Here is a 112,477-nt window from a genome sequence, read left to right on the forward strand (position 1 = left end):
TGATCATTCTTTTTTGATCATTTGTCGTAAGAAATAAATTAATGACAACGGGGGACAATTAAAATTCACACACTTTGGTTTTATCACCATGCACACCCAATTTATTTTAGCCCTTGGATTAAATAAAGAAAAGAAAAAAAATTAATTGATAGAAATCAACATAGATGTGCAGAAGGAGAAACATGGTGTGTATAAATGAGTTCTCTCGAAAGAATTAGTAAGTACCTGTTGCCTAGGAGCGCATGAAGCTTGACGATGAGATCTTCTTCATCTTCTGCAAAGTTGCCTCTTTTGAGGTCTGGTCGTAGATAGTTTATCCATCTCAGCCTACAACTTTTACCACAACGAAGTAGGCCTACCAAAAGAGAAGAAACAAGAAAAAGAGGTGGCAATTAGTAGTAATTAGTATCTTTTCAAAGTTCTCAGAAATTTGTCAGAAAAAGAAAGGAACAAATTAGCATTTGTTGGTTCAGTTAAAATAGGAAGAGACAAAGAAATATTTGACGAGGAATGTAAGAAATCAAGGAATTAACTCCTCGTAAGCAGTTTACCTTTCTGATGAATGTTTTTGTTATGATATAATTTACCGAAATATGTTATTATACATGTATATACCTTGTTAATCCATAAAAATATATAAATATACAAGTACTTAGTTAATTACCTGCAGCCTGAGGAAGGGTACGCCAACAACCCTCGCCATGTTTACGAATGTAATCGATGAGCTTGAGGTCTTCTTGCTTGGACCAAGCTCCTTTGTTTGTGTCTTGCTTATCGCAGCAGGGTTTCCTCATTCTAAAATCTTATAACCAACCTTAAGCTTTCCAAGAAATTAACCTAAAAATGGAGAGAGAGAGAGAGAGAGAGAGAGAGAGGCCAGAGGGGATTGGGTTGAGAGTTGAGGTACAAATGGAAGGAAGGATAATGATATATACTATCAGGAAGGTAGGTAATTATAGCTGCAAATGAATTGGATAGCCTGAAGCAAAAAAAAGGGTTGACTTGGACTGGTGGTTCGCCCATGCGTGATACAGACGAGTCTCAAAATTTTTGTGAGACATAGAGAGAAGGGGAGTGGACACATTATAATATTAGAGTTTGACAATTATAATGCTTATCAGTATTAAGATTTCAAATTTCATATCGTAGAATTGAGGATTTTGTTCAATAGTGAAATTTCAAATTATTTTATGATTATCAGAGTTAAATTGGCCTATGAGATCAGCTGCTTTACACATGAAAGTAGTGGCAGAGCTATGATTTTGAGTATAGAAAGCCGATATATGAACCAATTAAAGGAAAAATACTCCAACTTTTTCACCATGCAATATGGAAAAATCATGAACTTGTATTTTATGCAAACAACAATATTCACCATATTCTATGTCATGGAAAAAATGCACATTCTATGCACAAAACGTGCATCAGCAATGAAACTTCAAACTTTATTAATTATAAAGGTGAAAAAGTACGACATGTCTTAGGTTTTCCTGTGCGGCAGTGCCCCAACTTCTGGTTGAATTTTTACCATTGTGGTTCGTACGTATAGGACAGAAGAAAAACCATTCTCTTATTTATATTTGGCTAAATTTTTTCCTATTTCCTATTGATTGTTGGTTGAGCCCAGCGGTGCAAGTTAGATTGAAAATTTCAATCAAAACTAAAAATTTCCATTTCAAGTCCGATCATGTCCGATTCCAAATAGAAACTGGAATGTACCTATCCGATCTGAAATTTCTCAAACTCATTTTTTCAGCCTATAACCCATCATGTTATTTTAATTTGTCTGAATATAAACCAATCCAACTAAGCAACTTACTATATTAAGTTTGTTTGTCAATTTTTATAACTTTTGGATTCCTAATATACCTAGCTAATTAACCAATTATTGCAGTATGGAAATTAATACAAAATTAATATATATATATATATATGGAAGGTTATGTAAATTAATTTAGCCTTATATGTGTGGCTCACACACTAACAATTAAAGGAGAGTTGACGAAACTTTTAATTTTGAACCTATATCCCAACGGAGTTCACCACAAGAGTTTAAATCTTAATTTTTTTTATTACCACAGAGTCTATCTTTTGACATATTTGTGTTTGTGTGTCAGTGTATCAGAGAGAGAGAGAGAGAGATGGTGAAGACATCCATAAAAAGAAAAAATGGAACAAAAAAACCACGAATTATAGTGCCTCTAAGCTGTTTAATAATTAGATTATATCTGTATATACACACATATGGACACACACACACACACACACACACAAGTTTATTGATCTCTTCTCATCCTTAATTAAGCACAGAATTCATATTATTTAACTGTTTGATCACATCCAATAATTAACCTTCTGTACAATTCTTGTGCAGATATTTCATCAACTCTAGGTACAGAAAATGTAGGTAAGAATTCATCGTGTGACGAGTTGTTTGATCGTGGTGTGATTGCCCGATAAAATGAATCAACATCACCAGCAGTTTCAAAGAAGGTGTTTGCCTCCTTGATTCTGATTGTTTGGGTAAACATACGTTCATGTTCAGTATAATTATTGAGAAAATGGAAGGAATGAAGGGCGGAGAGGTAGCAATATCATTGGGATCACATGCTCATGCATGCACGTTGACTGATAGCTTCCCATTTTTGTCATCCTCGTCAACATAAAAAGGTACTGCAATATAAATCTGACAAATAAGTTATAACCACCCCATCCTACCTTATCCACATTTGGTACTGATTTTACCTACTTATCTACGTGCGTTAATTTGTCTGTTGTTCATACCTTTCAGCTAATCAAGCATCTTGGTGTACCAAGTTTTTGCTAAGCAAATAACATAAAATAAATATAGGTGATCGCCTAATAAACTACAAATGAATGATTTAATGATTTGTATTTGTCTAATTTTTTTACAAAAATGGTCTATGAAGAATGTACTAAAATATAGACGATTCAGATTATTGAAATACATTATGAAATGTGTATCGGCTTTCACTTTCAGATCACATTATAAAAGTAATAAGCCCAGTGGCAAGCTAGGTTAGTACTGATTATGGGTGTATCGAGTTAATTTAGACTTAAAAACAATAACAAGTTTTTAAAGGTTCCTATATACAAATTGATAGATTGGTCTTTACTACCAGCTCCCACATGCGTGTATTTAACTGTTTCTCTTACAAAACCTTGTATTCAACGATTAACCTTTAACCTGTTTATTAGTAATTGCCAAATCTTGAAGGGGACCAACGTTAGACTTCTTGATGCGCATGTGTCTCTCGTGCATGCGTTGGCCCATGCGTGCAAGAAAGAAGGGTGAGAAAGAGAGAGAGAAGGTTATCTATATACTTACACAAAATATCTGGATCTGGATAGTAGGACGGATAATATTCTTTTGGTCTATAGTGATTGGAGCTATTGAGGTTTTTTACTTTATCGTTAAAAATGGGGAAAAATGAGAAGAAATTAATCACTACCAATCATTGTATGTTGGTAAAATCTCGGCAATGCGCCCAGGTGCTTATACATAAAATGTGCATTATGCTCGATCGAGATTCAAGGTAAAAGGTGAAACTTTAACCTTTAATGCTTTGTTAAAAGAAGAACAATCCTTTCCAGCTGGATAATGCTAGAGAGATCAACTTTTTAGATTAACTTTTGTAAGTTATATGACGTGGTTGTTTATAATTAAATTATTACTTAAGTGTTGATTAACGTGCTTATTTCCTATTGGTGAAACACATCACATGATTTACAAGTTTAATCTACCTATCATTACTCTTTATGCCTTCATCATGAAAGTTATATATGCTACAGGACAAGATACGATTGCAGGAAAAATATATATAATTCATAAATATAAAATACGATTGCAGGACAAGATACTATTTGTGACGTACATCACAAATAGTAATGGATGAGTTAACGGGACATATTTAATATGATATTCCTTGGTGTATGCTTTTCGCAGACGATATAGTGTTGATAGATGAAACTCAGGAAGGGGTAAATGTGAAGCTTAACCTTTGGAGAGACTTGAATCTAAAGGTTTTCGCCTAAGCCGATCAAAGACAGAATATATGGAGTGCAAGTTCAGTGCAAATGGAGGCCAAAATGAGTTAGGGGTGAGGATCGGAGATCAGGAAGTACCAAAGAGTAACCGCTTTCGTTACCTAGGATCTATCTTGCAAAAGAACGGAGAATTAGATGAAGACCTCAACCATAGAATACAAGTTGGATGGATGAAGTGGAAGAGTGCATCCAGCGTGTTGTGTGATCGTCGTATGCCACTGAAGCTCAAGGGTAAATTTTATAAGATGGCAATAAGGCTGGCGATGCTGTATGGCACAGAATGTTGGGCAGTGAAGCATCAACACGTATATAAAATGGGTGTAGCGGAGATGAGGATGCTTCGTTGGATGTGTGGGCACACAAGAAATGATAAGATTAGGAATGAGGATATCCGAGGTAAAGTAGGAGTAGCCGAAATAGAAGGAAAGATGAGAGAAAATCGGTTACGGTGGTTTGGACATGTGCAAAGAAGGCATACTGACGCTCCGGTTAGAAGATGCGACTACGGGACAGAGGTCCAGGGCCGAAGGGGTAGAGGAAGACCTAGAAAAACTTTGGAAGAGACTCTAAGAAAAGACTTAGAGTACTTGGATCTAACATAGGACATGACACAGAACTGAGCGTAATGGCGTTCTAGGATTCATATAGCCGACCCCACTTAGTGGGAAAAAACTTTGTTGTTGTTGTTGTTGTTGTTGATCACAACATGGATTGCAAATTTGATTTATCTAGCATTACTCTTTCCGCCTTCATCGTGAAAGGTATATATGCTACACGACAAGATACGATTGCAGGAAGAATATGTATAATTTATAAATATAAAATACTAAAAGGCCATTAATTATTTGTGAATGCATTAAGATCTGATTAAACCTTTTTCTTTGTGTGGCAAGTAAATCTCTAGATCAGTATTCCTTATTTTATACGGAAATCGGATCACTAGTCTACTATATATTGGTTGTTAAAAATAAGGCCAGCTACAGTTCTGCCAATTAAGCTAAATAAATAAATAAAACCACATGCCCTGAGAAATTAATTTATGTTGTGGTGACCTTTTTTTAACAACTAAATACATTACAAACAATATTTCTTTGGATTTTAAAACAATGAAAAATGTTAGGGAGATTACATATTTATACCACATGATGTGGCAGATAATCACTAGTACAAAAACATGTTTGCGCGACGGAAACTTGCGCGACGTAGCAAATTTCGTCGCGCAAAGTATGTTTGCGCGACGCTATACAGAACACGTCGCGTAAACTAACTTTGCGCAACGACACTTTGCGCGACGAAGCCTGGCGTCGTGCAAAGCTGTTTTGCGCGACGAAGGTAACCCTACGTCGCACAAAACAGCTTTGCACGACGCCAAGCTTCGTCGCGCAAAGTTTTGGCGCCAAACCAATATGCTTTATGATTTTTTCCTAACTTTGCGCGACGTAGGTGCACCGACGTCGCGCAAAGATGTTTTGCGCGACGTATGTCTTCGTCGCGCAAAGTGTTTTTTTTTTTTTTTTTAATTTGCCTTTTTGTTTTCTTTTGGGGTTCTTGCATTGCCTTTTTCTTTTGTGGTATCCACTTGTGTAAATGTTTTAAACTGACAATCGAATTAGTTCATTGTATTCATATAGGATCAAGGAGTGTAGCTGTAAAAAATCATCAAAATCGGAGTTAAAACTACCGTTAAATCGTGATTTTTCGTTTATAACCGTCGAAAAGTTTTGTCCCGTTACTTGATCTCTGAATGTTTGTTTTTTGCGAGTTTTGGCGTATGCAATCTCGAAGCATATAAAAACAAGTTTTACGGTTGGATTGTTGAAACTAGTTTCGTACAATGCGTTTCCCATCAAAACGATACATTCACTAACACTTAGAGTTTATTTATACTTTCATTAAGTGTAACAGAAGATTTGTGGTATCCACTTGTGTAAATATTTTAAATTGACGATCGAATCAATTCCTTGTATTCATATAGGATCCAGGAGTGTAGCTGTAAAAAATCATCAAAATCGGAGTTAAAATAACCGTTAAATCATGATTTTTTTCGTTTATAACCGTCGAAAAGGTTTGTCCCGTTACTTGATATCTGAAGGTTTTTTTTTTTGCTATTTTTGGCGTATACGATCTCGATGCATATAAAAACAAGTTTGACGGTTGGATCGTTGAAACTAGTTTTGTATAATGCGTATCTCATTAAAACGTTAGATTCCCTAACACTTAGATTTTAGTTTTACTTTCATCAAGTATAACAGAAGATTTTGTGGTATCCACTTGTGTAAATATTTTAAATTGACGATCGAATCAGTTCGCTATATTCATATAGGATCTAGGAGTGTAGCTATAAAAAATCATCAAAATCGGAGTTAAAATAACCGTTAAATCATGATTTTTTCGTTTATAACCGTCGAAATTTTTTGTCCCGTTACTTGATCTCTGAAGGTTTGTTTTTACGATTTTTGGCGTATGCGATCTCAACACATATACAAACAAGTTTGACGGTTGGATCGTTGAAACTAGTTTCGTACAATACGTATCCCATTAAAACAATAGACCCACTAACACTTGAGTTCATTTATACTTTCATTAAGTATAACATAAGATTTTGTGGTATCCACTTGTGTAAATGTTTTAAATTGACGATCGAATTAGTTCATTGTATTCATATAGAGTCAAGGAGTGTAGCCGTAAAAAATCATCAAAATCGGAGTTAAAACTACCGTTAAATCGTGATTTTTTGTTTATATCCATCGAAAATGTTTGTCCCGTTACTTGATCTCTGAATAATTTTTTTTTGCGATTTTTGGCGTATGCGATATTGGAGCATATACAAACAAGTTTGACGGTTGGATCGTTGAAATTAGTTTCGTACAATGCGTATCCCATCGATTTCAATGGTATATATATTTATTAAGTAAATTTAATTTTATTTATTTTGTACATATAACACTTAAAAAATTTAATGGTATGTATATTTATTAAGTAGCTTTATATTTATTATTGTAGATCGGGTCGGGTTTTTGTTAGAAAAATATATTATTGTGGGTTTTATTTTTAAAAAATTGAATTTGAAAGAAGTAAAAATTACATTTTCAGTATATTTAATAATAATTTTTTTTTTATAAATGCCTTGCGTGACGTCACAATATGATCGTTGCGCAAAATCATATTGCGCGACGTCAAAATGTATACCTGCGTCGCGCCATGTAAAAAATAGGCGCTTTTTTTAAATTTTCGCAGCAAACCGTGCAATTGAAAAACTGTCTCTTCCCTCTCTCTCACTCGGTCTCTCTCTTCTTCCTGTAGCTTCCTCCTCATCCTTGCTCCCCATCGCTCATTTCAGCCGGTCCTCATCCTCCTCATCCTTCCCTCTCACTCATCGCTTCTTTCCATCGCTCATCTCAGCCACTCCCGACTGCAAACCGTGCCATAGATTCATCTCAGAATCAGGTATCTATCTTTTCTTAATTCTTAATTTTTCTTCTTTCTAAGGTCAGAATCAGGCTTTAATGCCTTAAGTTTAAGATTTTGGTATTGTAATTAGATTCAATTTGGAAAGTTAAATTAGAAATTGGGGGTTTTAGTGTTAAATCGAATTTTAGGGTTAGGATTCAATACTGGCGAAGTCCTTCAATGGTATTGGTGGATTCTTCACCCTCTGCAACCAGCCATAGATCTCACACTCTGTAACCAGCTAAGTTTTTGTAAGTTGATTGCAATTTTTTCTTCGTTCCCTTGTATTGGTAAGGTTCTTTTGTGTTGTCTTCGACATGTTGTTTTCATCTGCATCACTTAGTTATATGTGTCGGTGTTCTGTTCAACTTAATTTCTTGGGGTTGTGGTTGTGGATATATTGGAGAAAATTGTGTGTGAAATAAATTACTTGTTTCTGATATTAGGATGCATGGAAGGAAACAATTCCAATATTCTAATTTACACATTGAGATCTTATAATTTATTGTTTGAAGGTTGATGTAAAAAGTGTTTATTTTTTCAATGACTATTTATTTTTCGAATTGGAGGGTTCAGGTGAATTTAGTTTAGGATGATGAACAATAGCATAGCAGGATTAGGACTTTCGTTTTGATGGAGAAAACAGAGAAAGTGGGAAGGTGGTTTTGGTTGAGAGTTTCGATCATGGTTGGTTACATTGTGAACTTTGAGAGAAGATGTATGCTTTTGAGCATTGGAGGAAGTTACTATCAGTTTACAACTGTGATTAGTGTTAAACACTATTTTCTAGCAAATTTCATCTCCTAATGTCTGATTGGTTCTATCAATTTCAGTCCCTTGGATGAGAAAAAGTTATTTGTGAGAAGATGTATTGATCAACGTAGTCTTGTTCTGATCGTAGCAATTTTTTTCTTCTTTCTTATGTTAATTTGTTACTGAGTTTGATATTTGAAATTTGTTGATGCACAAAATCAGCGAAGACTTTGGTACAACAGAAAGTGTCAGGTTTTGTGACCTTCGCTTGGTTGCTTCGGTCACTAGTGAGGATAAGTACGTAAATGAATAGAGACAGAGAAGCAAACACAGGATGTACGTGGTTCACCCAGATTGGCTACGTCCACGGAGTAGAGGAGTTCTTATTAGTAGTGAAGGGCTTACACAAGTACAAAGGATCAAGCTCTCAATTTAGTGAGTTCTTGTGAATGATTTAACACAAATGGCATTAGCCAATATTGTGGGGGAATGACCCCTATTTATAGAAAAACTTGTAGCTTTGTCACATTGACATGTGTCATGTTATGATTGGTTCTTGATGTCGACACGTGCTGCGCTCTGATTGGCTTCTAATCTTGACACGTGTCGAGTAGTGATTGGCCTCCTGGTCGGAGGGGAACTCTTCTGGGTCCTTGACAGTATAGCGTTGGCCGGTGTTCGGTAGTTTCGGGATTGGTCAAGTATGGTACAAACAGTGCTCCCCTAAGTTCCCGAGTGAGGGAAACTCCTCGGTTGGGGACTTGCAAGATCCAATCCCTTGAGTAATCACGAAACTTCTAAGTACCGAAGTGTGGTCTGATCTTCATCTGCCCTTCTCTGGAAGTACCTTTCCTCCATCCGGGAATGGTGTACTTAGCTGATGTTGACGCACAAGGTAATGTATCAATTTCACTTGAAGCTTAGTTGTAGTTTCAGGCTTAGTCAAGTGTGATACAAACCCTATAGTAGGAGTCCCCCAAGTCGCCGAGCTAGGAGATCTGCCGAAAGAGGTGACAGACAAGGTAAGCAGTCAAACTTCCAAGTAAGCAACCCAGGATCAGAGGTTTGACTTCGGCTTCCGGTTGATTGTTCTCCTTCTCCTTGTCTCTCATTCAACTGCCAGGATAAGGAGAAGCAAATGGATAAGAGATGATATGAGATACTTTTGCTTTTGAAGAAGTAACTTTCCACAGGCTTATTCTTGAACTGTGCTGGAGGGTTTTCTGGTGCCCTTCAGAGTATAAGGCCGACTCAAAAATTTGAGGGTCAAAACAAGTCCATCAAATCTAGAGTACGTTCGACCTTGATGATATGGGATACTTTTGTTGTTGACGGAATAATGAATGTGGTATGGAAAGGTGTCGTGCTGTAGTGATCTGTTTCAGCTCACCGTTGAACCTTCTGCTTCAATCTTTTGCATGGCAGAAGTGGTGTACAACCTTTGCATTTAAATGGTCCTTCAGAACATTCCTTCATAGTGACTCATCCACGCTTGGCAGCTTCAGTGTAAAGAGCTAATATCTGATCAACTGTCATGAGGTATTTGCCGGTGGAATTCGTGACCTTGACAGCAGTTGAGGATGAGTACTCGAGAGCAATGCTAAGTAAGCAACCAGGCAAAGGCTCCAGGCAGTCAGTTCCAAATTGGAGGTTTGATTTCAGGTTCCGACTGACTGCTCTCTTTCTCCTTGTCCTGCAGGTGTGGACAAGGACAAAGACAAAGACAGGGAGAAAGCATGATATGGGATACTCTTGCTTTCGACCCTGATGATATGAGATACTCTTGTTCTTGGTGTGGCTTATTTGCTGAGGTATTATCGGGGGGAAATAAAGCTGAGTATTTCGAGAGGTTATGTTGAGGGTGCCTTTTCGAACGCGAGAAAGGGTTGAGCATTTTTGCAGGTTTGCCTTTCCGTTGAGGAGGGAGGTCAATGTATATAGGGATTTCCCAATAACAAGTAGTAATGCTATTCCTTTACCCTTCTTGGTCACAGCAATGTAGTGGGAGCTGCCAACTTCACGTGTTTTAATTTTGTCAGAGCACTTTGAAAAAATGGTATGTGGTATCTGGAAAGCTGATGTTACGTGTGAAGATTACAGACAAGCTTTATCTAAGGAAATCTGGCTCTCGAAGTTCTGAGAGTTGTGCCTCTTCGGTTTTCGAACAAGCAATCCCGTCGAGGATCTGACTCTCGAGATTCGGAAAGCGGTGCTACTCCGGTTTTTTAGAGAGTAATTATGTTGGGAGTCTTTTCTCGAATGTGAGTAAAGGTTGGACGTTCTTGCCAACTTGTCTTGCCGCAAAACCCGGAGGTCGACACACATAGGGACTTTCCAGTTGTCAAGCAGTGGTGCTGTTCCTTTACCCTTATGGGTAATAGTAGGGTAGCTGGAACTTCGAAATTCTCGTGCCTAAACTTTGTCAGAGATCTTTGACAAAGTTATATGTGGTACCCGAGGAGTTGATGGTGCATATGGAGAGCGGTGATTGAACAGTAAGATTCACGTGCTTTCTACTTCACCAGAAATCTTCGACAGATTGCCCGTAATTTCCGCAAAGCTGAGTGTGCATGTGACAGGTGCTGACGAGGCTGAAAAAGCAGGTGCTTCTTCGATTTCTGAGATCGGCCCTCGTGGTCTCTGAGCAGCCCAGCTTTTGAGAAAGCAAACGCCTCTTCGATTTCTGAGATCGGCCCTCGTGGTCTCTGAGCAGCCCAGCTTTTGAGAAAGCAAACGCCTCTTCGATTTCTGAGATCGGCCCTCGTGGTCTCTGAGCAGCCCAGCTTTTGAGAAAGCAAACGCCTCTTCGATTTCTGAAGCTCCGTCGAGTGCAGATTTTTATAGAGGCTGGCATTAAGTTCCACAGCACACTTGAATCTCTACCAGTAGAAGCTCATTTCTTGCACTTCTAAGATCTTGATTTGTCTGACCTCTTCCTTCTTCAACACATTTGAAAATGTCTGGACCCTCCGACCGTCGTTTTGACTTGAACCTTGGAGAAGAGACAGCCACGCCTTCTCCAGACAACATATGGCGCCCATCCTTCATATCCCCTACTGGTCCTCTTACCGTTGGGGATTCTGTGATGAAGAATGATATGACCGCTGCAGTGGTGGCCAGGAACCTTCTCACTCCCAAAGATAATAGACTACTTTCCAAACGGTCTGATGAGTTGGCTGTTAAGGACTCTCTGGCTCTTAGTGTTCAGTGTGCAGGTTCTGTGTCTAATATGGCCCAACGCCTATTTGCTAGAACCCGCCAAGTTGAATCATTGGCTGCTGAAGTGATGAGTCTCAAACAGGAGATTAGAGGGCTCAAGCATGAGAATAAGCAGTTGCACCGGCTCGCCCATGACTATGCTACAAACATGAAGAGGAAGCTTGACCAGATGAAGGAATCTGATGGTAAGGTTTTACTTGATCATCAGCGGTTTGTGGGTTTGTTCCAAAGGCATTTATTGCCTTCGTCCTCTAGGGTTGTACCTGGTAATGAAGCTTCAAATGATGAACCTCCAATGCCTCCTCCTTCTGGGGTTTTGTCAAGTACTGAGGCTCCGGATAACCACCCTCCGGTGCTTTCTCTTTCTGGGGCTCTACCGACTGCTGAGACTTCCCCTAAGCAACCTTTGTGAAGGCTCCCTTTTGTTTGTTTATTTTGACTCATGTATATGTACATATTTGTGGCTTATCGAAAATATTAATAAATAAGCTTTGCTTCATTTCAACATATTGTGTTAAATACACCAAAGCCTTCTTCATAAAGTTCTTTGAATTTTTGCTTTTGTTGAAACCTGTATTGTTGAAGCTTTGTGAGTGAAGCATGTAGTTTGAGGTAGTGTTCCCTTAATTTCCCGAGTGAGGAAAACTTCTCGGTTGGAGACTTGAAAAATCCAAGTCACTGAGTAGTCACGAACTTTTGAGTACCAAGGCGTAGTAGCATATGGTGGGAGTCCCCCAAGTCTCTAGTCGAGGGAGTTGACGAATGAGGTGTCTTGCTAATAGTCCATGTCGTAAGTACCAAAACTTCATTCTTTTGTTTTCTAAGTGGTAGCCCCGGACTTTTTCTTCATATATTTTGTTTATGAAGGTTGCTAGGCCCGAATAAGTGGAATTGCAGAAGGTGTAACCGTTGGTGCATTAACATCATAATGGAAGCATCACAATGATGGAAGCATCACAATGATGAAAGCATCATAATGATGAAAACACCATAATGATGAAACATCATAATGATGTTTCTTTGGTGGAATTGTTTTTCATTTCCCCTAACAACCGGAATTGTTTTTCAACATAACACCATCATCTGTAGGTCGAATCACAAAGTTGTCTTCATGAAAGTTGTTCGTTAATTCCTTAACTACAACATATCCAAATTGGAGAGCCATCGGAGCAGTACAACTCCAGAAATCCAGGTATGATGAGTGACTGTTTATCATTTGTCTGTCAACCCGTCAGATTTGTTGTGAGCTTTGAAACTCTATTTTCTCTTCCTCAGATCAGCATGCTTTCTTCATTGAAGTTGTTCCTCAGCTTGTGAACTACAACATATCCAAATTTGAGATCCCTCGGAGCTGTATAACTCAAGAAACTCAGGTATGATGAATGACTGGTTATTATTTTTCTGTCAACCCGTCAGATTTGTTGTGAGCTTCGAAACTCCATTTTCTCTTGTTCAGATCGGTATGCTTTCTTCATTGAAGTTGTTCCTCAGCTTGTGAACTACAACATATCCAAATTTGAGATCCCTCGGAGCTGTATAACTCAAGAAACTCAGGTATGATGAATGACTGGTTATTATTTTTCTGTCAACCCGTCAGATTTGTTGTGAGCTTCGAAACTCCATTTTCTCTTGTTCAGATCGGTATGCTTTCTTCATTGAAGTTGTTCCTCAGCTTGTGAACTACAACATATCCAAATTTGAGATCCCTCGGAGCTGTATAACTCAAGAAATTCAGGTATGATGAATGACTGGTTATTATTTGTCTGTCAACCCGTCAGATTTGTTGTGAGCTTCGAAACTCCATTTTCTCTTGTTCAGATCGGTATGCTTTCTTCATTGAAGTTGTTCCTCATCGACTCTTTCATAACATATCAAAAATTCAGGATGAACTAACGGTTAAATATTTCCAGATCTTCGAAACATCACAACAGCTTCGAAATCTGCAAGAAGCCGACTATCATGTTTGGAGCTTCAACACTTTAATTTCCGTCGCTCAAACAGAAATGGTTCCTTCTTGAAAGTTGTTCATATGCTCAAGAACTATAGGGTGTCCAAAATTCAGCTCCATTGGAGAAGAGCAGAGGTTGCAGAAATTTGATAGATGAAAGGAGGCGGAAGAGGGAGAGAGAGAAAAAGTCTCTTGGGTTGGATTTCTATTTTGGGGCAGATTCCAATTTTTGTAGCACCTTCATTATTGATGAATTGCTTGTACTTTTGTCCATTATGAAATTTGGGACTTTGGCTTGTTGTTGGATCTATTATAATATGTTTGGGAACATAGATAAGTGAATAAATAAGAAGGAAAATTTTGGGCCCTTGTGGGTGTAAAACAAAAAATGTTTATGTTTACCCAAGTGTTTTTGTACAAGTTCAAGGGCATCTTGGGTTTTGTGAACAAAATTTGTTTATTTGGAGCAATGTTTTGTGTTGAAGCTTTGTAGGTGAAGCTTTGGTGTTGAAGCTTTGTGGGTGAAGCTTTGGAGGTGAAGCTTTTCGGGTGAAGCTTGTTGGGTGAAGCTTTTTAGGTGAAGCTTTGCGGGTGAAGCTTTTTGGGTGAAGCTTTTTAGGTGAAGCTTTTCGGGTGAAGCTTTTTGGGTGAAGCTTTTTTAGGTGAAGCTTTGATGGTGAAGCTTTTTGGGTGAAGCTTTTTAGGTGAAGCTTTTTGGGTGAAGCTTTTTAGGTGAAGCTTTGATGGTGAAGCTTTTTGGGTGAAGCTTTTTAGGTGAAGCTTTGTGGGTGAAGCTTTGATGGTGAAGCTTTTTGGGTGAAGCTTTTTAGGTGAAGCTTTGTGGGTGAAGCTTTGGAGGTGAAGCTTTTCGGATGAAGTTTTTTTTTTTTTTTTTTTTTTTTTTTTTTTTTTGGCGCTTGACACGGTCTTCATTTGCTTGTTTTGTAGTGACTGTGGAAGACAGATTGCTTTCTGATTGAGAAGGGTTCCGGCATCGCTTGCTATGAATGTAAAAGAGTGAGGGCTGAGTTGGCTAAATTACCTCTTTATTGAATTCATTGCCAAATGGCCTTCATTACATAGGATGCCGAACGGCTATAGCTTAACACTTGTACATCGTGAGTCTATTTGTAGTAGTACTTCAAGTGATCAGCGTTCCATGGATGGCCAAGGGTCTTGCCATCGGAGCTTCTAAGTGTGTAAGAGCCAGGGCGACTGATGCCAATGACTTCATACGGTCCATCCCAGTTTGGACTAAGTGTGCCTTCACTCGGGACTCTGTCGCAGAGTAATCTTTTCTTTAAGACCCAGTCTCCTATTTTGAAAGAACGAGGCTTGACCCTAGAGTCATAATAGTTGGAGATGCGCTGCTTGTAGGCGACATTCCTCAAGTGAGCTTGGTTTCTGTGTTCCTCGACTAAATCCAAGTTGAGGGTGAGTTGTTTGTCATTTTCACTTTGAATGTAGTTCTGGACTCGGAATGTTGCTTGCTCGAGCTCAACAGGGACAACCGCCTCTGTGCCAAAGGCAAGTGAGAATGGAGTTTCTCCTGTTGAAGTCCGATATGAAGTGCGATATGACCAAAGAACTTGGGGTACAAATTCTGGCCAACAGCCTTTAGCTTTGTCCAAGCTGGTTTTCAAAGTGCGCTTGATTATTTTGTTGATGGCCTCAACTTGTCCATTAGACTGGGGATGAGCTGGAGAGGCAAAGCATAAGTTGATGTTGAACTTAGAGCAGAACAACCTGAACTTCTTGTTGTCAAACTGTCGCCCATTGTCAGTGACTATCGCATTGGGAATGCCGAATCTACAAAGGATGTTCTTCCACACGAAGTCTTCTATCTTTGCCTCAGTAATGGTTGCCAAGGGTTATACTTCGGCCCAATTTGTGAAGTAGTCCACTGCAACGACTGCGTAACAGACTTTGCCCTTCCCTGCCGGCATTGGGCCGATCAAATCAAGTCCCCACTGGGCGAAGGGCCAAGGGCTGATCATAGGAGTAAGAGGCTCTGGAGGGGAATGAGGAATAGCCGCATATCGTTGACATTTGTCACATGAGCGGGATACTTTGATGGCATCCTGGTGGAGTGTTGGCCAGTAATATCCTTGGCGAAAAGTCTTGTGTGCTAGGGACCGAGATCCAGCATGATCTCCACAGACTCCCTCATGTATTTCCCGAAGGACGATTTCCGCCTCGGCAGGCGTAAGACACCTTAAGTATGGCAGGCTAAAACCTCGCTTATAGAGTTGATCATTGATGATCAGGTAGCGGGTAGACTTGTATCGAATTTGCTTAGCCTGGACTTTATCATTTGGGAGGGTGCCATGAGCAAGGAAATTATAGATCGGGGTGATCCAACTATCCCCCTGTTGTAAGTTGCATACTTCTGCGGCCATGGTGCTTGGTGTTGCCAACAGTTCGACATGAATTTTTCTTCCAATCTTGTCTTCCACAGCTGAGGCGAGGCGAGCCAGGGCGTCTGCATGACTGTTTGCCGCTCGAGGAACTTGGGTGATCTGGTAGTGGAAGTGCTTGAGCAAAAGTTGTGTTTGCGCAAGATATGCTGCCATGGAGCTGTCCTTAGCATCAAAGTTGTTGGTAACCTGGTTGACCACTAATTGGGAGTCACTGAAAATATCAATTTGTTTAACCCCGAGGTGTTTGGCCAAACGTAATCCTGCTAGAAGGGCTTCATACTCGGCCTCATTGTTTGATGCCTTGAATTTGAAACGAAGAGCATACTCCATTGCTACTTTGTCGGGCGTAGTCAAGACTAGTCCCGCTCCACAGCCCTGTTGGTTGGATGAGCCATCAACATACAGACTCCATGCTGAGGTCGTTGATTCTACTTTCTGAGCTTCCGATGGTAATGAAGCTACTGCTTCAGGTGTAGAAGCAATGTCAACAGGATATGTGAAGTCGGCGATGAAATCTGCTACTGCTTGGCCCTTCTCAGCTGGCTTTGGTTGGTAGGAGATGTCAAACTCACCCAACGCTATTGCCCATTTGATCATTCGCCCTGAAGTGTCAGGACTTTGGAGTATCTGTCGAAGAGGATAATTGGTAAGCACGATGATGGAGTGCGCTTGGAAGTAAGGGCGGAGTTTTCGAGCAGACATGACCAATGCCAGAGCCAATTTCTCAATGTTAGAGTACCGTGTCTCCGCATCTTGTAAGGCTTTGCTAGCGTAGTAGACAGGTCGCTCAATATTCCCATCCTTTCGAATGAGAACGGAACTTACGGCTGAAGCTGATACCGATAGGTAGATAATGAGAATGTCTCCTACCTCGGACTTGGAGAGTAGAGGGGCTTTACTCATGTACTCCTTGAGGTTTTTGAATGCCTCGGCACATTCATCAGTCCATGTAATGTACTTCCTACTTCCCTTAAGTGCTTTAAAAAAGGGAGCACATTTGTCTGTGGCCTTAGAAATGAACCTGGTTAAGGCTGCCACCTTGCCAGTAAGGCTCTGGATGTCCTTTGAAGTTACCGGTTCCTTCATGTCGATGATTGCTTTGATCTTCTCGGGATTAGCTTCAATGCCTCGTTGGCTAATCATGAAACCTAAGAATTTGCCAGAGCCTACGCCGAAGGCACATTTGTTGGGGTTTAACCTCATTCGATACCTCTTCAAAATAGTGAAAGTTTCAGATAGGTTGGTGATGTGTTGGTCAGCATGTTTGCTTTTGACTAACATATCATCAACGTAAACTTCCATGCTCTTCCCAATCTGCTCGGCGAACATTGAGTTGACTAGTCTCTGATAAGTCGCTCCTGCATTCTTTAGGCCGAAAGGCATGACTTTATAGCAGTATAGTCCTCTGTCGGTAGTGAAGGCTGTGTGTTCTTGATCCGAAGGGTTCATGAGGATTTGGTTGTATCCTGAGTAAGCATCCATGAAGCTCAGGAGTTCACACCCGGCCGTAGAGTCTATAAGTCTGTCAATAAGAGGAAGAGGGAAGCTATCTTTCGGACACCCTTTGTTTAGGTCGGTGTAGTCAACACACATTCTCCACAAGACCTTTTGAAGCAAAAGACTTTCTTTGGTCGGATTTTTCTTAACAAGGACCACATTTGCTACCCATGTCGGGTAATTGACTTCGCGGACAAAGCCTATGCCTTTGAGTTTTTCAACTTCTGCTTTCATTGCCTCGTATCGTTCAGCGTCATAAGATCTTCGCTTCTGTCTCACCGGCTTGATCTTGGGGTCAATACTCAAACGATGACAGATGACATCGGGAGAGATGCCTGGCATGTCCTCGTATGACCAGGCGAAGACTTCAGTGTTCTCTTTCAAAAAAGATATCAATGCTAACCGAAGGGGTGGTGACAATGTGGTGCCAATCTTCACCATGCGATCTGGATAATCTCTTGAGATAGGTACCTTCTCCAACTCTTCAGCAGGTTGGGCTTGCTGGGTGAAAGAGTCATCTCGAGGATCATCGGGTTGATTGTTGCTATCAGGAAGATCCAAGTTCGCTTCATCTAGGCTGGTCTTTGTGACTTGGTCATGTACAGACAGGGTTTCCTTGGGTCCGGGCAAGTGTTGTTGCTTAACTGAAGTGTTGTAACATGATCGTGCACTAAGCTGATCTCCTCTGATGTAGCCGTTGCCATGGGGGGTTGGAAATTTCATCAACAGCATATGCGTGGATACCATAGCCTTGAGATCATTGATGCCTGTGCGCCCAAAGATGACATTGTATGCCGTTGGGCAGTCAACCACTAGGAAGTTAGTGGTAATGGTAGCCGTGTAAGGGCCTGTACCAATAGTAAAGGGTAAATGTATGCTCCCTAAGGGTTGCACGATATCACCGGAGAAGCTTATCAGAGGAGAAATCGAGCGATCGAGCAAGTGTTCAGCTACACTGAGCGCCCTGAAAGCTTCGGCAAACATGATATTGACCGAAGCCCCTGTGTCTACGAGGATTCGTCGAACATCAAAGTTGGCTATGTGAGCCTCCACGATCAATGGGTCGTTATGAGGGTAGATGATGCCTCTTTCTTCCTCAGGGTAGAAACATATCGGATCCCAGTTAGGTTTTTGATACTTCCCTCCCCTGATGTCTTCCACGTGAAACACTTGGTGACCAGGCCTCAGACTTCGTTCACTGTTTTTCATGGCCCTATTGGAAGATTCAGATATGGGTGTGCCGCCGCTTATGGAATATATGACATTCACCTGGCGTTGGTTACGGTTATCCCTTTGAGGGTGAAGAAGGAATTGATCAATTTTTCCTTCTCGTGCCAAAGCTTCAATACGATCACGGAGGATGATACATTTCTCGCTATCATGGCCGTTATGCTCATGGTAGCAACAAAACGTGCCCGCGTTATTCGGGGGCGTGTAATCTGGGTGCCTCGGCTTTGGTTTTGGTATCAGGTGAGCTATGCTGGGGTAAATGGCCGCGCATGTGGCATTCAAGGGCGTGTATGTCTCATACCTTGGGGTAGGGGGTATCTTGACGCGGGTTTGACCCACTGCATTGACTGCCTGGGGGCGAGCGTTATTGTGGCGATACCCTTGGTTGTCGGGATAGTGTCCCTTACTCTTTTTACTGAAAGGAGAGTGGTGAGGATGGAAATCCTTCCTCTTGCCTTGAAATTGATATGTCTGTTGATTCGGTGAAGCATTATGCAAGGCATGGGGAGGTGCCACTGCTGTTTGGGAAGTCGAGGTCTTCTCATTTAGGTGAGTCTGGCTTCCACCTCCCACTTGTTGATAAAGGATGGTTGTAGGGGGTTTCTCCTGATATGTCTTTGCCTCGGCGGAGGCATGGTTATAAGCCTGCGCCATCACCTCAGAGTAAGTCTTCCAAGTATTGGCATTGATCATGTATTTAAAGAAACAATCACGTAGGCCTGCCGTGAAGGCTTTGAGGGCAGTCTTGTCATCTGCTTCGGCACACCGGGAGTATTCATGGCTGAAGCGGCCAGCATACATACGTAATGACTCGTCTGGCTTCTGGCGGATAGTGTACAAGTCATCTGCAGAGTGCAAGCGATCGGTTTGGAAAATGTGTTGGGAAACAAATAGTTTCCTCAATTCCTCAAATGAGTCTACCGTCTCAGGTGTAAGACGACAATACCAATTTAGAGCTCCACCAGAGAGGGTGGAGGGGAAGAGAAGACATCGCTCTTCGTCGGTGTGCATCCGGTATGCCATGGTGGACTCAAAGAGGTTAAGGTGCTCAATCGGGTCCTCTTTTCCAGTATAAAGTTGCAAGCCAAGCTTTTGCTTTGTCTTTGCTTGAAGGGGGGTGTTGAGGATCCTCCTTGTAAGAGGGCCAGGCCTGGGTTGGTTCCAGTCAGGTATTTCAGCCTGACGTTCAGCCTTCAACTTGTTTACTTCCTCAAGAAGTTGTAGGACAAGGGGGTCCTGAGCGGAGTTATGTGCCACTGGAGCTTTCTTTCGTAAATCTTCATCTCCTCTTGGAATTAGGAAGGTTTGATCAAGGGCATGTGATTTTTCCCTGGACTCGTTGTACTGGCTTCCAGGGTATGTCTGTCGGAACACCTCTGAGTCCCCTGTACCCTCATGTCTCTCTAGGACTTGTTGCCCCTTCCCCAAATTGGTGGCCGGCTCGGGCCGTGGCAGGGGACCGAGTCTCTCAGAAATCCTTGGGTCATTGATCTTTGAGCTTATATGGATGGAATTCTCTCGACGTTGCTTCAGGAAATCCCGACAATCGCGAAAGACGGCTTTCGATCCTTCTGCCCCTTCAGTAAAGAGGTGTCTCCCTCCACTTCTCATGGTTCGGGTTGAAGCAACTGGGTTAAGAGAAGCCTCATGTTGATTATCAAGTCGAGGGGTAATCTGTTCCCTATCAGGGATATCTATGTCGAATGCATGTGACCCTCCATGTTGGAGGGCACCCAGTTGATGGTTGACTTCCACGGGGGCAACAAGCTCGCGTGTCTGAGCTTGCCTAGCTTCGTGGAGTGTCTCGAAGAGCTTCTCATATTGCTCCTGGAGGACCTCATTCTTCATTGCTATCTTGTTGTTCTGAGCTTCCAACTCATCGACTTTAGCTTGAAGAAGAACTCGTTTTCCTTCCTTCTTTCGTTGTTTCGCACTATGTGCAAGGGGGGTGTCATTCTGTGTGCTGTGGCTTCCTTCGCTTCCCATGTTGGAGAGGGATGCCTGGTCAAAAGAAAGTGTACGAATGATAGAAACCAGCTTGACACAGCTGAAGAGAGTAGGAATAAGTGTCGTTTCCCACAGACGGCGCCAAATGTTGATGCACAAAATCAGCGAAGACTTTGGTACAACAGAAAGTGTCAGGTTTTGTGACCTTCGCTTGGTTGCTTCGGTCACTAGTGAGGATAAGTACGTAAATGAATAGAGACAGAGAAGCAAACACAGGATGTACGTGGTTCACCCAGATTGGCTACGTCCACGGAGTAGAGGAGTTCTTATTAGTAGTGAAGGGCTTACACAAGTACAAAGGATCAAGCTCTCAATTTAGTGAGTTCTTGTGAATGATTTAACACAAATGGCATTAGCCAATATTGTGGGGGAATGACCCCTATTTATAGAAAAACTTGTAGCTTTGTCACATTGACATGTGTCATGTTATGATTGGTTCTTGATGTCGACACGTGCTGCGCTCTGATTGGCTTCTAATCTTGACACGTGTCGAGTAGTGATTGGCCTCCTGGTCGGAGGGGAACTCTTCTGGGTCCTTGACAGTATAGCGTTGGCCGGTGTTCGGTAGTTTCGGGATTGGTCAAGTATGGTACAAACAAAATTCATCTGATTTGCATTACATACATGGTCTAGCTGCTCGAGGAGTTCATTATATACATTGGGCAGGACAGAGCCTACATCAGTGAGACCCTTTTCACCTTCATCTTCTTATCTTTTGTATTGGTAAGGTTCTTCTGTGTTGTCATCGACATATTGTTTTCATCTGCATCACTTATCGGTAAGTGGTGGTAATTTCCTTTTTGTCTACACCATTTCATATTTTTAAATATTTTTTTTTTATTTGTTACTTTAATTGAATTGAGATCTGGACTCATGCTGGTATAAACTATATTGTTGTTATTGTGGTTTAATCTTATCCAAAATTGTCCGATTTGGTTACATAAAAATCTTCTGAGCATGCAAAAGCACCCCTTTCTGATCTATAACCCATATAGCCTTTTTTTTTAAATATTGTTCTGGGCTTCCTAATACAGAAAGCACCCCTGATTGATTATTATCTTGGGTGACATTGTTTAATTGATTCTTGAGTCTTGACATACATACGCAAATTCCCTTGTTGTTAATATTTGACATGAGCACACTGGGTTTGGTTGTTGAGTTCATATTTTCTCAGATGTTTCATTCCCATCAATGAATTATAGTTTATCATGTGTACTCTGGGTTTTGTTGGTTGAAATGTGCTTTAAAATCATAGTTATGACTTTGGTATCAAGCCTTGACCCACTTGCTGCTAGCTAAAATATTTGATTAACCAGAATGAAGTTACCATCTTATCATCTTATTTTCAAGTGCCTCTATTGTTGTAGTTGTACACTCAAAATTATGGTGATATTGGATTGCTAATTGGATCTGACGATAGTACTAAAGTATGAAATGGCTAATTGGAGATGATGATCATTCAAAGTCTAAAGGATCACAAAATTGACCACCATCGTCTTGTCTGATGTTTGCTACATACACCCATCAACAAGAAAGCACATAAGATAATGAGTACAAAATAGCTCATTACTGTATCCAGATTGGCAGATTCTAGGCAGAAATAGGATGGTCCATCTTGTTTGGGGTTTGTGGAGTGTTCTGAATAGATTTTAAACACTTGGGATTCTTTACAAATGAGTTTCTTTATTTGTGGATGGTCCATCTTAACTCTTACTAGAGTAGTATTTTAGCCGAGTATATATTTTGCATAGTTTATTAACCCTCCAAATCAGGAAAGTAAAGGCAAGTAAAGGCCAAAAGGCGAGGATGCAAGTTTTCAGATCCTGAATGAGGTCCTGGATCAGAAGTTCGGTCGTTGTCATGGCAATGTTGTTCGGTGTATGGGGAAGGCGTGGGTTCATGAGACGGGTGCCTCTTCTTCCAGATCGACCACATGAGAGGTCAATGCCTTGAAGGAGGACGTGACAACCTTAAAAGGTCAGCTTGCGGCCTAGGGTGAGAAGATGAGGGCTATTGTACGGGCCTTACAGATGTCCGGCCTCCAAATCTCGATGCCAACACCTGATCTTGCTCCACCTTTGACCTTCCAGCCACTTCACCCTGCTGATACTAGTAGCTTGAAGACTACTTGTAGTTTTTTCTTTTTTGTTCGGACATCTTGTATGTACATTTTCATATATTTTATAATCAAATACTTTTTTCTTGGTTTATTAATTATTATTTAGAATTTAATTACAATATTTATTAAAAATTAAATAAAATTTTTTTTTGCCAAAAAAAGGGTTTGCGCGACGCAGGTCCTACGTTGCGCAAAACTACTTTGCGCGACGTAGGTTACTTCTTCGTCGCGCAAAGTAGTTTTGCGCGACGCAGGTCCTGCGTCGCTCAAAGCGGGTTTGCGCGACGTAGGTTACTTCTTCGTCGCGCAAACCCTTCTGTCACTGCCTTGCCGCGACGGTTAACGCGCGACGCAGGTTCGTTGCGCTAATTTTTGCGTGACGTTTTTTGGACTTTGCGCGACGAAGGACCTACGTCGCGCAAAGTGTTTTTCCTACTAGTGTTCATAGCCAATGAGATGAAATCATTTATTGACGTGTCAAGTACGAAGGAGGATTCTCTCTCCTTTTAATCTCTCTCCCCTTCCCTTCACTCCTCTCCTCTTCTACTTGAATGGCTACAATTAAACCACGTCAAAATCTTATATTAATTTTTTTATAGAGACAAAAAGACAACAAAAAAAAATGTGTGAGATGAGATGAGGGAATGAGATGAGAATCAGAGGAGAGAGAATCATACTCCGTCAAGTACATATTACTTGTCACATTAGATGGTACACCGATGTTACAAAAATATCGTCTCCCCAGTGTACGTTTTTCCTAAAAATACATAGCATACTTTATCTTAGGCATAAGAGATGGGAAAAATTACCAACTCATATGCAAGGTTGTGTGTAAATACGTCCAAGAATTACAAATCCATATGCAGCGCATATATATACTTCTCAATATATATATGTACTTATGAGGAATCTTACAGAAAAGATGTCGAATTTCTTTTGTAATAGTCGATATATGCCAATGAGTCAGGATCTCATTTTTATTGATTTGAATTAAGATCTTGAAATCACCTTAATCTTGTTTGAAAATCAGAAATCCTTTGGCAAAATGTAATGCAAATGGTGCTTCCTGCTGGATGATATTCAAATTATATCCTTTTTTTTTATATTGAAAATAAAAATCTTCATGAAGGATATTGGAAAGACTGGGAAGGTAGAGAGAGCATATGCCACCTTCCTGTTGCGTTAGTTGCAGCGTGATGTGTATGTATTTGTCCAGTAAATGCATGCATATGTTTGTATTCGACGGGCGAGCTGCCACTCCGCATGCTAGGCAGCTGCCCAGCTACGTACTCTTATATTTTATTTTATTTCATATTTTGGTTGCAATGTACTTATGTCCCTACTCTTTTAATTTGATGCTGTAAAGAACTCGGATATTATTTGTCGACTTTTATAGCAGCATCTTTATGCATGTATGTCAAGAACTTGGATATCTTTAAGTCATCTTTATTATATTTTTACATGTTTCAATCATTGACAAGCTGCACGTAATTAACACTGTTTTTTCTTGGACTCGACATTCCATTTACTGTACAACATTATAGTATATAGGGCATGATTAAGTCGGCCTACTTTTTACTGGAAGCATCAAGGGACCCGGCTTCTCTGTCTTTTCAATTCCCATACATTCCTATCCTCTCATATTTTATGCGGTCACAATTAAGCCACGTCAACATTTTATATTGATTTTTTTATAGGGATACTAAGATGAAAAGCAATAGTAATATAAAATATTGACGTGGCTTAACCGTAATAGCACAAATAGGAGGGGATGGGAGTGTATGGGAACTGAGAGGGCAGAGAAGCCAGGTCCAGCATCAAGGAGTGACGGACCTAGATTGTTTGCCCTCCCCAATCCCATCCCCTTCTCATTCCTTTCTATTTCTGTGGTCACGGTTAAGCCATGTCAACATTTTATATTCCCATTACTTTTGTTTTATTATTTCTATAAAAAAAATTAATATAAAATGTTGATGTAGCTTAATCGTGACCACATAAATAAAAAGAGATGGGAAGGGTATGGAATGGGGATGACTGACGATCCGGGTCCAGGAGCGACTTTTATGAAGTTAACACATGATAATATTTTATTGGACCACCGTGACGATGCATGAGGTCCATATAAATCCTCGACTAGAAGAAAAACCTTAATTGAGTAATATGATCATGTGACTAGTTAGGCACTCTCATACGGGTCTGTTTTCATTTCTTGTCTCCATCTGTCTCTTTGCTAATAGTTTGATGCAAGTCTAATGACTTAACTAAGAGATAAGCTCTGTTAACCTTTTTATTTGTCATTTAAAAATATAAAAAAATAAAAAACACAATGAAACACGTGTAAGCGAGGTAAATCTGGCGTCAAACTCCTCGACGATCATCTTCAAACCCTATCCGAGTGAGGACGGATAATAAAAGGACTAGAGTCAAGGATCGGGCTTCCTGCAGTTCGTACAATTTGGATCAGCAGATCCGTGGTGATGGCCGTCAGGACCACCATTATTGCCGTCAAAGGGTGTGCAGAGGTCGCTGTCAGGCAACATGGCAGTGAATGGATAAGCTTTTCAAATACAAGGATGGAGTAATTCTATGTGACCCCGAAGACGAAGACGATTCGAAATAGATGGGACTAGTACTACTACTGTCTACTGGGAGAGGAGATGAGACTAGGACTAGGTGGTTCCTTCACTGGTCCCCTTCTCATAGTGTTCGATATACTTGTTGTTTGGTGGCAGAAAAATATACAAGATCAATCGTGCTTTTATTGCAGATTATAAGGGTAGAGATTCAGATGGCTGGATTTGCTAGGGTTTGAAAGATGATAGTCGAGAAGGAGACACGCCAGAATTACCAATACGCTCGCGCACACGTATTTCATCGTATTTTGAAGTTTTTTTTTTCCTTCTAATTTTTAAATAGCAAATAAAAAGGTCGACATAACTATCTCTTAGTTAAGTCAGCAACCTAGCTCTTACGTATAATTGATGCTTGCACAGCACGTTACCAGCAAATCTTAACATTATATTATTATTGACTCTTGGTCATCTCATGTTTTTAACATAATATTTTATAATGCTAACACAATAATTGTGCAAAAAAAGAAAGAAAAGATAACAGAGAGTACATAACGAGTCCCATTTTTAAAAAATCTCCTTAATATTTATCTATCTAAAATTTCCCAGCACGCCACCTCCCATTAATGAATTCAGAATGATTAATAAGACCAAGTCACAGATAAGCAACTACTCCTTCAATATCTACCTTTCAACTTACTTTAGAATAGGAGAAACTTGATATAACTCCAATCTTTTGAGCCAATAGTAGGAATGGTCTAATTTATTAAAATAAGTCCAGTTCTTTAAATTTAATTATTTTATTATCAATAATTATCTCTTAAAAGAAAAAACTTATTGTAAAAATCAATTTCTTCCTAATTATCTCTTTGATTATTTCTTTTTATATATTTTTTTGTTATTTCTTATTCTTCCTCCTGCTTTAACCCATTTATGGCGTGTTTACGTGTCCGTAATCGGAATTAAAAGTCGAAGTGTGATTCCGATTACGGGTTATTCTTGTGTTTACTAAAATTTGGAGGAATCAAAATGAGTGGGGCCCACACGAAAAATGGAATTGGATTTCTGTTTTTGGAAGAATTGTATTCCGGAGGTGGGAGGTGTCATTTGAATTCCGGGAGACAAGCGGAATCCGGAATACAACTTTTCTTCCTATTATAACCCCAACTAATTCCTAAAACTCCAATTTGCCAGTGAAACCAACAAGCCCAGACCTCTCTGCCTGCCTCCATTTCACCTCCCTCTGCATTTACACCCCAATCAACCATTTCGAACCGTCTTCAAATATCGTAAAGTTGGTTCTTCTGTAGTTGTGGCGTCGTGGTCGTGTGGGAATGGAGGAGCGGGAGACAGACGGAGCCGCAGGAAATGATAATGAAGGATGCATAGAAAATAAAATGTAGGGGATGGAGGGAGAGGGTGGTGGCGATGGCGGTGCCGGCTGGGGAGGACTGACGAATGATACTAGGAGAAGAGTAAAAGACATGAAGGTTTGAAAAGGTCGAAAAATTGGGCTGCTTGGGAAGTTATGGGGGGTGGGTATAAAAATTAGGTTTAAAAAGGGTTAACAATTTAGTTTATAAAGATCAGAGAGAAAATTCAATTATTTATGGGTTAATGTTGTTATGAAAATTAAATTTTATTAATTATCACATAAAATCACTCATTTAGACCAAGGGCAGTTTAGTAATCAAATGGTTTCGATTCCGATTCAGAAGTGAATTGGTAAACAATTTATATGGAACTGACATCATTCCTACTCCGTTTCTCGACAGTTTAGTAAACACCTTTCATAGGAATCTGTTTCTGATTCCTCATCAATCCAATTCCTCCTCAGTTCAATTGCTTCTCAATTCAATTCCACCCGTTTTGATTACGGATTAGTAAACGAGCCATTATAGATTTTTTTTCATAGTCAACCTGTCATAGATTAATGTGTCTTACTTGTAGGTATATTTTTTTTTCTACTTTTTAGTTAGGTTTCATATCTCACTTATAGGTATAATATACATTCATATATTTGCTACTTGAGTTAGGGCAGAATGTTTTGCAGATGAATTTATGTTAGTATATTAATTTTTTTTGTTTATAAGATATTAATTAGATATTTTGGAGTTGAAAATTGCATAATATTAAAAGATTTAAATTGATTTTTAATATTTTTAGAAAATATAAGAGGAGTATAAAAGAAATAAAAACATATAATTAGATAACTGAAGTCACTCCTAAAAACACTCTATGTTTTTGGACCTGGATCTAAAAGCCCCTAAAAAATAGGATTATTAGGTTTTTCTTGTATTTGATTGAGACAATATTTTACTGTTCATGGACCCATTTACAATGAATCAAAACATTGGTTTCCCTATGGAATCACCTGAAATCATAGGTTAAGGTTTTCGGAAATGATTATATCACAACCTTAAATCCCTTTATCTTGCATCAATTATCAAAGATTGCATTGTGTATGGTTTTCTAAAATGTCCGGCTTGTTTGAGACTATTTCTGTCACGCATGAAAAGAGTTTTTTGGCAATCAAAATCATTGATTGTAGTTAGCATAAAAATTTAAAAACGTTTATGTGCCACATAAGTGTTTTATCGAGAAGCACCTAATCAGTGCTTTTATGAAAAGTACTTTTAACTGTTTTTTTTTTTCAGAAAAAAAAATATCAATTATGAGCATAAGGAAAAGTCTATATATTATGAATCTGTGTATGTGGCCTAATATCCTAATTATACAGTGATGATTTCCACTCAACTATGAATCTATGTATGTGGCCCAATATCCTATTTATACAGTGATGATTTCCACCCATCTATCTCGAATTTGAAACTTTTCCCTTCTAAATTATTGTAATAGTTTCGAAACCCTTCATTTTCATTGATAATAATAATTATAAAAAAACACAAAACCTATGATCCTTCCTGCCTGCCCTTTTCCAGAAAACAGAGGAACAATATTAAAAAATCGAGGCAGCTTCTAGATTTTTTTTTTTTTGTCAAAAGGCAGCTTCTAGATGCGAACCTAATCAAGAGTCAAGACTTCTGTTGTAATAGTAAACCCTAAAAACATAAAAAGGAAAAAGTCACTGAAACTTTTTATGCTAATTAATAAGGAGATGGATTGTCTGCCCTCCGCATCTCATGTCTTTTTTATCTCTTCCTATTTTTGTGATCACGGTTAAATCACGTCAATATTTTATATTCTTATTGTTTTTTGTCTTATTATTTCTATAAAAAATCAATATAAAATCTTGACGTAGCTTAACCGTGACCACAGAAAATAGAAGGGGATAGGATGGGATGGGGAGGGCATACAATTCATCTCCCATTAATAAACGGAAAAGAATCCTCACTGGATCATTTTTTTAGAAATTCCGTGATCGTAACCGTTCATTGTATAAAGTGCGGTCAGAAATCATTTTAAATTTAAAATTAAATATAAATAGTACCTAACGAAAATTGACCACACGATTTACAACGGTTACGATTACGGGATCCCCAAGAAAACAATCCGCCGAGGATCCTTTTCGTTAATAAACCAATCACCATTTAGTACTACGGTTTAGTGATATTATTCTGTATTGGTAAGTGAGAGATCTTAAGTTCGATTCTCGCTAAAGGTACATTTGAACTATATTATTGCTAGGTCATTGTAAGGTTTACTCCACCCCTAGGTAGATAATATGGTTTATTCCAAAATAATAATATTTATTATAATAATAATAATAATAAACCAATAAAAAAACTTGCAAAACAGTTCAAACTTCTACTTTTTTGGTGTTGTCAATAACCAATCATTCAACTATATGTATACAAGAGAAATGCTAAGCGGACTCTTTGTTATCTCATAGTTTAACGTTAATTTTCGTGCCAACATTATAAAATATTGTGCAAAAAACATGAGATGGCAAATAGTACATGAAGAGTCCCGCTTTTAAAAGAGCCTGTTTAGCACTTCTCATGTATACAAAGATATATACTACTATATATGTATATGTATATCAGCATCACCATCATCATTCAATACAAAATTGATTAACACCGATTGATGTTTACCTCTGATCAAGATATAAAATATGCTGAAACAAACACGAGACGAGCATTGACTTGTAGATTCACGTTTCATCAACATTTAGGCGGAAAACAATAGGCCAGAAAACAAAGACAAATCATTAAACTAACCTCCCCTGCGATGATTTGATACTCGGTGCTGCCTATCCACGTCGAATGGCGCTTAATTCATTATAAATTTGCCAAAAGTGAAAAAGAATAAAGATTTTGCAACTCCTGTGTTAAATGAAAGAATCAGGATATTTCGGAATTTGATTGATGTGTAAACTACTTTGATTAGCCAATTGCTGTGGCTTTTTTAATGGCATAACCATTAGCAGGCGACAGAGTTGTTTGGAGGTTCTTAATTTTATTTCTTCGAAGAGAATGCGGATTTAGCCCAGCCTTGTGCGCTGCAATAACACCAATTGCTTCCCAATAGTTTGAGACCTTGACCTGCATGAAAAGTTCCTTTCAATTCAGAAACCAAAAGCCTATGAGTTGAAAGCAATGCCATTTTCCTTAGTGCAATAGACATGGAAATTCTTCCATCTTAGAAGTTATCCCCAAGTCCCAACAACGAAACGGGAAAAAAAAAACAGTGGACGGAATGTGAAAGTATTTGGTTGCATATTTGGATACATACCGCTTCAATCCCAAATTTATCAGGTGTATCATCAAGGACTGTTGCATTTTCCTCCACAGCAATTATAAATTAGTATTAGTATCACAAGGTAAAAATAGCCATATGATATCAGTCAAATCTGCTTTTAATTTCTGGAATAGGCAAAACTGAGGATAGATTCCAAGTTTATACCTTGTTTCTTTTGCTACGTGCCAAACTAAGAGCGCCATGTCCTCCAAAAGCATCTATAGGAAGGATGACGCTATCAACATCACTTGCAAGTACGCAACCATTCTCCGACCCAGAGTTCTTTACCAAGTACTGTGGTTCATTACTAAGCCCAGCAAGCACACATGGCAAGAATGTTATAAGACTTTTAGATGTGATTCTACCGTTTATTAAGTTTTAGAATTAATTTTTAAAGTTTAAAAAATAGAAAAATAATATAAACTAATAGCGAGACCCCTAAAGAGATTTGTAGGTGTCAAAAATCTTCGGAATGTCCTATATTAATTTTAGAAAACAGGTGATGCGACTAGAATGACTCAAATTTTAGCTTATAATAAATCTTGTAAATATTTTGGGTGGGAATTAACAAAAATGTTGCAAGACCTTTGGCTATGATTTTATCCTTTATTAGGTCCCATATTTATTTTTCATGGATTTTTAAAGTTGAAAAGTAGAAAAAATAATGTAAACTAATAGTGGGCCCCCAAAGAGATTTGGTAGGTGTTCGAAATTTTGGAAATGTCCTAAATTAATTTTTGGAAACATGTGGTGCGAGTAGAATGACTCTAACTTTGGCTTGTAGCGAATGTTGTAAAAGTTCTCAAAACCGATTGGACAACTATGAGTTATATATGTGACAGCCCGTCCCAAATGTGTATATTATTTTATCCTCGAGAGCATGGAATTTACTAGAATACCCTTGGACGTTGAGTTATATTGTGTGGTGGTGTGGTTTAAGCTTAAGTTGTGGACCAATTTATTTTCTGCCTAAGTTGTTGGACCCAATTGGAAGTTAGATTGTTTTGTTTGGTAACAAAACCTGGACCACACATTTTCATTCACACACACACATCAGTTGTTAACTCTCATTCTTTCCTCCCTCCCGGATTTTCTTCCATTTCCGTACAACCCGTACGGTCAATTGCTCAACCAGCCTCTTCATTCGCAGATCGAGCTTATGGACACCATCATCATCTTCCTCGTAACCTCACAAACTCGCCTATACCCTTAGTTTCTTGTTTAGTGGTAGAAAACCTAGGAAACCAAGAAACCCCGATGTGGTGCACAGTGACTCCGTCGTGATCGTGGAGGTTTCATTGAATTTTAAGGTTCTAGTGCGCCTTAGAACTTCTTCATGAAGCTCAGGGAAGAATTTTGGAAGGTTTTGAACGTCGGGAAGCTTGGGTTTGGTGAGTTGCAAAGGTGGCCTAATTATCGTGATTTTTCAAACGAGATTCCGTGAGTTTTAGGACCTAAAAGTGGTAAGGTTTTGTTCCTCTAGTCCTAAGCTTCATTTTGGTATAAAATTCATGAATTTTGATTGAGAAATGAAGAAGATATGAAGATTTGAAAATTTTCCTAAAATCGGCGATCGCAGCGGTGCCGGCGCCGGACTCTGGCGAACCAAGGAATGAGAATGAGCATATTCCGTCAATTTTTACGGAATATTCTTAACACCGTCAGGTAAATGTAACGATTTATGCTGATTTTTGACGGAATATTCCCTAACGCCGTGAGGGATTACGTTTGGTGTGCTAGGCACGTGCCTGCGCGTGGCAACGCGTCTAACCGTGCCTTGGCCGGCGCGTGAAGGCACGTGGTACATCGGAAATTTTTTCTTAAAATATGGGGATGTTCGTGGGGTTGAGTAGATCATGTTGGTATATTCAAACACCCCAATTGAGCAATATATGAGAAGTTATTACCTAATTTTGTATATGTACTTTAAAATAACGTTTATATAGTTGTTTCGCATATAGGTAAGACCTATCCAGAGAACGAGCGCAATCAAGCGAGATTCAGGGGCTACGACCCTTCCACATATCAGTGAGTGGACTTTTGGTTTTTAGTATATACTTATATACTTGGTATTTTTCCCAGAAAATGTGTTTAAATGAAATTATGTTTTGAAATGTCATGCCTATTGATTTATGCTTAGACTATGAATTAGTATAGTAATTGCATATATCTATGTTTAAAGTTGTGGACGCTCAGGTAAATACAGGTGAGTTGTAGATTGTTATTGTGAATCGATGATTATGTGAGATGTGTTGAGAGCTCATAGACCTGCACCCTGGTGTTAGTGCTCTCGCCCGTGGTTAGGGCACAATCCTTCATGTGATGTTCACATCCCGCACCATACGCTCACCTTGGATCCAAGTTAGGTGCACAGTTCTGTCGTACAGACCATTATAGGTGGTTCTGACTCGTAGGTGACCCGCGATGATTCACACAGTCTTCACGTGATCGTAGCACTAGAGCGTATTTATTTACACACAGTCCTGTCGTACAGACCACTATAGATGGTTTCGACTAGTGTGCAGGCATACTTGTCGAGCTATAGATTCAGCCGTACATGCCACTTTAGGTGGATCCGGCTGATATGTTATTTCTCATGAGTTAGTTCACCTGAGTTACTTATTATGTCATTTTGAGATATTTTGCATGTCATACTTTTGAATATTACCATTCTGAGCATGGTTTTGAGATATGTATATATTCTATTTTCTGGGAAATTATACAGGTTTTACGACGAGGGGTTACTATCTTTGATGTTGAAATGGTTTTGGAAAGATTTGTTTTTGCCCACTCACACTTTTTGTTTTGCGCCCCTCGAGGTTTTAGGTAGGAGTGCTTGTTGGTGGCTTACGAGGATTTAACGGAGGTTCTGACAGATTATCACCAATGTATGATCACCTTTGGGTGTTGTATCATTAGTATTCGTCCTGCTGGACTGCACTTAGGCTACTTATGCTCTGGTTGTGCAATCACACTTAATATCGCACTTGCACCTTATCTTATCTAGTGCTCTAATTGGTTTGGTTTTTTGTTTATTCACATTTTTTTATATTAATATTGCTTCCGCACTGTGCACATGGCTACCTCACCCTCACGTGACGACCATCATGCCTCAATCTAGGTCGGGGTGTGTCAATATATATAACTCACAGTTTTTGTGAAAACTTTTTAGCTTTAAGAAATAATTTGCGTCAGAGTTAAGGAAAATATTGCAAAACCTTTGGACATGATCCTACCGTTATTAGGTCCCGAAACTATTTTTTATTTATTTTTAACGTTGAAAAATAGAAAAACATCTTTACATTTAGGTTTTAAATTGTTGATTTCAAGTGTTTAAATATGAATTATGGTAGATTTTTCATGGAAAAATATATTTTGAAGAACATGAATATGATAGTTTGTTGTTATTGTAAGAGAACTAAAAGAAAAATTAACAAAAAAATAAACTGAAAAATTTTAAAAATTGAAGGGGGGATCGGTACAAAATATAGCGACTTTTAATGCTTATAGTCGCTATGTTTTTATGGATTCTCATCAATTAGGATCGGTAGAAAAGTACCGATCGTATCATTTTCTGTTTTTTTTCCCTCCTTTTTTCTTTTTCCATTGATTTTTTTTTCTTACTATGTTACTTTATTTAGATTCAAATACCTTTAGATTTGGATTTAGATTTATATTCTTGTTTTTGAATTTTTTGACATGGATGATAAGAAATTTTTTGACATAGAGAGAGAGAACAATAAAAACCCCTTCCAATAAAAGAGCACTGATATCATATTCTATCATTTCTACCTTTTTTTCCAATGTTCCATACGAATATTGTCTCCTAACGCTCATAGCCTCGGCCATAAGTTCCGGGACTCTTGAGTTATGCAAAATTTTACCAACCTCCTCAGCAGCTGACTTTGGGCATAGAGTGGGGTCATGGGGAGGGTGATAAAGCAGGAGCATGCATGTGCACCAGGAATCTGGAACTCCCTCACCACTAGATGAATCTGATTCAGGTAAACTAGTTGGAAACATACATGAATTTGAAGGAGGAAGAGAAGCAAACAATTATCTAACTCGGAAGAAAAAAAACGATCAAATTAGACCCCGGGAAACGGGAAACGGGAAGCATACACAATCCTTAAACACTGAGTTGATTGCAGGGCAAGCAAGCATCAAAATAGTATCACAACATAATTTCCTTCATTGAACAGGCATGCACCCAATTTGAAATGAAATCATTTCTCTAACAATATTCGATGCACAAACTCTGATTACATCTTTGATCACCAGACTTGCTGCGGGAGTTCCTTATTATTCAAAGTTGTCTATGAATACGTCATATGCTTCATGAAAGCATCGGTGCTACTTTTAACTACTGGTGGATCTTGATGGAGAGGTTCTACTGTGTAATCGACTCTATATCACTTTGTATCCAGAAATCTCTCGTATCCAGTAGACCTTCTCAATGGACAAGTTTTAAGGGTCTCATCATCACATTGTCCTCATGATCCAAGATCTGCACAAAATGGAACAACAAATCAAAATTACATGTCAAACCCAATGAATATTAACAACTTCACCATATTACTAAAGGCTAAATAAAAAACATTTCTGGAATAATTAAACAGACGCGAAGACTTGTGAGTTTGGAATCCAAATTGGACTGTTATGGTCAGACACAGTAGGGAGGCAGGCTACCCAACAACATACGACATCCTTTTCTACTGCTCCTTTTCACACAACCATTGGCATATCTACTCAACCATTCTATTATTTGGTACCCCCGTGAACCTCCAATCCCAAGGACTTATCGGGTGGCTGTCGTCTCCAACTGGAGCCTAGCAGCTCCAGTATCTATCTATGACGACCTGCTCGAATCGGGCATGCGTCAAAATTCTAAATTGTCATCTAACTAGAACACTCATTTTCAAATAAGATATCATATCAAAATTGACGCATATGTGAATTACATCAGTTGACCAAAGTAATATGTTTGTCTCTCGTAGTTGAAATTCTTTGTATTAGATGAATTTAGAATACGTTGTTTGTACGAAAAATCAAATGAAAACACACACTGCTTAAGTGAAACAAATTTATGCGGGTAAAGTTTTTGAGTGATATACTTACGTGGCAATGGTACACGTAGCCAGGCTCCCCAGTAGGATCGAACTCATACGATGCATTCGAGTGTATGTAAGCAAACCTCAAAAATATCTTGGTCACAGTCCCGTTTCTCATCTTGAAAACGTTCTTCCACCCTTTCTCGTGAGCTGGCACCTCTACAGTTTTGCCGCGTGCATACTTGCTTATTTGGCACTTGACGGCGTCGTTTAGCTTATTCATGCAATCTGTAAACTCCTCCACATTCACCATCTCCTTCTGTTCCAATACTACGAACAGTCCCAAGTGAATGTGTAAGGGATGGTTGTCCTCCGTCAGATTGATCACGTTCCACACCTCGCTGGTCCCTGCTTTCGCAATCTCCGTCGCCGGTTCCTCGTACGATTTCCCGTTCAAGTAAAGATGTGTCGGCTCATCAATGTCGCTCGTGTACTCGTACATTGCGATGTATCGTGTGCGCGATGAACTCGATATATCAGGGACGGGGTACTGAATTAACCTTGACGGAACGCGCGACGAGTCTACCTCTGAATGGTCAGCAATAAAAAACTGCATGACCTTACTGTTCTCATTGTTAACGGGATCACCCGATGGGTAAGGATACGGTGCACCATTGGCCAGGATTGCATTGGCATTCTTAGACTTCGAAAAGTCGACCACCACGTCTGTGATCTCAGATGGCCCCATCAAAAAGTCCTTGGTCTCCACCGGTTTCCCAAGGTAAGCCGAATCAGACCCCACGTGGATAAATCTCAGACCGTTGGTGAAGAAGAATTTGAAGAATCTCGCATTGCTGGCGTTGATAATTCGGAACCTGTATTTACGACGTCGTACCTTCAATTGCGGCCATGCCTTCCCGTTCACAATAATCGCGTCACCAAAATATTCCGGCTGCCATTGCGGGTGTATGGAGGGATTGTTTCCAGTAGGGTTCATGTATATCGAACCGTCAGTGCGAAAGCTCCGATCAAACACGACCAGCGTTCGATCAAATTCGCCACTCGGGAGTCGAAGTGGGCCCTCGACTTCTGGATGACGGACAATGTAGGCACCAATCAAGCCAGCGAGGAGGTTGACTCTGGTCAACCCCATGGCGTGATCATGGTACCACAGGTTCCCTGGATGTTGCTGATTACGGTAGCGATATGTTCGGTTGGGCCAAGCGGGCCCGCGGTCTTTGAAGTCGGCAGTGAACCATGCATTTGCGCTTCCATCGCTTTCGGGTTCATGGATGCCGCCGTGGAGGTGCACCACAGTAGGAACGCCCTTGTTAGTAACGGCTAGGGCCGTTGGAATGGTTGGGTCCCAAGGCAGAATGTGTTTTGAAGGGAGATAATTACTCCACGTTACGAAGGTATCGATTCCCTGGAGGGCTTCGATTGTTGGACCAGGGACTGTCGCTGTGCGCTTGCGTGTACCGTAGGCGAACACTGGCGTCGGCGGAAGGTCTCTGTGGAATCTCTGCACAGAAAATAAAGAAAAATATATATTTTTTAAAATACTTGGGCAAACGAAGGGGTTAAAAATGGATAGAATAAATAATCATTAAATAATACGAATAATACGTTGGATTATAATTTTTTTAAAATAATTTCAAAGAATAATTGTTGTTAAAATGTTAAAAAAAATAGTAAATAAATAAATAAACATCATTACACAGACAAAATTTAAAAAATAAAAATTAATGAGGAAGGAAAAAAAACCCAGGTCTCTACCCAGTCTTCACCGTCTTCCCCCACTCATCAAATCCCACCCTCCATACGAACCCACTCATCGATTCACCAACCAAAATAAAAATCCCAGATTGAATATTTTCAATGGTAATAAACCAACAGGCTCCTCGTCGGAGCCCAGATCCAAATTGCTATCCCCGTCCTCGTCGGAGCTCGGCTCCCTTCCTCGTCAGAGCCCAGATCGGAAGAATTCGAATCATCGTCTTCCTCGTTCAACCCATTGAAGGTTTTGTTGTCACTTGTCAAAGATCGAAGGCGAACGGAGGAGGTGGGAGGTGTGTGTGCGTGTGTAAGGAGAAGGGAGGAACAGAGAGAGAAAAGAAGAAGAAGGCGAAGATGAACATGGGATCCAGACAAGAGAGAGCAGGTGATGTGAGAGAGTGGAAGGAGAGTGCTGCGAAAGAAGGAGAGGGACGAAGTGAGCGAGAGAGAGGGACGGAGTAAGCGCTACATTCTCCCGACTATTTATCCAAAGGTTTTGGTTGGGTTAAATAAACGGGTGGGAGGTGTATAAAATAAAAGAAACTAATGAAAATGTTTAAAACTTACAAAATAAAAGATAAAATAAATAATATTAGAATTAATATTTTAATGTAAAATATGATTTTTCGTTAAAGTGAACAGTATCAGAAATTTTTTTTTTGTTAAAGTTCTCTAAAATAAATGGATCTGGATTTAATAATCCGATTCTTATTTAATACAAAGCTAACTAAACATCCATTTCGTACTATTAATACTATCCAATGATCTTATACAGTGTTTCAACAATGTCTTAAATTATTACTTTGTCCGATCCTACAAGTAATAAAAATAAAGTCTTATATACTAAGTATAATTGATTGTATAAACTTTAAAACGCTACTGTACTCAATTTTATGTCTAAATCTTTTAACTACTAGTCATGAAATAGAACAAAAGAAGCAGAAATATGTGGGTACAGAATAAGAAGGATGAGTAAATTATTCCACGCAAACTCAGTCTAGCCTAATTGTTGTCCTAGAAATAATCAAAACCAAAGGCAGAACAAAAGAATTTTGATATAAAATATTGAGCGAATATATGCGAATTGTTGCTTTGCTTACCCATTTTTTCATGTACATGCCAATCTTCAATGACTTGGGTTTGGGAACACTATTGACAACATCAAAGCCTTTGAGCAGGGGCATATTGGGAAGTTCATCCACAAACATCTGCAGCCTGGTCAGATTTACAAGCTGCTCTTCCGCCGATGAAGTCTTCAAAAGCAACCCCAGAAAAGCTATTAAAAACACCAAAACTCTCTGCGCCCTAATCATCTCTCTCTCTGTGGTTGCATGCGAGAGAGAGAGAGAGAGAGAGGTGCTTATTGGAAAAGTAATTTTCTGAGTTGGTGTTTTGCGGAAAGGAAGAGGTTGAGAGTTGAGAGACTCTGGTGTTTTAGAGGCTTAAAAGTAAAGAAAATTGAGTTTGTGTGGCAATAAGAAGAGTATATAAGTCTTTGCAAGGTTTATCTGAAAGGTTTCTCTTTTCACATGTAAAACTCTTACTCTGATTCGTACACTTTTCAAACGAAATACATAAACAACACAAAATTAATGACGTGAAACACATGTGACCGTTGAGTTTCACACGCGACTAACTTGTTTGAACAACGTTTTCTTGTTTGAAAGTGTGCAATTCGTCGGACTCAGAATATATTGGAAAAAGAGAAGAAAAGGAGAGACCATTTCGCTAATTTGGTTCGTTTGGATATGATTTTAAAGAGAGAAACGGAAAAATTGGTTAAAAGGTTAAAGAAAACACTGCATTTCCTTGTAGGTCCCTGCCTCCCCTTTGGATTCTCCCTTCTCCATTCATTTTTGTCCATGTATGACCTAAAAAATATCTTCACTGTCCACCCTTAATTTCTTATAATATTTCCCTTTTTTTTTGTGGACTTTTTATTTGTTAATAATTAAATTTGGGGATTGTTATTAGCACTCTAAAAATTTCATTCTACACTTCTCACAATTGTATTTTTCTTTCTAATTATAGAAAGCTTGGAGTGCCAAATGAAAATTTTGAAGCGCTAATAACAATTTCCCAACTTTATTCACTAAAAATGTGTCAACACCTTGCGTAATAGTAATAAATAGAATAGCCACTTATTATTACAATCCAGTGATATTTATCTTCACTTGTAAGTGAGAGGTCTTAAGTTCGAATCTCGCTAAAGGCGAATTTGAACCACATTATTGTTTGCTTGAATCACATTATTGTTTGCCCATTTTGAGACTTAGTCTACTCTCCCACCCTATAGTGTGATGAATTTGAACCACATTACTGCTTGCTCAAACCATATTATTACTTGCTCATTGTGAGACTTAGCCTACTCCCCTATCTTATAGTATAAATAATATCATTTGTTAAAAAAGAAGTAATAAATAGAATATAAAGTAAAACTTGAATTTGATTCAATCAAATATTGTCATGTAATTAAGTGGTTCAGTCTGATACTTCTATAAAAAGCTAAAAAATTTCCTTTCGGGTTCATTTCTTTACATCACAAATGCAATGCATGGTGTTCTATATAAAATAAAAATTAATACTTCAGTACTTTTTTATTTTGTCCGATGATATTCTAACACATGATGGACCGTAAGCATTGGAGCCTATGTTAATTACTGACCTTTTCAGTTGTATTACGTTTTTTTTTTCAATCAAATCAATGATGTTATTTTTGCATGAAGATGATGACGACCAAGGCAAAGAGCCCCTAAAGAATACATGTTGATAATCTTGTTTAGGATGTTCGGGTTAGTTCCTTTACTATATAAAGATGATTTTTTTGTCTAATATCCTCGTTGCTAGGATGGTGGATCTCCACACATGTGTTCCGAGTTTGAAAATCTTCTTCTAAATTATTGAAATAATCTTGAACTCTATCCCTCTTTTTAATAATAACATTTTTTTAAATAAATAAATAAAAGAAAATAATCAGAGTGCAATGCACTGCCCCTTGGAAGTAAAAGAGGAAAAATGAAAAAAATTATGCTATTTGTTTGAGGCAATTAAATAAAAATAACGACAATGTTGATAGTCTAATATTCTAGTTGCTAGGATGGTGGATCTCCACACATGCGTTCCAAGTTTGAAAATCTTCTTTTAAATTATTGAAATAATCTTGAACTCTATCCCTTTTTTTAATAATAACATTTTTTTTAAATAAATAAATAAAAGAAAATAATCAGAGTGCAATGCACTGCCCCTTGGAAGTAAAAGAGGAAAAATGAAAAAAAATTATGCTATTTGTTTGAGGCAATTAAATAAAAATAACGACAATGTTGATAGTCTAATATTCTAGTTGCTAGGATGGTGGATCTCCACACATGCGTTCCAAGTTTGAAAATCTTCTTTTAAATTATTGAAATAATCTTGAACTCTATCCCTCTTTTTAATAATAACATTTTTTTAAAATAAATAAATAAAAGAGAATAATCAGAGTGCAATGCACTGCCCCTTGGAAGTAAAAGAGGAAAAATGAAAAAAATTATGCTATTTGTTTGAGGCAATTAAATAAAAATAACAACAATGTTGATATGAAATTTGAATAAGTAACCAAAAGAGATTCCGTAAAATAATGAATTATAGATATAAAAGGATTTGCATTGCATACGATTTTATGAATAATTTTAGTAAGTAATTTTACACACTTGTTCGAAAACAGTCGAGACTTTTCAAGGTTCTAGTAGTGTCTGATATTTCTAGGATGATCAGGCATTGACTACCGTGGGAGAGATGAAACCACATATTGCACAACAAGGGACCAATAATTTGGCCCAAGTCAAGTGAGTACTTGTTTGTTTTCACTTGTTTCAATTTCGAATCATCCATCCTCCCCCCACGTACAAAGTAGAAAACCATCACATCACCCCCAAAAGTCTTCCCACTTCTCCCTTCGAAACAAATCTAAATAGGCCGCTCTCACAGTTGATGCATTACTTTCTATGTATCACTTTGTATTCAGAAATTTCTCGTGCCCAGTAGACCTTCTCAAAGGACAATTTTTAAGGTATGTGCACAAAATAGACAACAAATTAAAATTACACGTCAAAGTATTAACAATTTCACCGTATTATTAAGACTAATTCAACAACATTTTTGAAATAATTAAACAGGCACAAACATTTGTGAATTTGAACTTTTTCATATTGTTGATCTTTTTCTTCAAGGTTATAGAGCTCGTCTTCATTTATGTTCTCCGTGCTCTCTATGTTTAGATTTTTGTCGGTGAGAATGTAGGCAACTGAAAAGGATTTTTTCCTTCCACCTCTTGAAATGAGCTCCCTTGAAACGGAATGGCATATTGAGAACTCCAATATTGTCGAACGGCTTCTTAGTTACAGACTCCATGAAGTTGAATCTCCTTAAAATTGTTGAGAAAACTATGAGGAAATTATGATAAAAATTACAATAAAGTAATATTTTTCTAAGAAGCACGTAGATAATTAGACTTAGGCGTGGGTATCTCCCTCTTTTTAAGGAGATTCAGGCCTATTGCGGTTTGACAAAGTCCACGAACAGGTTCAACAATATATCATTTGCCTTGTCCCCACCAAGATTCAACAGCCCTACTGAATTGTTATGTGACTCAAATCTATTTGCAAAAAAGGAATAGTCCAAAACTACACCACATGAACACCCTTCTTTAACTAATAAGTAAAAACGGAAAGATGGAGGAATGGTAGAATAATTGTTGAAAAAGAAAATTGGGTAGTGAAATAATGAAGAAAATTATGTTGGAGAAAATGCTACTAATTATAGATTTATTATCACCCTTAGTGAATAGAGTAATAAACACAAATTAACAAGACAAAAGTTACAAGAGTTAGAGAAAATGACAACCATTTTATTTTTTAATTAACAACACTTAATTACAATTATACTTTTTTATTTTATTTTAAAAATGCACCAACACGTTTAACTACGGGTGCTCTCGTTGGAGAGATTTTGTTGTGGAACCGACTATATATCACTTGGTATCCGGTAAACCTTTTCAATGGACAAGTTTCAAGGGTCTCATCATCACATTATCCTCGTGATCCAAGATCTGCACAAATTAAAATTACACGTCAAACCCTATGCATATTAACAATTTCACCATATTATGAAGGCTAATTAATATACTTACATGGCAATGGTATACGTAGCCAGGCTCCCCCGTAGGATCGAACTCATACGATGCATTCGAGTGTATGTAAGCCAACCTCAACAGTATCCTTGTCACAGTCCCGGGTCTCATCTTGAAAACGTTCTTCCACCCTTTCTCGTGAGCTGGCACCTCTACAGTTTTGCCACGTGCATACTTGCTTATTTGGCACTTGACGGCATCGTTCAGCTTATTCATGCAATCTTTAAACTCCTCCTGATTCACCAACTCCCGCTGTTCGAATACAACGAACAGTCCCAAGTGAATGTGTAACGGATGATTGTCCTGCGTCAGATTGATCACGTTCCACACCTCGCTGGTCCCTGCTTTCACAATCTCCGTCGCCGGTGCGTCGAAAGGTTTCGCGTTCAAATAAAGATGTGTCGGGTCACCAGTGTTACTCTCGTACTCGTACATTGTGATGTATCGTGTGCGCGATGCACTTGATAGATCAGGGACGGGGTACTGAATTAACGTTGACGGAACGCGCGATGGGTCTAGCTCTGAACGGTCAGCAATCAAAAACTGCATGACCTTACCGTTGGCATCGTTAACGGGATCACCCGATGGGTAAGGATACGGAGCATCATTGGCTAGGGTAACATTGGCATTCTCAGACTTGGAAAAGTCAACCACCACGTCTGTGATCTCAGATGGCCCCAGCAAAAAGTCCTTGGTCTCCACCGGTTTCCCAAGGTAAACTGAATCAGACCCCACGTGGATAAATCCCAGACCGTTGGTGAAGAAGAATTTGAAGAATCTCGCATTGCTGGCGTTGATAATTCGGAACCTGTATTTACGACGTCGTACCTTCAATTGCGGCCACGCCTTCCCATTCACTATAATTGCGTCACCAAAATATTCCGGCTGCCATTGCGGGTGTATGGAGGGATTGTTTCCAGTAGAATTCATGTATATCGAACCGTTGGTGCGAAAGCTCCGATCAAACACGACCAGCGTTCGATCAAATTCGCCACTCGGAAGTCGAAGCGGGCCCTCGACTTCCGGTTGACAGACAATGTAGGCCCCGATCAAGCCAGCGAGGAGGTTGACTCTGGTCAACCCCATGGTGTGATCATGGTACCACAGGTTCCCGGGTTGTTGCTGATTGCGGTATCGATATGTTTGCTGGGTCCAAGCGGGCCCACGGTCTTTGAACTCGGCGGTGAACCATGCCTTTGCGCTTCCATCGCTTGCTGGTTCATGGATGCCGCCGTGGAGGTGCACCACAGTAGGGACGCCCTTCTTACTAGCGGGTATGGCCGTGGGAATGGTCGGGTCCCAAGGCAGAATGTGTTCTGAAGGGAGGTAATTACTCCACGTCACGAAGGTTTCGATTCCCTGGAGGGCTTCGATTGTTGGACCAGGGACTGTTGCTGTGCGCTCACTTGTACCGTAGGCGAACACTGGCGTCGGCGGAAGGTCTCTGTGGAATCTCTGAATGAAAATAAAATATAAAAAAAATTGCTTGGGCAAACAAAGGGGTCAAAAATTGATAAAATAAGAGGGGAAAATGACCAGAAAAGCGACATCGGAATATATGTTGCTGTCCAGCTTTTCAAGTGTGCATATGGAATGGGGTTGGTGAACTTTGTGCATATTAAATTATTACTTGGTCCAAACATAATTAAAATGGTAATACAAGGGAGTTTAAAATTTTAAATTAAATTTTGTAAATTAAGTGACGTGAAAATTGATTGATAAATTATTTATTTATTAATGTGCTTGTTTTTTTATTGGTGAGTTGGTGACATATCGTTTGATTTGTAAATTTAATTTTCTTAATTTTTTTTAATTAACAGTTTATAAACGGTTAACCATACCCATTACTGCATATCCATTTAACCGTAACCATTTAATACCCGTTTATCCATTTATCTTTTTTAACATGTTTATCTTTCTTTTTTTTACCATTACCCATTTTTCACTCGTCTACATGTTTTTTAACAACTTGAAAATTAAAAAAAAAATTGTCATAATTTTCTCTTTTTTTTGACAATTAAACAACGTTATAGTTACATTTCCATATTTTAAATTTTTAAGTCCTTATACCATTCCAATAATTGAAATAATAGTTTACAGACGATATTTTTAACTGTTACCAATGAAGGTAAATATAATATTTGCTAAGTATTATTGGGTTACAAAAATTGTTTAAAAGACATTTTTGTCAAAGCATTTTTGTCAATTTCATGGTTACCCGCAAGGAATTTAAATTAATTTGGCCAATTCCTTGATGATGAGAATCATCATTCCTGTAGCAGTGTTATTGAGAGAATGACCGATGAATTATTTGCTAATTTATTGGGTGCTAAGTATTATTGAATTGAGAACATGGTTTGTGTTAGTTTTACATATATAAAATAAATGGGTAAACGGTTACCCGTTTATAACCGCGGTTAATACCCATAACCGCCTATTTAAATTTCGCGGGTAAACGGTTATACCCATAACCGTTTATTTATGTAAACGGTTACCCATAACTGTAACCGTGTAATTTAAAAGAACGGGTAACCCCATAACCAATGGGTATTTGCCCATCCCTAATTGAGATCCCTCTCCAAATCTCACAGTTTGAAGGCAAATTATTAAAAAAAATCCGGACCACATTGAATCATGCGGTCCCCATTTACCAATTTCACTTGCCCGCTCACGCAAAATAGTAGCTTGGATTTTTTAGTCATTGAGCCTTGGAAAGTAAGATCTGGAGCAGATCTCAACATGTAACAAGCAACATATAAAGGACTTTAAAATGTATCGTGCATACCCACTAAAATTATCTGTTAGTTTCATGTCCATTTGTTCTTTGTGCTTTTTTATCGTGTCAATCATCTCTTTCGTCACATTACTAGTCATGAAACACAGCAAAAGAAACAGAGATATGTGGATATACAACAAGGATGGGTAAGTTACTCCCCACAAACTCAGTCTAGCCTATTTGTATGCTAGAAATTATCTAAACCCTTTTAAACAGTAGGAAAGAGGCAAAACAATAGAATTTTGAAATATAATAAAATATATATTTATCAAATAAATGCGAATTGTTGCTCACCCATGTTTTCATGTACATGCCAATCTTCAATGACTTGGGTTTGGGAACACCATTGACAACATCAAAGCCTTTCAGTAGAGGCATATCGGGAAGTTTATCCACAAACATCTGCAACGTGCTCACATTTACAAGCTGATCTTCCGCCCAAGAAGTCTCCAAAAGCACCCCCATAAAAGCTATTAGCAACACCAAAACTCCCTGCACAGTAACCATCTCTCTCTAGTTTAGCTATGGTTGCATGCAAGAGAGAGAGAGAGAGAAGTGCTTATTGGAAAAGTGATTTTGCTGAGTCGGTGTTTTGCGGAAAGGAAGAGGGTGAAAGAGAGACTTTGGTGTTTTACAGGCTAAAAGACTGGACGGTGTTTTATAGGCTAAAAGACTGGACAGTGTTTTCTTGGTTGAAAGTGTTGGATTCATCGGACTCGGATATATATATAATGGAAAAAGGGCAGAAAGAGGGAAAGTAATGTCATCTCCAACCGAATGAGGGTCAGAGAGCTCGTTTTAGACATCTGGCCTTCCAAGAAATTAATATTTTAATTAACAGTGCATGATCATATTTCTTATCATCTCCAACCGAGCGGTCAAAGAGTCACAGGCCAAACATAGCCCTGTGACAAAAAATCATGTCCAACCAAGGGCCAAGAGGCTATAGTATGGAATGTGAAAAATTAAAATAAAATGAGCTAAGATAGTATTGAATGATGAAAAATATGTGAGAAATGGTGTAGGAAAAAATTAGAAATAAAAAAAAAACCAAGTGGGTTGGGCATAAAAAAAAAGTGGGCTGGGACAAAAAAAAAAATCCTAAACCCTAAAGTGAGCTGGCCAAATGGAAAAGAACAAAAAATAAATAAAACAATAAAAAATAAAAAATAAAAAAGTGGGCTAGCCAGTGGACTGGCTAGTTGGCTGAAGATGGCCAATCGGTTGGCCCTTTGGCCCTTTTTTGTCATGTGGGATCCACGAGTCATTTGACCTAGCCCTCGATTGGGGACGATTTTAAGACTATTTTCAGCATTTTGAACCCTTTGATTGGTAATTGGTTATTCGGTTTGTTTAGAAACGATTTTAAAGAGAGAAATGAAAAAATTGGTTAAAAGGCTAAAGAATACACAGCAATTCCTTGTAGGTCCCTTCTTCCCCTGGATCCTGCATTCCGCCATATGGATGAAATGGAAGTAGAACCTCTGTATTTTTCATTGACCTAAAAAAAATATAGTTATGTTGTTACCACTTCATTGTCTTTCTCTCTGCCCACTCTTTGATTATTATTTTTTTTAACAAACGATATTATCTACACTAAAGGAATACCACTAGACCAAAGCAATAAGTGACTTAAAAGATATATAATAATAATATGTTAGGCGCGAAAAGACAACAGGAGCTTTAGACTTTGGGTTGTGAAATGAGGACAATATGTAAGCCAAATTTGAAAGAAAAAAACACACACACATAAAGGGCGAGGATAGAAAGAAGAAAATGTGTGGATGCCCTTTCCAATTTAAAGGTAAGAAGTTAGCTATTGATGATGATTAAATATCGATCGTTGTTATTGGAGTACATAATCTCACATTAGTAGAGCAATTAAAAGGTTATTCATTTGCTGGTAAATATCGGATGAGACTTTGCTGTTAGAAAAATAGCATTTCAATTTTTTAGAAATAATAGTGAGCGGAAAAATAGCATATTTTAGGAATAATGTGTGAGAAAATAATACCTTTTTTTTAAAAAACTTTTATGATAGGTAAGATTATAATATAAGTGAAAAAAATAGTACATTACGGTGGATCCGGTAGTCCTCAAAATATATTCTTAATCTCCTCAATGTCAGTGCTTAATTTCTTAGAAGTAGAAAATAATCTCTCTCTCTCTTTTTCATAGGATGGTCAGGTCATCAGACATTGACAATTGGGGCAGAGAAGAAGCCACATTTTTCACAAGAAGGGAACCCTACTTTCAAAACAATTAAAATGAACATTAATTTGGCTCAAAAGCCACATACTTGTTTTCGCTGTTTTATTTTCAAATCATTCCATCCTCCCCCAGAAAAACCATGGCACGACCCACAAAAGCCTTCCCACTTCTAAATGGAAGAATATCGATTATTATATTTGATTTTTCTTGATTGTAAGATCGGATTAGTGTAAATTAAGTATTCATATCTCATAGAGTTAACTTCCTAGAAAAGCTTGCTTATATCGTACAAATCTTGTATTACATTATAAAAATTAAATAAATCAATATTGAGAATTCTCTCCGCATACTCTTGGAATTATATCGTTCATAAAAAATGCTAACAATATCATTCTTCAACATGATATCATAGCATCGTTTCTGGTGACTTTGAATATTCAAATCACTTTAGTAAAATAAACACCACATCACCACTATGGGTGAACCACATCGCCATATAGCAAAACGACATGGTCCTTGCGTGGATTTTGAATTCAATACATGATGATATTGCAAGCGTTTCTTATTACCCATTGGCGGAAAATGTCTGGGCAGACATGCGAGATCGTTTCTCACAAGGAAACAATTCGCACATCTATCATATCAAAAAAGAAATTGTCGAACATAGATAAGAGGAGCAATCAATCTCAATTTAGTACACAAAATTGAATGCACTATGGGATGAATTAGCATCTTACAATGTGTTGGATTTACGACTCAAAATTAGGATGATGCAATCAATTTCAGTTCATATTCTCAGTCAATTTATGCAACAACCAAGAATGCCCCATCTCGACATGGTTCATCTTTTGCACTTCTTTAAAGGGTGCACCTAAACAAGACCTCATTTTTCCGTCGAAGGGAAACTTGACGTTGAGAGGTTATTGTGATGCGGGCTAGGCTTGATGTCCTATAATGAGAAGGTCTATCACAGGTTATTGTATATTCCTTAGAGGTGCACTTGTGTCTTGGAAAACTAAGAAGCAATCCATCGTTTCCTAGTTGTCGACTGGAGCGGAGTATCATGCCATGGATGTGGGCTTACATGGATGAAGTTTCAATTAGCTGATCTACTAGTTGATCATCCTGGACTAACGAAGGTATATCGTGATAATCAAGCTACCTTTTCCATAGCCGCTAATTCGATTTTTTCATGAGTGTACCAACCACGTAGAAACCGACTGCCATGTTGTTTGTGAATGGATTCAGTCTGGAGTTAGGAAGGCTTACATCCCTATTGGTTAGCAACTAGTTGACATATTTACCAAGCTACTTGGGCAAGCTGCATTCCGATCCCTTCTTAGCACGATGCGTGTTTTTGACATTCACATTCTACTTTGACGGGGAATATTGGAAGACAATATCAATTAGTATATTGATCTCCTTAATTGTAGGATTAGATTTGTGTAAATCATGTGTTGATCTATCAAAGAATTGACTTTCTAAAATAACTTATTTGTATCGTATAAGTCTTGTATTCCACTATAAAAATAAATCAATCAAGACTCTAGCAATATCATTCTTTCACACTTCTCTCTTTTGAACAACTCTAAATCGGCAGATTTGACGCTTGATCTGATCAGTACATAAATAATTTTATATTTCTACATAAGACGTAGTTTGAATGCACCTGCACAAGTTTGAACGCTATAGCCTGACAAATTTGCATGGGAAGGCTTGTTAGTAAGCTGGTTTGAATTGGCTCGGATACCCCCATGTCCAAGGGTTGGGTTTCTTAATCCCACATATTTTGGAATCCATATCCCAAACGACAGACATGATTAATGTCCAATTTAATTTGACATATCCTGTCCAATATAAATGTGTTCAAACTTTGAATGTTGCTCATCTTTACAGTCTATTATTTTCTTGGGGTCTTTTAATATGGGTCCAATTAGACTAAAAATTGGACCTATTTCAAAAATAAAAAATCACTAAAAATTGGACATATTTCAAAATATGGACTATAAAATTGGATCTCTTTCAAAATTTCCCTATTTTCTTTGGTGCTCAATGATTTGACAAGTTTACATCTGTTTAGTGGGGGTAAGTCCGAGTTGAGTGCTTGAATGGAAGAATTAACAAGCCTTGTGGACCTCCACAGTGTAAAAGCACTTATGCCAATGTATATATGATGGTGAAAATTTGATATCGGAAGTTTTCGATGGAAATTATGGTAATTTAAAATGAAATTTTAGAGAATGTCAAATACTGATTTGGATGAAATAAAAGTATTTCTCTAATATTTAAACGATATGTTAGAAATATCAACGAAATCTATGAGGTGAAGTTTAGACTTCACTCTCGTCCATATCATTCTTTGATTTTTCCAATACTTTTAGACAAATACTGACCGTGCCGAAGAAATTTCAAACACTGTATATCTGATGGTGGAAACCTTACCAATCTGTAACCTAAAATAATGTGTTTCAACTTAGTTTATTTGCTTCCATATGCGAAGTTTTATTTCAAAAAACTTTGGTACTAGTAACTAACTGGACTGGGTCATGATCATGTGCCTCGGGTCGGGCTTTAGATAGAAAACCAGCCCAATATTCTAACAGGCCTTTGGGTGAAGTTCAACAAAGGCCGTTTCAACACAACCCCCTCCCCCCCCCCAAAACAAATATTCTAATTGAAATTGGCCTGTATGTAGAATTATTTTTTGCCCGTTTGAAAGTGCTTTAATAAAAAGCAGTTATACGCATAAACGTTTTTATTACAAGAATTTTTGTAAACAAAAATTCAAGCTGGAAGTTCTCTCCAAACTTCTGTAAAAAGCACCCGAACGTGTTTTTGATGTGATGAAATCTCTATACCGGTCATCGGCACCACCCACAAAGCTACAAGTGAGAATTGTAAATACCCTGTGGTCCTGCCGGTCGACAACTTTATAACACATAAAAATAAAGACGCACGTGACATACGCATGCAAATCTGGTACATTTGCCGTATACTATATATTTACACCACTAGACATTGTCAACCCATCTGTTCCCAACTCTGCACAAATATCATCACACCCCTCAGTCCTCCCTGACCACAAATGCATCATCCAATGCCACATTTGTCCCCCATTGGCATAAAAAACAACTTCATCCAATTTCCCAACTGACCCTAAACCTCAAAACCCAAACCCCCATGATTTAGAAATAACGATTTCTGAACAATCTTGTTTATTTTTGTCTCGTTACTCTTTTGATTATCGACCTAGAGGTAACCAAGAGTATACAAAATAAAGAATAATGTTTGGGAAATCACTTCCGTAGAAGAATGGATTATTTAGGTCAAAATGCAATGATGGTGTCAATCGTTTAATCGGTTTTTCACTTTCGTGTGCATAATCATTTATCTTTGAGCGTCATCATTGGAGTTTCATTGCGTCCTCGCACTGGTCAACTCCGTCAATTAAGTTTAATCTTCAATATATTTTCATGTACATCTTGATAGAAAAACTACAACAAAGTTTTATTACTAAATGATAAAAGCAACATGAATCGCGTAACGTCATTGAACTCGATCTTACGTTGTTCACGTTAGCTTCATGTTCTCCACGTCTTTTCTTGTAGTTTCTCTGTTGAAAAACTAACAGAACGAAACTACAAATACGAAAATATAAGAACAAAGCAGATTCACTAGGATAGTTGGATTAAAGTCGGTCCTGCGACAAAGACACGAACTGAAACAAGAGAGGCAAACATTATCCCAAGAACTAGACAATACATTACACAGACAAGTGATAATCACTCCAACATCCTAACAACCCACTAATTAATACAGAGAACTTCATCTGAAACGACATTCTCTCTTCCCCTACACCTCTACATATTTGGTTTTTCCTTGCTGATGAAGTTACATTATCGAACAGCTGCTAGTGTTCTCATCACTGAACATATGAGCAGCAGTGTTATTACTGCCGTAATTAGGCTCACCGCCGTAAGGGTACGCGGCGGCTGCAGGGTAAAAGCTAGGGCCAGGGCTAGGATTGTAATTGTAGTAGCCAGTACTAGGAGGTACCAAGGGGGACCTATGATACATCATCTGTGGCTGCTGCTGCTGCTGCATTGCTGCTTGCCTAGCTTGCATGTTCATCATCTGTGATGGGTGCGCGTACCCATTTGGATTCATCAGCATGGAAGATGGGAATTGACCAATTTGCCCTGTGGAGTATCCACCACTTGGGAACCCGGCTGCGTTAGGATTTGCCTGAGCCTGAAACCCTCCAAGAACATTGGGATTTGCCCCCAAAGCAGCGGCATTTGCAGCAACATTTCCACCATTTCCATGAAAACCTGCTAAATTCATCATCGCACTCAGGTCATTCATGTTGCCCCTTCTCGCTTCGCCGGGATTGATGTTTCCGCCGCCCATTTGGGCTGCGTTCATCTTCAGGGCAGCCATTGTTTTTGGATCAATCCCGCCAGGATTCACCTTCATGTTCTCATTCGGATGCCCGCCTTTCTTCCCGGCATTCACAATTCCAACATTGTTCATCATCTTCACGTTGTTGGGAGCCGCAGCAGCTGCTGCATTGATCACTCCTGCACTTTTCTTTGCATCATTTGCTTGCTGCTGCTGCTGCTGCTGCCTGAGCATCCCCCGGATAAACCGCAGCTCGTCCTCATCGTCTTCTTCCTCATCGTCGAGGGAGTCATCGTCTTCCTCGGAGCTGAAAGACGGAAACTTTTGCTGGTTTTTGAGGATCCCTTGTTTATGCCCTTTGTTGTTGTTGTTCTTGTCATCTTTGATGCAGTTGTTCTTTTCCTTCTGGCTTTGGTTATTGGATTTCTGGGACCAGAGCTCAGCATGTTTCCCAGCTCTGAGCAATTTCTTGATCAAAGTTGCAGAATCCACACATCCAGAAACTGTAACTTTCTGCTGATCAGAATCTATGTTCACTTGGTAAACACCTGTAGGTAAATTAGGTAAAGAAAAGGAAGAAGGTTGAATTAGAAATGCAGGACAGGGTAAAACTGTTAAGAGAAATGGGTGTGAAGTTCACATCTCGAAGAAAGAAGTGAGAAATCAATGCAAAAATTACTCCTACATTCATCAAAGTTAAGAGTATTTTTTGCATACTTTCACTTTTCAGTGACTAAAGTGAAAGTTGTGCTGGAATTACTCCTAAATTCATCAAAGGTCAAATCTTTTTACTTAAATTTTACTCCTTTTCCTGGCATACTTTCTGAGTAACCAAACAAATCTTTGAATAATATGCATTTGGAAAGAGAAAAGTGGTAGCAACCACTTAGTTGGTCACCAATTAAAATACAAGAACGCACAAAGAAGTGAGTACCTTCAATTCTCTGAAGGAGTTTCTTGACTTTCTGCTTACAGCCATCACAGTGAATGTTCACTTTGAGAACACAAGTCTGTAAAAATTCAAAATAAAAAAGAAAGGGTAACAAAGCAGAACAACAAAAACAAGAACAAAGATTCTTGAGAAAAAGACCAACATCCAACTTTGTTGTCGGAATAAAAACAATAATATAAACGAATATACAAGAATGTGGGTTAATAGAGAAGGACCTGGATTTTAAGGAGCTTAAAGTCTTCTTCTTTGGTCATTCTTCAAAATTCTGTTTGGTTGGTAAGAAAGTTCACTTTCTCACTCTTAATTCTCACTCTTTAAGCAGAGAATTCTGTTTGGATAGTAAGAAAGTTCACTTTCTCACTCTTTCTTCTCACTCTTTAAGCTGTTGGGGGTTTGGTGGGAAGTGGCAGTCTATTTGACCAAAATAACAAATAAAAAGTGAGTGAATTTTATATTTTTGGTCTCCTACAACTTGGTACAGAGGAAGGCTGGAAGTAGAGAGAAATAGATGCTTCTTAATTTAATTTTGTTTAATTATTTTTTTATTGGGAATTTTTTAATTGTCCTCAAAAGCAAACAAAAGAAACGCACATGGGTCTTTTGCTACAATTTAGAAATGATGTGATGTGATTTAACGTTAAATATTACAAAGAAATGGAAACAGAAGAACAAAGACTCGACAGACTGACTTTCAACAGCTTCTTTCTCTCTCTGTCACATGCACCCCTCCATTCTCCTCATTATTTTTAGAGATATGTTATCCACAAATTTCTTTTATTTTTAATACACCTTTTATTAACTTCTGTCAATTTATCTTTTTAATTCATCCGACTCGATAGTTGAAAATAGAAAAAAATGTAAAAAAAGTAAATAAGGATGTGTGAATATCACATCTCTATTTTTATTCAGATTCAGAATCACCCTTGTCAAAATAACATTACATCTTTATTTGTATTTCAATTATGGTATTAATAAATAATATTTCACAACAGGATTTTGTAAGTAAAAAAACATAGGTGTCGAAATGAGATCAAATTTTCTACATCCAAAATAAATGTTTCTTTGTAGCCACAATTATTAATTGTGTTTATAAACTTAATTATAATTTTATTGTCATAAATTTACACATCTATTTAAAATGCTGAAGATTTATATTATATCCAAACTTGGTTATTAAAGCATAAATGTTTTATTTAAATTAAGTTGTCATTGATGTATTATCTTGGTGGTTAATATTTTTTTTTTTTAATTTGAGTTCATATATATATATATAACTTTTTTAACGTAGAATACTGCTTCTAATACAAAAGAAAAGAATAATATGGAGTTATAAGTGAGTTGTATTTATGAGGTCTTAAGTCACCAATAGTAAATATTGAAAATAACGGGAAAATTTGAAGAGCATTTTTGTTCATCATGATAAGTTTATAACTATAGTGTATGTTTATTATACACCTCATCATTTGTCAGTATTGTTTTACTCAAATTTAGTTAATTTTCACGTTAAATATTACATTTTCAATTTTGAAAAAAAAATTAACTAAAATTAACTGAAATAACACGTGACCAGATGATTAAATACATGATCAGCATACATTAACTATGATGGTGAGAAAAATGCTGAACAGTTGGTAACAAATGGTAAATACTGAAAAAGGGTCCCCAAAAAAAAAAACAAAAAAACTGAACAGTTGGCAACAAATCCCCGTGAGTGGGGGGAGAGGGTCGGGACAGAGTCGGTGAATCGTTGGGTGCAAGACAAATAGGGTTTCAGTTCCGAGGACTGGACGATTGTAGTTTTTTCACTTTTGGACACCCACACCCGCATTTACCATTATTTGCAAAAGTTTCCATCACATTTTCTACTTTGTCCAATTACCATTATTTTCAAAACTCTACTGTATATATCCTTTAAATATCAAATGCATGTAAATAATGCATCTGATATAAGTATACTATCAAGACTCTCGGTTTTACGAATATCAAGAGAACGTATTTCGTACACAGTACTATTTTGAAGACTCAAACCCTTGAATGGGACTTACAGGAAAAAATAGTTAGGAATGCAATAAAGTAGTTTGCTTGGTTGGATTCTTTACTCTTTTCATTGAAGATCGCTCCTGCGTCAAGTGGTCCTAATTGAAAAACTCATCAAATTATTGCAAAAATTAAAAAATTAAAAAAGGAAAGAGGGTTTGCTTTTGGTTTGGTTTGGTTGAGTTACTTAAACGAAGCGTATATATAGGGATTGAAATGGAAAAAACCAAAAAGATAAAGGGAAAGTTCACTATTTTCCGCTTTGATGGTTCACAAATTCCCAACTCAGTTGGTCTTACTTTATCCATTTCTATGCAAATTTTTATTTCTTAAAGTTGCTTAAACAAGAGACAGAGCTGCACGCAATCGCACAAAGGTAAAAGGGTATGTCACTGTCTTGTGTCAAAAGGAAAAGCAAGAGCTCAGGTCAGGCCTACACGACAGTTAGGGGCATCATTACCTCCACACTCAATGGCATGCTATGTATTTTGGTATCAACTTCAACGTAAGATTAAATTACATAAAACAGATAAGCGAAGTATCGATTCAGTTATGTACCGTTATTTGTAACTTGTTTAATGTTTTAGTAGATAGAATGTTGATGTTTTTTTTCATGCGTTTTTAGTTTGAAATTTCATTTTTTTCAATTTTATAATAATTTCGAATTCTTACTCTTTTCTTTGAATGATATTTATAACAAACAAATAAATAAATAGTGTAGTGTCGCTTGTTGAAAACTTACTTTACATTCTTTTATTAGAATGAGATGCTACAGTAAATCTGTTCTTAATTAGTTCATATCGTTACACAAGAAGACTTTTCTATACTTTTGATTTTTTATCATGATATTCCACACTAATAATGCACCATTACAATAACATTTACGTCACTATGGTAGTCGTAAGATTGGCTAATAACCTCGAACATTTGTATATCAAATGATGTATCAGGAATAAAAAATAGGCATGTTAATTAACGGTTAAATAATAATTCATTCATTAACAACCATATCATTTAATTTACAAAATTTGATTTAAAAATTGAGTAATGCTAGAGATACTAAATTTGCAAACTAAATGACGTGTCATCAATAAACTCGAATATTTGTATATCAAATGATGTATCAGGAATAAGAAATAGGCATGTTAATTAACGGTTAAGTAATAATTCAATCATTAACAACCATATCATTTGATTTACAAAATTTGATTTAAAAATTGAGTAATGCTAGGGATACTAAATTTGCAAAGTAAACGACGTGTCATCAATAAGAATAAGTATGTTTATCAACGTGTAAGTAATAAATCAATCGTATTTCCATATCTTTTAGTTTTCAAAATTTTATATACAAATTTAATCTCCCTAGCATTATTTTTAAAAATCTAGTGTCACCGGTATTATCCATGTTTATTTAATAAATCATGTTTTCAGTTAACAGTTAATTTGTTGCATAGTTAAATTAATCATTACATGTTGAACCAGAAAAGAAGCGCTTCTAATCATCTTGTAACATTTCCCGAGAGGAAAACCACCCAAACCATTTTTCGTTTTATACTTTCTCCTTGCATCTTCTTGTTCAGGAAATCTAGATACCTTTGATTTTCCATCACAATTACTCTTAATCCCACCGACTTGTTTAACTGGAATTTATCTATTTTCTGGGCACAGTAGAGAGCCCAGACTTTGAAATTCTTCCTTGTTGAGGAAGGTGGGGTTGATATATTCTCTGAGATCAGCACGTCTGAGCAAGAACACTCGAGGGTGTGGATTTGTTGTAGGTACGTCTGGATCTTGGATGAGAGTTTTTATTAGGATCGTGAGGATCTGGATGATGGTTTATGGTACAGGTCGGCAGGGAGAAGGGGCCTACATTTTGAGGATCCCATGCATGCACAAAGAGTCACGATCCATCCAATCACGTCACTGGAACCCACAGTTGATCTCCTGCGGATTCTGCCTCTGCAGACAAGATTCAACAGAGAAAGATAGAGATGTATATGTCTTTTATTTGGCAGATAAACCCTAAACATCAACCCTGTCCAGTTCAAGCCATAATAGCTACACACTTTTTAATCGAGATCCGATTTTGCAGTCAGGCAGGCTGCAATGGATCGAGTAATTCGAACAATTTATTTTAAATTTTATGGTCTTTATTAGTTTATTTTATTAATTTATCTCATACAATTAAAAATTCAGATATTTTCTCTCTTAAACAGTTCGAATTTCACAATCCATTGGCTTTAAACTAAGATTTGTAAAGAATCTGAATTTCATATTTTCAAATTCTGCTTATCTATGGTTATATATCTAGAAAATAAAAAGATACTAATTTGGTACTTATTTATTTATAAATGTACAGAGTGGTTGGACAATATTTAGATCAAAGTTTAGGCATAGTTGACCGAAACAGTTTACTCGTATTTATGTTAGAAGCACCCTCTTCGCAGTTCCGATGAATTTAACATAAAAAACTTTAACGAAAATTTTTTGATACTATTCACTTTAATTATGTCCACAATAATGCTGGTGTGGAAATTGAAAGCACGCTTGTGTGTGGGCGAAGGTTAGGTCGCTGTGCTTGCTGTTATCCCTTTTTTTATTTTTGGTAAATGCTGCTATCACCAATTTAAAGGTCCAATTCTGCTTTTTAGGCCCATACTAGTGGCCCAGATTTATTACTGGGTTTTTATAGGCCATAAGATGAATGAACATATAAGCCCAAGTACGGTTATGGTTGTGGTTCGGGCAAAGTTTCACTTTCGTTCGTGTAGTTTCAATATGTGGTAATTAGTCGTCGTAGTTTACTAATTGTTACAGTTCAAGGACAAATTGCACTCCACCGTAATTTTAACGGATTAAGCACTTGAGATCGAGGAATGCATATGGTGTTTTTATACCTCAAAAAAGTCTAATTTACTTTTACTGTTTTACATACGTAACTCAGAAGTTAAATATGTTGAAAAAAATTTGACAAATCTAACTTAATGTATTTGGCTTGCAACAGTTAGTAAACTACGTGCGTAATAATTGGAGCATAAAATAGTGGAATTTAAAATTCGACCACCATTAGATATTAAAATCAAGCTGGCAAAAACGATATCGTTTTAAGGTTCACTTTTCAAAGAATATACCATAAAATGAAGTGAACATCTTGTACAAGTATATATGAAGTAACCATTTTTATTTAATTCAAACTCCAAAATCCAAAGGTGAACGCAACGAATATCCCTTGCCTTTCTATATTCTGATTGTGATCTATGTTTTTTTTTTTTCTTTTTCCAACCAAAAGAACATGCCAAAGAACTTCATTCTTGATCAGGTACATACTACATGCCAAAGAACTTCATTCTTGATTCGGTATGTATTTCATTCTTGATTGGATACGTACTTCATTCTTGGTCGAGATGTAGATTCTTTAACATGTTTAGTTAAAAAAAAAACATTACAAAGAACCTGCATCTCAATCAAGAACGAAAGACGTACCCACCAATCATAAACTTTGTCTAAAGTACTTTAAAAAGGAAATTGATTCAAGAGCATAAGTCTTTGCCCGTAAATTGGTAAGCCTCCGAGGAGCATATTATATTTTTGATTGGATGACTTTAGTTTTTTCCAAATGCTTTGCTTTTCGCTGCCCAACGCACAACGGAAATTATTATTATTAATTTTTTTTTTTACAAGAAACAATAGTTGGTATTTCATTAATCAACACAAACAATTACAAGGGTGTTAGTGGGTACAAAATTCCAGTGATCAATAAATTAATATTTAGTGAACTTACGCAAACAAACAAATAAGAGTAAACCCCTAGTAGACTACCAAAAGCACGAACACACAATCGCCAAACGCACAAGTGTCACAAGTACAAATTTTTCATAATAAACGATAGCCGCAACAGAGAAATACAGGCAGCCACAATGGTCATCGCTAAGTAGTGAGGCCACATAAAATCATCGCGATAGAGCGAGACCACGTTAAGTCATCGTTGACAAACGAGACTATATAACGCATCGCACAAAGGCGAAGACCAATCTAGCCAAAACAAACAGAGCCATCATGGTGCACATAAGGCTAGTGAAAAACAACTACACTACTTCAAAAAGGGATCCGCAAATCAACTCAACATAGTGGGGGATGAGGCACTCTGGCCAAGACCACCTACAAAATTCGCCGGACAGTGAGGTATCGGCATACACACAACAAAAAGTTTAATTTATTGTTAATGGTACACATTTTGAAGAATCACGTACAGTAAACAAAAGTAGCGAAAACACGCGTACGCATTTGTTGTAGTTGCATGCAGTATACGAGATAAAGATATTGCATGCAAAACAAATACATGTAAATTTTCTCCAACAAAAAAAAGGATATGTAGTATATATACAACTTTGTGTTTATTTTCGGAACCTTTAATCTTATAAATCACTCTATCAATATTGCCTCTGCAAAAAATCAATTAAAATTAACAAGGGTTGTTTAGTCATCGAATTGTATAAAAATAGATGAACGAATTGGTAAAAGCATTACAGACCGTTTATGTATTTGCTACAATAGTTTAAATGATCTTAGTTTTAAGTAATTTTAGGTAATCTTTACAAAGCCATCTATAATATGAACAATTATGATTACAAGCGCAAATCTATATAATTCGAACACGAAGAATTTTGAGTAAGAATTTCTATTCATCCTTGAATAATCAAGCATTATTCTATTAATTATCATATTGACTTCGCTAATCATGTCGGTATTTTCTAGAATACTTAATAGTTTTCTGTTGGTTTCGACTTGGCGTTTCAAAGTCGAGCTGGAGATAAAATGTGAGTGGCGTCAATTCATATTCACCATTATTGTATTGCGCTTGAGCTAATGCTGACTTGTGCTTACTTAAACCATCATCATTAAGAAAACTCTTATGAGCTTGCCACGTTCCAGATGGAGGCGAAATCACAAGACAAGACTAATGTGTCTTTCGAAATCTGGCCATGTTCCAAATGAATACAAACAGAAATATGGTGTGACCTAAAAAACTGATTATATTTTTATATACAATAATATATGGATTTCATGCTTGCAGCTAAGCAAAAAAAATTGGGCCATGGAGACTTATCTTCACAGTGCTTCTTATATCTGTATACGAATTACAACCAAAGCAGGTGGAGTAGTGAAAGTTACATGCAGCTTATCCTTTCAAGTTACCAGGTGGCAACTCCTATATCTCCTATATAATCTTACTCTCAATTTGGACCTATAGATAAGGTAAGTGGAGATGACTTGTTACACGTGGCATCTATCTGGAAGCTTAGCAGTATGATTCAATGAACATATGTATCCCATGGTACGGCACCGACCATATCCATCTATGACCCAGTTTTAAGAGATAACTCGTTGTACTGTAACAAAAATAGATATGTTATCATCGATTGCTCACTAATATATCAACCATGTATTGATCCTTATTTGGGGTACTTTGATTCAGGTCTAAAAATTTGAATTGTTGTTGGATTTAGTCCAATTTTCCTTATTTTAGATTTTAATTAAGTTTTTTTATTTTATGTCTTTACTCAAAATTTTTATTTAAATATAAAAATTTAACCACTTTCATGAAAAGTAGTTTAGAAAAACATTTATTTGCCACCATATATGATACTTATGCCATAAGTTGATAAAATATATATAAATGTAACAGAGGTATCAATGAAAATAAATAAAAATTAATTTCTTGTCGTCCATGAAAATAGTTAAAAAATTCATCTTCCATATGTTTATAAATCCATACTAGCATATATGTTGATATATATAGCGTCTACTATATAGATTAGTTAACACATTTAGGCTATGATCAAGGTAGAAGAAAAAATTGAGATACAAATTATGAGAGTAAGAAGGAGAATCAATATTTAATTTTAGCAATTTAGTCTTAAAATTGAGTAAAAGATAAACTTATAGATTTTATGAATCAGTGATCAAATTCTTCCCAATATATTTTTGCCTAAATATGCCAAATGTAAGAAATGTTTGTTTTGCATATGGGGCAGGATTTGGATCCTCTCATGAGCTAATTGAGAGGATCCTCCTGACCCATCATCTTGGGCCGTTGAATTTTTATCCAACGACTACAAACAGGAGGGTCCCTTTAAAGTTATAATAATTATAGCCGTTAGATAAAAATTCAACGACCCACGATTATAGGTGAGGAGGATCCTCTCCATTAGCTCAGGAGAGGATCCAAATCCTATGGGGCACTTGTACGGTTGTCATTATTCCAAAGTTCCCACTGAAGAGGATGAAAAGTGCCGACATATTTTTCTTCCATCTTTAATGGAAGTGTTGGATATAATTTAAAGAACTTTAACAAAAAGTTTTCGGTACCGTTCATTTTAACAAAAAATCACATTTTTACATTAAAAAATCAATTCTGATACTATTCACTTTACCGTTTATTTTGTCCTTATCGTTGAAACTCAAAGTTTTTTAACTTTTTTCATTAATTTTCCTTATAATTTAATGGAAGTATTGTCTGCGTTTGGAAGATAAAGATAAAGGTTTTAGATTTTGTTTGTTTGTTTATTGGGTTGGACGTTTGTGCTTCTGAATTTTTTCAATATTATTTATGTTACTTTGCTTTCTTTTAGGTTGGCCCGTAACTCTTTTCTACTTCATGAATGTTACTTTTTGAAAGAAAAAAAAAAGTTGATTGGTGTTGGTATGGCACAAATGCAAACATCAATGTATACATAATTAAAAAAACCATAAAGAAGGTTTTCAAAAATTAAAAAAAAGACTTGTTCTTTTGGAAGAACACTTGAGATCCAACAATTATTCCGCCACTCGTTTACACACAGCTCAGATCTCACATACCCGTATCTAAGAGAGACTGATTTGATTGTCTAATTGTTTTCGTTCGCAAACACACATGGTAGGGCTCGAATGATTTTATTTTATGCTGTTCGGTGGGTACTATTTTACCAAAATATTTTGTCCTTGATTTGCCCTTTTATTGTTACCAAAACATACCTAATCCGATATCCAATGATAAGGGAAAGACAAAAATAAGGACGATCGGTCACCTCATTTGTAAGACATTTGTATGTCTTTCTAGATTTGATAACGAATATGGTAATTCCGCATATATAAATGTTTTTTGTACTTTGATAGCACTTGATTTAGTTATAGTACGTGTGCTTAGGTCAATGAATTTGATGAATAATAACTTAGTGACAAAGTTACCAGCACACTCAAAATGTTTTCCCAAAAAGGATCATCATCTAATTAATTAAGTACAAGCCTAATTAACATTAAGGAGGAAATTAAACAAACAAACCAACCTAAATACAAACTCAAAGCACGAAGTGACATAGATCTATCATAGTCCGCATACAACAAGTTAATAACAGTAGTCTAATCTAATTACTTCACATGATAGAACAAGCATGTGGATTTTCGTCGCTAAACATAGAGGTGTACTTTTCGTCCGGCGCATCCGGGGGCGGAAGTGCCTGAGCCACGTTCCTCACGTAGCCGGAGGGAGCCTTCTTGTCATAAGCTCCGGCGACATAGGGATAAGCTACTAAGTTGTAAGGCACATACGGCCAAATCTCTGCTTTCTTCCCAGTTCTCTTCACTCTCTTTAACACCTTGTTTGGCTCCACGTATCCCGTCACCGTCACCCTGCTCTGCTTTCTGTCCACCTCCACTTGCTTAGCCCCTGAATTTATTCATAAGAAAACGTTAATATTGTATTAATTAATTATCTAACTAGGTTTAATTAACAAGGGTTACATGATTACATCTAAAGCTGAGATTACACGATCTTAAAAAGATTACGTAGCACGAATATAAGTTGATTTTGTATTTTCATTTATTATGTTTGACGATTTGAACAGAAAAAGGTGACCATGTCAGATGTTTTTTTTTTCTTTTGTTTTGAGTAGTGGAAAAGAAAGAGAAGAGAGAGTCAAAGTATTTTCTGTCAGTTGCAGAGATTTTTGCTTTACGAGGATGCTCATCTGTCTCCCTGTCCAGGCTCTGATGATCATCACATGCATGTATGCTTCTTTTTTCTTTCTTATGAGAAATTTTTTAATTATGGGTTCCTAATTAAGGACTTAATCATGCTGCAGTTAGGGTTAATAGTAAATAACATGTCTAGAGAGGGAGAGAGAGGTTTAGGTTTGAAGTTCGAACCTTTCATGTGAGAAACAGCATTTTTGACTCTCCTTTCACAGCCATCACAGTCCATTTTCACCTTGATTTCAACCGTCTGCAAAATTAAACAAGATTAAAAACAGAGGGAGATGTGTTTAGTTGCGTGTTCAGCCACTGAAAAGTTTTATCGTAAGAGATTAAGGCACATGTAAACTACTACTTGAAGCAGAATATGACAAGCCAAAAAGAGATTTTGTTTTGGTTTTTCATGACGTATAGTATACCTGCATTGGCTTTCGTTTCTTTCTTGGTTTAGAGATTGTGAAATAGTCCGAAACAGCATCCAGAACACCCATTTCTCACCACTTAGATAATTCTGAGATGAGTTGAGTTTCTTTTTCCGTATGTGAGAGAGAGAGAGAGAGAGAGAGAGAGAGAATGCGTGTGTTGCTGCTGCAAAGGCAGTGTGTTTGGGCCGGTGAGCACAGAGATATTTATAAACACAATGTAGGGTGACTGGTCCTCACCTAATAATCTATGCCTACAAGTCATTAGTTATGTTCATAATAAATATGATTACGTATTCAATGTGAGAACCTACCTATATTAAAGACACGTCAAATTTTTTGCGTATATTTTGTATGTGGTCATGGTTTGTATCATTAATTGATATGTATTTTTCAGTACATCGATATTTTTACGTTAAAAAAAAAAGAAATTTAGCTAACCACACAATGAGCAACTTAATTAACATGTGTTAAGTTTTTAACAAAAAAATCAAGTAGGGTTGAATTTATTGACGTATCAAGTAAAGATACAGACCTCGAAGAGTTCACACACAAACTAAATACAGAAGTTTAAACATGATAATTAATTTGTTTGTCTTGAGAAAAACAAAATTAACTTAGGGTGCAAGTTGTGCTTTAACCAAAAACACTAACATAGCGCACAAGGTAATGACATGTGTCCTCAATTTCTTCTATTCTCCAAGATCTCATGGCGCATGCCCAACAACTTGGCAAAAATTAGGCCAATAATAAAAAGCAAAATCAAATTAGCAACTGTTTTCAAAAAAAAAAAAAAAAAAAAATAGCAACTTTTCTATTAATTTAAAAAAATATATGAAAAAGATAAAATGAAAGGGATATTTCTGGAAGAGGCATGGCCTCGTTGGTCTTGTATATATTTGACAGCTCAATGGGATTGGGAGGCTGTCGTCTTGCTGTTTTCTTGAGTCCAAATAAAGGGAACTGTTCTGTAGCAGTTAATTTATTAATGATGTTTATGTCCAGCATGAACTTGGTTTACGCGTAATCAAATTAAGTAACCCTAACAAAGTAGTATTAATCTTAGATAGTCGTCCCACTCACACTAAAAGAGTTTCAAATATTTGCTGTAGAAGGGAGGGTATGGAGGTGATGGCTGATGAACTTGTTGCAACTATTTGCTGTAAGATGGCGACGGTTCTCACTGACACTAAAAGAGTTTCAAAGAATTAAAAATTGAATGATCTGGAGCTCCTCTGTCTTGAATCATTTGCCAGGATGAAAGTAGTGTCGCCGGATATCAGCCACCTTTTTTCTCAAATCGTACGCGGCGCGGCTACTTCTAGAATTTGGGATGAATCAACTAACTAGTTAATATGCATAAATATTTTCCTATTAAAATTGTAAAGTCTAAGCAACACATAAAACAGATGTCGTCGATACATATCTATCACAAAAACGACAAACTCAATAACCTATATACCAAATCAACACAAAATTCACCATTCTTATGAACATCGAGACCACATCACTAGCCGAACATTTAATAATAAAAGTCATGCAAAAATCGAAAATTTGTATGGCTCTTGAGACCGAGCAGAGCAAAACAATGGGATTTATGGGACGTACGGGTCCAATTATTAAGAGTTTTGGTGAGATATCGCCAGAAAATATGTCTCGGCCTAACTAGCCAAACCTAGGCTTATATCACATCCACTCGGGGAAATTTTCATGGTTTGCGGACTTCCAGCTAGACCTAGCATTTAGGAAGAGATTTTTCAATGTGACCAATACATCGGAGGTACATCATGTGTCTCTATACAAATTGTGGGATATGTGTGATAAAAAATTAATAACTTAAAAAGTAAAATTTATCACCACTTATATATAAACACGTGATCTACTATCCGTGTTCCAGTCATAATGAAAAATCTCTCGCATTTAGGACCCAATCCAATAACCCAATCCAATCACTTATTAAAATATATATGCATAATATCCTTTAATCACCCGTTATTTTACAGGTTTGCTTCCAGCTCTATAGTTCATGTACGTATATATGCATGTAATTTTTTGAAATTATGCAGTCGAGTGATTGGCATGAGCCAACTCAACATCAATGGAAACCCTACCTAGCACGGGCTTCTTTTAAATTTCCAAATTTACATGCATTATTGAGGAAATATTCGTGTACTTATTTTCATGATCGGTTTGTCTTTTATTCCATTACTTGTTGTATAACAATTTAGGAAGAACAAAAGGTATAAATATTATAATGGTACACAAGCATGAAAACGAGTAATTTTGGGAGTACGGCAGAAGAAAAAAGATAGCTGTTCAATTATTATGTAGGTGGTATCCCAAGAATTTTGATTCTTTCTTCCATTTGATCTTGACTTTGCATGTAACTTCTCATTTCTCAACCTTTTTAGGTACACAAGCGTGAGAGAAAGGGAATTCGAAATCAAGATCTCAGGTGCATGTAGGCTGTTTTAAACCGTGTAGCTATATTATGAAGAGACAAAGTCATATTAAGCTATAGCTAAACGCCCACAACAAACTCCTACTACTACTACTACTACTACTACTACGTGGTGTAGATTGACCAAAATTATTACTTGAGTGCAAAAGGATCATTAATTTGAGCAAGTTTTCTTGGTGTTCGACTTTTGAAGCATCCACCGCGTCACAACAAAATCTAGCACTAATGACTTGGCTTCAATGTGAGTCCTTTGAACAACTTTTGGAATCTCTTCAAAAAATTAATTTTGAATTAAATTAAAACATGGGACCAGATCTTGGAAATTCTCTGGAAAACAACGGATTATTCAAACTGGAAGTGATGATGCATGATTGAACAACTGAGGTGATCGGGTTAGTTGGAGTTTTGGTAAATGTCCGTGTACGCGCATCGATCCCTAGCCTGCTACTGTCATTATGTAAGGCACAGACGACGTTACAAGTTATAGTATATATTTATATTTTGTAAAAAACGTTTGATCTTGTCATACAAGAAACTAAAACTTGATGAGCACTCGTTTTCATCTGATACGGTGAGATCATCACATGATCAACGTTACAAACTCCCTTCCCATAATATTATAACATGCTCATCACATCAATCTCCAACTGATTTTTTGTTATGTTTAGATATATATGCGCGCGTGTATATATTAATAAATATACTGTGAATGATAGCAAGATTATAGGACTAGTCGTACTTAGGACACACACAACCATATATGCCTGATATTAAATCTTAATCAGATGAGGTTGAAGATGAAGATGAAGATGCATATGAACACTGCGTAACCAGAAATATTATTAAATTGGCTTGAAGATCTTGATGTTGTAGCTGCTCAACTGGAAGACTTTGGCCATCTCTAACCAAGCCAGCCAAAGAGTTATAAGCCAAAACATAACCCGTTTTGACACAAAACCCATCTTTAATAGAGGGCTTGGCCAAAAGAATTTGGGACCCACCAGGCCAAAATATAGCCAAATCGCCAGCTAGCCAGCCAGCCCTGAAAGTTGGGCCCAGCTGTGCTACTAGTTGACATCGCGTAGCCTTTTTGTTTTGTTTTGTTTCTTTCTTTTAAGACGAAATTTAAAAATTTTAATTTTTTCCTATAAATACCTAAGTCGTTTCTACACAATTTCTTACATCTTTTTCACCATTCCATAATATCTTACCTCATTTTAATGTCTAAGTTGTTAACAAGCAAGTAAAATTAAAATATTTAATAACATGAAACTTAAAACAACATTTAGGGACAAGTGACCCTCAAAATATGTCTGTAAACCTTATTTTAATACGGTAGTTTAATTCGATTAACCAATAAAATTAGAGAACAAACTTAAAATAATAAATTATTGAGAAAGCTAAAAAATAGCCCATTCGGTTGGAGATTGTATATAGATATAGCATGGCACTATTCATTATTATTATTATTATTTTGCATGGTTATAATCTGGACAGGGACTAAACTTAGCCCCTTCACTTGGAGATGATCTTAGCTCCTCTTTGTTTTGCTGTGGCTTGCAGTTTTCAGAACATCTTTTTTTGTCATATTTTTAGGAAGGCAAACTCCGTTGCTGATGTGTTATTGTCGATTGGTCATAGCTCTTCAAATGTGCGATGTTGGATTAGTCTCTTCACACTGATGCTCAGATGCCGTGGCAGTTAGACTGTTTAACTGTTGTTTGCCCTAGGAGCTTCTCTTTGTAATTTTCCTTTTTTTATTGAAAAAAAAAACAGAATTATTTGTATGGTGCTGGATATAATATAACCTAAGAACGTTGAATTAGTCAGTAATTATATTATGCATGTAACATACACACGCTAATGACGACATTATCGCAAGAGCTTTATTTTATTACTCAATCAGTAACAACATCCACCCTTGCGCTATAAGTTCCAAATTCGATTCCCCATTTCCTAATGGTCATTTATGTTAAAAAATGACGACAATATCGATATGTCATATTCTGAGGACGATTGGATTACTAACCTTGAGAGACACTTCAAGCTAATTTCAAAAATCTATATGTAAGGAAAAAAACTGCATGATGGATGTATAGTATGTGAGAGGTCGGTACAAGAAACCCTACGTAGGGGAGTCAATAATAGAAAGTAAAATATAATAATTTGTTGCTTGTGCGACCATCTAATTAAACAAGCTAAACAGCCCATTAAGTACATTTAAGTATGTCAAACCATTAAATATGTAAGTGAAATGCTGAAAACAAGAGATATCTAGAGTCCTAGAGATGTTTGAAGTGGGTTCAAAGCAATTCCATGCATAATTACTGATCGAGGAAGATATATTTGTATTTTGATTTCACTGAACTTCACGTATTTATTAAGAAACTCTTTTAGAATACGAGATTGTCTATATTTTGATCCCAACAAACCTTACAGTAATCTTTTTTTTTTTTTTTTTTAAAAAGGACCTTACAGTAATCTTTTTTCTTTTTTTAAAAAGAAGGACAACTGGTGGCAAATTACGGTTATTCACCTTTGCAATGGGTTTTGAACTCAAGACCTCCAGTTTTTAGTTTGCAAAAGTCTCGTAATCTTCTATTTACCACTGGACCATCAGTTCGTGGTTAAAAAAGGAACCTTACAGTAATCTTAACCAACGTGGAGAACTGCCCTAGTCACTAAAGGAAGAAAAAGAAACTCTACAATTCTCTAAAAATCTCTCAAATTCGGGCAACTCGGCTATCATTGGACTTGGCCCATTAAGCTTCTATCCAAACAAAACCATCATGGTCTCGGCTCATTACTTATCAATTAATCCGCACAATAAAACTCCCTAAACGCCCGTAACTAACTTTTCGCTTCCCCCCAACCTCGACAAATCCCATACCTCCACGTGTCCCAACTTAACCCGCCAAAAACAACGTCCCCATACAAATTCACGCTCCGAGTCTCCGACTCTGCAACCAAACCGCTACTCATTTGCAAACCAATCCTCTCCAACTCCAAGAAACGAAGAGACCTCCGTCAATGACCGCCTCCAAGGTCCTCCTCTCTTTCCTCCTCCTCGCCCTCTCATTCTTCTCTCTCTCCTCCGCCCTCCACACCCAAACCCTCATCAACGCCGCCGAAATCCTCTCAGATTCTGGCTACACCTCCATGTCCCTGACGCTCGACCTCGCCTCCCGCACACTCCTCAGTTCCCGCTCTCCTTCCCTCACCATCTTTGCCCCCAACGACGCCTCCTTCGCTCTTTCAGGCCAGCCGCCGCTGATCCTCCTCCAATACCACCTCCTACCCCTCCATTTCTCTCTCCGATCGCTAAAGTCCCTCCCTTTTGGCGCCAAGATAGCAACTTTACTCTCCGACCGCACTCTCACCGTTACCACTCTGCCGTCCGATCACCGCTTCTCGCTCAACAACGTCACCGTCACTGCTTCCCCAATTTTCGATGATGGGTCCCTGATAATTTTCGGAATTGACAGGTTCTTGGATCCGTATTTTCGGATTTCCGGTCCTATTCAGAGCTACATTCCAAAGAATCTCGGTTGCTTGGCCCCCAAGGAAAACCCAGATCAGACGATGGATCTCAGAGACGGTTACGTCCCCTTCAACGACGCCTCCGCCACCCTGAGATCCAAAGGGTGCTCTGTCATGGCGTCGTTTCTTGAACTGCAGTTTCATGGTTCTTTATTCAAGTTCCAGACGATGCTGACTGTGTTTGCTCCGTTTGACCAAGTTCTGATGAACCGGGTCGGGAACCTGACCGAGTATTCCTCCATCTTCCACCGCCATGTGGTGCCCTGCCGGCTTTCTTGGAGTGATTTGGTGAGCTTGAATGATGGTACGGTTCTGAGGACTAATCTGGTGGGGTTTTCGATGAATATCACCCGCTCCGATGACGTCTTGAAGCTCAACGGCGTGTCGGTTATCTTGCCGGAAGTTTACCACAATGGGTGGCTTATGGTGCACGGAATAAGTGAAGTTCTTGAGGTGCCAGAGAGAACTGAGGAAACAGATCGACCGGAACAAGTGACCGTGGCTTCACCTGAATTTGGTAACAGCTCCCCTGCGAATGAGAATACGATTGGTCACAGCCATTTTTTTACTTACAGGCATCCATAAACAATCTTGCTAGGGTTTCCTTTGATTCTGGTTATCTCAGTTGAATGCCTCGGTTTCTGTTAATGCTAGCTCTTTCTGCTCTTCAATTTGCGGAGTTAGGGTTCGTGGCGTTTTCGGATTTCTAGATTCGGCATATTTTTTTTTTCACCATGGTGATGTAAATTTAGGAACATATGATGAGCAAATGAATGCAATTGTAAATCTGTCAGTTCAGTAAACTCCATTCCGGTTCATGTTTGAGAATTCTGTAAATGTGTTTCATGAAAAGATTTTCGATGTAGTTTTCGAACGTTGATCTGTGCAACTTTCGTTTTCTGATTTCCTCCAAGTAATATGCAACGTTGTCAAACAATAGTACTACAATTTGAACACTGGATAAACAAAAATAAGCTCCAAAACTCTAATACGTCAGTCTTTAGCTGCCATCACTACATGTAGAATGGCACTTGGATATTACTCTTTAGCGCAACCCAACTAACGGAGTTTTCCTCAGTCTGTCAATCTTCAGACCCAAACTTATCACAACATCCTTTCTTCCCCCGTCGAGAAGCGATTGTTTCAAATTACTAAACAACTGCGCTGGAGGTCGAATACCGGCATCCAGCATCTCTTGAAAGTACTTGCAAGCGTCATCTAACTTATTCCCATGACACAAGCTGTTAATCAATGTGGCGAACATGTGCATTCCCGGCAGGACTCCTCTGGTCTTCATCTGATCCCAAACCTGCAATGCCATATCCATGCGCTCCTCGTTACAAAACATCCTCACCATGATTTCATACGTACTTACTGTTGGCTCACAGCCAGGATCCCTACTCATTTGCTGGAAAATGGAGTAAGCTTGTTCGGTTCTTCGAGCCTTTACCAAGTGATGCAAGATTATGTCGTAAGTTCGGGCATTGGGACCGATTCCACATTTCCTCATCTCATCCACCACCCTAAACGCATCCTGCATCCGCATCGACCAGCAGTAAGACCCCACAAGAGCATTGTACGTGGGTGCCTCCGGTTTGAAACCACTGGCTTTGTTCAGTTCAAAAAACTCAAGGGCTTCACTCAGCCTCTTTTCAGAACCCAACCCGTTAATCAAAATGCAGAATATATGAGGAGTAGCCTTGATATTCTTTGCCTCCATCTCGCGAAACAAGTCAATCGCTTCATCGTACTTCTTCGCTTTACAATGTGCATTGATCAGAATAGCATATGTCACAACATCCGCATCAAAACCCTCGTCCTTCATCTCTCGATAAACCTCATTCAACCTCAAAAAGTTCTGTTCTTGGCCCCATCCTTCCAATAAAATCGTGTACGACTTGATATCGGGTTCAAACCTTCTCTTCTTCATTTTATCAAACACCTCCTGTGCTCTCTCAACCTGCCTCGACTTGCTCAGAGTATCAATCAATCTATTGAAATCTGACCCTTCCACCTTCATTCCAAACTTCGCCATCTTCTCGAACGCATCAATGGCTTCCTTAACCTTCTTCACCCTCGCATATCGCCGTGAAATCAGCGCGAAAGTCTCTTTACTCAGCATCCCTTTGATCTTCATTTCATTCACCAATTCCCACATCATCTTGAACTGCTTGATCTTACCCAGAGCTTCGACCAACGCATTGTAGCTCTCCGTGCTGTGCTTAAACCCTTTCTGCTTCTCCGCCCACCGGAAAAACGAGAGCGCGAGGACGCCGGCGTTGCTGAGCTTCTTCAAGACCTCCACCACAAGCGTCGGCGACGCCTCGACCGAAGCGCCGTCGAGGAAGCTCTCGATTGGGGAATTAGAGCTGCTGGTGGATAGAATTTTACAGATTTTCTCAGCATCTTCTGAGACTTTGGGGTTTTTGAGAAGTGGGGTCTTGTCACCGGCGTCATCGAGCACTTGGGGTTTTTCCAGACCGTCGTGGATTGCTCTGTGAAAACTAGCAGTGCGGTTGCAGAGGAACCCGGATGGATTTTCGGTAGGGAGTGTTCGATTGTGAATGAAGTTTTTGGATAGTTTCGACACAAGAGGGAAAATTCGAGAGAGACCCATTTGAGAGCTTCGTGAGAACTGAGAAGCTTTGGTTAAATGGCTATATTTTGTCGGGTGTTTATTTTTGGCGGCATGACTAAATTCTAATTCTGATTAATCCCAACCGTTCATTTTATTATCACAAATAAAATGAACAATTCAGACTATGATATTTGTCGAGTTTATAAATATTTTGGTTACAAGTGATATTAATATAATAAATAGAAGGGTGGAAGGTTTAAACACGAGTCACGAGAATGAAGAAGAAAACCTATTAACAGGACAATTCACCAGTTACACCGTTAATCAAAGGAGTAGCGTTATTCACACACTCCTTTTTATCTCTCAAACATCCTTACTAAATTTTGTCGGTTGATCTTCTCAATACATTCGATCCGACGGTTGAAAATTAGGAAAGGAGTGTGAGAGATAAAAATGAACGCATGGAAAGCACCACCCAATAAAAAATGCAGAGAGTTGAAAAAATTGGCAACAAAATCAGAGGTGAAGAGATTCACGGTGAATTTAGAAGATCCAACCTATTAGAGTTGAAAGAGTGAATTTTTGATCCAACATTCAAAGAGGTCCGAACATAACCCGAGTCCGAAGCAGAACATACAACATCATGGAATGGCAGCACAAAGAGAGGGAGAGCCTCTTATGAACTCTGTTACTCAAGTCTGTAAGTGGCCATACTGTCGATAACAGGTACAGCTCAATACCTCAACCTAACTCGCTATGTTTCTCCCTTCTACCCTGCCTCCGCGCCCCTTTATAAACAATAGTCAAGCATGAGACCGGAAGAACCTAGAAAAAGAAGTGTGTTCTTAGGGGTCAAAAAATGTATCCTCGCGGTTGCCAGTCTTCCAAACTAATCATCGAGTTTAGCTTGCAGGAAAACCACACCGGGTATCTGGAGACATTTTCAATACAGACATCTTCATTGGCATTGATTTGTTTGCGCATTCCAGTCATCGAGAAGGTTAGTAATCGAGTCTTCGAGCTTCTTTGCTTGGGGCCCAGGCTTCAAGATATTGGCATCACTCCATTGAGTGCAAGGATCCATCCACCAACTTCTCCAGCCTGAGCACCATGCCCCCGGGGCAGCTCGATTTCTCCCACGCTTGAGGATCTTTTTATCAACCATGTCCAGCACACGGTCATCTTTCTTGAATTGTCGGGCAAAGGCAGCTCCACTTTGAGCCATTTGATCAAAATCCGAGGTGTTGAGAAAAAGGGGTTCCATTTTCGGGGGAGTGTCCCAGATCACGTATCTTAGATCACTGTTCACAGTAGTGTTCTTGAACTCTGGTGAATTGCATATAACTGAATGGAAATATCCTTCCTGGGACAACATCACATTTGTAAAGTACATAAGCAGGGTCCGGGGAAGGTTATCCCAACCATTAATGCAAAACTCCAGAAATGATCTGCTCAGGATGACCCACGGGGAGCCTGCAAATCACAAACGAATAGTTTCTAATTAGCAGTTCAATGCGTGGACAGCGTATCCATATGGGCAAATCTTACATAAAAGTGTGTTAGACTTTGCCTGTGAATACTTTAAAAGCGTCAGGGGTTTTCCGCTTCTCTGTAGCATGAAAAATTTGGCTCCTTCGAGCTAGGTATATCCCCGGATCAACTACAATTGGCTGGACCCTGTGCAACCTATATCAAAAATTTAAAAACACGGGTTCAGGTCCAACCAGAAACATGTTCCTCAGAAAACTAAAGCAAAACTTAGCGAAAGGGATTGCCTACTCTTTCCATCCAAGGTCGCTGGTGTGATCAATGAAATTGAGATCTCTTCTAACAGAGGAGAAAACATGCGACAGGTCTGAAAGTACAAAACAGAAGCAGAACTGAATAAGTTGGTCTGATTTGTGATTTATCAATAAAAAGTTAAAAACAGCACAATGAAAGCTATAACAATAACAACAGTAACAAGAACAAATTGGGCCATGAAATCTTCAAATAAGCCTTGGCACGGAACAAGTACAACGAACAAGAGGGAAATAGGTCATGGCACCCAGCAATGAAGTGAAGCATCGCCTCCTTAGACAAACAAGCTTCACAGAATTGTCAAAGAGGCGCACGACTCGCATTGTCACTGCTGTACGTTGTCATACGTACTAACAAGGAATCTAATAAGGGACCAGAAAATACTAATGACACAAGCTAAATTCCCCATATTGACCCAAGTGAAATTGACTGGACTTTAGTGGAAATACAAACATCAAACACTTTCCCCAAACTGGTCAATGACAGCCTCCTCCTATATATAAATGGCTCTAACAAAAATGGAAACTTTTCGTATAATTTAGCCTACATATAAGTACTTCTCCAGATAATCACTTTCCCCAACCCAAGAGCCAGATTCCTTCAGTCAATTTAAACAAATATTCAATAATAAATTGAATTTCCCAACAAAATCCAATCTTTAAATTGGCATACCGTCCTGAGTGATAAGTGGATAATCCATGGCGCTCAAGGTGACGAACCAATCCCACCCACTATCAACCTTCAGAAAAATCGCCGCCGCGTGCAAAGTGGTGGCAATATTGGAAGACCCCATGTACGTGATTCGATCAGGCTTGCCCACCACATCCACATTCCCAAATGCCTGAATTGCCGGCACAGCGTTGATAGCGGCGGCAAGACGGCGGCGCTCGTCTTCAGATTCGTCAGCCGAAAGATGCAACAAGTATCGATTCCGGGGATGGTAGACGGCGAGCAGCAGGCGGAAGATCCGAGCCCTATCGCCTCGGCCGCCCCATATGTAGTAAGCGAAAGCGGGCGGGTAGCGAGAGCCGTGCTGGACAATTGAAGGGAAGGGTTTGGGGGAGCTGAAGGCGGAGATGGAGGAGAGGAGGAGGAGGAGGAGGGAGAGGAATGTGGCTGAGAAGAGCGTAAGGAGCCATTTCTTCTCAGCTCCCATAGTGGGTCGGTTTCGATGGCGGCTCAGCTGGTTGTTGGCGGTGGAGAAACTGTTTGAAGATTGGGTCTTTAAAGATTGAGCTGCGGAAGAAGTAACAGTTTTCAATCATTCGTTATGTGTTGGATCAACTACCGTGAAATTTCATCTCTCTCTCTAACGCACACTTTCTCTCTCTAAAAAAATTGCTCTCTCTCTGGCTAACAGAGCGAGGGTTAGGGTTTCCAGGTCGGGATTTTGTTGCGACGAAGAAGAAGAAAGAGTTGATCGATTTTTTCCCTCTGGAGCTTTTTATTTGTTTGATTTGGTCTCATAAAAGTGCAAGTTCACACTCTCTCTGTCTTTTATTTTAAATTTAATTTCTCAGGTGGCCAAAAATAAAAAAACCATTGGAAGTGAAAAACATCCGACGCTCGTCAAACGGCGCGTGACCACACGTTCCTTTTTTCTCCTGGGTACTACAAATTTGTACAGTACGACAAGCGTTTGCATCCACCGCTCGCTTTTGGTAATTTCACTCGCGGGATTTGCTAATTCCACCGCGAAAGCTGAAGCTGAATAAAATAGCAAATTTGGTGGGTGGAAATAGAGATCTCCAAATTTGGTGGGTGGGAAATAGAGATCTTCAAATTTGGTGACCTGTATTAAGCGATGCGATTTGGGTTTTTTGAGAAATTTTTTAGTGTGATCGGAATAGGAGTAGTACATCACGTGTTTTTTTAGATAAGAGGTGAGAAATTTTATTTTTTAAATTATTAATTTTTTAACATACATATCTCACCATTAGTACAATGACACATGATATACCACTTTATGTACCGATCACACTAAAAAATCTCTCGGGTTTTTCAAGTAATGGCAGGTTCAAGATTGGTGGGTTTTATGACCAAAGCATAATTGCCCTTTTTAAGGACTAACTATAATTATTTATGAATTAGGGAATGTCGCGAGAATTTAAGAGCCATTGACGATAAAATATTATGATACATGAAAGAAAATATTTTCCATTTGTCGGCACACTAAAAAAATCTCTCCAAAATAACAACACTAGCAAGTTAGCTTTTCAATTTTAAAACAAGACCTATAATGTTAATAAAGTTTAATAAGATGCCGATGTTGTGTCATGCGTCAAGCAAAATAGCGAAACAAACTTTCGTAGGTCTACTTGACTAGGATAGCTCATAAACCCGATAAAAGCGTCACAAAGGAACATGAGATCGAATGTAATCAAAATATAAAAGCTCCAAGCTCTTGCTTTTTATGAATCAAAATTTGCACGTTCTTTTATTGTCAAAATTTTCAAATGAAATGTTGAACCCATACAAAGGTGTGGCTTATGACAAAACTTATGCGGCATCATTATCACGTTCTCACAAAATAATAGCATGTGTAAATAACGTTACGTATTATCTTCTGTTTTCTTCGAGCTCTGGTTACCTGCGTAAACATCTTTGGGACTGTTGACTGCCTTCGACAAACTTGCCCGAAAGATTATAGTTGCCCGATGTCTCAGATGGAGTTGACTGAATCGTCATCGCTGCCTGCATTATTACCACCACCATTTCCGCTGCCACTGCTGCTGCTGCTCCCACTACTACTTCCGCTACTGCTGCTCTCACTTCCGCTGCTACTTCCACTGCTGCTACTTGAACTAGAAGTCTCAGTTTTCCTTCCTTCTGCATTCCCCTCGTCACCAAAAATATCAGTGTGTGTTTCCCTTCCCTGGGTATTCATCACCTGGGCTCGAAGGGCTTCTGCAGCATTTGGCCCCTTGTCAACTTCATCACCGCTATCATCTACATCAGCAATCTCATTGTCACTTTCATTCTGATGGAGCATATTGATATCAAATCCAGCATTGGCTTCATCTTCAGCGGCATTCCCATCTTCCGGTGATATGCTACCAAAAAGGTCTTCAATATCTATATCCTGGTGTTCGTCGTCAACTTCTTCATTCTTAGGGCCTGGCGAAGCAGCAGATACGTTTGGTCGATCAGATGAGTAATCAACCACACCTTTATTGGCAGTTTTCGCACCTGTCGATTATGAATATACATAAGGATATATGATAACCGTGCAAACAAAATAGTTAAAACAGCAGCTGCTTCATTAGTTTCGGGACAAGACGCTGCATAGAGAAATAAAGACATCTGCAAGATAGAAACTTTCTACTTTAATGTTTTCAGTAGACTTCTAAAAGGCGAGATGAAGGTCATGTTAGCACATACATAAGCATATCAAAGTAGTATGACAGACAATTGGCGACCGATCAGTCATCATATGACCAAGAATCTAGCTACCCAATTGCTTCCCTCCGATTAATTCAGCTAAAAAACAAGTAAAAAGAAGTTTCTTACAGTCCAGGAAAAACTAACTGCTTAATTTTTGTAAAGTCATTCTTGACTTCAGAACTAAATAAATGGATAAAGCTCAGCCCATGAACACCTCTCCAAAGTTATCAAAATTTAAATCGGATTAACATAGTAACATTGAAGTTGGTAAACTATTGCAATACAAACATAGTACAACAACAACAACAACAACAAAGCCTTTTCCCACTAAGTGGGGTCGGCTATATGAATCCTAGAACGCCATTGCGCTCGGTTTTGTGTCATGTCCTCCGTTAGATCCAAGTACTCTAAGTCTTTTCTTAGAGTCTCTTCCAAAGTTTTCCTAGGTCTTCCTCTACCCCTTCGGCCCTGAACCTCTGTCCCGTAGTCACATCTTCGAACCGGAGCGTCAGTCGGCCTTCTTTGCACATGTCCAAATCACCGGAGCCGATTTTCTCTCATCTTTCCTACAATTTCGGCTACTCCTACTTTACCTCGGATATCCTCATTCCCAATCTTATCCTTTCTCGTGTGCCCACACATCCCACGAAGCATCCTCATCTCCGCTACACCCATTTTGTGTACGTGTTGATGCTTCACCGCCCAACATTCTGTGCCATACAACATCGCTGGCCTTATTGCCGTCCTATAAAATTTTCTCTTGAGCTTCAGTGGCCTACGACGGTCACACAACACGCCGGATGCACTCTTACACTTCATCCATCCAGCTCGTATTCTATGGTTGAGATCTCCATCTAATTCTCCGTTCTCTTGCAAGATAGATCCTAGGTAGCGAAAACGGTTGCTTTTTGTGATCTTCGCTAGATTGCTCCGGTCATTAGTGTGGATAAGTATATAAATGGATAGAGATAGGAAAGCAAACACAAGATGTACGTGGTTCACCCAGATTGGCTACGTCCACGGAATAGAAGAATTCTCATTAATGGTTAAGGGTTTACACAAGTACATAGGTTCAAGCTCTCCTTTAGTGAGTACAAGTGAATGATTTAGTACAAATGACATTAGGAAATATTGTGGGAGAATGATCTCGTAATCACGAAACTTCTAAGTATCGGAGTGTGGTGTCGTCTTGACTTGCCTTATCTGTCTCATAGGTAGATGTGGCATCTTCTCTGGAAGTACTCTTCCTCCATCCAGGGGTGGTATCTTTAACTGGTGGAGATGCACAAGGTAATGTATCAATTTCACTTGAAGCTTACTTGTAGTTTCAGGCTTGGTCAAGCGCGATACAAACCATGTAGGAGGAGTCCCCCAAGTCGCCGAGCTAGGGGGTCTGCTGAAAGAGGTGACAAACAAGGTAAGCAATCAGAGCTCCGACTGATTGTTCACCTTCTCCCCATCTTGCAGCAGCATGAAGGATAAAGAGAAGAAAAATGAGAAGAGATGATATGAGATACTTTTGCTTTTGAAGAAGTAACTTTCCACAGGCTTATTCTTGAACTGAGCTGGAGGGTTTTCTGGTTTCCTCCAGAGTATAAGGCCGACTGAAGAATTTGAGGGTCAAAACAAGTCCATCAAATCTAGAGTACGTTCCACCCTGCTGATATGAGATACTTTTGCTTTTGACAGAGTAATGGATGTATCGGCACGTGTGCTGTTACGCTTGTCTCCACATGCTTCCTTGTATCCTTCGCACTTGCCCTATCTGTTCCTCAAGCAGATGCGGAATCTTCCCTGGAAACATAACATGTTGAAGATGAGTACTCGAGAGCAATGCCAGGTAAGTAATCAGGTAAGGGGTTCCAGGCAGTCAGTTCCTGGCTGGAAGCCTGATTCCAAGTGCTGACTGATTGCTCTTTCTCCTTGTCTTGCAGGTAAAAACAAGGCCAAAGGGAAAGACAGGGAAAAAGCATGATATGGGATACTCTTGCTTTTAACCCTGATGATATGAGATATTCTTGCTCTAGTATAGCTTGTTTGCAGAGGTATTATCGGGGGGAAAGAAAGCTGAATATTTCGAAAGGCTTCGTTGGGAGTGCCCTCTCAGATATGATGAAGGGTTGAGCATTTTTGCAGGTCTGCCTGTCCGTTGGGGATGGAGGTCGACATATATAGGAGTCTCCCTAACAACAAGTAGTAATGCTATTCCTTTACCCTGCTTGGTCATAGCACGGTAGTGGGAGCTGCCAGTTTCACATGTTTTAACTCTGTCAGAGCACTTTGAAAAAGTGGTCTGTGGTATCTGGCTCTCGAGATTCGGAAAACGATGCCTCTTCGATTTTTGAGAAAGCAATCATGCTGGGGGTCTGGCTCTCGAGATTCGGAGAGCAGTGTCTCTTCGATTTTTGAGGAAGTAATCATGTTGGGAGTCTGGCTCTTGAGATTCGGAGGGCGGTGCCTCTTCGATTTTGGAGCAAGCAATCCTGTTGGGAGTGTTGTCTCAAATGTGAGTACAGGTTGGGCATGTTTGCTAGTCTACCTTGCCACGAAGCACAAAGGTTGACACACAGGGACTTTCCAATTATCCAGCAATGGTACTGTTCCTTTACCCTCTCTTCGCTTTTGAGAAAGTAGTCATGTTGGGAGTCTGGCTCTCGAGATTCGGAGGACGGTGCCTCTTCGATTTTGGAGCAAGCAATCTTGTTGGGAGTGTTTTCTCGAATGTGAGTAAAGGTTGGGCATGTTTGCTAGTCTACCTTGCCACGAAGCACAGAGGTTGACACACAGGGACTTTCCAATTATCCAGCAGTGGTACTGTTCCTTTACCCTTATGGGTAATAATATGGTAGCTAGACCTTCAAAATTTATGTGTCTAAACTTTGTTAGTGCTGTTTCTTTGCTATTCTTTTACCTTTCTTGGTCAGAGCGATGTAGTGGGAGCTGCAAGCTTCACGTGCTCAACTTTGGCAGAGAACTTTGGCAAAATTATCTGTGGTACCCATGAGCTATTGTTGCGTGTGACGGGTGCTGACAAGGCTAGAAAAGTAGGTGCCTCTTCGATTTCTGAGATCGGCCCTCGTGGTCTCTGAGCAGCCCAGCTTTTGAGAAAGCGAGCGCCTCTTCGATTGATTCGGAGAACGATGCCTCATCGATTTTTGAGAAAGCAATCATGCTGGGGGTCTGGCTCTCGAAGATTCGGGGAGCAGTGTCTCTTCGATTTTTTAGAAAGTAATCATGTTGGGAGTCTGGCTCTCGAGATTCGGAGGACGGTGCCTCTTCGATTTTGGAGCAAGCAATCTTGTTGGGAGTGTTTTTTCGAATGTGAGTAAAGGTTGGGCATGTTTGCTAGTCTACCTTGCCACGAAGCACAGAGGTTGACACACAGGGACTTTCCAATTATCCAGCAATGGTACTGTTCCTTTACCCTCTCTTCGATTTTTAAGAAAGTAGTCATGTTGGGAGTCTGGCTCTCGAGATTTGGAGGACGGTGCCTCTTCGATTTTGGAGCAAGCAATCTTATTGGGAGTGTTTTCTCGAATGTGAGTAAAGGTTGGGCATGTTTGCTAGTCTACCTTGCCACGAAGCACAGAGGTTGACACACAGGGACTTTCCAATTATCCAGCAGTGGTACTGTTCCTTTACCCTTGTGGGTAATAATATGGTAGCTAGACCTTCAAAATTTATGGGTCTAAACTTTGTTAGTGCTGTTTCTTTGCTATTCTTTTACCCTTCTTGGTCAGAGCGATGTAGTGGGAGCTGCAAGCTTCACGTGCTCAACTTTGGCAGAGAACTTTGGCAAAGTTATCTGTGGTATCCATGAGCTATTGTTGCGTGTGGGAAGTGGGTGATTGAACAGTAAGATTCATGTGTTTTCTACTTCCCCAGAAGTCTTCGACAAAATGCCCATAATTTCCGCAAAGCTGAGTGTGCGTGTGACAGGTGCTGACAAGGCTGGAAAAGTAGGTGCCTCTTCGATTTCTGAGATCAGCCCTCGTGGTCTCTGGGGAGCCCAGCTTTTGAGAAAGCGAGCGCCTCTTCGATTTCTGAGATCGGCCTTCGTGGTCTTTGAGCAGCCCAACTTTTGAGAAAGCAAACGCCTCTTCGATTTCTGAGATCAACCCTCGTGATCTCTAAGCAGCCCAGCTTTTGAGAAAGCAAACGCCTCTTCGATTTCTGAGCAGGCGCCTCTTCGATTTCTGAAGCTCCGTCGAGTGCAGATTTTTATAGGGGCTGGCATTAAGTTCCAAAGCACACTTGAATCTCCACCAGTAGAAGCTTCATTCTTGCACTTCTAAGATCTTGATTTGTCCGACCTCTTCTCTCTTCAACACCTTTGAAAATGTCTGGCCCCTCCGACCGTCGTTTTGACTTAAACCTTGTTGAAGAGGCAGCCCCGCCTTCTCCAGACAACATATGGCGCCCATCCTTCGTCTCCCCTACTGGTCCTCTTACCGTTGGGGATTCCGTGATGAAGAATGATATGACCGCTGCGGTGGTGGCCAGGAACCTTCTCACTCCCAAAGATAACAGACTACTTTCCAAACGGTCTGATGAGTTAGCTGTTAAGGATTCGCTGGCTCTCAGTGTTCAGTGTGCAGGTTCTGTGTCTAATATGGCCCAACGCCTATTTGCTCGAACCCGCCAAGTTGAATCATTGGCGGCTGAAGTGATGAGTCTCAAACAGGAGATTAGGGGGCTCAAGCATGAGAATAAACAGTTGCACCGGCTCGCACATGACTATGCTACAAACATGAAGAGGAAGCTTGACCAGATGAAGGAAACTGATGGTCAGGTTTTACTTGATCATCAGAGATTTGTGGGTTTGTTCCAAAGGCATTTATTGCCTTCGTCTTCTGGGGCTGTACCGCGTAATGAAGCTCCGAATGATCAACCTCTGATGCCTCCTCCTTCTAGGGTTCTGTCCAGTACTGAGGCTCCAAATGATCCCCCTCCGGTGCCTTCTCTTTCTGGGGCTCTACCGACTGCTGAGACTTCTCCTAAGCAACCTTTGTGAAGGCTCCCTCTTGTGTGTTTATTTTGACTCATGTATATGTACATATTTGTAGCTTATCGGGGATATCAATAAATAAGCTTTCCTTCATTTCAACGTATTGTGTTAAATACACCAAAGCCTTCTTCGCTAAGTTCTTTGAATTTTCTTTTGTTGAAGCTTGTATGTTGAAGCTTTCTGAGTGGAGCATGTAGGTTGGGGTAGTGTTCCCTTAATTTCCCGAGTGAGGAAAACTTCTCGGTTGGAGACTTGGAAAATTCAAGTCACTGAGTGGGATCGGCTATATGAATCTTAGAACGCCATTGTGCTCGATCCTGTGTCATGTCCTCAAACATAGTAATCACATAAAATTAACATGTAAGATAACCGTTGGGCGAGATTGAGAGGACCCTTTGAGCCGCCCCAAGTGAATCTAAATTGGGCTTGGTTATCTCGAACACATAGTCAAAGGTATTGAACTGAGGATCTCTAAGTATAACATCAAAATTGTGCATCAAAAGTGTATTGCCACTTGGAGAAATTAAGCACCCCAGTCTATAACACAAAACAACCGATCTTTACTAAGGAGAAAAAAATGACAAGAAGTTAAGTTCGGACAACACTCCTCTTTACCAGGAAATAAGTAAATGCATCGAGATTAATTCCAACACAAATATCATTATACGAAAAGGTTTTGAATTTGACTTTGTCAGTACTTATTCATTGCAATACCAAATCGCAATCACAATCAAATTCAGAACAAGTAAACATTATCAGAGAACGCACGGCCCATACTGTTCTAAATTGCATACAGAGCTTCATTTAGTGAAATGCTACTAAAGAACAAGCAATGTCTACTCAACTTTAATCATGGAATTATGAAGTTTAATTTCGATAATCTCAAGAGATCGAAAAGCATTCTTTGAGAAGCTATAAATTCGATGAATACGCTTATTTTGAAAACAAAAAAGAAAAGAAAAAAGTAGCATGAAAACAAACCTGGATTTTCAGGCACGCCAACATCTATCCGTTCCACCTCAACCTGATGAAACAGAAAACGAATCAAAAGATTGCAAATTTCAGCTGCTTTTCCATTAACCAAAACAAAAGATTCAATCTTGAATCATAATTTCCAATAACCAATAACTCACCGGCACGGCGGGGAATGCAGTTCTACCAGGATGATACTGATGCGATAGCTTGGGCGCCTTGCCTACTGGGGACAGCTGCGGGTCCACGGCCATACCAGCCGCCGATTCCCCAGGCTGACGGTCATGCCGAAGCTGCTTCACGGCGCGGTGAAGCCGCTCCAACCGAAACGTCTGGCCGTCAAAGAACAAAACGGCGTCGTTGTCCTTGTACTCCTCGCTGCTCCCCTTGAACGTGACATTGGGTTTCCCCAATTGGTTGTTCTGAAATTCGACCGCAACCCTATTGTCCTTGGTCTTCTTCAGCGCCCCGGGCTTCGTCTTGTCGATCGACGCCGGTTTGAATTCGTCTGCGGGCCAAAAATCAAAAGAATCGAAAGGAATTAAAAAAGACGTGGATTTTCTCTCCAACCAAACAGTATAGGATTGGATATGATAGGACGGGATAAATACTTACATCGGAGAGTGCAGTACTTGTTGGCGGAGTCGTCTTTGAAGGAGGGGCCGAGGGTTAGGTTGTACCAGCGATTGGGCTGGGGGCCGGTCTTGGGCTCTTCCTTGGAGTTGCTCGCCATTGTTTGGTGGCGGAGAATGTTTCAGGCGAACGCGGGACGGCGGATGTGGGGCCCACACCCTGCTGACATGGCAAGATGATCGGATCGACGATGGCAACTCAGGTGGAGTCTGGAGCGGAAAAGGAATCCATTGTGGGAGAAGGAGACAACGACGGATGGTCTCCACGGACAGCAGGCGTGTTTAGTGTTTGTCTACAGTTTACTGGGGACAACAAATAAATTCGATTCGCACCAACCCGACTCGGACGGGTTTGGGTCGGATTATGCGTGGAAGTTGAACAACCCAAATCCGTATATGTTACCCGTGTGTGGTGGGCTAGCCCAATACGTTCGTAGAGCAACCCAAATGTCCGGCCCAAACCCCTCTTATCCTCAAAGGGGACACGCGTCGCTCATGGGAGACTCATTCTGTTGAACATTCTGGCAAACGACGTCGTTCGGGTTCGTACTCCGAATTTTATCTCTTCACTGTAAGCAACGAACTCAGAACCCACGGGGTCAGGCGTGAAGCTCAGTCTCCAGCTGTAGCAAAAGAAAGAAGAAAGCCGAGAGTGGTTCGCTGAAATGGTTCAATCAGGCGGGAAAAATGTGGGCCAGATGATTTTAGGCATCGGCGGCAGCGGCCTGGGCCAGGCCCTTGCCGCCGTCGCCGCAGCTCTCTTGCTCCGCCTCATCTCCGGCCCAGGCCCAGCACTCTCACCGGAGGCTGACGCCGGCGACGACCACACTGATGTGATAGACGACGAAGCGGAAACTCCGGATGTCGGAAAAGTGGTTCCGGTCACAATCCGGTGGCGCAACATCAACTGTTCCCTCTCTGACAAATCCTCCACAGCTGTAAGTTTTCAATCTTTCATTAATTTTCATGTGAAATTTCCCGTTTCGACCTGTTTGCTTACCGAGAAAATGTGCAGGATAGAAGATTAAATTTCCTTAATTTTGAATGCTTAGGTCCGATTTCTGCTTAAAAACGTGAGCGGAGAAGCGAAACCAGGGAGACTACTGGCGATTATGGGGCCGTCAGGGTCAGGAAAGACGACGCTGCTGAATGTACTCGCGGGTCAGCTTGCTGCGTCACCGCGGCTGCGTTTATCGGGATTGTTGGAGGTCAATGGCAATCCTCGTCCAAACAAAGCCCATAAGTAAGCTTTTGTTTAAGTTTCATGGCTTGTTTTATGGTTTTTATTGGAATTTGTGCTGATTATATGGTTCTCATTTGTTTAATTTTGTGTTGGGGGGGTTAAGGTTTGCTTATGTGAGACAGGAGGACCTGTTTTTCTCGCAGCTGACGGTGAGAGAGACGTTGTCTCTTGCCGCGGAGCTGCAGCTTCCGGAGATATCTTCCTCCGAAGAAAGATTAGAGTATGTGAACAGCCTGTTGTTCAAGTTGGGATTGGTAAGAATGCATCGATGACTGATTTTTTTGCTATAAAAATTTCATGCCATGAGAGTGTACGAATTTTGAACTTATTGGGAAATGATTAAGGTACTGATTGTAAGCTTATTCAGTTCGTTTTTTAATTTTGGGTTTGTTTTGTTTATTGCAATAGATTAGCTGTGCTGATACCATTGTTGGTGATGTGAAAGTCCGAGGAATCAGTGGGGGTGAAAAGAAACGACTGTCTGTGGCATGTGAGCTGATTGCAAGCCCCTCTGTTATATTTGCTGACGAACCCACTACTGGTAAGCAAGCCTCGATTGCTAGCATTTACTGGAGATTGTGTCTTTATTTTCTTGTAGAAACAGGAAGCAGAACATTTTACTTACATTGTTTGACACAATATACCTTATTACCTATGGTGCTTCTAGGACTTGATGCTTTCCAGGCAGAGAAAGTAATGGAAACCCTTCGACAGCTTGCACAGGATGGACATACTGTAATCTGCTCCATACATCAGCCTAGAAGTTCTGTGTACAGTAAATTTGATGACATCGTGTTGCTAACAGAGGGTGCACTTGTCTATGCTGGTCCTGCACATGATGAACCACTAGCATACTTCTCTAAATTCGGGTTGGTGACTATGTCTGGTACCAAATGCTGTCTTTTGCGCACGCACCATGCTTAGATATTAACTTTCTCCATTACAAAGATGTGGCTTAAACCTTAAGTTGGGATAATTGGACATTGGCTACGTAGATTTTGCAATATGGGACATGTCTAGGCGATATATTGTGTGGCCCAGAGTTTGATAAGGGTAGATATATTAACCACATTCTTTTAGACCGGAAGATATCTTTCGATTTGTGGCTGTAAATTTGTGAAAGTTTAAACTAATTGTTGGTTTATCCAACAGGTACAATTGCCCAGATCATGTGAACCCTGCCGAGTTTCTAGCTGATCTCATATCCATCGACTACAGTTCTGCCGAAAGTGTCTACTCTTCTCAGAAAAGAGTAGATGCTCTTGTTGAATCATTTTCACAACAAGCATCACTAGTTCTCTATGCAACTCCGATTACAAGAAGGGGAGTGTCCAACAAAGGAACAGAGTTCAGCACGAAAAACAGAGTTCAGAAGAAGGGAGGTTGGTGGAGGCAATTCCGGTTGCTCCTAAAGCGTGCATGGATGCAGGTAAGACCTTTTGCTTTGTACTTAATTATTAGTCTCAAGAACAGACAAAAACAAGAATAGCTCAATGTGCATAGTAAATTAGTTCACTTTGGTTTAGAGATTGTTTTAGTTGTTTCCTTTATAATGCCAGACAAAGCTTTGCAAGAATATAACTTGTTATCAACCTAACACCCACACTTTTTAAGTAGCATGTTAGAACTCAACAGTAAGGCAGATATTCATCTATGTAGGTGTGTTCGAACCTTGCATGATGAATTGGGCTGTTTTATGATTAAACTCCAGTTTCTTATTCTGTCTGATTGACTAAACAAACTGATTAGGCTTCTCGTGACGGACCAACAAATAAAGTTCGGGCAAGAATGTCAGTTGCATCAGCAGTCATATTTGGGTCAGTTTTTTGGAGAATGGGAAGATCTCAGACATCAATACAAGACAGAATGGGATTGCTTCAGGTGTGAATTTTTTTTTTATACATGATTTTGAGACGTTTTTACCTTTATTTTTTTTATCAAGTGTGTGAATTGGCAAAACTGGCTATAAGCACTATTGTTTTAGTTCCTGAATCAACTTGCATAGAGACACTCCTCGTTTCCTGCAGTGACAATCTCTTCTACAAAATTTGATTATATGATTATGAGCTTTACATGTAAAAGAATGAAAGTTTTTTTGTAAGGTGAATATTCAAAAAGTTTATTGAAGACCAGTGTCTCTATATAAGTTTTTAACTTCCTTTGGTCCTACTTATGGATATTTTCTCTCAGGTTGCTGTAATAAACACGGCAATGGCTGCTCTCACAAAGACTGTGGGTGTGTTCCCGAAGGAGCGTGCAATAGTAAATAGAGAACATGCTAAAGGGTCTTATACATTAGGACCCTATCTTCTATCTAAGTTGTTGGCTGAGATTCCTGTTGGATCAGCATTTCCATTAATGTTCGGCGCCATTTTGTACCCCATGGCTCGTCTTCATCCTACTTTATCGAGGTTATCTACATCATTGTTATGAATGTCCAACATGAGATGATGTTCTGTAACCTCCTTTTCTTCAAGTGTTAAGTAAATTCTTTAATTTGGGTTGCAGTATGAGACGCAATTACCAATCTGGTAACTGTAACACAGAATCACACCTGCACGCACGATATATAAGGAAGCTGTCACGGTTCCCAATAATAGAGGCAATAAATCCCTTACTAGACATGTGGAAACTAATATCTGCCTAAGCATGTACTTGCCATATTTTAGACTGTACATTATGAATAAGCTGAGCGGTTTCCCTTTGCCAAAATCAATAGATGCATATCAGGGATTCAGGGTGATTGGGCAATCAGTAAGCGGGGAGTAGAAAAGGAGTTGGAATTAAAAATGTCAGGGTTCTGTATACCTGTATAGGATACTTACTGTTCATTGGTTGGTAATTTCTTTTTGCAAATTTTATTGTTGTGAAAACTGAAAAGTGGCCTCATTAAGATTGATGACAAGGTTTACGTGCAATTTTGTGGCCTTTTAGATTTGGGAAGTTTTGTGGTATTGTGACGGTGGAATCTTTTGCGGCCTCTGCTATGGGTCTAACCGTTGGCGCAATGGTTCCAACCACTGAAGCAGCTATGGCTGTGGGACCTTCACTTATGACAGTTTTTCTTGTATTTGGAGGCTATTATGTCAATGCAGAGAATACACCAATCATCTTTCGTTGGATTCCTAGTGTCTCTCTAATTAGATGGTAAGATCAAAGATCACTTGCCATTTTCCTGAAGGAAAGAAGAAGTCCATTGATTGCTTATCTAGATCATATGATACAATTAAGTATTGTTTCCTTTACCTTACGATTGTATATTGCAGGGCTTTTCAAGGTCTTTGCATCAATGAGTTTAGGGGTCTTCAATTTGATCATCAGCATTCCTACGATATTCAAAACGGAGAGCAGGTACAAGGAGAACCCTGTTTGAACTTTCAGGAAAATAAACCGTCTGCTCTTTATTAATAGAACCTAATACTACGTAGGAAGCATAGGCGTAAACCCTTTGCACTAGTATCACAATTTTGTACTTCCATGTGTATGGTTCTTAAAATTAACACAGTATCGTTGATTGAGAAATGCTTCCTCCACAGCCATATCTAGCTATAGGTGTTGGGATTTGGTGATCAGTATCCTATCTCATATGAATATTTTTCCTACTCATGAAGTAGATAATTTTGCCACTGATATTTTATATCTAAGACCTTCTACTTTGTTTCCTTCTTATTTTGCAGGCACTTGAACGCATCTCCTTCGGAGGAAGTCACATCAGGGAGACATTGGTAGCTCAAAGTAGAATACTGTTGTTTTGGTATAGCACCACTTACCTTCTCCTTCAGAAAAACAAACCGAAATACCAGCTGCTGGAGGCCGCACCTCTTGACCAAATCCAACCAGCGGTGCAACCTGAGCTCTTAAATACCGAACAAGATGAACAAAACGAGCCAAAGGAAGTAAATGAACAACCCCTAACGGTTGAAAAGGTCGAATTAAACCAGCCACCAAGTGAATCACCTCCAATTGACTTTGTCCTAGAAGGTTTGTGATTACTTGGGCATTAGTAGTGTTGTTATGAGATGTGCCACTATTTATTAATCTATTTCATACAGGTGCTAAGTAAAGGAGATATGTTAGCAAATAAGGGAGCCTCGTGCCTTTTTCTGTCCCAATGAGCCATATTTCCTATGCAACAAGACGATTGACGATGATTAATCGTGTTGCAGTATTGTATATCCAAATCAACTTAGAAATCATAGCTACCACCTTGCAATTGATGAAGATGTATGTCTTTCGTATATGATCATGGCAACCCGGTGTAGACGTATTTCCGTGGGATCTTTTTCAGTATTTTGTGTCAAGAGAAAGGCATGATTTGCACTACTATCTTTCTGTTAGTTCATTACTTATCATGCAAAAGCTTTTCTATGTTATCCAAGTTTTCAATGTACTACAGATTAGGCCAGTTGGTTACGACAGGCACACAACCGCACATTGCTCTTTTGAGCTCAAGTTTGAGTCTTTGCCTCGGTAGATTTGTAATTTAGAAAGTTACATTGGCCTAGGTCAAAATAATAATAATAATGTGTGTGTATATATGTATGTTGCATTGGCATAAAAATTAAAAATAAAAATAAAAAAAAAAACGTGCCTTTCATTCAACGCTACCTAACCGTCTACAGAACAAATCTTTTTAACATTGTCATGTTGCTGTTGGCATCCATCTGTTTATGTAGCTTCGAAGATTGAGTTCTTCTAAAACACGATGCGAAATTGGTCAAACTGTCCTCGTAAGATGTGTTACATTAATGCTCGTTTGAAATTATTTTTAAAATCATTGAAAGCGTTTTGATAAAAACAAAATTTTTTAAATCAATTATTAGTAAAAATATAATTAAATTTAAAAAAAAAAACATTTGAGTGCCTTCAGTTCTTTTTACAGTTATTTTAAAAGCGTTTTCAGGATAACCATGATATGAGATCTTTCAACTTTATCGGAAAGTGTGTCGGAAAAGAAAATGAGATGGCGGCTGCTGACACGGATAAAAAACGGTTACGCAAAATGTATAAAATCAATGGATTAGAATTGGTTTGCCGTCCCCATCACAATATAACTTCCAAAACAAGAAACTTCTTCCAGGGTTCACTCTCCTCAAGTTCAAAGAATCCAACCCCAAAAAAGCCACGCGCAATTTGCCACATGTCACTCCTACGCGGTCTCTCTCTCTCTCTCTCTCTCTCTCTCTCTCTCTCTCTCTCTCATTGGTAGCATCTATATATATGTACCTTGCACGTACCTCGTTGGCAAACAAAAACATACATCAAACTTTGGAAAAGCTAAAAGCTTAGTAACCATGTCTACAGCAATGCTAATCACTGCACTTCACTCAGCTCTTCCACCGCCGCGGCATCTCAACTCCGGCTGTAACCGAAAGACGGGGTTGTTGGAAATACGGCGTAGGCATTGTCCTATGACGATTTCTGCGTCGTCGCGTGGTCATGATAACTACGACGGCAGACTTGTGGACGAGGACATGATTGTGCTTCGAATGCGAATTCGCGACGCGGAGATGCAGGACGATGATCACCAACCGCCGTCGAACTGGATGCAGTGGGAGAAGCAATATTATGCACACTACAACTCGGACATCTGCGAAGGCGTGGGGTTGCTGCAATCCCAATTGATGAACACTAGGCCTAGCGTGGCGTTGGGAATGCTTGCTCTTGTTACACTCAGCGTGCCCGTATCCGCGGCTGCTTTGATGTTCCCGTTGCTGGACATTTTCAAGGGGATCTTAGCCAATGGGAATATTCACTTTTAGTTCAAGCATGCGTGGCTTCATTGGCTTCTGTAAATAGATACACATATTAATTATTTATTTAAATTTTTTATTTTTTGGAAAATCGTTCACTCGTGTATGTATATTGAATTAATTTGTATTAGATCGTGTTAAAGAGACTAAATTTATAGACAAAATTTGCAAACTAAATGATGTGTTACTAATAGAAAATGAGTACGTTTATCAATCATCATCTTTCACATTATTTAGTTTAACAAATTTAGTCTCCATAGCATTACTAATTTGTATTAGTTATTTTTCACCAAAAACAAAATTTCATTAGATATGTTTCATATAGTGATAACTTGGCAAAGTTCAGCACATGCAATTTAATCAAATTTCGACTCACAAAACCCAAATTAATTAGCCCTTGATTTAGTGGTTCTTTCTCCCGAACTTCAAACGAGTTCCTGATTCATCAAATAACATTTTATGGGCATCTTGAAATCATCATTAATGCCAACAGTATTTTCCTTGTTTGCTATACGAACGTTTTTTGTTTTTCCAGGTGGGTTTTGCTGCTGCTGGAAATTAACTAGCTTCCTCAATTATATTTAGGTTCTCCTTGTTCTCAGTTAAGCTACCTGTAATTAACCAGTATATAATAAGATATGGAATTTGTATGTTCTTGCTCGTGGCTTCCACTTCATCGTATTTGTTTGTTCAAAAATTAAAAGAAAACCATAATTATAAACAATCAAGTTTTATGAGTACCAAATAAGTAACAATATAATCGCCGTCCAAGTCGAGCCAACCACGCCGGTGGGGTCTCCAAATTCAACTCCCAAGAACCTCCCCAATAATTTACAATATAATAAACGAAAGTTCCTTTCATTTGTTTATATATTCCAGGAAGGAAACAAGATGCATGTTGGGCAAATGTAACTTCCAGTTCCCGACTCCCTGTGCCAACATTTTAATTTTTTATACATGATATGGTATAGGAAATTGTCTAAAATGATAAGAAATCAAATTGTAGTTCTTTTACGAATTAAAAAGAATATCACGACATATCAATTAAATGTTGTTGATATAGCGTGAATACTAACAATATAACAATATAACAATTAAATTTTAATGACGTACTAAAAACTGATTAATCCATTTCAACTTTTAGAATTTGAAAATTGATTATTTATGACGATTTATCTAAACTTGAATGCTAGTATCTTCAATGCTGTATATAATGGAATAGACAAACTCATTTTGATGAACTACATATGCAAAAAGTAACTCCGATGATATAAGTAATTGAGTTTGTCAATTTTGACTACTCTTTCAAAGTAGACAACGTTGCATATAATGCTATAAGTAAACAAATTTAGTATCATCTCTTTTTTATAAGAAAATATTCTATTTGAATATAATTTTGCTTACTTAATTTGCCTAATATATTGAAGTGACAAATTTTTTTCAAGAGTCAATTGAATAAGAAACCTAACACATCAACCTTTATAATACAATTTTCCCATACCATTAGAGATGCTCTAAATCAATGTGCATGATCAAGTTTGCCGTGTACCAAATTGGCAGCACAAGATTGAAGATTAAATTCGTGTTGTCCATCGGATTCCATCCCAGTCTCAATCTGTAAATGATGTGACAGGAGCTAAACTTCTTCGAATATCAGACGTAAATAACGCGTCGAAAACTGCAAGTGTCCCTTAAAATATGAAAACACGGTTAAGCCTCCATCTTCCTTTTCCCAGTTTCTTAGCTAATAAGAGTGCCTCGTGAGTTGTAAATCTCACATGCCCCACCTCCTTTTCTCTTTAATCTACAAAATTAGAACCTTCTCTTCAATTATTCGTCCGTTATTATTATTTTATTAGCTGCATAATTAGGCCTATATATATAAGAGCCTCCACCACAAAATTGCATATCAAATTTCATGTACACAAATCTTCCCATTTCTCAAACATCATAGAAAATAATGGTAGCAACTTCACTCATTTCTTCTTCTTCTTCTTCTTCTTACTCCAACGTCTTTTCGTTCCACCCGATTTCCGGCACAACCCGAAACCCAAACCGGAACGTTTCTTCAACTAGGGTTTTTGCATCGAGTAGAAAAGGAGCCGATCATGCAGACAAGTACTACCAAAACTACAGCGGCAGGCTGGTGGACGAGAACATGATTGTTCTCCGGAAGAGAGTTCACGAGATGAAGATGGTGGAGAGGAACTACGAGCCTCCGTCGGATTGGATGGACTGGGAGAAGCGATATTACACCACCTACGATTCGTTTATATGCCAAGTCATGGGCCTCTTGCAGTCCCAGTTGATGAACACCAGGCCGAGTTTTGCTTTGGCATTCTTGGCTTTGATCGTTTTGAGCGTGCCTACTTCAACGTTTACGGTTTTCTTCCATTTTTTGGAGCTCGCAAAGGGGGTCGGTCTTCACTAGCGGCTATGGATAATATTAATTTGTTCGTATAAATTAATACATAGATATGCAGGTCTCCAAATTAATTAATGATATAATTAAGTTCTTTTTCCAAGTTCTTTCATCCACTCTTCAAGGAAGGTCCGATTCTTGTAATTTCTTTTTCCTCAATAACCATATTAAGATGCATGTTACCTTGTATATAACCCATATTATGTAGGCTTATTATATTAGCACCTCACAAATTGTTGAATAAATCTCACACACTTAATATACTTCACATTTACTTTTTCAATTAAAAATTATCTTAATACACCCCACTTCCTTGCCCATAATACCCTCACACCCCACATTCTTAATATACACCTTATATTTTCAACACACACCCCATATTTCTCAAATCTTATAACACTCATTTTTTATTTTGCGGAATGATTTCAAACTATTTGAACGTTAGTTTGCCGAATGATTTCAAATTGAATGATTTAAAAAAAAATGTTTAGGTTCATTTAAACGTTTTTCAATAACAATAGTAATGATTTCAAAGATTTTGAAACACCGATTTCGTGTTTCATTCGTCAAAAATTATTTTTCTCAATCAACATGTTTGTAGTTTCATTGCTTAGGGTTTTATTCAACAATGGAGAATGCGAGGGGTTTTGATAGTTGAAATAGATAAATAATACGTTAAAAGTAATTTGGGGTGTATTTATAAATTTTTTATTATTTTTTAAACCTAATAAGGTCAAAATTGTCATTACATAGTAGAGTAAATAAGGCATTAATATTAAATTTTAATGTGGAATGCATTCAACATTTTGTAAGGTACTAATATAAAAAGCCTATTATGTATCAAATTAATATACAAAAAAGGTGATTTCTGCACATTATAACTAATATTAATTAACACATAAAAAAATTAGATTTCCGCACACTTGGAAAGAAAAAAAAATATGCACGAAAATCAGTCTGCTACCTTTTGGATCATCCACCCATTATAACTTTTTTTTTTTTTTTTTTTTGAAAGGAGGAACAAACAAACAAACAGCACAGGAAGCCTACCAGGAGGCTAACACCACAAGGGCAAACAACACAGAAAGAAGAGATAGGGGATACACCAAGCAGACGCACCAGCAACGAGCGTCACCCCCACCACCACCAAAACAAAATTAAAGAGGGCAAGGAAGACCATCCTTATTCAAAACAAAGACCAGAGAAGATGGGGGCCTGTGAACCCAAACCCGAGAACCCATCTCCGGAAAACTCCGCGACGCCAGAAAGTCAGCGGCACCATTGGCTGATCTTGGCACCCAAGACCAGCGACAGAACTGAAAAGCATCACTCTCCACCTTAACTCTCGTTAGGACAGGAAAGGCTTTCCAACTGCCAACCTCAACATCTCCAGAAAGCCAATCAATGGACTCCTTAGAGTCCGATTCCACTATTACCGATTTAAAGCCCAACGAGGACCCCAACTTACAGCCACACAGCAAAGTCGTCGCTTCAGCCACCGCAACAGATGGAGTAGACAAGGCAAAACGCTCAGCAGCCACAAACTGACCAGAAGCATCACGAATGACCACACCAGTAAAACCCGAACGAGATGCATGGGACCAACTAGCATCAACATTAATTTTAACAAAAGAATCAGGATGAGGGATCCATAGAGGAATCGGACCACAGCGGGCAGAGGGCCGAGCTGCACCACCTCCAGACCATCCCATGGCTTCCCAGAAAGCCCCGACAGCCGAAGACACCCCCAACAGGACCTTAAAAGGAAGAATGGGAACCTGATTAAAAACAAACTCGCACCTGGTACGCCAAATAAACCAAAAAGTAAACGCCACATAAGAGCAGACCCATTTCCTGACCTCCGTTCCACCCGGAAAACGAACAATGACCTCCATCAACCAGTCCGCCCAAGAAGAAATGCTTTCGCCATCAATCCGATAATTAAGGGCGCCACCAAACCATATGGCCCTCACCCACGGACAAAGGAGAAAGATATGTTCAATTGTCTCATCTTGACTATTACATATTGGGCAACAGGGAGATTGAGCAATCCTCCTCCGAAACAACGTCTCTTTAGTAGCCAAACCCCGGTGCAGAGAAAGCCAAAAGAAACAGCAAATTTTTGCCGGAGCAGGCAAATTCCAAACCTGGTTCCACAGATTTTTAGGAATGAGACGAGTCCTGGGCAGCCACTGATCACGAGAAGCAATAGCCCCCAACTGTAACCAACGATACCCCGACTTCACCGAGTATCTGCCATTCTTACTAGCATCCCAAATTAATCTATCCTTGTACCTGGAATCACCAATAGGCAGACAATTGATAGCGAGTTTGGCCTCCTCCGAGAGAAACGGCAGTAGGAAATCAATGTCCCAAATCCTCGACTCCTGGCTAATCAGAGAGTGAACACGCAGATTTGGAGAAACAGCCACCTCCCCGAGCGGCTCTGGACGACCAAGAGGTAAGGAGGGGAGCCAGCGATCCACCCAAACTCTAACATCATGCCCTCCCATAATTTGCCAATGCGCCCCCTTACGTAACACTTCCCTCCCCACCAAGAGACTTGACCAAGCCCAAGAGGCCCGACCGCCTTTAGCAGCGTCCCAAAAGGAGCAATTCGGGAAATAGCGAGCTTTCACAACACTTGCCCACAAAGACATCGGATCCGAAAGCAACCGCCAACATTGTTTAGCTAATAAGGCATCATTAAAATCAGCAAAATTTTGAAACCCCAAACCACCCCAATCTTTAGGGAGGCCAAGAACCTCATTCGAAACCCAGTGAGTTTTCCTCGAAGCCCCCTGTCGTCCCCACCAAAAATCGGCAACTAAAGAATCAAAGTCTTGACACACCGAGGCAGGAAATTTAAACATGTACATGGGGTAAGCAGGAAGGGCCTGGACCACAGCCTTAATTAAGACCTCACGACCCGCAGAGGATAAAAGTTTATGCTTCCAACCTTGAACTTTTCACCATTCCACTTTACAACGTCGACGGCGAAATTTGATTCTAAAGCTTAAAGACGATGACGGGCATTGGATTGAGGACCCTAGTCGGATTCGCCAGATGGTAGAGGAACACTTTCAGACTCTCTTCAAGTCTGGGGGATCTAGGAACTGGGGGGATTTATTGGAGTGTGTATCGCCTGGAATCACGGAGGAAATGAATAGGGATTTAATTGCTCCAGTTTCTGATGAGGAGATTCGGACAGCGGTGATGAAGATGGGGAGGCTGCAAGCTCCTGGTCCTGATGGTTTCCAAGGGATTTTTTACCAGACGTTCTGGGACACTTTGAAGACTGATGTTTAGTTGTTGATTCGTGCTTTGATGCATGGGGAGGTTGTGCCTACAACTATTAATTCCACTCATATTGTTCTTATACCCAAGGTGCCCAATCCTGAGTCGGTTTCGCAGTTTCGCCCGATCAGTCTTTGTAATTATTCTTATAAGGTCCTTTCTAAGGTGTTGGCCAATAGATTGAAGGTGGTGATGCCGAATATTATCTCCCCTTCTCAAAATGCTTTTGTGGAGGGGCGACAGATTCATGATAACATTGGCATCGCCCATGAGATGTTTCATTTCTTAAAGGGTAGGAAAGCTAAATCAAAATATGAGTTGGGCATTAAGCTTGATATGCAGAAGGCCTACGATCGTGTGGAGTGGGATTTCCTGGATGCGGTTATGGAAAAGATGGGATTCTGTACCAGATGGAGGCAACTAATCATGGGTTGTGTTTCCTCAGTCCAATCTGCCATTCTCTTAAATGGCCAGCCTGGAAAATGCTTCGCTCCTTCTCGTGGAATTCGGCAGGGGGATCCTCTCTCCCCTTTTCTTTTCTTGTTGGTGGGAGAGGTTTTCTCTTGTTTAATTCAAAACGCGGTGCAGAAAAATCTTCTGGATGGTGTGCAGTTGGGAGCTTCCGGTCCTGTCATTTCCCATATTTTTTTCGCTGATGACACTTTGCTGTTTCTTAAGGCTGATGGTAAAAATTGTCGGAACTTAGTTGACTTGATCAATAAGTATTGTGAGGCTTCGGGGCAATTAGTCAACTTCCACCCATTATAACTTTGGCATATCGCTTTATATCAGTTTGAATCGGCGCGTTACAGTTCTCATCTATATGGACACTTGAAGTCAGGGCAGCTGGGAATTTGACTGTCAATCATTAGCAAGCAGAGTTGGCCGTTGTTATCGGACATGATCCTCTCCGGATTCAGTGGTCCTAATCCACCAAGTTCAATCATCCGACCGTTGAAATTTAATCTACCGATTAAAGTATTATAACTTTTAAAGTGAACTTCTGTTTGTAGCCGTTAAATCAAATTTCAACGGTCTGAATGATTGAACTTTATGGATTAGGATCACTGGATCTAGAGAGGATCCATGTCCGTTGTTATCATCGGCCACTCAATATTTTAATTTTGGGTAAAAGATTGTTTACTATCCTTATGTTTCGTGGTTTTCAACATTTAGTACATCAATTTTTTTTTCGTCTCAAAGTCATACCTAAAGTGTAAATTTTGGAACAGTCTCATACATCAATTAGTCAAACTGTTAAATCTTCTGTTAACTGTGACGTGGCGCCCATGTGGACAATGACTGGGCGTCACGTGTCACCCACGTGGAAATTAAAAATAAATTATTTATAAAAAATATATATTAATAAAAAATAAAAAATAAAACTTCATCTTCCCTAGATTCGGAGTCGGAAGAAGAAGAAGAAGAAGAAGAAGAAGAAGAAGAAGAAGAAGAAGGAAGAAGGAGAAGAAGGGGAAGGAAGAAGGAGGAAAAAAAAAAGTTGTAGTCGAAGGAAGAAGAAGAACAAGAAGGAAGAAGAATGAGGAAGAAGGAAGAAGAAGGAGGAAGAAGAAAAAAATAAATAAAAAACTGAATTTGCAACCCAGATTCGGAGGAAGAAGAAGAAGAAGAAGAAGAAGAGGAAGGGAGAAGGAAGAAGGAGGAAGAAGAAAAGAAAAAAAAAACCTTCATCTTCCCTAGATTCGAAGGAGGAAGAAGGAGAAGAAGGAGAAGGAAAAAGAAGGAAGAAGGAGAAAAGGGGAAGGAAGAAGGAGGAAAGAAGGAGGAAGAAAAAAAAAAGTTGCAGAGTCGGAGGAAGAAGAAGAAAAAGAAGGAAGAATGAGGAAGAAGAAGAAAAAAAAAACCGAATCTGGTAAGAAGAGAAGAAGAAGAAGAAAGAGGAGGAGGAAGAAGAGAAAAAAAAAATCTTCCCCTGATTCGTAGGAAGAAGAAGAAGAAGAAGAAGGGGAAGGAAGAATGAGGAAGGAAGAAGGAGGAGGAAGGGAAAAAAAAAAAAAGAAGAAAAAAAAAACGTGGATGACACTTGACGCCTAGTCATTGTCCACATGGGCGTCACATCACAATTAACGGCAGATTTAAAAGTTTGACTATGAGACTGTCCCAAAATTTACACTTTAGGTATGACTCTGAGACAAAAAAAACTTGATATACTAAATGTTGAAAACCACGAAACATAAGGGTAGTAAACAATTTACCCTTTAATTTTTATAGCTTTGGTCGGCACTCAAATATTATTATTTTTTAACAAAAATGTACATTTTTGCAAATGATTGAGGATTTACGGTGGATGCGGACAAAATAACGGCCAATACGATTCCATAACCTGACTTATTTATTTTATATTGATAGGTTCTTCTCTGTGAGGAAGGCAGATTCTCTGCCATTCCATTTTTCGTACCCTTCTGTTTGTATGGTCATAGTTAAATCACGTCAATATTTTATATTATTATTTTTATAAAAAAATAATATATAAAATATTAACGTGATTTAACTATGATCACACAGACACAAAAAGTGAGAGGGGCCTTCCTCTGTGAGTGTGCTTCGAACAATTGCACCGATCTTGATATATTATTGAATAAAATAACTAGGAAGTATGAAGTCCTTTTATTTAAGAGAAGTCGGACCGACACTGATAAAAAATATTTAACCGATGCTGAATGTTTATTGAAATTTATCAATATATAATTATTTGAAAAAAAGTATTGGTGTGCTCGGACAAGAAGGCAATATATCACATATTAATATACAACAAAAAAAAAAGGTTTTCTTCTAAATATCTCACCAGTTATATAATAATATGTATTGTAACGTTTTCAGCACATTAATAACTCTCATATAAGTTGTCAATATCTTCTTTTATTTTTAATGAGAAGCACAAAAATAATCCCACTGAGGAACGGCCTCAAAGATGGATGAGCAACTAGCAATATCATGATTGCTAGAAGAGAAATGCTAAAAGACCGACTCTTATAATAGAACTCTCCATAAACTCTAACAGCAGCTTTTAGACCATGTTAATTATTAGTGGGGAGAAAAGCAACTATAATGAATAGGCCAACTTCCAAGTTTCAAAGGATTATACTTAAGTTCGTTTACTGAATGAACAGTAATGAGAATGAAAGAAAAGGAATGGACTCCCTTCATAGTTTTTTCTGCATTTATTTGTATGTAATCTATAATAAAACTAATAAAATTCGTAATGAAATGATCCAGTTTCAGAAATTTGATTAATTAGGGAGGTGTTGTCCCTATTTTTTTCGTTCGATCGTTATTTGATTCCTTATTCTTCCATTAACGATAATTAAATGAGCCATTAATATATTCTATTGTGTCACGAGACTAGTTGATTAAATATAAATTTGTAATCAAATGTTTAAACACTACTTCTTCAATCTTTCATTAATCTGATAGTTTTGTATTTTTATTGCAAATTGAAGCCTTGAAATCAGGTCACAGGAAGACATAAAAGATTTTAACTGGTTACACCAGTGAATTAAAAACTCACAACGGAAAAATACATGAGTCATATATACATAAGTTCGATCTTTCTTAGTTTGCCATACAATACATAGACCTAAGCTCCAGCTGGAATAGTGAGTCCAGTAAGTAGCCTCAAGCAAGGAGGTTGCAGCTTCTGTAGCATTCTCAAAGATCGATCTTCAAAGAAAGCCCCTCATCCCGTCGTATATCCATAAAAAATAGGTTCTTCCCAGAGGCATCTCATATCTCTTAATTTCTGCTTTGAAGTGCTACTGCAAAATAAATTAGAGTTACGAAAATCAATTTATAAATCGAGTAATTAGTCAATCATTTACCTAGAATATCAGTTTAGAGTTGTAGAATGAATAATTAGGTAAGGAGCTCCCTTCAGTCCAAGACGCGACTGCAATAACCAACCTCTCAGCTCCTGCTTCGTTGGATCAGAAACACACCACTTCTTTTAGCATTTGTACGATGAGTTCTTGAACCAACGAGTCAGCAGCTGAGTGTCAGCCCTTAAACCGCCCCGGACTGGACTGAAGAAGAGCTCCTTTCATATACATACATAAACCCACCCACACATACAAGATCATCTATAAAGCCCTAGGGATTGAATTCATGAAGCAAATACACCACATAATATAGGGTTTGCATGCACGCAAACAAATACAAGTTGTTTTGACCAGGTAGAAGAGGCATGCTTGTTCACTAAAACTATACATGAATACTTCTATATATGTGTATACATAACTCGGGTTTATTGCCACAGATCGAAGGGAGAGAACTAATAGCTGAGAAAATGGAAAGGTACAGGAAGGCAGACGAAGGCGAGGGTATATATAAACATAATAAGGTGAAATCACCGACATGCAGATCTAAGAAGCAGTACTGGAAAGAGATTTAGGGCAGAGGGAAAGGGCACCACCACATTCATATCATGTTTGAAAATTTTCAAGGCCCTTTCAACTCAAACAAGACAACTCTCTCCTAATTTCGTACCATCTCTGCTGCCCTAGCCAGCTAGTTTTATATCTCATAGGACAGCTGGATCGATCACCACAAAATATTGTCTGATCAACTCTTAAGATCTCAAGGCTCTAAGGCTGCCACAACTATACATACATGTACAGCTGAGATTAATTCTTACCCAAAAACAAAAGTTATAAACCCACGCCCATTTCAACTTCTCATGTCACCTGTTTTTGCTTAATTTATTCAATATAACCGTTAAAAATTAAAATGAGTGTGTGATAAAATAAAAAAGGTGTTTAAGATTCATTTAAAATGACTTCACATACAAAACCACCACCATATCATATATATGAAAAAAAATATCTTAGCATACTGATGTCAATTAATTTTATGCATACCTTAGCCAGAGTGTTCAATTTAAAATCATTTTGCGAACATGCAAGAGCAGCTTCTTAATAGAGATTTTGTTTTAGTGTAGAAAAATGTAATAGTTTTAGGACAATCGTATGTAATTTTTTTATAATATTTCAGACCATTTAGTAGTACGAGAACGAACGGTTGAAATTAAATTGAAAAAAATACTATTTTTCATTATTTATCAATTTAATTAATATAAAGTCTCACTACTTGGTATTCCAGACTATTAAAGACTTGCCCTTATCGCTTAAACAATTTCTTTGCCATATAAGACCTCTTATATATGTCACTCTGTTCTAAACCTTGCTAAGAAGGGGCTCGATAACATGCATTCAGCACAATACCAAATTACCAATTGATAATCAGCAAACAGACTGGAAATGATGTAATCACACGAAAATTGTGAAGCTTTCAATATTTCTAAAATACCCCTTCCTAATTAGAATTCTAAATTAAAAAAATTTAATTTAATTTAAAAAACCAAATAAACATTAAAAATAAATAATGAAGAATAAAATGTTAGAAAACAAATTGTCACATGTATGATCACGTGACAAAAAACTAGTATACTATTACTCGAGAAGGCACTGTATATATCCACAATCCATAATTGTCAGTTAATTCGTCAGCAGTCATGACTTAATTCTTTGTTATACATGAATATGGCTAGTACTATTCATATGCTTCTTTTTGTCATTTACACTTGTTAATTTTTACTTATTAATTATTTATTTATATATTTGATTTGATAATTAAAAATTGATTGTTCGAGATATAAAAATAAATGTGTAAATAACATCACTCCTATGAATAACGTTGCAAAAAACTGAAAACTAGCTGATGCTCATGCTACGCAGCACAAGACCTAAAGTGTAAATAGTTTATATTCTCTTTTCGTACATGTACTACTGTGTACAGAAGATATGGTTGATTCCTCTCCTCAATCTCAGCTGAGAATGGCAACCGTTAAATAGGAAAGATCTCAGAGGCTAGTTTAGTTATTTGGTAACCAAAAAAGAAGAAAGGCTTGTTCTCTCCAATCCCCGGTCCCCAACTAATCTAGTTCCTTTCCAACCATTTCATTCCCCGGAGGCTAGAGGTAGGGCTAGCTACATGAACAAGTCTTTCGGTTATGTGCAGAAAAGAGAGAATATTTCAAAACAAAGGAGATGTTACGTAAGGTGGAGTTTTCCCAGAAATAACAGAGCGCACGTTGGCAGATTGGGGAAGCTTATTGATGTTTGTAGTGACTTGTAGTGTCTGCCAGTACACTCACGCACTCTTACTGTTGTGCTCTTTATTTCTTATGCAATCAGTACAACCAGGGAATCTCATTCCCCATATATGTAAATGTGCTACGACTTGTCATTTCACCTATTTTTTCTTTATCTTTTCCCGGCCCGATATCAGTGAAGTGGAGTTCGGTACGAATTCTTACTTAAAATTACTGATCATAACCACAAAATTATATAATTTCGGATAAAATGAATTTTAAATAAGAGTTCCAATCATTCTTAAATAGCTAAATATTATTCGAGTTGGATTCTCTCTCCTTTATATTCTTCTCCCCTCCCTCTCCGCCTCTCTTAGTTTCCTTTTATTCTTTCTCTCTGTAGAGAAAGTAAAACCAAATAATGATGTGACTTAGTTTTTATTTGCACGTTTGAATAGGAGGAAATGAAAGAAAAATTAGGAAGAGAGAGAATTACCTTATCCAGTTACTCATGATTCTTTCCTTTTTTTTTCTTCCTTTGTCGAGATGTATACAAGCGAAAGCAATATTGGGGACAAGGGCGGATCTACAGTGGACTTAGGGGGGCGGATGCCCCACTGAGATTTTTTAAAATTGTAAAAATTGTATGCATTCTAATTACCATGAGTAACACTGATTAAATAATAATTGAAAATTTGTCTTTTCTAATCTAACTGATCTAGTTTTGCTGCGCAGCAACAGAGCTGGGTCTTATTTATTTTTCATTTTTAAATCCAAATCAAAACGACGTTGTTTTGGTCCGTAAAAAAAAGTAAACGAAACGGCGTCGTTTTGTATGTTTGAAAAAAAAAATGTATGTATAGTTTGTCCCACCCCCCACCCCCCAAAAAAAATCCATCTCTGTTTCATTTTTATTGTGGATATGCGGTCTAGCATTGAGCTTTCAGGTTTAAAAGAGATTAGAGACCTTGCCAAAAAAAAAAAAATTTCAAAGCAAAAAATACAAGGTGTATTCGCTGGTTTACTTGCTTGTGACATTAACACTAAGTCTTCTAATTGCTATTACAACCGTTGAAAGAGTATTTTCGGCCATGAAATTTTTGAAGAATCGATTGAGAAATCGGATAGGTGATCAATGGATGAATGATAACATGATTATTTTTATAAAGAGAGATATATCTGATTGTATTGGTAATGATGTTGTCATGCAATGCTTTTAAAACATGAAAATGCATCAATGGATATTGTAAGAGAATGTTGTATGAAAAACTTTATGGATTAATATATAAGTATTAAAAGGTCGTACCCAGTGCACAAGGCTCTCGCTTTACGCAGGGTCTGGGAGAAGTGAATGTTGGATAGCCTTACCCCCATTTATGGAGAGACTGCTCCCAAGTTTCGAACCCGAGACCTACCGCTCATGAGCGAATGCACTTGCCATCGCACCAAGTGCGATCTCTTAATATAAATATTGTGTTTAGTAAATTCTTGAGCTTTTTAATTATGACTTTGTTGTTTGAGGATGACCATATTCATATAAATCTCTGGCTTCGTCCATGATTGGGGATGAGGGTTGCACTCAAGATCTTTGTGCATGAACAAATGTTCTTAATTTTTTTAACTTTTTGAACTTTAATTCATGGCAGTGTTACTTATGATTTAATATACGATTATGATGCGCTCTGGTAACAAAATTGCATGTACTTATTTTGGTGCACTCTGGTAAGAAATTATGATGTGTTGCTCAATTGTACATAGAACAAGAATGTATTCGCTAAAACAAGATTACGATTCACACTTAGCACAAAGAGCAATCCCAAGCTAATCTCTGGCTTAATATCAATTAGCACCAACTCTCAACCAATGATTAAATTCCTGAAACAGACCCAACTGATTCAAGCTAACTACAGCTGACAATCAACCAATCAAAATAAGACACTATGACCAATATATTTGTTAAGAGCTAATGAATGGCAGTATCCTAGCATTAACAACCACCAAGAAAAACCATATGCTTCAAGAAAACTGCTGAATGAGAATTATACATAGTTTGTTTAGTTATGAGATATTAACGAATTATTTTGGCATACTTAATTTGAATAAGAAATGAGTAAGAGCATAATATAATTTTGAATAGAATCATATCGATACTTTGGATATTCATTCATGTAAGTAAACATCCTCTAAACTCGTCAGATAACCGTAATTATCTAAGAGAGTTTTATTAAGGGTGTTCATTACGTTGTGGTGCCGTTTTAGACTGTTACCAAATGATGACAAAATTGTTCAGATAAACAAATATATAAGCAATCTTGGATGAAAAGAAATTCATCAGCTGGTTTGCCCGAGAGGTTAAGGGGGAAGACTTAAGATCTTCTGCACATAAGTGCGCATGGGTTCGAACCCCATAGCCAGCACCAATTTAGATTTTTTGTTTTTAAAAATTTCATTCTATTGAACTTAGTATTTCAAAAACCAGGGCCCATAACACAACAGTCAGCTTGAATATAGCCCATAGACTTGAAGTCCAATTTTAAGCCCACATACTTGAAGCCCAATTTTTACAAGCCCAAAAATACAGCTGAATAAAGCCCATAGACTTGAAGCCCAATTTTTACAAGCCCAAAAATACAGCAAAATATCTCAGTTCCCAGACCGCCTCTCCTTCCATCAGCACCACAAAATGCCCACCCGACAGACAAAAAAAACAAAAAAAAAACCATCAATAATTATTTGTTCCTTTTTTTCTAAGAAAAGAAACGACAACTCATTTTCCGTAGGTTGACGAGGAGTAGTCATAATTGAGTATTATTTGGTTCAGGTTTGGTTTGTCAAGGCATTCGCCGGGAATCTTTCTCCGACAGTCTCAACCGCCGCCGCCCCGCCGTCAAGCTTATCCTTCAGTCCTCTCCAATTGGATCATCTCTGTCTGTAAGTCTCTGTCTCTGAGCACTGCAATTTCGTTGATATTTAGGTTAAATTTTGATGTATACTGAATTACCGACTTTTTGTTACTGGGTTCGTTAAGGTTTGTGAAAATCCTTGGAGCCCATGTTCCGTTTTTGTAGAATTTTGATCTGGTTAGTGATAATCTGTTAAATCCTTTTGGTGTACTTGTATCTTAATTGGGTTTAGGGTAGGTTGTGATTAGTGAAAGAATTTGGAACAAATGCTAATCTTTTGTATTTGGTTGGTGTTAAGTGCTTAATTCTTTCGACCCATGTTGTAATTTAATATGTCGGATAATGCGCAAGCTCATGTCACGAAAAGGTTGATGCTTTGTAACCGAAAGGTTGCTACTTTGTGACCGGTGGGTCACAGGTTTGAGTCGTGGAAACAAACTCTTTGCAAAGTAAGGGTAAGACTGCGTATGATAGACGTTCTCCCGACCCTGACAAAGCAGGGAGCCTTGTTGGGACGGGGTTGCCCTTTTATATTTGTTTGATATTGTGTTGAATCAATCTGGTGGATTCGCAAATTAATTTGGTCTGGTTTGATTAATTTGAACCTGTGTTTGTCTAATTGCAGAGAGAAATATCACGTGTTCTTCTGGTAATTAAAGGAAAGATGTCTCGGTATCTTATGGAATTGTATCAAAATAATTTGGAGTATAGTGGGGATGTGATGAGTGCAATAGTTCCTTTGATGAAACTTTTGTCCCTCACGGTTATCGGACTGGTTCTTTCGCACCCGAAAACTCAATTGATACCCAGAGCTACTTTTAAGCTCCTCAGCAAGCTTGTTTTCGCCTTGTTCTTGCCCTGTCTAATCTTTACCGAACTAGGTGAATCCATTACACTTGAAAACTTTATTCAGTGGTGGTTTATCCCAGTAAATGTGTTAGTGAGTACGCTTATTGGTTGCTTCCTCGGGTACTTAGTGGTGATTATATGTCGTCCTCCCCCACAGTTGAACAGATTTACCATTATCATGACTGCATTTGGGAATACTGGAAATCTCCCACTCGCCATTGTTGGATCTGTCTGTCATACTCCGAAAAACCCATTTGGACAGCATTGTCACTCCAGAGGGGTGGCTTATGTCTCTTTTGCCCAATGGGTTGCTGTAATTCTTGTATATACCTTTGTTTACCACATGATGGAGCCTCCGTTGGAGTACTATGAGATTGTTGAAGAAGGCGGTGAGAAGGACGAACCACCAACTAACGATATTAGCAGGCCTTTACTTGTAGAAGCTGAATGGCCGGGTATTGAAGAAAAAGAAACCGAGCATTCCAAGACACCCTTTATTGCTAGAATTTTCAAAAGCATCTCAAGTGTTTCACAGACCACTTTGCCAGATGTTGATCTCTCAGGAGAAGGTGGCGGAAACAGTCCCAGGTCGATTAGGTGTTTGGCGGAACCTAGGGTGGTCAGGAGGATGAGAATTGTTGCTGAGCAAACTCCATTACAGCACATAATGCAACCCCCAACAATCGCCTCTTTACTGGCTATCATCATTGGGACAGTACCTGTGTTAAAAGCTTTTTTCTTCGGAGAGGATGCTCCACTATCCTTCATCACAGACAGTTTAGAGATTTTAGCCGGTGCAATGGTGCCTTCGGTGATGCTTATTCTTGGGGGTATGCTTGCAGAGGGGCCAAATGAGTCTACACTCGGCCTCCGGACAACCGTTGGTATAACTGTGGCAAGGCTTTTACTGCTTCCTCTGGTGGGAATTGGTATAGTGGCGTTGGCTGACAAGCTCAATTTTCTGGTCGATGACGATGCAATGTACAGGTTTGTGCTTTTGATGCAGTACACGACACCAAGTGCAATTTTATTGGGAGCAATTGCGAGCTTGAGGGGTTACGCAGTCAGCGAGGCTTCGGCACTTCTCTTCTGGCAGCATGTGTTCGCTCTCTTCTCCCTTTCCTTGTACGTTGTCATCTACTTTAAATTAGTAACATTTGTCTGAGGTTTGAATAAGATGTGTTTGTTTTGTGAACAAACAACGAAAGTGGATTCTTGTGATCTGCTCTTTCACTTTCTCATAAGCCAGTGATGCTCTTTCACTTTCTCATTAAAATATTTAATTGCATCGTGAGCTTCTTGTAATTAAATACGACATTAAAGTGATTAGTTGTATAGAGAAAATCAAGCGAGCGACAAATTTATCAGCACTATTATTAATGAGAAGTACACAATTAAATTTTTAGAGTGCGAATGATAGTATTTGAATTAATTTTTGAACTATTAATTTCCTGAAATCTCGATTTGTATTTTTGTAGAAGTGCATTGCTGTATTCTCTCGTTGCTATAGAGCTTGTTTGGATATGCTTTTAAAATAACTAAAAACGCTTTTAGAGAAAATGGTTTTGGGTTCCAAAAGAACCTAGAGTGCTTTCTGCAAGAAACACCAGATATGTCCTTCTAGGAAGCTCTTTGAGTGCCTTTCTAGGTTTTACTTGTATTTTTACTAAGGATTAGTTCTAAAAGTATTTTCACCAAAAACGTTTTTGATTATTTTAAAAACACATCCAAACGAGCTCATATTGTTTCGGTGGCTTTTACTTAAGAAGACAATTTCAAACCAAAAACAAATGCAAACCCTTTTATCTTGGTGCACTTTGACTTGACCAAAGCCTTCTTTTCGTCGATAGACTTCAAAGTCCTAGGTTGAACACGGACCATTTCTTACCATTTGCACATATGAACCTTGTGTTTTTATCTTGAACAAGACGATTTCCAAACCATCCGACATGTTACTGTCTAGCTTGGGCTTCAATAAGATTTGGGAATTTTTTTCGTTTATAAAGGCAATTACTTGAAATGTTAATAGTTTTACAGAAAAATGAGAAAAGCAAATGACACACGAACTGGAGAGATCTTTCAGTGTGCGAAACTGTACATAAAAGTCATAATACAATTATAAAAAATTGTATTGTTATATTTGATGTATCAGACCGTGTTTCTGACGCACTAAAGAATCTCTCGGTTGACTGATAAACGAGAAAAACCAAACGTGGAAGCCGACCAATCAAACAAATGAAAAGGGGGCAACCAATACCAAATTTCCCAAATTACGAATGCAACGCATGCACAATCAAATTGAGTTCCCAAGTAGATGCCCTGCACTTGCTTATGTCTTTTTCATGGACTACACGCAACAAACAAGTGTCTTCGTCAACAACTCCAACAAACAGCCTTTTTCCACTCATCTTAGAAAATACAATTAATTTTTTAGTGTTAATGAGACATTTTTGGTATTGTTTATTTTTAACGAAAAATCATATTTTTATCTTTCCTTAGTACTATTTACTACACCTTTATTTGTCATATTTCATAAAAATTAAATTTTTTTTAGACTTTTCGTTAGTTTTTCTTTAAATTTTTAACGTCCGTCGAACAACAATATAATATTATAACACATGTATGGTAATACAAGTTTCGTTACTAATCACGTAAGTTGTGGCCATCAAAAATAAAAAATAAATGTTCCCACATAATTAAGAAATGCTAATAATAAATAAATTTGTTTAAAACGCATATTGACGGAAATGCTTTTAAAATGACTAAAAATGCTTTATACAAAAAATATATAACTGGTACTTCTTGTGAAAAGTACTTTAAATGTTTTGTAAGCAAATCACATTGGGGAGTATGCGGGGATAGGGTGCCAGAAGAAAGAGAGGAAGGGAATATGATTGATGGGGGGAGTACGCGGAGAATTGTAAATAAGGGAATTGGAGCCTATCTGGATTTATTTTGTGGTCATTCATCGTATATCGTACGGTAAAAAATTATTTATTTATTTTTTAATTTAAAATTAAACATAAATAGTATCTGAAGAAAACTGATCGCACGATATACAATAAATAGCTAGGATATAAGGATCACAAAGTGGATCTGGAAATGATTCTCTTTCGTAAATAAGAGGATGCAAAGCAAATCACCATGGACCATGCTTTTTCTAAAAAATAAAAATAATAATAAAAAATAATAATAATAATGCATAAAAAGGGGTTAATCTGATTCGTATGGAATTCTATTCCTAGCCATTGATTTATTATATGCTCAAATTAATCCAAACACTCCACTCAACTCAAAGGGCATAACTAAATGGATGTCTTTACCCGAATTTCTTATTTCTCGACGAATAAACAATACCATTTTCGATGGATGATGTTAATCGTCTTTTTCTTTTTTTCAAAAAAGGTTCGTTGACCAAAAACGCTTTTAAATAACCAAAGTTTGAAGAAAAAATTTCAATCTTTTTGTATTTTAGAGCCGTGTAAAATTTTACTTATTTTTATTTTGAAAATAGAAATATAAGGATAAGGGGAGCAGAGGGAGGTTTCAAATTTTAGTCATTTTTCTTTTTATTTGTTCCTCATGTGGTATTGAGGGACAACCTAAATACTCAAAATTGTATTTTCTTCCTTTTTCTAATGAAAATGAATACCTAAAACGAAATTAGTCAGTAGTGACTATTGCATCCGAAACGTCAAATACCGCAAAAGTTTGTTAATTGTTGAGCATCTAAACAATCCAACGGATACATCAAATACCCCTTCAACTAAATTGCATTTGGCTTAACTCCAACCAAATGCAACTTCTTTTGCCTTTTTTTCTCATTAACAAATTATGAACTAACAATTAAAGTCCAACTCAAAAACCTATGTCAATATAAGAAAAAGAAAATAAAATAGTACTTGAAAGAGTAGCCCCACAGGATAGGGTTCAATCGTGCCATACCATACAATAACACAAAGTCACAAAAAAATTAGGAAATTTTTAAGAATAAGCTAAAAAGACAATCTATTTCAATCATATTTTATAAACCAGATCACGGTATTAATACGCCCCAATCTCCTCCAACTTCAATTTTCAATGCAATTCTTTGCATATAAATAAATACAAACATATATTTTCAATGCAAATTTTTAAATCCACCCTCCTATTTCCCAGTTCCCACCACCTTCATCTTCCCCTATAAATACAACTCCTTTCCCCAACCCGCCTCCTCACAAACCCTATCTCCTCCTCCTCCTCCTCCTCTCTCTCTCTCTCTCTCTCTCTCTCTCTCTCTCTCTCTCCCTCCCTCCCAAATGCTGACTGCCACACATTCCTAGATACAAAAGCCCTGACTCTGCTGCCATTTTTTGGTCTGCCCAAATGCTTGAATACCACAAAAGATAACATTTTTGATTCATTTTCAATCCAAATTCTGGGTTTTGATTTTATCTATATTTTAGGATAACCCAATAATAGTTTCTCTTTATTGATCCCATTTTATTTTTGGGTTCTTCACAATCCGGCCATGGAAGCTGGGATTTTGTTGCCTCTGCCGACCTCCTCCTCCCCTCTCTCTCATCCTCCTCCTCCTCCTCCGTCTGTGATTCTAACCCAGGACGAGTTGAAGAAAATCGCCGCCTACAAGGCCGTCGAGTATGTTGAGTCCGGAATGGTCCTCGGCCTCGGCACCGGCTCCACCGCCAAGCACGCCGTCGACCGAATCGGCGAGCTTTTGAAACAGGGGCAGCTTCAGAACATTGTAGGAATACCCACGTCGAAAAAGACACACGAACAAGCCTTGTCTCTTGGAATTCCGCTGTCGGACCTCGATTCCCACCCTGTTCTTGATCTCGCGATCGACGGCGCCGACGAGGTCGATCCCCACCTCAATCTGGTCAAAGGCCGAGGTGGGTCCCTCTTGAGGGAGAAGATGGTGGAGGGTGCCTGTAAGAAATTCGTCTGCATCGTCGACGAGTCGAAGCTCGTGAAGCATGTGGGAGGCAGCGGGCTGGCGATGCCGGTGGAGGTTGTGCCGTTCTGCTGGAAATTCACTGCCAAAAAGCTCCAGGACTTGTTCGAGTACGCGGGCTGCGTCGGAAAGCTAAGGACTTTCGTCGAAAATAGCAAGCCTTTCGTGACGGACAATGGGAATTACATTGTGGATTTGTATTTCCAGAAAGATATGGGGGATCTGAAGGCGGCTAGCGATGCGATTTTGCAGCTTCCCGGAGTTGTGGAGCATGGAATGTTCCTTGACATGGCCACCACTGTGATTGTTGCAGGGGAGCTCGGAATCACGGTGAAGAATAAGTAGCCGGAAAGGCGAATTTGGTGGTAGTTGGAGATGGGTTTCTAACTTGTTACCGGTAGGAGTAAGTTATATAGCCTTGGTTTCCAATCGAAATGTGGAAGTTCGATTGGGGTTTATTGTAACCAGGGAAGTTTTCTTCTCCTAGAGTTGGTTTATACTATTTGTTTGGGAGGGTCTCCTGACGTTTTGATATTTTCTTTGATCCAATTGAGCAAGAAATATTGGGAAGTTTGGATGAATGACTGCCGACGGTTGTCATATTGTTTTGATATAAACTCAGCCTCATTATTCATGGAATTCTCTCACATTTTACTAATAAACACATGTTGATTGTATTTGTTCAGATTTTTGAATTGTAGTTGACACCATGTTTAATTACTTCGTTCTCGTTGAGATTATATTTGACGTTGTAAATAATCTTTCGATATCAGAACAGGCCCCATATTGTTTAATTTTCCGTTGAAACTTGTACGGTATTTCCCCATTCAGTTCATCAGCGTGGAGGAACGGAGTTGTAGACATGAAAAGATAAAAACTCAACGGGGTCACCCTCGAACCAGACACATCTTAGGTAATTGTTGTGTTGATCTGTTCCAAATGTTTTTGTTGCAGCCTTAGCATTTGTTTCTCGCCAAGGTTTGATTTGCATAGGTTCTCATTGGTATCAAATAGTCTGATGTAGCAATAGCATAATCAGAAACATGTATTGAAAAAGGAAAGATTCATATCTATCAAGCGTATGGTCGGATCATCTGGTATGCGACATATTTGCTAAAGATAATCTTCCTCTAATCTACCCGTCAATCTCTTGAATTCTTTAGCACACATCTAACCGTTAAATTTATCAATGTATGTCATACGTGAATTTTCGACTTGAACTGCCCGGGTTCATGCCTCCTGAATGATTGCCAATTCTCTTCTGCGCAAGTGAGATGATAGCGGCCTTTCTGAATGCTTGGTGAAATCATAGCTGATGGCTAATCAGTTGTGCTCCTCTCTCCTTTTTGAGTTTTTGCGTTTGATTCCCCTACTTATTTTATCTCAAGCTTAGGCCCAACTTACCAATATCTAAATTCAAGTGATTTGATCGCAAAATATGCAGGCCCTTTTTTTTTTTTTTTTTTTCTTGAGTTGCAATGCAAAATGGTCCTTGATCCGTGAGTAATTAGTAGGCCATTAACCCTAAATATTGTGAATAGGCCGAATGTCGAAATTTTCTGGGGTTCAAATGCAAAAGCAGATGGTGATTGATAGATTCGTAGGCATCTCTTTTCACTTTCTCCTTTAATTTTTTAGTAAGATTTTCTCCTCTCTTAATCCGCTTCTCTCCCCTCTTCTCCTACCACACTTTTTTTTTGTCTTTCTCACTATACAAAATTAATATAAAATGTTGACGTGGTTTAATGATAACTGCTTAAATAAGAGAGGAGGGAAGATGAGAAAAA

At 38.6% G+C, this 112,477-nt stretch overlaps 14 protein-coding genes, 2 long non-coding RNA genes and 1 other non-coding gene across 18 annotated transcripts in view; 7 read left to right on the forward strand and 10 right to left on the reverse strand.

Moving 5' to 3' along the window:
• The window catches only part of LOC126595510 (transcription repressor MYB6-like), a 1,705-nt gene extending 791 nt beyond the window's left edge, over nt 1-914 (reverse strand). The window contains exons 1-2 of the mRNA XM_050261784.1: nt 665-914; nt 226-355 (exon numbers count right to left, since the gene is read on the reverse strand). Coding sequence (XP_050117741.1) covers nt 226-355; nt 665-794 — 260 coding nt within the window. The 5' untranslated portion in view covers nt 795-914. The remainder of the gene's footprint in view (nt 1-225; nt 356-664) is intronic.
• Nucleotides 915-29,353: 28,439 nt separating this feature from the next.
• LOC126597358 (uncharacterized) lies at nt 29,354-30,047 on the reverse strand. Its single transcript, XR_007614226.1, has 2 exons — nt 29,980-30,047; nt 29,354-29,789 (listed from the first exon to the last, which is right to left on the reverse strand). It is a non-coding gene; the product is annotated as an uncharacterized LOC126597358 (long non-coding RNA).
• Nucleotides 30,048-34,154: 4,107 nt separating this feature from the next.
• Nucleotides 34,155-38,443, reverse strand: LOC126596561 (multicopper oxidase LPR2-like). Its single transcript, XM_050263186.1, has 3 exons — nt 37,913-38,443; nt 35,104-36,558; nt 34,155-34,492 (listed from the first exon to the last, which is right to left on the reverse strand). Exons 1-3 carry the CDS (start codon nt 38,123-38,125, stop codon nt 34,439-34,441), a joined length of 1,722 nt encoding a protein of 573 aa, XP_050119143.1. The 5' UTR covers nt 38,126-38,443; the 3' UTR covers nt 34,155-34,438.
• A 3,154-nt stretch (nt 38,444-41,597) lies between these two features.
• LOC126595730 (multicopper oxidase LPR1-like) lies at nt 41,598-45,437 on the reverse strand. Its single transcript, XM_050262038.1, has 3 exons — nt 45,050-45,437; nt 41,980-43,434; nt 41,598-41,898 (listed from the first exon to the last, which is right to left on the reverse strand). Exons 1-3 carry the CDS (start codon nt 45,260-45,262, stop codon nt 41,845-41,847), a joined length of 1,722 nt encoding a protein of 573 aa, XP_050117995.1. The 5' UTR covers nt 45,263-45,437; the 3' UTR covers nt 41,598-41,844.
• Nucleotides 45,438-50,621: 5,184 nt separating this feature from the next.
• Nucleotides 50,622-52,780, reverse strand: LOC126594755 (heavy metal-associated isoprenylated plant protein 37-like). Its single transcript, XM_050261015.1, has 3 exons — nt 52,535-52,780; nt 52,302-52,377; nt 50,622-51,915 (listed from the first exon to the last, which is right to left on the reverse strand). Exons 1-3 carry the CDS (start codon nt 52,571-52,573, stop codon nt 50,858-50,860), a joined length of 1,173 nt encoding a protein of 390 aa, XP_050116972.1. The 5' UTR covers nt 52,574-52,780; the 3' UTR covers nt 50,622-50,857.
• An 8,817-nt stretch (nt 52,781-61,597) lies between these two features.
• LOC126595710 (heavy metal-associated isoprenylated plant protein 20-like) lies at nt 61,598-62,970 on the reverse strand. Its single transcript, XM_050262012.1, has 3 exons — nt 62,786-62,970; nt 62,541-62,616; nt 61,598-62,061 (listed from the first exon to the last, which is right to left on the reverse strand). Exons 1-3 carry the CDS (start codon nt 62,855-62,857, stop codon nt 61,769-61,771), a joined length of 441 nt encoding a protein of 146 aa, XP_050117969.1. The 5' UTR covers nt 62,858-62,970; the 3' UTR covers nt 61,598-61,768.
• A 5,309-nt stretch (nt 62,971-68,279) lies between these two features.
• On the forward strand, nt 68,280-69,374 carry LOC126596730 (putative fasciclin-like arabinogalactan protein 20). Its single transcript, XM_050263404.1, has one exon. The coding sequence runs from the start codon at nt 68,280-68,282 to the stop codon at nt 69,372-69,374; it is 1,095 nt and encodes a 364-aa protein (XP_050119361.1).
• Nucleotides 69,375-69,643: 269 nt separating this feature from the next.
• LOC126597114 (pentatricopeptide repeat-containing protein At1g71060, mitochondrial-like) lies at nt 69,644-71,772 on the reverse strand. Its single transcript, XM_050263887.1, has one exon. It carries the CDS (start codon nt 71,404-71,406, stop codon nt 69,835-69,837), a length of 1,572 nt encoding a protein of 523 aa, XP_050119844.1. The 5' UTR covers nt 71,407-71,772; the 3' UTR covers nt 69,644-69,834.
• Nucleotides 71,773-71,927: 155 nt separating this feature from the next.
• Nucleotides 71,928-74,636, reverse strand: LOC126597115 (beta-glucuronosyltransferase GlcAT14A-like). Its single transcript, XM_050263888.1, has 4 exons — nt 73,840-74,636; nt 73,147-73,222; nt 72,938-73,053; nt 71,928-72,840 (listed from the first exon to the last, which is right to left on the reverse strand). The coding sequence occupies exons 1-4, from the start codon at nt 74,321-74,323 to the stop codon at nt 72,326-72,328; spliced, it is 1,191 nt and encodes a 396-aa protein (XP_050119845.1). The 5' UTR covers nt 74,324-74,636; the 3' UTR covers nt 71,928-72,325.
• A 939-nt stretch (nt 74,637-75,575) lies between these two features.
• Nucleotides 75,576-83,465, reverse strand: LOC126595999 (uncharacterized). The gene is made up of 4 exons (XM_050262420.1): nt 83,147-83,465; nt 82,693-83,039; nt 82,541-82,583; nt 75,576-76,356 (listed from the first exon to the last, which is right to left on the reverse strand). Exons 1-4 carry the CDS (start codon nt 83,262-83,264, stop codon nt 75,830-75,832), a joined length of 1,035 nt encoding a protein of 344 aa, XP_050118377.1. The 5' UTR covers nt 83,265-83,465; the 3' UTR covers nt 75,576-75,829.
• Nucleotides 83,466-83,738: 273 nt separating this feature from the next.
• LOC126595998 (ABC transporter G family member 7) lies at nt 83,739-88,732 on the forward strand. Of its 2 annotated transcripts, XM_050262419.1 has the most exons (12): nt 83,740-84,101; nt 84,216-84,406; nt 84,510-84,660; nt 84,815-84,947; nt 85,074-85,275; nt 85,559-85,835; nt 86,156-86,287; nt 86,597-86,817; nt 87,341-87,553; nt 87,673-87,757; nt 88,084-88,387; nt 88,459-88,732. In XM_050262419.1, the coding sequence occupies exons 1-12, from the start codon at nt 83,829-83,831 to the stop codon at nt 88,467-88,469; spliced, it is 2,193 nt and encodes a 730-aa protein (XP_050118376.1). In that variant the 5' UTR covers nt 83,740-83,828; the 3' UTR covers nt 88,470-88,732. The 2 variants fall into 2 exon arrangements, 1 of the variants encoding a protein (XP_050118376.1); XR_007613797.1 differs by lacking the exons at nt 87,673-87,757; nt 88,084-88,387; nt 88,459-88,732 and having other exon boundaries at nt 83,739-84,101; nt 86,597-87,240; nt 87,341-87,528.
• Nucleotides 88,733-89,638: 906 nt separating this feature from the next.
• On the forward strand, nt 89,639-90,336 carry LOC126596000 (uncharacterized). The gene has a single exon (XM_050262421.1). The coding sequence runs from the start codon at nt 89,701-89,703 to the stop codon at nt 90,166-90,168; it is 468 nt and encodes a 155-aa protein (XP_050118378.1). The 5' UTR covers nt 89,639-89,700; the 3' UTR covers nt 90,169-90,336.
• A 1,578-nt stretch (nt 90,337-91,914) lies between these two features.
• Nucleotides 91,915-92,775, forward strand: LOC126595509 (uncharacterized). The gene has a single exon (XM_050261783.1). The coding sequence runs from the start codon at nt 92,120-92,122 to the stop codon at nt 92,588-92,590; it is 471 nt and encodes a 156-aa protein (XP_050117740.1). The 5' UTR covers nt 91,915-92,119; the 3' UTR covers nt 92,591-92,775.
• A 6,521-nt stretch (nt 92,776-99,296) lies between these two features.
• On the reverse strand, nt 99,297-100,240 carry LOC126596937 (uncharacterized). The gene is made up of 2 exons (XR_007614071.1): nt 99,800-100,240; nt 99,297-99,654 (listed from the first exon to the last, which is right to left on the reverse strand). It is a non-coding gene; the product is annotated as an uncharacterized LOC126596937 (long non-coding RNA).
• Nucleotides 100,241-104,318: 4,078 nt separating this feature from the next.
• TRNAL-UAA (transfer RNA leucine (anticodon UAA)) lies at nt 104,319-104,401 on the forward strand. Its single transcript has one exon. It is a non-coding gene; the product is annotated as a tRNA-Leu (tRNA).
• A 296-nt stretch (nt 104,402-104,697) lies between these two features.
• Nucleotides 104,698-107,150, forward strand: LOC126596905 (protein PIN-LIKES 2-like). The gene is made up of 2 exons (XM_050263597.1): nt 104,698-104,915; nt 105,513-107,150. Exon 2 carries the CDS (start codon nt 105,552-105,554, stop codon nt 106,899-106,901), a length of 1,350 nt encoding a protein of 449 aa, XP_050119554.1. The 5' UTR covers nt 104,698-104,915; nt 105,513-105,551; the 3' UTR covers nt 106,902-107,150.
• A 2,758-nt stretch (nt 107,151-109,908) lies between these two features.
• On the forward strand, nt 109,909-111,375 carry LOC126596883 (probable ribose-5-phosphate isomerase 2). The gene has a single exon (XM_050263567.1). It carries the CDS (start codon nt 110,247-110,249, stop codon nt 111,033-111,035), a length of 789 nt encoding a protein of 262 aa, XP_050119524.1. The 5' UTR covers nt 109,909-110,246; the 3' UTR covers nt 111,036-111,375.
• The last annotated feature ends 1,102 nt before the right edge of the window (nt 111,376-112,477 follow it).

This window comes from Malus sylvestris, chromosome 13, assembly GCF_916048215.2.
Source record: "Malus sylvestris chromosome 13, drMalSylv7.2, whole genome shotgun sequence".
Classification (NCBI taxonomy): Eukaryota; Viridiplantae; Streptophyta; class Magnoliopsida; order Rosales; family Rosaceae; genus Malus; species Malus sylvestris.

Excerpts from the sequence above, each read along its gene's own strand:
- LOC126596561 (XM_050263186.1), bottom strand. The coding sequence starts at position 38,125 with ATGATTAGGGCGCAGAGAGTTTTGGTGTTTTTAATAGCTTTTCTGGGG. Across the intron at positions 36,559-37,912 it reads GCATGTACATGAAAAAATGG|AGATTCCACAGAGACCTTCC; the intron begins GTAAGCAAAGCA and ends TTTTCTGTGCAG. Across the intron at positions 34,493-35,103 it reads GCTACGTGTACCATTGCCAC|ATCTTGGATCATGAGGACAA; the intron begins GTAAGTATATCA and ends CATTTTGTGCAG.
- LOC126595730 (XM_050262038.1), bottom strand. The coding sequence starts at position 45,262 with ATGGTTACTGTGCAGGGAGTTTTGGTGTTGCTAATAGCTTTTATGGGG. Across the intron at positions 43,435-45,049 it reads GCATGTACATGAAAACATGG|AGATTCCACAGAGACCTTCC; the intron begins GTGAGCAACAAT and ends ATTTTCATTCAG. Across the intron at positions 41,899-41,979 it reads GCTACGTATACCATTGCCAT|ATCTTGGATCACGAGGATAA; the intron begins GTAAGTATATTA and ends TAATTTGTGCAG.
- LOC126594755 (XM_050261015.1), bottom strand. The coding sequence starts at position 52,573 with ATGACCAAAGAAGAAGACTTTAAGCTCCTTAAAATCCAG. Across the intron at positions 52,378-52,534 it reads TTAAGCTCCTTAAAATCCAG|ACTTGTGTTCTCAAAGTGAA; the intron begins GTCCTTCTCTAT and ends GAATTTTTACAG. Across the intron at positions 51,916-52,301 it reads ACTCCTTCAGAGAATTGAAG|GTGTTTACCAAGTGAACATA; the intron begins GTACTCACTTCT and ends ATTTACCTACAG.
- LOC126595710 (XM_050262012.1), bottom strand. The coding sequence starts at position 62,857 with ATGGGTGTTCTGGATGCTGTTTCGGACTATTTCACAATCTCTAAACCA. Across the intron at positions 62,617-62,785 it reads AGAAACGAAAGCCAATGCAG|ACGGTTGAAATCAAGGTGAA; the intron begins GTATACTATACG and ends TTAATTTTGCAG. Across the intron at positions 62,062-62,540 it reads TGCTGTTTCTCACATGAAAG|GGGCTAAGCAAGTGGAGGTG; the intron begins GTTCGAACTTCA and ends GAATAAATTCAG.
- LOC126596730 (XM_050263404.1), top strand. The coding sequence starts at position 68,280 with ATGACCGCCTCCAAGGTCCTCCTCTCTTTCCTCCTCCTCGCCCTCTCA.
- LOC126597114 (XM_050263887.1), bottom strand. The coding sequence starts at position 71,406 with ATGGGTCTCTCTCGAATTTTCCCTCTTGTGTCGAAACTATCCAAAAAC.
- LOC126597115 (XM_050263888.1), bottom strand. The coding sequence starts at position 74,323 with ATGGGAGCTGAGAAGAAATGGCTCCTTACGCTCTTCTCAGCCACATTC. Across the intron at positions 73,223-73,839 it reads TCCACTTATCACTCAGGACG|ACCTGTCGCATGTTTTCTCC; the intron begins GTATGCCAATTT and ends TTGTACTTTCAG. Across the intron at positions 73,054-73,146 it reads AGCGACCTTGGATGGAAAGA|GTTGCACAGGGTCCAGCCAA; the intron begins GTAGGCAATCCC and ends TTTTTGATATAG.
- LOC126595999 (XM_050262420.1), bottom strand. The coding sequence starts at position 83,264 with ATGGCGAGCAACTCCAAGGAAGAGCCCAAGACCGGCCCCCAGCCCAAT. Across the intron at positions 82,584-82,692 it reads CTGCATTCCCCGCCGTGCCG|GTTGAGGTGGAACGGATAGA; the intron begins GTGAGTTATTGG and ends CTGTTTCATCAG. Across the intron at positions 76,357-82,540 it reads TGGCGTGCCTGAAAATCCAG|GTGCGAAAACTGCCAATAAA; the intron begins GTTTGTTTTCAT and ends CATAATCGACAG.
- LOC126595998 (XM_050262419.1), top strand. The coding sequence starts at position 83,829 with ATGGTTCAATCAGGCGGGAAAAATGTGGGCCAGATGATTTTAGGCATC. Across the intron at positions 85,276-85,558 it reads GCATACTTCTCTAAATTCGG|GTACAATTGCCCAGATCATG; the intron begins GTTGGTGACTAT and ends TTTATCCAACAG. Across the intron at positions 87,758-88,083 it reads ATATTCAAAACGGAGAGCAG|GCACTTGAACGCATCTCCTT; the intron begins GTACAAGGAGAA and ends CTTATTTTGCAG.
- LOC126596000 (XM_050262421.1), top strand. The coding sequence starts at position 89,701 with ATGTCTACAGCAATGCTAATCACTGCACTTCACTCAGCTCTTCCACCG.
- LOC126595509 (XM_050261783.1), top strand. The coding sequence starts at position 92,120 with ATGGTAGCAACTTCACTCATTTCTTCTTCTTCTTCTTCTTCTTACTCC.
- LOC126596905 (XM_050263597.1), top strand. The coding sequence starts at position 105,552 with ATGTCTCGGTATCTTATGGAATTGTATCAAAATAATTTGGAGTATAGT.
- LOC126596883 (XM_050263567.1), top strand. The coding sequence starts at position 110,247 with ATGGAAGCTGGGATTTTGTTGCCTCTGCCGACCTCCTCCTCCCCTCTC.